We start from the raw sequence: 121,896 nt of genomic DNA, 5'->3' as shown, positions 1-121,896 counted from the left end.
CTTTATCCAGTCCATGATTCACAGTTTCTAAAATACTCTCTCCAATGTATGAATTTGAATATGACACTTCCCTGGGGATCTTGATTGCCTCTAGAATAAAATATGAATTTCCTAGACTGCTTTCAAGGTCCTTCATAATCCGGCTCCAATCTGTATTTCCAGCCTTATTTCTCTTCATGCACTGTATATTCTAGTCCAACTAGACTACTACATATTCCCAGAATTCAGTCCTTCATGTCCTGCGCAAGTTATCTACCATGCCTGAAAACCACGCCCTCCTCATCTCCTCAATTGAATGAGCACTTATTAAGTGTACCTGAAAGGCACTGTACTAAGTACCACAGATACCAAAAAAAAAAAATAGTCTCTGCCTTTAAGAACCTTATTTTCTGGTAGGAGAATATAACATGTTGAGATGAGTTAAAGAAGAGTCCTCATGGAACATTTGAGCCTTGGAGAAAGCTAGGGATTCCAAGTGGTAGAAGTGACGAAGAACATTCCAGGCATGGGAGATAGCCAGGGTGAAGGAGATGTATTCAGAAATACATCCAATGGTTTCTTTCTGGAAAGAGAGGCAGTGAAAGGTTTAAAGTGTATTCTTTCCTAGAGGCAATAATGAAGCTTCTCAAATAAGGGGATGGATGACAGTCAGACCTATGCTTTAAGAATACCAACGTGCTTTATGAATATCCTCTTAAAATCTTTTCAAGGTTCAGTTTTGGTTCCATCTCCTTGTAAAGTCTTCTGTAAATGAATTGGATTTTACCTTGTTCTTGGAGTCAAGAAGACCCCCGTTGGAGTTCTGCCTCAGACACTTACTAGCTGTGTTGTTGTTCAGTTGTGTCCAGTTCTTTGTGACCTTGTGAACCATAAGCATGCCAATACTGTCCATGGGATTTTCTTGACAAAGATACTTGAGTGATTTGCCATTTCCTTCTCCAGCTCATTTGACAGATGAGGAAACTGAGGCAAACAGAGTCAAGTGACTTGCCCAGGATCACAAAACTACTAAGTGTCCAGGGCTACATTTGAACTCAGATATTCCTGACTCCAGGCCTGGCATTCTCCCCACTGTGCCATCTGCTGCCCCTCCAACGTATGTCAGCAACAGGGAAGATTTCAATTCATGGACTCTATGCACTGTGCCACCTAGCTGCATGCCCTTGTGTTGATTAATCTTTATGTACCACGGGTAGCTGCTTAGGATTCACTCTATCTAGATATAGACTGGCTGCGAGAAACCTGCTGCATATTTTACTTTGTTACTCTGTTTTATCAATTTCCTTTGCTCATGTTGCTGGTCAAGCTTGTTTCATCTGTTAGTGAATACCTCTGTGAGGGCTCAAGGTGATGTTCTGAATAGATGCAGACACAAAGGGTATCTTGTACCTGGCAATAGCTTTCAGGGGGCCGCGCGAGGTGGGGGTGACTATAATCGAAGGTGTCACTTTAGCTTTGGCACCTCTCCTTTGCTTGACTCTGGGTCTGCCTGTCATTATTTTTCATTATTCACACGTTTCCTGATTCCAATCTCTGGGCAGTCCTGGAGTCAAACGGCCTGTGGGGCTGCGTGGAAGCCCCCCACTCCCAGGTCCAGGGTGGCCGCGCTCTCGCGCGTGGGCCGGGCGCGCCCCCGGGGGCGGGGCTCCGCGACGGGGGTGGGGGTGGAAGTGGGAGTCGGGAGCGCGCACGCGGCTGTGTCACGGGGCGGAGCAGGCGCGCGGCAGCCCTTGGACCCCGGCGTCCCCGGCTCCCGGCTCCCGGACCCTCCAGCCCGCGACGGCGGCGGCCAGGCCTCATGTACCGCTCGGTGTACCCCTTCCGCTCGTCGGAGCCCAACTCGCTGCCCTTCGGCGAGGGGGAGACCTTCCTGATCCTGGAGCACAGCAGCCCGCACTGGTGGCTGGCGACCCGGGCCCGCAGCGGGGAGACCGGCTATGTGCCCCCGGCCTACCTGCGGCGCCTGCAGGTCAGAGCTGCCCCCTCAGCACCCGCTGGCCCTGCCCTTGAGCCTGGCCCTGACTCCGGCTAGCTGCGGCCCGCCCCCGCCCTGCCCACTCCCGCGCCTGGCCCTGGTCCCCATCGCATCCCCCGTCCCCGGCCCAGCCCCAGCCTCCCTCCCTGACCTCCCCCACCTCCCCCGGGTCCCATCCCGCTGGGCTTGGATCTGCGTTACAGCCCCCGCTTCGTCCCCTGCACCCCAGCTGCACATCACTCATCCCTGGGCTCTCTCCAGGTCGGCATTTCTTCCTCTCTTCTTCATCCTCCTCCGGAAGAGCCCCGCCCCCTAAAAAACCCTAACAACGCGGCAACTTCGCAGACTGTAGGCTTCTTTCCCTTCCTCTCCCAATCCTGTAGAGCCTTCGGAGGGGCCCCGTGACCGGACCTTAGAGGGAGGGGCCCGGGGAAGCTCTGGCCCGGGGCGTGCATGGAAGGGGTAGGCATGTCCTCTGATCCCCTCCCTCTGCTAGGTCCTCTGCTCTGTCCTAGGGCTTGCTGGCTTCTTGCAATTGTGGGGAGGGGCGGTGGGATGGAGGGAGGACTGCATTCTTGGCCCAGCAGGGGTTCACAACTCTCACCTTATCCCTCCTACCTCTTTCCCCACTCCCATGTTATCCCCCAAACCCTTGGGAAGGTAATGACGGAAACCCTCCCACCCCACCCCACCCCTCCACATCCCCGTCTTGTGAGACTTTAGTCCTGTTTGGAAAGGGAGGTTGACTCTGAGTTAGGGTCAGGAAAGGGGTGCTGGTATTTGAGAAGGTTTGTGAGATGGACTGGGAGTGTCCCTTGTCTATAGTGAGCATCATCTTATTCCCAAACCAGCTCTCAGGACAGAAATAACCCTTTAAATTTGGAGAAATAGCAGCTGTGGCTGGCTGTGCACTTCAGCCTCCAGTCTGAGGAGCAGGCCTTTCTCCACTGGGAAGAGTCAGGTCTGATTGTGAGGCACCTTCCTGCCCTTGGACAGCCCTGGTCTGAGGAACAAGAAGTCCTTGCCTTTCGAAAGCCTGGGCCTTGAATCTTTAAGACTGAAGCCTAAGTGTGTGTGGGTGGGAAGTCGATGAATGGGTATGTGTGTAATCAGGGTAGGCTTCCTGGAAGAATTTGGTGTTTGGCATTATGGAGGCTGGAACAGAGATGTAATTAGTAGGTTTCCTTTGCTAGAGCGAGGTTTGGCATTCTATCTGACCTGTTCTTCATTTGGGGCTTCTCATTGACAATAGTTGGGGTCACCCCTGGCTCTGACCTCTCCCTCCTCATGTAGCTCTATGTGCTGTGAGAGGAGGAGGAACCTTTTACATTGGCCTCCTGTAGAAGGCCTCTTCACAGAAATATACCTTCGGCTATATCATATAGCATCTCTGGGCCTCAGTTTCCTCATTTTGTAAAATGAAAAATGAGATGATCTCTAAGGTCCTTCCAGTTGTAACAGCTTATATATTCTCATGGCAGTCAGTGGCTACATACAAAGTCCCTGTCGTGACTGACAATATTTGTGAGACCTTGCTTGTATCTGTGTGTGCATGTTTCTGAGAGTGGCTTTGAATAGCTGCAACAGTGCCCCTAAGCAGCTCTGTCAAAGGAATGTCACACAGCAGCCCCTCCCTGGTTAGGGATTTGGAGCTCTGCTGTTTGTCTGTCTGGGTCTTGGTCTATGGGTCCATTTGGCGCCGTCTGGGCCGGTGGGGTGGGTCGGGAAAGTCAGGATATTCTTAGAGAGCTCAGGAAACAGGCAGACACCCAGCCCAGTGGTGATGAGGTCAAAACTGAGCTGAGGAAAGGAGGGGTGAAGTTTGACAAGAAGGTCGAGATTATAAGACCCTGGTACTTGGGCCTCCTCCTTCAGTGTCTCCTCCAGTCCCAGGGCAGAGGTCTGGGATGTGTGGTCACTTTCTTTCCCCTCCCCTCCCCTTGCTTCTTCTCTTTCAGTCGCTATGTTTCTGCCTCTTAGGGTCTTGCCAGCCATTAATTGAAGACAAAATTGTGAGACTTGCCTTGGAGGGCATGCAGTGGGTAGAGGAAGAAGGGAAACCAGGAGTCAACTTTTTATTAGCATCCCTTACTTTTGGGGTGTGTGGAGGAAGCCAGGTTTGATCAGTGTTAGGGAGAGGGTTATTAGATGCTGTGGGGATTGAGGGGGGTATATAAGAACCTCAAAGGCTTGTGGTGCCAAGCGGTGCAGTGACTTCATGGTGTTTGAGGGGTGATAGGAAGTGGCACTACTGAGGAGGCCTCTTTTCTCCAGGGCTCATCTTTCTTCCTGTTGGCAGTGTCTCCTGGGGGTTCTTGGGAGCCTTTCTGGAGGGCTTCAGCCCATTCATTGCTTTGGGTGTGGCAGCAAACAGGATTTCTGGATGTTTCTTTCTGACTTTGGTTGTGGCATTCTGTATTCCTGCAGGTCTGACGTGAGTTGTCGCATTCAAGGCTCTGATCTGTGACATTTTAATAATCATCATGATGATAAAATGTTGTATAAATATGATTTAATGTTAACAAAGCATTTTCTTCTTAGCAGTCCTAGACTCAGGGATGTGCCTAGCAATGTTAACATTCCAGGCTCTGCGCTATGAGACTGCTCTGTCCTTGTTCTGAAAGACAGGCAAGACTCAGCATCCTCTGCTGTCCCTGGCTCTCCCATCCTGGTCTTGCTGCTCCTCTGCCACCTTTAGCTCCCTGGATTCTTCCAGGGCTTCTTCCCGTTCTAAGCTGGGTCAACTACTGAACTCCACTATCCCCAGCCTTACTCAGTACCTATCTGGCCAGAGCTGTTCTTCTCCCCTCAATATGGCCAGGGCAGGACCAGCCTTTACAAGGCAGCTTCCTTAGGAGGCAGTGTGATGTGGTAGAAAGAGCCCTAGACATGGGAGTGAGGAGAAATTAAGCTCTGCCACTTCCTAATGGAGTGACTTTACCAAATTACTTCCCCTCTCTGGGCCTCAGTTTTTCATCTGTAGAATGGTGAAGATGGGGTTTGGGCTAGATGGCCTCTAAGGTCCCTTCCCCTTGTGATCCCATGAGGAAGTTCCAAGATAATGAAGCATAAACTAAAGTCCAAAGATGACTAGGCTGCCAGACCCAGGAGAGGCCTTGTCCTACTTCCTGACAGCTCCTGGGTCCCAGCCTCATTCCAGCCTCGCTTCAGCTTTGTCTGGGTGAAGGCCTTCTTAGAAGTTGCTTCTGGGGGCAGCTAGGAGACGCAGTGAGTAGAGCACCGGCCCTGGAGTCAGGAGGACCTGAGTTCAAATTCCGCCTCAGACACTTGACACATGACACATGTACTAGCTGTGTGACCTTGGGCAAGTCACTTAACCCCAACTGCCCTGCCAAAAAGCAAAAAAAAAAAAAAAAGTTGCTTCTGAAGGTGGTTACGATGTTGGGAAAGGGGATGAGGTACCTGCATCTGTCCCTCTCTGGCCCAGTACTGCTCTGGGTTCTGATTCTATAGTTACTCTGATGCCTCTTCCTGGATCATGAAGGCCCATGTATATCTGGCTACAAAGACTTCTCGCCTGGGCTTCATACCATCTTTTCTTGACCTTAGAGTCACTTCCTCTTCCCTGGAGATTTCAGTGACTAAAGGATCATCCTTTTCCCTTGTCTGGGCCAATTTGTCTGATATACATTTATTAGCCTGTAGTGGAAAGATGATTGGGCTTAGAATGAAGGGGTGGGAGGGACTTCACAAGTCATCTATAAGCAGGAAATCTCTGATAACGTCCCTGACAAGCAGTCATCCAACTTCCACTTGAGGGCCTCCAGTGTTGAAGTGGTCACTGTTTCCTGAGGCAGCCCATCCCACTTTTGGAGAGCTCTGTTAGAAAGTTTTTCCTCATAGTGGACCTCTGTGGAGACCTTTCTACCCATTGCTCGTAGATCTGTTCTGTGGGGCCAAGTAGAAGAAATCTTGTTCCTTTTCTCTGTGACAGCCCTTCTGGTACTTGACAACAGCTATCCTGTCCTCGCTAAGTCTTCTCTTTCCAGGCTAAACATCTCCATTTCCTTCAGCTCATTTAGAAGGCCCAAGTTTGAGTTCTGGCTCCCAGCACTTAGGAGGGGTTTGACCTTGAACAAGTCGCTTAACCATCCTTGCGTCAGGTTTCCTCATCTGTAAAATGAGGAAAATGCTTGCTTAATGCAGAGTGGTTGTGAGGAAGACACTTTGTAGAGCGCTCTAGAAATGGGAATTGTTATTATCCTAAAGAGTTTCCTCAGAGGCGGGTCTAGGCTCACCTGTGCGCCATCTCTTTCCTTGAGTGTCTTATTTTGTTTTTTTTTTAATTTGTTTTAAAAATGTTTTATTGATGCTTTATTAAAACAAAACTAACAACAAACCCAAACACTTGTTTGGAACCTCCCTCGTAACAAATAATTATAATCAAATCAAACATGTCAACACAGTGGTTGTGTCTGAAAATGTGTATCATGCTACACCAATGGTCATTTACCACTCTGCCTAGAGGCGAGAAACATACTTCACCCCCAGTACTCTGAAGTTATGATTAGACACGGCATTGATCTGAGTTCTTCAATATTGTTTTCCTTTACATGATTATTGTCATCATCCAGTAAGTTTTTCCCCCAGATCTGCTTACTTCCTTTGCATTAGTCCATGTAAATCTTCCCAAGGTTTTATGAATTCTTCATATTTGTCATTTCTTATGGTGCAATCCTGTTCCATGACATGCTCCATCATTCATATCGTCTCACCAATCGTTGTCTTCTTTTGTTTTGAAACTCTTGCCTCTCGCATGGCCTTGAACTTCCTGCTTCTCCCCCAGAGTCTAGTCAGAGAGAAGACCTTGAACTCTTAGAGGTAACTTGACAGGTTTTGAACCCCAGCTCTGGTCACCAGGGACTGCCTACTTCTCTAAATCCTCTTCAGTGACTCCCATTCATTTCCCCAGTCACTGCAGGTTGAAAACATTGAAGTTCATTTCTCATCAGGGGCCACAACAGATGAGTTCCATCAACAGCACCTAAGATTTAAATACTGATAGACTGTTAGAGCTGAGGGAATATAGTCCACTGTTCCCATTTTTCAGAGGGGGGAAACTGAAGCCCAAAGAGAGGAGAGGATTTGCCCAAGCTCGAACAATGAGTTAACGACAGAGCTGGGCCTAACAACCAGAATCCCTAACTCCCAGACCAGGCTTCTTTATGCACTGCGCCACAGGACCTCCGTGGGTCCCTGACAGCTTTGGTCTGTGGCCTTGAATCAAGGCCGTCTCCTCTTCTAAGTACTACTTAAAGGCTACCTCCAAATAATGCACTACTCCAAAAGGTTGTGGGTCCACCCTACCCCACCCATCTTGGAGATTTTCAAGCAGAGGCTAGATGACCATTTGTTGTGTCAGTTGAAGTATCGGTCCCTTTTGTATGGGCTGGAAAGATGGCCATTGAAGGTCTCTTTCAAACCTCACATTTTGCGATTCCTTCAGAAATATCTGGCTGTGTTTCCAGGAGGTTTGTACCATTGAGGGTCTTCTCAGGGACACTGGAAGGGGGAAGAGTAAAGGACAAAGAGGAGAAGTCAGCTTTGGACCTTCTGCAGAGTCGACTAGACATTCCACACCACACAGAATGTGGAAGCGGGAAGGGACCTTAGAGACTGTGCAGGCTGATATTTTCATTTTACAGGGAAGGAAACCTGAGGCACCAAGAAGAAGAGGGCCTAAGGACATACAGTGAACCCATAACCCATAACCCATGTTCATTCTGAGGCTTTTTCTGTTGTGTGACCCTACTTATTTCTTTTGAGTAAGAGCCATTCATCTCTTCACTCTACAGCAGAGACCGTATGAGAGAGATCTTAGAATATCAAATATCAGACCTACGATGCCTCTTTAGTATACAGAACGTGAAATATAGAGCTGAGAGGGATCTTAGAACGTAGAATGCCTATATTCTGAAAAATAAAATTAAAAAACTAAGGGCCTAGATTAGATAATCTCTTCTGGCTCCTTTGTTTTTATTTTTTTTTATTGATATTCTTTGTTTTTACAGCTTATTCTAAAATCTATCCCCGTCCCCTCCCCCACCTAATGAACCAACTGTTGAACAAAGATGCAAAAAGAAAGAAGAAAAGACCCTTCAGCAAAGTCAGTCCTCTCATTCATCAGCTAGGCCTGAGACTAGATATATTTCAAAGCCATAGTCCCTCATGTCTGCAAAGAAGGAGAGGGCAGTGCATCCTTTCAACTCCTTTTCAGGACCAGGAGGGCAGCTAGGTGGTGCAGTGGGTAGATTGTTGGGCCTAGAGTCAGAAAGACCTGAGTTCAAATTTGGCCTCAGATAGTTACTAGCTGTGTGACCCTGGGCAAGTCACTTAACTCTGTTTGCCTCAGTTTCCTCATCTGTAAAATGAGCTGGAGAAGGAAATGGCAAACCACTTCAGTATCTTTGTCAAGAAAACCCCAAATGGGGTCACAGAGTTGGACATGACTGAAACAACAGAACGACAACCACCAGGACCAGACTTAGTCATAATAATTATAGAGCATTTTTTTGTTCTTTGCATTCACACTGTTGTGGTACATGTTATTTTCCTGGTTCTCCTTACCCCGATCTTCATCAGTTCATAGACGTCTTCCCAAAGCTTACCTGAATTTTTTGTGTTCATTATTTCTTACAACACAGTAATTCCCCTACAGTTGGCTTAGCCATTCTCCAGTGGATGTACTCTCCATTGTATAAATGATGAAATTGAGGCTCACGGGGAAGTGACTTACCTAAAGGTACATAGTGAGTTAGTGGCAAAGCCAAGACTCAAACCCAGTTCTGTTGCCTTCATTGGGCCCTTTCCATGACTTCTTCTGGTGCCAGACCCTTGTGGGACCAAGGATTCACAGCTCAGGCTATCTCTGTTCCCTTTTCAAGGAGAGGTCTAAAAACATACATTACTTCCAGGGCCCAGGCTTAGCCTTACCACATCTCCTTTCCTTTCCCCCAGGGCTTAGAGCAAGATGTCGTCCTCCAGTCCATTGACCGTGCCATTGAAGCGGTGCACAATGCAGCCATGAAGAATGGGGGCAAGTATAACCTGGAGCAGCGAGATGTCCTGCAGTGAGTAGGGGTCCAGCCAGCACTAAGGAGGGAGGGAAGGAGGCCTTGGAGGGTCCATTTTTTTTCTCTTCTTTCCCCTTCATTTTCTTTCTTTCTTTCTTTTTTTTTTTTTTTTTGAGATTGGCTTTGGTTCTCCTCTTTCCTAGGCTGAAAGAGTGTCAGCCACTAAAGGGCCTGATTGGCATACAGGAGCTTTGATCTGCTCCATTTTTCCTACCTGGACTGGTTTGCCCCTCTGTGGGTAGCCTGGTGAGTCTTCTGATTGGTTTAGCCCACTACAGCTGAGAACTCCTGAGCTCAAACAGTCCACCAGCCTCAGGCTCCCTAGCTGTGGGGATTACAGGCATGCACTTCCATGCCTGGTTATATGTCTATTTCTATAGTATTTTCAGGGCTATGGGTCATTTATCAAGCACATACTGACTTTAAGGACCCCATGAGGCAGGCAAAACACATTATTAATCCTATTTTACTAATAAGGAGATAGAATGTGCTTGAGGAGATGTAGCAAACCACTAGCAGAGCCAGGATTCACACTCATGTCTTTCAACCCCAAGACAAGTGTCCTTTTTGCTAAATTTCACTTTGATCCAGAAGACATTTGTTAAATGCCTACTGCATGCCAGGCCCTGTGCTGGGGATGAAAGGTGGGAAAAAAAAAAAGAGACATAGCACCTGTCTTCAAGGAGCTTATTGGGGGAGGGGATATGACTTACATGTATATATGCAAATAGTCATGTAATAGGGATGAAAGAGAGATTCAGACAAAGTGATTTGAGAAGGGAGAGAGCTCCTGAAGCAGGGAGGAATCAAGGATAGCTTCATGGAAGAGATATCATTTGATTCGTGGGCCTCGAAGGAAGAAAAGAATTTCAGAAATGAAGCAGGTGTGCATTTCAGTCCTATATGAGTGCTTAGAGGTAGGGAGGGGCAGGCGGGAGGAAGAGGAAGAAGGGTAAACTCAGAAAACATCTAAATTTGGGTTAAATGAGAGATTAATTTAAAGGGGAGATGTGGGAAGAAAGGCTGGAAGTGGGAACTGGTTTAGAGCAGGGTATTGAAGAGTTTGTATTATGTACAATTATGTACAATGAAATTATTTGAGCAAGGGAGTGGCACCCTCAGATGTTGTGCTTCAGGAAGAGTTTTGGCAGTTGTGGGAAGGAGGGATTGGGGCTGGGTGAGCTTTGAGGCAAGGAGACAAGTTAAGGAGCTGTTACAGCTATTACAATAAATAGTGCAGCTAGAAAGTGTTCCCTTCTCCACCTCCACCCTCCCAAATCTCTAGTTTCCTCCAAGACTCAGCTCACGCACCAGCTTTTATTCTCTGTGATGCTTTCCGGTTCCCTCGAGCTGCTAGAATTCTTTCTCTCTAAATCTGCCAATCTTGTACATATTTTATATATACTTATACACCCCCGCCACACACACACACACACACACACACACACACTCTGTCCCCAAGAGAATCTAAGCTCCTTGAGGTCAGGGGCTATTTTACTTTGGCTTCTTCATCCTCAGTGCCTACTAATACATATTATAAGAGCTTAAGAAATGTCTTGATTAATTGATACAAGCAAGAAATAACAGGGACCTGAATTAAAATGGTGTTGGTAAGAGCAGAGAAGAAGACCTAGGTGCGGGAGGTGTTATAGAGGTTTATAGGTTAGGTTGGGAAGCTGTAACTGTAGTCATGAGATTGGTTTTGTCTCCCTCACCTCCAAAATCCCTCACCAAAGCCTCTGCATGTGGATAGAGACTAGCCAGGGGCATCCTCTCTGTAGAGCTCCAAGGAGCCCTTGGGAAGGCTTCAGAGTTGCCTGGGTCAGAGGCGGTTGTCATGCCACCCATCCCCAGAGACTGGTGCAAGGCCTGGAAGGGGTGTGGGTGGAGGGGGGCACAGCAGCAGCAGCAACATGATGTCATGGAAGAGGCGCTGGATTTGGAAACAGCAGCCCAGGTTCATTTGTTTTGGTCCACAAGCACTTATTATGCACCTACTAGATACTCAAGACTCTGTTCTTAGGGATACAGTGACAAAAACAAACTCTGGCCTTGAAGTTTACATGCACACAAAGTGTATACAAGTAAATACAAAGTATACATGAAATAAATACAGAGTAGTTTCAGAAGGAAGAGAAGGTTGATAACTGAGGGAATCTTGGAAAGGCTTTGTTTGCATGCTAGGAAGCATCACTGCTTGGTCGTATCTGAGTTGAGCCTTGAAGGAAGCTAGGGATTCCGAGAAGAGGAGAGGAGAAGAAGGAAGTGGATTTGGGGGATGGGAGCCAGCTTGTGCAAGGGCATAGAGCTAAAAGATGAAATATGCTTTGTGGTGAACATCTGGGAGGCCAGCTTGACTCAGATGGAGAATTCATGTAATAGCCCTGCCATTTTTTAGTTATATGGCGTTGAGCAGATGTCTTCACCTGCTTTGGCATCAGTTCCCTTTTCTGTTTTTTTTAGTTATGGGATTGGATTAGATGACATCTGATGTCCCTTCCAGTCCTAAATCCTAGGATCCTGTGAACCCCAACCACTCAGGGGGTATGGGAAATAACGTGCCAAGTTTTAGGGATGTGCTGTTAGAAGGCCTTATGTAGCTGTGGTGGAATTGAGACCCCATGATATATTAGAAGGAATTCTAGCCTCGGCATCAGCTTCAGCTCTTAATATCTCCATGACCCTCAATGAGTCACTTTCCTTCTGGGGGCCTCAGTTTCTTTTTCAGCAAAAGGGGTATGACAGCGCCTACAATATGTATTTCAAAAGGTTGGTATGAGGGAAGTAGTTTGTAAAGCTAAAGTATTAGAAAAACAGGAACTGCTGTTAATGGCCAAAAAAAAGTGCTGATGGGCATATTCCTATTGGGAAACATAAAGTAAATAATTCACCAGAGTAAAACAAAAACAGGATTCTAGAGAAGAGGAGGAGGGACCTTGATGTTTTTAAAATTTTCTCATGATATTTCTCCACTCACTTTGGAGCTGATTCCCCCAGTCATTCCCCCTGTTCCTTTTCTTCTTTACCATGGCTTTCTTGTCACCCAGCTCTCCTGCTGAATGAGTTGCAGTTTCTGAGCTTCTCCCTCATCTCCAGGAATTGAATCCCTGAAATAAGTTGGATCCTAAAAGGTTTACTGCTGGTTCCTTTAGGAACCACATTCCTCTTCTGTCCATCCTGCCTTCTCCCCCCCCCCCCACCCCATGCTCATCCCCTCCAGCTCTTTTCTCTCCTTCTGTTTCAAAGCGGATGCTATGGTCCCGCCCACCTAGTTTTCCATTTCTGTTGGAGAGACAGTGGAGGGACCTAGCCCTGGGTGGTAAGCTTCACCAAGCTGAGTGGGCTTCCTAGAATCTGAGTGAATTCAGGAGGCCCAAGGTTTTTCCCTTTCCCTTCCTTGACATCTCACTTCAGCCAGGGACTTTATTTTTTTGGCTGCCATGCTGGGACAGTGGACTTGAAGAATGATTCTACTGTATCCCTAAGTACCCCTCCCATCTCCTGCTGCCACCACTGTAACTGGATTCTTGAGTCTGGCATCCCGTCCTCCTTTCCCTTCTCACCTTTGTCCCCACATGGATCCTCCGCCCAAAAATGGATTTCCTAGGCTTTGTTGATGAGGGAATACCATGGTACAGGACCTGACTTCATATCCCAGCTTGGCCACGTACTACCCGTGTGACCTTGGCCAGTCACTTCATGAACTTCTCATGGGCACCTATTTCACGGGCTTCAGTTTCATAGGTAAAATAAGAGGATTGAACTAAATCCTTTCTAATGTTTTTCCTAGTGCTAAATCATGTGATCTTGTGATCTACAAATTTAGCATGGTCTGTTAGATCAGGTTAGTGTTAGAATCCTGGCTCTTCCTTTTATTAGCTTTTGTAATCTTATATAGTAAATATATACAGTTATATAGTAAATCATTTAAATTCTTTAGGCCTCTTTCCTGATCTATAATTAGGATAAGGACTGGACTGGAGATTTCATTGGCATAGGGACTCCCCTGGTGAGGAAACTCCTTCTACCAATGCAGCTTGGTGCCTTCTTTGCAATTTATGTACTTGTTGCCTCTCCCACTGATAAATTAAGTGATTTGCTCAGAGTCAGCAGCTATTGTGTGTCAGAGGCAAGACCTGAACTTGGGTCTCCTGGCTCTAAGGCTGGCCAGCTCTATCCACTCTGCCATAGGGATATTATTCCCTATACTTCTGGTTTTAGAAAGTTGTAGGGAATGTGCTTAGTAATCCTTAATGCACTATAGACAGAAATTGTGGTGTTATTGTTATAATAAATAATCATCATCATCACTAGAACTATAGATTAAGAGAAAATGATCCATTCTCAGACTAGGTGGTACCTAGACTCTCTAAGCTTATCAGTCAAGCTATGGTTTTCCTACCTAGCTGGGAGCTTGGCCCATGGTTCTTGCCAAGGCCTAGAACATCTAGCTTCTCCCTCCAGGTTCTCAGAGTCCCACAGAAACCCTAGGTTGATTTGGGATTGGTCTACCTGGACTCTGGGTTAAGCCCATCAGGTCCATTCTACAATTTCAGTCTCCCTCTCTGCCAGTCAGGAATCTGCCATTCTATACTTCACTCCTTGATCATTCAGTGAATCCTTCTCTCTTTCCTTGGTGTAATTTTAGGGGTAGGTCCCCAGAGTTGGTGGGGACAGAATAAATTTTTCCTATCACCTCAAAAATAGGATCCAAACAGCTCACAGAAGTGCATAAAGAGAACCCTTAAATCACCAGGAGTCCATGACCCTTCAGCTCATTGGCTAAGCAAAGATGACTGACAGGTTCTGAGCCTCATGAATCTCTAGTTCCTGTCTCTAAAGGATACTTTAGAACATGGGCCCGTCCTCCACTGATGCAGATTCCAGCCCCTGTGTAACTCGGTAGGTGCCCTTTGAGAGTTTCTTTAGACAAAAAAAATATCACCCTATAGCCAACTTGGTGATAAACCTCTCTAAGTTTAGCTAAGTTGGTCCATGGTCTGTTCCTGAAACCTTTGTAGCTTGGCAGTACTTGCCAGAATGTGTGCCTCACTGGCAAGGCCCTGGAGATCCCAGGAACCCCTTCCCCCCATTCCATTTATGAGGTATCAGCAGGGATTTCAGTGGAAGATTAACAATAATATTTGGAAATACCACGTCTTATTTTAAGGGCATGCTAAAGTTTGTAAAACACTTTTCCTCACAACTCCCTTTGGAGGTAGAGAATGGGTGTATTATTATCCCAGTTTTCCAAAGGAGAAAATGGGCTCAGAGGTTGAATAGCTTGCTGAATTAAGGTCATGAGCCAAATAATGGCGAAACTGGGATCAAACCCCAGGTGCTCGGACACTAAATCCAGGGCTCTTTCCAGAACACCATACTGTCTCTAAATCAGAGCATCATTTATACTCCTTTACGTAAACAGACGTGACGACAGAAGATTTTCCCTGCTATGAAGAGCTTCATCTCACCTTTTTTCAGCGAACTCTATCGCCTCAGCATGAAGTTTCTCAAGGGCAGGAGCCCAGATCCCAGGTATCTGCACTTTCCTCTCCCTGCAGGAAGCTGATCCACCACAGGAAGGAAACGTTGTTCCGCAAAAGTCACACAGCCCCCAGCCCGGTGACCATGACCCCTTCATCCAGTGACCACCACCTGGACACTGCCACCTCTAGGCAGCCCAATGGGGTTTGCAGGACCAGCTATGAGAGACAGCACAGCCTGCCCAGCGCTGAGTTTCTGGGAGAGGATAGTGCTTCCTACCAGGTATTGGAGAGTGAATCAGGAATCACTGAGTGTTAATAAGCAGATCCTGTAAGTTTAGCTAGAGCAAGGGGTCTTAACCTGGAATCCACATATCATCAAGAGTATCTGTGGATAGATTTTAGGGGGGCTATAACTTGGGTGGAAAAAAATCACATCTTTACTTTCACTAATCTCAAACTGAAATTTAGCATTATCTTCAATTATTTAAAAACATTATTCTTGAAAGGGGACCATAGTTCTTCACCAGACTGCCAAAGGGAATCCATGACATAAAAAAAGGTCAATAACCTTTGAATTCAAAAGTCTAGGCTGTCTAGTCCCTAGTCAGCAAGGCCTGGAGATGGATCTAACTAGAAACTGCAGACACTGAAAGCTTAGTGTCTATCACTGGCAAGATTCTAGACCAGATCATTTGTTACCTCTTAGAAAGGGAAGTAGGGGTCACTAGCAGCTGGCAAGAGTTCTAAGGATAGGTCTTACCAGAATAGCCTGGTGTTCTCCTTTGCCAGGATTCTTAGACTGATGCAGCCAACCATCATACACATGCCTAGATTTCAGCAAGGCCTTTGACTGTCTCTCGTGATGCCCTCGTAGACAAAATGGAGAGATAATGGTCAAGCTAAGTATATTTGAAACTGGTAGAATGGCTGGACCCAAGGAGGAGGGCATTATCGATGTCAGCCTTTAGATTTGGTAAAAACATAGATGGCAGGTTTCCAGATTACTTGGGAGAGATAGAACTCCAGGTGAATGACAAAATCAGGAACTAAAAAGACCTCAGCAGGCTAGAACAATGGCATGAAGCTAATAAAATGAAATATAATAGGGACAAAGATAAAGCTTATCCTGGAATTAAAAAAAAATCAGCTGTACTAGTATAGGGTGAAGAAGGCGAGGCAAGAGGCAATCAGGTGGCCTAGTGGACCTGGAGTCAAGAAGCCACAAGTTCAAATCCAGACTTAGACACTTACTAACTGGGCAAGTCACTATTTACCTCAGCCTTCTCAACTGGAAAGTGGAGATTATAATGGCATCTGTTTCCCTGGGTTGTCGAGAGGTTCACATGAGATAATATTTGCAAGTGTTTAGTACAGTGCCTGGCGCACAGTAGGTGCTGTGTAAATGCTGCTTCTTCTTATTTCTATTCTTGTACAACAGTCCTATGGAAAAGATAAGATTTTTAAAAAAAATTTATTAAATATTTTGTTTTTCCCCAGTTAAGATCAGAAGATTTTAATGGCCTGAAAGTTTCCAATGAATCAGTCACGTGTTGTGATAGCCCAGAAGGCCGATGTGATCTTGGGCTTCATTAAGAGAGGCGTAATGTCCAGTCTGAGGGAACCCATAGTCCTGCTGTACTTTGTCCTAGTCAGACCATACGTGGGAGTCAATTCAGATTTTGAAGGGATGTTAAAAACTTGTGGCGTGTCCAGAGGAGGTAACCAGGATAGGAAGGGCAAAGGATTTCATGCTGTATAGGGATTATTTGAAGCAACTGGAGTGGAGAAGATGTCGTGGGGAATATGAAAGGGTTTGAAGTGTTGCTCTGCGTAAGGAGCACTAAACTATTTCAGTTTAGCCCAAGAGAGTAAAGGTGGGAGCAATTGTGTGTGTGTGTGGGGGGGTGGTTATAGGAGGCATGTTTCAGTTTAAATATAATGAATTAGAGAGGCACCATAGTGGAGGGCAAAGGAAGCTGACATTGGAGTCAGGAAGGCCTGAGTTCGAGTGTGCCTTGGACACGTGCTGGCTGCATTGCCTTGGACAAGCCATTTAGCCTGTCAGTGCCTCAGGTGACTCAGACTAAGTTGCAAGGCAGAATTGTACTGGGAGAGTGGATTTCTACACTGGGAGTTCCCTGTACCAGTGATGTCATAGATCTGGAGAAAAAGAAAGAAAGGAAGAACTTAGAGGTTTCTCTTCATTCATTAGAGCTGTTCAGCTATGAGATGGGCTGGATTATGAAGGAGCAACTTCCCTGTCATTGGAAGTATTAAGCAAAGGCTCAATGATCATCTGTAAAGGAGGGAGGGAGGAGGGAGACCTGTCCTGATTGGGAGGTTGGACTGGATGACCTCCCCGGATGTTCCCAGCTCTGAGGTTTTAGGATTCTGTGCTTACTGAGGCTTGGACAGGGACTTGTGGTGGGAATGGTGACAGTCGCAGGGGGCTAGGATTGGTCATCGAGGCAGGGCTAGAAACGAGGAGGCTTTGGAAAGTTTCTTTTTGAGGTTGGCTCGAGCAGCTTTGGGATGTTGCTGTTCCAGACTCATTCTTCTTTCTTCAGGTCCCACCGCATCCTCGACGGGTGGCTTCTATCACACCTCCCCCACCAGGGAAGCGGCGGCCCATCCCTGTGGGCTCTGTGAGAGGTAAAGGGGTTTTTGTGCAGGGTGCGAGGGGATGCTGGAAAAGGGCAGAGAGGGACAAGATAACTGGGCACCTCCTTGCTGGCTCCTTCACCTTGGGGGACCTAGTTGCTCTGCCTGGGGCCACTGGGCTGGCTCTGAGGGTTAGAGACAGGAATTATTTTTATGTGTTCTCCTTTACCTGAATTCTGGACCACCATGCCCTCAGTGAGACAGACTGTGAGCCATATTTTGAGATCACTGTGGTTTGGATCGGGGTGTGTGTGTGTGTGTGTGTGTGTGTGTGTGTGCGCGCGCGCGTGTGTGAGCTGCCATGCACACATGTGTGGAGGGGGTGGTATACTCAGTATGGTATAGTAGAAAGGGTATTGATCTTGAAGTGCAGAAATGTAGATTCAAATCCTGTCTGTGACACTCACCTGTATGACCTTGAACAAGTCATTTCATATGCCTAGCCTCAGTTTCCTCATTCACAAAATGGGATTATAATTATCTGCCCTAACTACTTCACAGGGTGGTGGTAAGTAAAGGAGTTCATTGGTCTTAAAGCACTATAGAAATGTGAGGCGTTGCTATTCAGAATAAGAATAAATTGTCATTGTCATCTTCGCGTCGTCCCCCTGCTGTCTGTCAGCCAGTTGTCTGTGTGCTCTTGGCATGTGTCACTGAGCTTGGGCCTGGGGAACCCTTGCATGATTGACATTTTCCCAGGGCAGCTGCTGCCCTAGTCCTCCCACTTACCATCCACCATCTCCATCCCTGCCCCAGGCAGTGAAGGAAAGAAGGGAAGATGGTAATGGAGGCAGAGGGAGAAAATTAGAAGAGCGAGAGACACAAGGGGAGATAATAAGAAGAATTAACTTTCTGTGGTACTTTGAAGTTTGCAAATTGCTTTCCAGAAAATGCTATTGAGCTCAGGAATGCAGAAGCCAGGTGGAAGAGCAGACAGCTAGGGGAGGAAAGGGCTGAAAGGCTTGGGAGGGTAATGTGTCAGAGCCCCCATGTGGAGTGTCAGGGTTTCTGTCCCCTTTCTGTAGGGAGTCCAGATGCTCGTCCAGATGCTCCAGCTCGGGGCAGCTCCCTGTCCAGCAACTCCTCAGTCAGTACCACTTCCCTGGACACGCTGTACACTGGACCCAGCACTGTGGAGCCAGGACCCCCCACAGCTGCCTCAAGCCCCAGCCACACGCCTCCTCCTATTCCTAGCCGAAGCAGCGCTCGGGGCGCTGTGCCCAAACCCCCCACTTTACAGAACCAGAGCACCACTGCAGAGCCCCCTGGGACCACAGAGAGCCCTCCTGAGAAGGATGAGCAGGAGGTGGCTGCAGCCCCAGCTCCAGCCCTGACTCCAGCTCCTGATCTGGAGGCCCTTAGCACCCTGACCCTAGAGGAGCCAGAAAAGAAGGAAGAAGATCCTGTGGCCCCAGTGGCTGTGCCTTCAACAATTGGTGCAGAACTGATGGAGCTGGTCCGAAGAAATACCAGCCTGAGCCATGACTTGTGCCGTGTGGCCATTGGTGTTGTTGTTGGGCACATCCAGAGCTCAGTCCCAGCTGTTGCAGGGGTCATGGAGCAGATCCTCATCTCCCTGGTGGAGAGCAAGGTACAGGGTGGAGGGTTGTAAAAAAGCGGAGGTGGGTAACAGAATGGGTATCCCATCAACTGAGATTTGCTGGTCTCCCAATTTTGTGCCCCATCCAGTGGAAGAGGCAGAGAAGAATGAACAGACTTGGATTTGGCCCTCAGGGAGCACTAAGTTTGGGGGAGACAGAAGAGCAAGAGCAGGTCTAGGTCTTGCCCTCAAGGAGCTCCCAGTTTGGGCAAGATAAAAGAGTAGCAAATCAGAGCCCCAGTGCCAAGGAGAGGTTGGCGTCAGGGCCAAGAACAGAGGGTGGAGGGACCTTTCTCTCTCCATCTCTCCAACGATGCACAGACTAATTCTTGGCATTACCATACTCAGTTCAGTTAGATAGTGGAATTAGCATTTTTTGAGGGTTGATCAGTGAGAGAAATAAGCCAGTTGATCAGGAGGTGGTCATGGTGAAGGATTTATGTGGTTTTTATTCCTTCTTTTCCTGGGGTATAAGAGCTGCTCTTCCTGTCCCAGGGAGAGCTCTGGACTCAAAGGTCAATTTTAAGGTCAAGCCTGGAGTTTGAGGCTATGGACCATATGAATGGGAAGACATGATTGGGGGTCCCTACTCTGAAGGAAGAGACAGACATGAAGCCAGTAGAATCCAGTTTACATACAATAGTAGCAAAAGTTGAAAAAGAGTGGTGGGGTGGGAGAGTGATCGCAGTCAATCCTAGAAGGCTGTCTGGAGGAGAAGGCCTGTGCACCAAGGCTTTCAAGACTGAGGCAGTGGCTGGACCTGGCGGGGAGGAGCCAGCTGAGACTTCATGTACTAATGTTCCTATGTCTGGGTCCTGGGGGACAGGATTTGAGCTCAGCCCTGCCCTCGGGCCAAGTGTGTCATGACCAGCATCGCCTAGAGGTGATTTTCACAGATTTAGCACGGCGGAAGGATGATGCCCAACAGCGCAGCTGGGCCCTCTACGAGGATGAGAATGTCATCTGCTGCTACCTGGAGGAGCTGCTTCGAATCTTGGTGAGCAGCCTGGGACCTGAGATTGGGGCGGGGGGGAATCTAGGGACTAAGTCGAGGGCCTACACACAGTCCTAGAAAGGTATTTTTGTGGATAGAGCCACTAAACCTCAGGTCTTTAAAGTCAAATATTTTCATGCTTCCTTCCCAGGATTCTGCATGAACATGAAAGTGTTATATTCCTTCTTTGATACGCAGTTTTCTTAGGAGTGAAATCTTGCCCTGGCAGCATCATGGTTAGGGGGTGGAGGTGAGGGTGAGGTGGAGATGGTCGATTCAAAAAAACAATTCAAATCAACAAGCATTTATTGTGTCTAATATGTGCCAAGCATATGCTAGGCATTGGGGTTACAAAAACAAAATGATGGTCCCTTCCCTCAAGAACCTTATGTGTGTTGATTAGGGAGATACAATAGATGCACAGATGAATATACATAAATTAAATCTAAAATAATTAGTGGGGTGAGAGAGCACTAAAATGGAGGAGGGGAGTTAGGGAAAGCCTCATGTAGGAGGTGGCACCTGAGCTGGGAGCTAGGGCTTCTAGGGGGCAGAGATGAAGAAGGAGAGCATTCCGGTTATGGGGAGAGGCGCGAGAATAAGAGATGGGATGTTGTCTGTGGGGACCAGCAAATAGCCACGTTTGGCTGGAATGTAAAGTGTGTGAGGGGGAGTAATGGGAAATTAGTCAGGAAAGCTAGGTTGCAGCCAGACTGAGAATGGTTTTAAATGACAGACAGAGGAGGTGATATTCTAGCTTAGAGATGATCTGTATGTAGCCAGTAAAGTGTCTTGGGTATGCGAGCACCCTACTCAGACTTGTGTTCCAGGAAGATGATTTTGGCAGTTATATGGTCAGAAAGGAGAGAAGTGGCTATTATGGGAGTCTGTGGGAGAGGTGATAAGGGCCTGAATTCAGCAATATTTAGTCATTTCCTTATGTCTTTTGTATGATTTTAGAGCTGGAAGGTACTTTAGAATTTAGAATATCCAAGGTGGGGGGATGCTGCATTTCAGCCAAGCTGGACTGCTAACTAGCTATTTGCTGAACTCTTTACATGCTGGCTTTTGCCTCCATGTGTTTGTTAAAGGCATCCTCCGTGCCTGGACTACACTCTGTCTACATCTCCACCTTTTGTAATCTTTCTCTTCCTCCAAAGACACAAAACTTCTCATCCCCCTCAGCTGAAGTGATCTCCTTCCACAAATTTTCCTAGAGTAGTTCTATCGCTTCTCTGCCCCTCTGTCATACTTACTTGGGTACATTTTGTATCCCATCAAAGAACATAAGTGCCACAGGCACCAAGGACTGGATGATTTTTATTTGGTATCCCCAGTGTAGAGAGTACTTTGTAAACACTTAATATATACTTTTCAAATTAATATGAATTCTAACTCTACATCTCTTACTATGTTTGGGGCCTTGTTCCCAATGATGGGTATGTGGAGACAAAAATGATGCAGATTCTGCCCTCAAGTCACTTACAGTGTCCTGGGGTGGGGGGGTGAGGGACCTAGCCCAGAGATCTGGAATGGGAGTATGGGAGTTCTTGCCAGAGCCCAGGATAATAAGGTAGACTGAGATAGGGCAAAGAAGAGATCTAAACAAAATGCACTGAAAAGATGGTAAGAAGGAGAGATCCCTTCCAACTAGAGGTGGGGCCTCTGTGGGTCTGAGCACAGACTTATTAGTGCATGTATCTCTAGAGGTGCAGGACTGGCCCTTCTGCCTGTGACCAGAGGGCAAGGCCTCACTCCATCAATTGCCACCTCTGCCCCCTCCATTGTCTCTTCCAGACAGATGCAGACCCAGAAGTTTGTCGGAAGATGTGCCAGAAGAATGAGTTTGAGCCAGTCCTCTCTCTGGTGGCCTATTATCAGATGGTATGGGCTGTGGTGTTGAGCTTCCCAGGTCTGGGCACAGAGGAAAGGAAGAGCTTCCAGAGTCCTATTTCTGCTCTTCCCCAATCCCGGGATTCAGAGCAGGGTATCGTGGGCAGTGTAGGGGATGGGGTGAGTGGATACTGATCAGGACTGACCATTTCTTCCATCCTCAGGAGCACCGGGTTCCCCTCCGCCTGTTACTCCTGAAGTGTTTTGGGGCCATGTGTAGCCTCGATGCGGCTGTAATCTCTACACTGGTCACGTCCATCTTGCCAATGGAGCTGGCTCGGGATATGCAGACAGACACACAAGGTAAGGGGAAAGGGCCCTGTGACCCTTTGTCAGCCCTCAGGGCTCCTTCTGCCACTCTTAATTAACAGTACTTTTCCTCTTCTCCCTCCACCCTTAGCCCCCAGAGCTCCCTCTACCTCTACCAGACCTCAGACCTGATTCTCCCAGCCCAAAAACCTTCCCTGAGGATATAGTCCAAGACTTCCCACCACACCCCCTTCCTTCTCCAAGGTCAGCCTGGGCTCAGATTGAGCTAGAACATTTCACTTTCTTCCTCCCCCAGACCACCAGAAGATGTGTTACTCGGCCTTGGTCCTGACCATGGTGTTCTCCATGGGGGAGCCACTCCCCTATCACCACTATGGTAAGGCTGGGGAATGTGTGTGAAGGGGACAGTTGAGGGCTGTGGCCCTGATGGTGCCTGGGGGTGAGGAGTGGCCCTGGCTCGCTCCCTGCAAGGTTTTTCTTCCTGATTCTGCTCCAGCCTGGTGGCTCCCTGGCCTGCATGGTGCCTTGGAAAGTGTACTGGATTTGGAGGCTGAGGGCGAATCCTGGCTGTGACTCCAGACAAGGCACCTCACTTTTCTAGGCCTGGGTTTTCTCATCTATAAAATAACAAGGTTAGACTAGATCAGAGGTTCTTAACCTGGCTCTGTGTTGTGGGCACCTTGGGCAATGTTTATTGAAGCGTAGGGACTCCTCAGAATCATGTTTTTAAATGCATAAAATAAAATACACAGGATCATGAAGGAAGCCAATTATACTGAAGTGCAGTTATCAAAATATTTGTAAAAAGCAAGTTCACAGCCCTCTGGCAGGAAGATCCCTAGGAGCCGTGGAGCACTGCATCCTGAGGTTCTCTGCCCTGTGTTTCTCCCACAGGCCCCCTCCCTTGCACACCTGCGTGTGGCCCTGCCCAGCCCTGCCCCTCCACACTCCCACCTCCCCCAGGATAGGGGCTGAGCGATTTGCCCAGGGTTCTTCAGCTTGTGTGGATCAGAATCATGCCATATGCCTTTCTGTGCTGACGATAAAATTCAGCGGTGTATCTGAGTCATTTTTCAAAGCATCAAGTGCTGCAGGAATGCCAGGGAGCACGATGGTGATGACGACAGCACTAGTGATAGGGGCAGCTGGGTGGTGCATCGGATAGAGCACTGGGCTCAAATCCAGCCTCAGATACTTCCTGGCTGTGCGACCCTGGGCAGGTTACTTATCCTAAGCCTCAGATTCCTCATCTGTAAAGTGGTGATCACAGGGTGGTTGTGAGGATCCAGTGAGGTCATCGTTGTGAAACACACAGCACGGTGTCTGGCCCTTACTAAGTGCTGTATAAATATTACTGTATATATATGAGTTTTTATATTATTATGTAACATTATTACACACAAGCTTTGCATTTGATCCTATCTGATCCTCACAACAGCCCTGCAAGGTGCAGGTGCTGTTATAGCCTCATTTTACAGATGAGGAAACTGAGGCTGAGGAAGGTTAAGCAACTTGCATGGGGCTGCGCGGCTAGTGAGCATCTGAGGTAGGATCTGAATTCGGGGCTTCCCGACTCCAAGTCCATAGCTTTGCACACTGTACCACCTATCTACGTGTATGATGCGTGAGAAGCAGCGGTGAGAGATGGGTCCAGCCTTGGAGTTGGGGAAGTCTTAGTTTGGGACTCATCTCTGACCTTGCCAGCGTGGTGACCTTGGGCAGTGAACAAGGCCTCTCGGGGCCCTGGTAACTCTTTTAATACTACAAGTTATAGAACAGTTTCCAGTCTGCGTTAGTGGAAGAAGGTGGCTCAGTGGGTAGAGTTCTGGGCCTGGAGTCCAATCTGGCCTGAAACACTTCCCAGCTGTTTGACCCTGGGCATTGAACCACTGTCTGCCTCAGTTTCCTCATCTATAAAAGGAGGATTACTGATAACACTTGCCTGCTAGAGTTGTGACCTGTAAACTGCTTTATGAACCCCAAAGTGCTGTGTAAATTCGAGCTGTAATCAGCTGGTCTTATGTAGACCTGGGTAAGACTGTTTCTTTATAATCATTGGGAATCTTCAACTGGTGCCTTTCCGGGATACAGACTTGCTTTACGAAGAGCTTTCTTCACAACCCTGTGCATTCGGTGAGTTGCCAATCTTGATTAAAACAGTCTAGTCCCATAATGTATAGGCTATTCTATTTTGTCTCTAAGGAAATCAGTAATATATTATGGAAACTAATCTCAAAATTTTTTTTTTCATAAACCAAGCCTCAGGTGACAAATGCACCTTCCTCCAAGTCGTATCAGGAAGTGACAGGAAGAACTTTACCACAATCTAATGTCATATAGGGGCATAGAAGGTTTTTCCTTATGGATCACGAACTGTATGAGCTTTTATGGCACGTAGAAGCAAAGGCCTTGTACCCAGGTTGAGGGACTGTTTATCCCCAGAGAGGGTGAGCCTAGGAAAATGGGCCCACATCAAGCAACAGCAAGGCCACATCAACTCATGAAACTATGTGCCTGGAAGGATGGCAGTGCCCTCTACAGAAATAGAGAAGTTTGAAGGAGGTTTGGGTTTGGGGAGAGGTGGGGAAGATTTGAGTCAAGTTTGGAATACACTACGTTTTAGATGCTGGTGTGGCATATCTGGTAGGCAACTGTAGATTTGGGACTAGAGTTCTGGAGAGTGGGTATTGGGGCTGGATCCATGGATTTGGAGGTCATCTCTGTAGAGGTGATAATCAGACATTTGAGAGTGGAGAAGATCACCGAGAGAGTATAGAAAGAATAGAAAAGGCCTTAGGGACAGTTATACTTAGGGATTCAGGAGTGGAGAACAGTAAACTAAGCAAAAGATATTGAGAAAGATCCATTTAAACAAGATAAGAATCAGAAAAAAAAAAGAGCAACATCGTGGGGAGGCATGGAGGTTGGAAGTGCAGAGTAAGAAGGACTGAATAAGTAATAATAACAAAAATTGAGTAAGTGAATGCTGCAGAAAGGTCAAGTGGGAGGAATAGGAAAAAAAGCCATCAGATTTATCAGTGAAGACCTCATCAACCAGTCCATTCGTGGTCCTAGAGAGCAGGTCATGAAACAGAGACGTCAGGGGTATAAGATTGCCTGTGCTGTCTGGGTCAAATTGTCAGTTAGTTTTGTTTCATTATTTTTCTTTGTGACAAGAAAGGGTTCGATATGGGCATGGAGCATATCAAAACTCAAAAAGCGTTGAAAAAACAAATAAAGAGGTCACTGGGGACCTTTACGAGAGTGGTCTTGTTATCATAGTGAGGTCAGAAGCCAGACTGCAAGCTGTATTGAGGAGTGAGTGGGAGGGTGGTGAAGAAGGAGATTATCCAGTTAAAGGCAGGGAGAGAGATATTGTGAGAGATTTGAAGATTAGAGAGGGGGAATTATCAGTCGGGGCAGACTTCTGGATAAGATGGAAGGGACAGGCTCAAGGGCACAGTGGAAGGAGTTAGCTTAGATAAAGAAGGACCAACTCATGCTCCGAGATAAAGAGAAGATGGGGGAAGCCAAATTTTGAAGTATGGAGGATGAGAAAATTCTCAGTGGGTGTCCTCAATCTCAGTAATATACATGAGGTCACCTGATGGTAAAGTGGGGAAGAAGGCAAGAAAGGTTTAGAATAATCGTTTGTGGGAAGGTGATAGAAGTAGTCAATCGGAGATGAATAGATGATTTTTCATGCACTGGAATTTGGAGTGAAGCTATTCATGTGATTTCATGTGATTTCCAGCAAAGTCCAATGGCTTGGGAGTAAGAACTAATGATAGCAAGCATCCGTGTAGTGCCTTAAATCTGTGAAATGCTTTAAGTGTATTATCTCGTTTGGTCCTCAGAACAACCCAGTAAGGTAGGTGCTATTATCCCCATTTTAGTGTCGAAGAAACTGAGGCAAATAGAAGTTAAGTGACTCACCCAGGATTCTCACAGCTAGCAAGTACTTAAGATGGAATTTGAACTCAGGTCTTCCTGACTCCAAGACCAGCACTTTATCCACTGGATCATCCACTGGCCTTTTTTCTTTCTGTATTTTTAAAAAGTTTATATAACATGAGGGATTATCTGTTCTTTAAATATTTGCTAGAATTCACTTTTAAATTCATTGGGGCCTGAAGTTTCACATCCCTTCCCCCTGCCCCACAGTGAGAGTTAATTTATGACTTTGTTAAATTTTTCTTCCGGAGGTTTGGTTATTTGTTTTGTTTCCTGTTTTGCAAGCTTTAGTTGCATTTTTGGTAGATTGCTCATTTTAGTTAGATTTTCGGTTTTGTTGTCTTATAATTTGGCATAATAGTTCTGGGCAATTTTTAAAAATTTCCTGTTCATTTGTGAATTCCTACTTTTCATTTTTGTTTTTGTTAAATTTTTTGTTGGTCAGCTTAGCTAATAACGTTTGTTAGTCTTTTGTTCTGTTTCATTTGGCACAGTATCATTCTCAAGGTGGTTCAGGGACGTTACTTAGTCTTGACCACTCCCAGTGTTCTGTTGTCAGAAGTTACGTGTTAAGTATGTCAGAGGATAGTGAAATATTGTGCCATTATCCTTATGAATCCTTCCGTAATCTAGTGTCTTTGGACCTTACGGGGAGGGATCACTTCTGGTCATGGCCAAGTCTGACTATGTCTTTCTACTACTCAATAAATGCCAGTGACTCACTGTTGCCTTTAGGATCAAATATAACTCCATCGTTCAACATCTAAAACCTTTCATAACTTTGCCCTCTAGCTGTATTATATGTTACTACACTTTACACACAGCCATTCAGCCAAATTGTCCTCCTTAGTATTCCTTACCCATGATTCATGCTCCGTCTCTTTGCACTGTCTGTCCCCTATTTCTAGAATGCACTCTCTCCTTACTCCAGCTTCTTAAGACCCATTTCCTTTAAAACTCAGATCAAGCACCACCTTCTACAAGAAGTGCCTCCCTCCTCCTTCCAAACTCCTTGTATTTATTTTCACGTATGTTACATTGGTGGTTTGGGGTGTCACTGTTCAGGGTGCATTTGGCTGGAAGACACTTCTTACCTTCCTTTCCTCACACCATTTTTGTCTCTGGCAATTTAATCAGCCACACCCTGTTAAAATAATTTGCTCATTTGTTTAGCCTGGGAGCAATCTAAAGACCCCTCAGTTGCATCTGATCCCCTCCTCTGCTGCTTTGTGGAGCTAAAAACACAATTTCAAGAGCCCCCCAGTTAGGAAAATCCCTAATATTTTGGCATAGATTTGTCTCTGCCCTGATTTGAATTTATGTTTATTTCTAGCTGACCCCTGGCCTTTTTATGGTTGTGGCAAAAATCCAGGTAACCAAAAACATTGAAGGTAAAGTCAGTTAATCAATAAACATTTATTAAGTACCTACTATGTGCCCTGTACTGTGCTAAGCACAGTGGGGATACAAAGAAAGTGGAAAAATATTCTTTGCTTTTGAGAATATGTTACAATATTTATTAAAAAACAAGTACTAGAAGGAGAAGTTGGAGAAAGAACTGACCTTTTCTTGGAATTTCCCTCGGCCCTTGAAGAGGTCCAGGTACAACCAATAGCTTCAGCCTTCGACACCTGGAAGTACCAGTGACCCTCCTGGATCTCTCGCTTCTCTGTTGCAGTTTAGCCCACTTTTTCTTTCTTCTTTTGCCTGTCGTTTCTATGCTGCAGATTCTTTCTGGCTCAACTCTTGATGTCTCCTTTCTTCCTCTGAGTCTGTCTCTTTCATGCTGTGTGTGTTTCTTGAAGAACTCCAGGTGTGACTCAGATCCTGTTTTGGTAGTCCCACGTCTCTCCCAAGACTCCAGAGGCCCAAGGCTGGGGGTGATTTTTGAGGTCAGGATGACACACACACTTCTGTACAAAGCCATCCATATATCCTCCTCATTTCAGGTAGCTGTGGACTGGGTAAACTAGATCTGGACTCCACCTTTGGGCTCTTCTTAGTCTGAGACAGGTAGAGATGCAGACACACACGGATGGACAGATACACACAGGACACACATACGTACAGGGCAGGAAGGCTACACAGATGTGTATGTTGTCGCCATTTTGCAGGTGGGAAGGTTGAGATTCATGGTGGTTGAGAGACTTGACCGATGCTAAACAGCTATTGGTTGTTAGAGCTAGAATTCAAATCCAGGTCCTCTGACTCTCTGAGCACCCTTTCTATGACACCCTTCTGCTTTCTACCTATTAATGCTAGCTAAATATTAATAGTGATTGATAAACTTAGGGCCATAACATGTTCAGTGACTTGAAAGCCTCAGAGGAGAGATGAGATTTGTTCTGCTTGGGCTCAGAAGAAATTGGAATTGTGGGCTGAGGTTACAGGGAGGCAGATTTTGACTTGATGTGAAGACTTCCTAATGGTGAGAGCTGACCAAAAATGCAATAAGCTGCCTTAGCGAAGATTGAACTCTCCATCACTAGAGATTATCAAGCAGAAGCTGGATCACCATTTGTTGGGGTTATTACAAAAGGGATTGCTGCTCAGGTACAGGTTGGACCAGATGTGGCCTCTGAGCTCCCTTTAAGCCCTGAAAGCCTGTCTTTCTACAAATTGACAGGGAGGCATTTTAATTAGGAACAGTCTATGTTTGGGGCAGTGGAGCTGGGGAGGCCATAACTGTCAGACATTGGAGACCCAGGGCATTCCAGAAGCCCTTAGTTGGTTTGCTCAGCCAAAGTGGATTAAGTAGATGCCATGTGTAGTGCTCAGGGAGACGACCACGGATGACTTTCTGCCTCCCCCTCTATGCAGAGCACCTCAGTGCCCATTTTGTCCAGTTCCTGTTGGATGTTGTTGAGGATGGTCTGCCCTCAGACACTACTGATCAGCTGCCTGACCTCTTTGTCAATCTGCTTCTGGCCTTCAATCTGCACATTCCAGGTGAGAGGAATCTCCATCACCCCAAGGGGCTTAGAAAACTCTCAGGAGCGAAACAGAGCCTTCCCTCTCCTCAGGGAGCCTCTGATACGAAGCCCTATACACTCAGTGAAGGCCTGATTAAGTTGGGGAGATAGTCCTGGATGGGGAGGAGGGAGACATGACCTCCTATCATCCCAGATCCCTCATGGACAGTCTCTCTGAGTCTGTTTTTCTTCAGACCCAGAAAACAACGTCATCATGACCACTGTCAGCAAACGTTCAAATGTCAAGATCTTCACAGAGAAGCTGCTGTTGCTGCTGAACAGAGGGGGTGAGGTGGAGAGGAGGGGAGGGCCTGGAAGTATGTTGGGAGGAGGAGCTGGGGATATTCTGGAGGGAAATTCCTTTTCTCTGCCCTTGTCCCCCTTTTCTCCAGGGCTTATAGAATGCTAGGGGAAGAAAGGGGGGTAAAGTGTCTGGAAGGGGAGAAAGGCCCCAGGTAATCCTGAGGGGTGGGGAGGAGGAAGGCCTTTAGATGGTGACAAAGGCCTGGAAAATGAGGAAGACAATACTCAAGACTTTGTTCTGCCTCACTCCCACCCCCATCTCCAGATGACCCAGTACGCATCTTTAAGCACCAGCCACAGCCCTCTCACTCAGTCCTCAAGTTCCTGCAGGACGTGTTTGCATCCCGGGAGACTGCTTCCATCTTTTATCACACTGACATGATGGCCTTGATTGACATCACTGTGCGGCATATCTCAGACCTATCACCTGGAGACAAGGTGGGCCAGTGTTTACCCAGCTCCTCCTTGTGAGGGATTTTACACACACACACACACACACACACACACATACACATACACATACACACACGGGTAGGGGGTAGGGAGGAGGGCCTTTGGGCAGTGTATTGAGAATCAGGTATACTTTAAGACCAGCCTGCACCCAGTACTTTAGGAGGATAAATCTGTTGCCCCCAAATCCATCATAATTTTTGTTTCAAAGCCAGGCATAAGAGCTATGGAACTCACCCATACACTGAAGGCTATCACTGGTTTGGGGCTTCTGCATTTGGAATTATCTGTGGTTTCAGGGTCCTTATTTGTGGTGGTAATGGTGGGGGGTTTTCTCCTACTCCCAGCTATCCTACACCTATCACCTCCTCCTGCCACACAAACTAGCACTCAGACTCAGATGAATGATACCACTCTCTGGCCTGGCTTCCCTCCCCAGCTGCGCATGCAGTATCTGACTCTGATGCACGGCCTCATCCGCTCCACCTCCTACCTGCAGCACGGCCACCGGCTGCCAGACCTGCGGGCCACCCTGAGGCGCATCCTGTCTGAAGAGGAGGGTGGACTGCAGAGCCATACTGACCAGACCATTGTCCGCCACATGTGCGAGGAATTCCCTGCTCTCCTCTGCCCATCTACCAGCTAACCCTCAGCCCCTCACCTGCCTCTGCCTCTGCTCTCGGCCATCTTCCCTAACCCCAAGCCCCAGACTCTTACCCTTCAATGTCCACTCTATGACCTGGAGACTTCTGGGTGAGGGGGCTTGATGCCCTCACCCTAGGCCTTGGGGGCCCAGAACGTTTTGCACAGAGTTGCAGGATGGGGGGCATGAAGCTGAGCCGGTCTCAATCACCCCCGTTCCCCCCCCCCAAAAGCAAGAAACACTGGAAACACTGGGAAGGGCTAAGGCTCTCTGGGTATTCTTTGGTACAGCGGAGGAAGGGGAGGCCAAGAACAAGCAACAAAACATTGGAAATACTGTGGGGTTGGGGAAGGTTCTGGGTGTTCCTTGGGGGGTGAGGGACTGACACTCCCCCAAGGCCTCTGTCTTCCCTGTCTTTCCTCCCACTGCTGCTTATTACCTAGCCCTGCCCACACTGCTCTTGTGGCCTGACAGAGAGCATACTTGCCAAGCCCTGGCCTGACCTTATTGAGGCTGCCTCCATTATTCCCTGCCTATTCTTCTCACTTGCCTTCTTGCCTTAGCTTTGCCCCCCAGCCTTCAGGGCCCACCTGTCCTCCCACCCTCTCCCAGTGCCCCTTGGGATTGGGGTCTGACCCCAAGTTGGGAAGGAGGCAAAGGAAGGGAGCCAACAGACCCTCTTGTGGGCTGGGAGCCTTTGCCCCCTGGCACTCAGGGGTCCATTGTAGCCCTGCTCCACTCTAAGATGGTCTGACCAACATCAGGTTTTGTTTTCTCTGTAAAAAATGTACGAAAGTTCAAAGGGACGTGTATTTTCTTAACTGCTTATAGCACAGCCAGACTGGAAAATAGATGAATAAATCACTCACGAGCATCCCCAGGCTGTGGGACCTTTCTGCCTGGTCTGCATCTGGGAAGTGAGAAGGAAGGGGAAGGGAGGAAAAGGACTCCCACCAGGACTGGGAAGCATAAAATCAGAGAATTTACAATGGAAAGAAACCCATATATTAGAAATGATTTATTCCAAAAGGCTCATTTTATAGTTGGGGAAATGAAGGCTTACAGAAGAGAAGGGACTTTCCCAAGGTCACGCAGCAAGGAGCAAAGCTAAAAGTTAAATCCAGGTCTAACTAAATCATTTGCTCTTTATACTCTCTTTGAAAGTCAGGGGGCTGATGCAGTCATAATGGATCAAGGGAAATGTTCAGAGGCCCTAATAATTGTTACTTGTGTCTGTGACAATGACCTAAACCTTAGGGAGCCTATTTGGGGAGAGGAGGTTGTGTCTCCCCTTCACCCTTCCTGCCACCTATTTTGGGTCGGCCTTTGACTTCCTCATTCAGCCTGAGGGAGAGAGCTCAGACAGAGCTCTGGAGAGATTGTTTTCTATGATCCTAGGGTCTATCCTTTCTCTCTTTCCCTGTTTGGGATGGGGGTGGGAAGCAGGTTCATCCTGAAATCCCATCTTCCTCCTTTCATATCTGCTTTCTACCCACCTCCTCCCCTTTCTGGCCATTAGTACTGATGTCCTAACCCTGTGAGGTAATAATATGTGGGGTGGGGCAGAATATCTTGCATTTATGAGAAGAAGGTTTCTCTTTCCATAAACTGCCCACCTCCAATCTGCCCCTCAAATCGGGGCAGTCTTAACCATTGGAGGTCAGGATAGGGAGATGATTTACTGGGAGACTAAGTTCATTTGCTTATAGCTTGTCTGTCCTCACCCCCAGTGCACCAATAAAGGTGGGGGCTAAAATCAGAATTTTAGAACTGGATGGGACCCTAGAGATATAGGCTAAACTTTTTTTTTTTAATAATAGAGGATGTGACTTGTCAATTACCTAGGTAGTAAGTAAACAGATCCAAAATTCAAATCCAGGTCATCTGACTCCAAACTTGTCTCTTTCAACCAGACTGAATTTCTCTGTGGGTGGTATGATGGTGGGAAGTAATGTTTGGAGTAGAAGGTTCATTTTGTAGCAGCCCCTCTGCCTTCCCTAAAGGCATGTGTGGAGCCAGCTCACCCTCTTGTGCGCCCTACAGGCCAGGGCCAAGGATGAGTTAAGTCAAGAGCATGCTGCTTAGGCCTCTTGGCCTAAGCTTCCTGTCTCAGAACAGGATTCTGTAGAGGGCTCAGATTCCTAAGCCACCAACAAAAGCCCATATGACCAGGCGTGTACTCCTGTCATCTATCCTGGGCTTGCCATTATCTATGTGACCTTGGCCAAGTGACTGCTGTGCCTTAGTTTCCTCATCTGTAAAATGAGGGGGTTGGAATTGGTACTTTGGGGAAGGCAGCCACCTAGGATACAACACAACACAACACAATGAAGGATATTTTTCATAGCTTTTACCAGTATACATTTCTTTTCCCACTTTAAGTTTCTTATTAATATCTTTTATTTTATAACACCAACAACTTCATTTCTGAAATATATATCCCTATCCAGAAAGCCATTACTTGTAAAAAAGAAGAAAAATTAGAGGTGTAAAAAGCAATTCAGCAGAACTAACCAATATGTCAATGGAGACTGGTAGCATATGTAGCATGCTCTCCATAGTCCTTTTCCAAAGAAGGGAAGGAGATAAGTGCACATATCTGTAATGCCAGTAAAGCTCTCTTTTATCATGGCCCTGATAAGGCAAGCACCATGTGATGGAAAGGAACACAGCCTATTAAAGCAACGTTTACTAAGCGCTGTGTATGGGTGGAGCCTTGTGCTCAGTGCCCATAAAGATCTTACCTTTTACAGAGCCCAACCTAGGGGATGAGGAGGAGGGGAATATGACATACAGACAGAACGGTATGATACTGAAAAAAGGCCCTAAGGGAATCCAAGTAAGGGGAGAGAACATCCAGCTGGAGAGGATAGGGAAGACTTCCTAAAGGAAGAAAGATTCCAATAATCACCGGATGGAGTGCTTTTCGGGTATGGAGGCTGATCTGCACAAAGGCAGGAGAAGCTAGGACGAGATTGGAGAACGCTATCATCAGACACAACTGAATAACAACACATCGCCTATTTCTACTGCAGTAGATTGAATTAAAAGGAGTAGTCTTTGAGAGTGTGACACTGGGTTTGAGGAGATCCTTGTGAAGGAAGGAGGGCAGGAGGAGCTCAGCAATGACCAGCAGTCTAGTTAGGTTGCTGTCTATGGTCTGTGAAAGGGAATGATGTGAAATAGGGCTGGAAAATCAAGTTGGAGCTAGGCTAAGGAGTCTGGTTTTTATTCTAAAAGCAATAGGGAGCCAAGGATGTGCAGATACTTTGTCTTGGGTCTATTTGTACTAGACAACTTCTAGAAGTCCCTTTTTAGCAATAAAATATGTATTATTCTATGGCTTAGCATTCAAGCCTTCCACAACTTCATGATAATAACTCCATTGTGGAGGTAGGGAGGAAGGCTTAAATATTTAATAGCACATATAGGTGTGTCCATGCACTCAACCACAGGCACCACCATCTAGCCTTAGACAGGACCACAATACTCAGCCAATCAGAAAGCAGCACCACCAGGATGCCCAAGCAGGATGTGGACCTCAAAACAATAGGAGGGACTTTTCTTTAGTAGGCACCTTTGCAGTAATAGTAAAGAACTGACCTGAACCTGAACTTCGGACAGAGAGAGGCTTATTATAATAGTAGCCTACGTCTAGATTCTGGGGTTCCTTATCTTAACTCCCACTGGCACCAGCAAGTTGAGTTCCCTAGAGGGTGGCTAGCTACATTTCCACTTCAGAAATCTAACGGTAACTATAAGGGGTTGTGAAGGAGGCATGAGCCTCCGTGGTGTGTATTCTCCTCAATATTAATTACCAATTGGAGTTAGTCTTACCCAGTGATTAGTGCTTCACTATCAATTTAACCAACTAACATCAATTAACTTTTATAGAGAGATATTTACTGAAAGGATATAGCAAGAATAGAAGTATAAAACATCCTTTTGAACTGGGTGCACATTCTTTCATATACCACCTTAGACCCTAGGGAGAGTGAGCTCAAGTTTCTACAAAGTATTTGTCTCACCAAGTTCACACCTAAATGTGACATAGCTAATTAATGAAGTCACCCAGAAAATGGCACCAGAAGCTGTTGGTTGGGTCTGACTCTTGGCTGAGTTGAATCTTGTAGGTCACTTCATAATGGACTCACTGCCAGAAAACTCTGGTATGGGTTCCAGGTCCTGGACCTCTAGTGGCATACTCTTTGGATCCTTTGAAGCTCACAAAGTCATATTCCTTCGCCTAAAAACAGGAAGGAATAGGCACAAAAGAGACAGGCACGTGAACAAGGCTGATGCATCCATGGACACCTGTTTGGAAGACAAAGGTCAGAGGACTTTCTTCCCACCCCAAGAGTTATAGTATTTTGTCCTCCTCCCTTGAACACAGGAAATTGAGAGAGGCTATTGTCTTCATTGTAACAGCTAGGTGGCACAGTGGATAGAGCCTTGGGCTTAGGATTGGGAAGATTCATCTTCATGAGTTCAAATCCAACCTTAGAGACTCACTAGCTGTGTGACCCTAGCTAGGCAAGTCATGTAACCCTGTTTGCCTCAGTTTCCTCATCTATAAAATGAGCTAGAGAAGGAAATGGCAAACTACTTCATTATCTTTGCCAAGAAAACCCCCAAGTGGGGTCATGAAGAGTTGGATATGACTGAAATGACTGAACAACAACAACATGTGGGTCTGCACTTTAAGAAGATTGCTTTGACAGGTAAGAGGAGGATGGACCAAACAGCAGACTCTAGAGATAGTCCAGGCATAGGCGATTAGGGCTTTTACCAGGATGGTGGCAGTGTGACAGGAGAGAAGAGGGGCATATATGAGAAAGGTTATAAAGATACAATCAATAGGACTTGGAAACAGATTGGATGGGGGGCAGTGAGAGAATGAGAAGTTGGAGATGACACTGAAGTTTCAAGCTTGATTGGGAGAGTGGTGGTGATGGAATCCTAATAAAGCTACCCTCAGCTCCAATATTCTAACTTCCTTATAGGCCCCACTGAACAGTAGGCCCACTGCCCCTACCTAGCCACTCCCCCCCCCCACTCAATATCCTAACTTCTTCAAATATGCCTTGTTGCTCACTAGAACCACAGGTGTGTCCATAAGCTCATATTTCTCACAGAACAGCAGGTATGTCCATGTGATGGGATCCCAGACACTGCCTGTAGCTAGCCACTGCCCTCAGACCCATTTCTCATATTTCCCACAGAAATAGCAGGTGTGTCCATGCACTCCACCACAACCACATCCATCTAGCCTTAGATAGGACCACAATACTCAGCCAATCAGAAAGCAGCACCCCCAGGATTCCTAAGCAGGATGTGGACCCCGAAACAATAGAAAGGACTTTTCCTAAGTAGGCACCTGAACAGTAATAGTAAAGAACTGACTTAGACATAGAGAGGCTTATTATAATATCATTATCATACATACATACCCCCCCATGGGTTTTTCTGTATGCATTGTGGGTAATCAAATGTACAGTGCCATTGTGGCTGGGGCCCCTCCCCTATTACCTAATCCTTTAACAAACCCCTCCTGCCTTTTTAGTATTCATAATTTCTGTTACGTAATTGCATCTTTACCCTATAAAAATCCATCTTGCTTTCTCTGAAGTTGCTGGTTCCTCTTGGAACTTAGCCTGCTTCATGAGAGGTGTCAATCTCAATAAATGCCTATTCTTGGATTAGAGGTGGTCTGACTGAATTCTTTGAGACAGTTCCACCACAACACATCATGAAACTGCAACACTTTTGGGGGTCCCTGGGTGGGCACAAGTCTAAACCACAACAGTTGTGTTCTCAGTTGTAACAGCGAAGCTTAGAAGGGGAGACTTTTGAGGAAAGACAATGAGTTCAGTTTTAGACATGTTGAATTTAAGGTATCTTTGAGATATCTGGTTTGAGATGTCTAGTAAGATTCCTTCTTCTAAAAACATTCTTTCCAATATTTTAAGACAGCTGTCTTGTTCATTTCATAGATCTGAAAGAGACTTTGGAGGCATTTCCCTCCAAGTCCCTTATTTTACAGATGGTATAGGGAATTATGTAATAAGCATTCCCTAAGTACCACTAGGTGCTATGCTAAGAACTTTTAAAAATATTATTTCATTTGATCTTCACAAGAACCCTGTGAGATAAGTACTATTATTCCCCCCATTTTACATTTGGAGAAACTGAGGCAAACAGAAGTTACCTGACTTGCCCAGGGTCACATAGATAGTGAGTGGCTGAGGTAAGTTTTAAACTCAGGTCTTCCTGATTCCAAGCCCAGTGCTGGAATCGCTAGAGCTACTAGCTGCCTCTGCTGAGGCCTGATGAGAAAACTGAAGCCAAGGCTGAGGAAGAGACTTGCCCAAAGCTACACAGATGATATGTAGCAGAATCAGAATTTGAAACTATGTCATTTGACTTCAAATCCAGAATACTTTCCATTATTCCACACTCCTCCTTAGATGGTGGCTATGTCCATCATTGGTCATTACAATTACACAGACTGTTGAGCTTTCTTTTAGTGTTATTTTCATTTACAGTTTGTCATTCTTGTATATATTGTTCTCCTGTTTCTGTTTACTTCACTTTGAATGTAAGATCCTTGAATACAAGAACTATTTTTCATCTCATCTTTTTCCTCAACATCTAGAAGGGTTCCTGGGACATAGGAAGTGTTTAATAAATGCTTATCGAATTGAACTTTGTTATAAAAGTCATGGGCTGGCTTGTGATCTTGATGATAGTCAGCCTGTAGGATGCTGGCTCTTGTGTGTGTCATGGAATCTGGACTGCTTCACCTTAGCTTTCTTATATTTTGTGTTATCCCCTTCCGTCATAAGCCTCCTGCTACTGTGGCTAGGTGGCAAGTCTGCTTCTCAACAGCAGAGGGAGTCAGAGTCCTGTGCATTTGTAGATGGGTCAGAATCCTGGGTATATGTGTTGAGAGGACTTGAAACCTGAGCATTTGGGTCCTTGGAGGAAGTATGGCAGGCACTATGCTGGGTACTTGGGATACAAGACAAAAAATGAAATAACCTCTATTCTCAAGAAATTTACATTGTATACTTGAAGACAATCCAACATGCACATATGTAAGTATAAACAGAATAAACATCTCTAGATAAATGCAAAACAAACACAAAATAATTAAAGAGGGAGGGCACTAGAAGTTAAGGGTGGGTGGGGCTTAGGAAAGGTTTGGGGTAGAAAGTGATGCTTAAGTAGATCCTTGAAGGAAGTAGGGGGTTCTTTACAACTCTGACTACCAAGAGGCAGTGTGACCTAATGGAGAGAGAGCTGGCCTCAGATGCAAGTAATCCTGGGTTTTAAAGCTGTCCCTGACACCTACTGGCCTTCCCCAAGTCATTTAACCTATGCATGTCAGAATAGGTGACGATCTGTTTCAATAGAGGAAATGCCTTATGGAGATGAAATCCCTGGTAAAGCCACAGTTTCCATTTATTTAACACCTCATAATTTACAAAGCCCTGTGTTTAAATCAACTCTGTGAGGAGGTAGTGTAGGTATTATTCCCCATTTAACTCAGGAGGAAATTGAGATTCAGAAAGATTTGTCTAGTGCCTCACAGCTAGTAAGGACATAATTTGAACCCAGGTCCTTTTGAATCAAAATACAAACTTTTTTCCCCTAATAATTCAGGAAAAAGAAGAATCTGAACTGGGTCGAGAATAGGACCTCAATACACTTTAACAGAAGCCGAGAACCTTCACGGACCCACGCACATCAAGAGCAACCACTAAACTGGGCTTCGCGAGGGGTCCAAGAGAGTAACCAACGCCCACTAGGAATAGTAGTAGTCCAGGCTCTTTATCCCCGCCCATACCTTCTCCAACCCAGGAGGTGGAGGTAGGAACTCGAACGAAACCTCTGATTGGCTGGCGATGATGTCATAGGTACCACAGCCCAGAAAGCCAAGAGCCCTGTGGGGAGGGGAGCCAAGGCTTTAGGATTCCCGGATCGCATCCCTAGGATCCTGGATCAGGATTACCCATTACCTCCTCCACCCTTTCCCTGAGTCCGGACGTCTGACACTACCCTTCCAGCCCTTGGGTCTGGCCTTTCCCCGCCCAAAGTCTGAATACTAAAGTGCCGCAGAGGGACTCTAGCTGGCCCAGAGCTAGCGGAAGTCTAAACCGTCTGGCCATCTCCTTCTTCCCCCTAAGTCCTGAAGACAAAGAGGCGAGCGCCTCTGGGGGGCGGGGTCTCTCATTGTGCTAATGAAACAATGTATTTCTGATTGGAACTTTGGATATCGACCTTCTCTTCTATTTGCGCCTCCGCTCATTAGACCACTGGGTACGGATGGTGCCAAGAGCAGCCGCGATCTGGGAGGAGTGGGACTGTACCATTAGCCATCACCAATGGGATTAGGGAGCGGAGGGTTATGATAGTGTCTCCTGTCTCTTAAAGAGTTAAATGAGGGGGCTTGGATCACTGGATTCTTGGAGCGGCCTCTTTCTGGACAACCCTACCAGGCCAGCGTATCCCAAGTGTTGTTTACCCAGCCTGCCACTGGGCGGCCGCTGGCTTCTCAGTTGCTTTAGAGTTCGCTCTCTTCTAACGCTCCACGCCCAACCCGAGCTTTACTAGGAAGAATGGGTGTGGGGAAACATCATCGCACGGTCTCCGGCAGACTCAGTGAATGTTAGATTGGCAGTTTCCAGCGATTAGGGTCCAAACTGTTGCCGGTTTACTGCAGTGCCCAAGACCGCGCTCTATAGATGCTCCGCCCCACATCGACTGGGGAAGTAGTCCAGCTCCCAGAGTTTTATTCTTCCTTCGGACTACACCCTTCAAAGTCGTTAGAGCTTATCTTATGGTTACTTATCTTACATTTCCATGCATCTGAGGGTGGGGGACACATGAGGAGTTGGTAGAGGGTCATGGAAGTAGAGAGGGCAGAGGAGGTTTCTTTCCCCTTTTTGTCTCTATTTGGGGTCTTCCCTCCAGAATAGAAGTTGTCCCTCTGCAATTCACACTTTCCCCTTCATTATTTTAAGGGGTCTTTCCCACCCTGGACTAAAGGAGAGAATTTTTTGTCCCTATTCCCATTGTCCTTCCGACATTCCCAAGGGAAACTCCCCAAAAGGCACAAGCTATGCCCCCGCTACCACGCTCCAACTTTAGATGCAGGAGACCGGACGCTCCAGGCACGGAAGGCTGGGCTGGAGGGTTCTGGGCACTAACCCTTCAGCCCCTCTGGGGCTCCAGGGACCGTGGAGTGAAGGGAAAAGAACTAAATGGACAGAAGCAAAGTTCGCCGGGGGAAGAGAGAGGGACTGAAGCGGCGTAAGTTGAAAGTAATGGGAGGAGGCGGATGACAAGGAGAGCGGAAGAAGGCGGGTCGCTAGGGACTCAAACCGAACGGGTTCATTCAGCACCATAGCCAGCGCCAATGCCCTCAATCAAGATGGCGGCAGAAGCATCTGGTGCTCAGACTGTCATGCGCGGCGGGCCGTACCACCGGGCTTCGGGGATCGGGGCGGGGGCGGAGCGGACCATCGGGGCTACCGGGAGCCATGTTGGAGCTGCGGGAGGCGGCGGCGGCGGGGATGCTGTGGCGGGGGCAGCGGGGGCCAGGGCAGTGGGCTCAGGCTGCACCGGCGGCGGAGTAGATGGTGCCCGAGGGGCGGCAGGGGCGGGGGCGTGGAGCTACAGGGTGGGGGTCAGGGGACTGGGGTGGGGGCCCGGGAGGCGGCGGCTGCGGCGGGGGCGGCGGCGGCGGGGGCCCGGGCGGTGGGGTGGGCCTGGAGCCGGGGAGAGGGACGGGGGCAGCAGAGTCCAGGCCGGGGGGCGGGGGGCCATGACGGAGCGGCCGCCGTGCAGGGGGCTCCAGAGCCGGCCGTGGCTACTGCTGCTGCTCCTGTTCCTCCTCCTCTCTTTGTTCCCTCTCAGCCTGGAGGAGCCGGGGGGCAGCAGCGACGAAGGCCGCGGCCTCAGGGCCCGAGGAGAAGCGGCCAAGGGACCCAGGGAACAGGGCTCCCGTGGAACCTTAGGTCTTTGTCCCGAGATTCGTGGAGCCCCGGAGGCTGTTGGCAGCGTTGGTGTCGCCTCCCCTCGGAACCCTACGACCCCGGAGGGACAGCGGCTTGGGGAGGGAGGGAAGACTGGCCCAGGAACTAGAAGCGGTGGCCATGTCCCCTCAGGGCTCCCCAGGGGGGCCTTGGGTCTGCGCCACACTGAACAGGGTCTTCAGCCCCAGGAGGGGTCCCCGGGGACAGGCTCTAGGGAGGAGCGGTCAGTGGGACCGGGGTCCGGAACCCTGCTATGTTGGGCTCGGGAGGTCATATCCTGCGGGAGGCCGGGTCCAGGGCGCTGTCTGGCTTCTGGGGGTCGGTCCCCGGGGCCCTTGGCCTCTGGGAGGAGAGGCCCGCCCCATGCCGGTAGTCTCCCCTCGGCTCTTCCCTCCAGGCTCCGCTTTCCCAGCTCCTCTCAGGCTTCAGAGTCTGGTCAAAAAGTGCATAGAGGCGGCCGGGAGAGGCTGGGGACTTTACAGGCTGTGAGCTGTGGCGACGAAGTATCCCGGCTACGGCGAGTTGGCGAGCCGGCTTCAGCACCACGAGCTTCGGGGACAGCTCCCGACACCATAGCCCAGCGCAGGCGCCTCCGCCCGCGCGGCTTGCTCTGCTGTGCGCCCCCCAGCGTTCCCGGTACCCGTTCTCGACGTGCAGCGAACCGCCACCCTCACTTTCCCCAGTACAATTACCAAGCGCTGGTGGCTGAGAACCAAGCACCCGGCACTCCCGTGCTGAGCGTGGCGGCCCAGGACCCGGACGCAGGGGAGGCTGGCAGGCTAATCTACTCCATGGCGGCGCTCATGAACAGCCGCTCCATGGAACTGTTCCGCATTGATGCCACCAGCGGCCTGATTAGCACTGCCGAGCCACTGGACCGCGAGAGCATGGACTTACACTACTTTCGAGTGACAGCTCTGGATCATGGCTCCCCGCGCCTGTCTGCCACTACCATGGTGGCTGTCACGGTGGCTGATCGCAACGATCATTCACCCGTATTCGAGCAGACAGAGTACCGGGAGACAATTCGGGAGAATGTGGAGGAAGGGTACCCCATACTACAGTTGCGAGCCACGGACGGGGATGCAGCCGCAAATGCCAATATCCGATACCGTTTTGTGGACCCACCTGCTGCACAAGCTGTTTTTGAGATTGACCCTCGCTCAGGCCTCATCACCACTAGCGGTAGAGTGGATAGGGAGCAGAAGGAAAACTATGAGCTGGCCGTGGAGGCCAGCGACCAGGGTGGGGAGCCAGGGCCCCGTTCTGCCACTGTGCGTGTGCATATCACCGTCCTAGATGAGAATGACAATGCCCCCCAGTTTAGTGAGAAACGATACCTCGCCCAAGTAAGGGAGGATGTGCGTCCACATACGGAGGTGCTCCGCGTTACAGCCACAGACCTCGACAAGGACACTAATGCCCTGGTCCATTATAATATCATCAGTGGCAATAGCCGGGGTCATTTTGCCATTGACAGTCTCACCGGCGAGATCCAGGTGGTGGCCCCGCTAGACTTTGAAGTAGAGCGAGAGTACGCCCTGAGGATCCGAGCTCAGGATTCAGGGAGGCCTCCTTTGTCCAACAATACTGGCCTAGCCAGTATTCAGGTGGTGGACGTCAATGACCACGCTCCTATCTTCGTCAGCACCCCCTTCCAGGTGTCTGTCCTAGAAAATGCCCCTCTGGGCCACTCGGTCATTCACATCCAAGCTGTGGATGCTGACCACGGGGAGAATGCCCGGCTGGAATACAAACTGACTGGCATGGCCCCAGACACACCCTTTGTAGTCAACAGTGCCACAGGCTGGATTACAGTAAGTGGGCCCCTGGACCGGGAATCCGTAGAGCATTACTTTTTTGGGGTGGAGGCTGTGGACCATGGTTCACCCCCACTTTCTGCCTCAGCTAGTGTTACCATTACTGTCATGGATGTGAATGACAATCGACCAGAATTCACCCAGAAGGAGTACCACCTTCGGCTGAATGAGGATGCAGCTGTGGGTACCAGTGTCCTTAGTGTGACTGCTGTAGACCGAGATATCAACAGTGCTATCAGCTACCAGATCACTGGGGGCAATACCAGGAACCGTTTTGCTATTAGCACGCAGGGGGGAATGGGACTGGTCACACTAGCCTTGCCATTAGACTATAAGCAGGAGAGGTACTATAAGCTGATATTGACTGCTTCAGACCGTACCCTCCATGACAACTGCTATGTGCATATCAACATCACTGACGCCAATACTCACCGGCCAGTCTTCCAAAGTGCCCACTATTCAGTCAGCGTGAATGAGGACAGGCCTGTGGGCAGTACAGTTGTGGTCATCAGTGCCACAGATGATGATGTGGGTGAAAATGCTCGAATCACATACCTCTTGGAGGACAACCTTCCCCAGTTTCGAATTGACGTAGACTCTGGAGCTATCACACTGCAAGCTGAGCTAGACTATGAGGACCAGGTGACTTATACGCTAGCCATAACAGCCAAGGACAATGGTATCCCTCAGAAGGCTGATACCACCTATGTGGAGATCATGGTCAACGATGTGAATGACAATGCCCCCCAATTTGTGGCCTCTTACTACCCTGGTGTCATTTCTGAAGATGCTCCTCCCTTCACCAGTGTCCTGCAGATCTCAGCTACTGACCGAGATGCCCATGCCAATGGCCGGGTCCAGTATACCTTCCAGAATGGTGAGGATGGTGATGGTGACTTCACCATTGAGCCCACCTCGGGTATTGTCCGAACAGTGCGGAGGCTAGATCGGGAGAGTGTTCCCGTGTACGAACTGACTGCCTATGCTGTGGATCGGGGTGTTCCCCCACTGAGGACCCCTGTTAACATTCAAGTAACTGTCCAGGATGTTAATGACAATGCTCCAGTATTCCCAGCGGAAGAGTTTGAGGTCAGGGTGAAGGAGAACAGCATAGTGGGATCAGTAGTGGCTCAAATCACGGCGATTGACCCCGATGAGGGCCCTAATGCCCAAGTCATGTATCAGATTGTAGAAGGTAACATCCCAGAACTCTTCCAGATGGACATCTTCTCTGGAGAGCTGACAACTCTCATTGACCTGGACTATGAGGTACGACCTGAGTATGTGATTGTGGTGCAAGCAACCTCAGCTCCCCTGGTTAGCAGAGCCACTGTCCATATACGCCTCATTGACCAGAATGACAATAGCCCTGTCCTCAAGAACTTCCAAATTCTTTTCAATAACTATGTGTCCAACCGGTCCAACACTTTTCCATCTGGTATCATTGGACGGATCCCAGCCTACGACCCCGATGTCTCTGACCGCCTTTTTTATACCTTTGAGCGAGGCAATGAACTAGAGCTGCTTGTAGTAAACCAGACCAGCGGGGAGCTTCGACTCAGCCGGAAGTTGGATAATAATCGTCCACTGGTGGCTTCCATGCTTGTGACAGTAACAGGTAAAGGGCCCAACTACACTCATGGGGAGGGAAATGGAAAAAAGCCTCTGCAGAGTTGGCTCTGGAGAGGGCAGGCAGGGCTAGGATGTTCTTAGCCTCAGCCTTCCCTTCTCCTTTAGGGGAATGAATCAGATAGCCATTGGTACAGCAGGGTTTGCCCTCCATTCAGTCTGGGTCAGTGGTCATCATAGTATTATAGAAGGTGGAGCTGAGAAGACCTTTAGAGATCCTCTAAGAGGACTTGGAGTCAGGAAATCTGGGTTCAAACACTGACTGACGCTTATTATCAATAAGACCCACAGTCTGTTTATAGTAGTTGTTCCTTAAGTTAAATGGTATAGAGGCAGGAGATTTGTAGCAAGGAATAGTAGAGAAATCCTACAATGCCTTGTCTGTCTTATTCTGGTTACAGCCTCTCTGCCATCAACTCCCATATGGTTCAAGAGTCTGTTATCTCATGAGTTGTGTGGTTTGAAGCTAAGTTGTGCCTCTCTAAGAAATGGACTATTTCCTGGGTTAATGTGTGTGTGTAGGGGAAGGCCTGGGCTTGGAATCACAAGACCTCTATTTGGATTCTGGGTCTGTTCCCTCCTCCACTGGCTGTGTGACAGTAAGCACAGAGTTGGAGACACTTTCCTTCTCTGGGCCTCAATTTCATTATTTGTAAAATGGAGTCAGCTTAGATAGTCTCTAAGGTCCTTTTCAGGAACCTAGGGACTCAAGGACTCTGGTGGCTAGGGAAGAGTTGGCTGGACCTCTCTCCAGGAGGGCAAGCTCCACTTTCCAGGTCATACTGGGAAAAGAAATCCCTGGATACCTCCTCTGTGCCTAGCACAGTGAATTGTGTATAGTGGTGGATGAATGAATTAGACAACAATCATTTATTAAGTGCAATTGTACACAAAACACTGTGCTGGGGTGAGTGAAGAATATAAAATCTACAGAGGGGTGGAAGATGGGGTATCTTAAGTCACCCCTCAGATCCTCTTGAGGCGCCTTTAGTATATCACTTTCCCCACCCACATCACAGGAGACTGTTATTGGCCTCAGGTGACATATATAAAGTGCTTGGAGAGCCCATAACAGTGTCATCTCCTAAGCTCTCACTTCTTTCCCACTGACTTTTCTTTGACATCCTCTCTTCCATATATGAAGCCAGTGAGTCTCTCCCTCCCCCTTTTGGGGAAGGGATTGTTGGGCAGCGGAGTACGGACACAAGGCAGAATGGCATAGTGGAAAAAACATGGACTTTGCAAGCAGAACCCTTTGACTTGAGTCTTGGCCCTGAGACTTCCTAGCTCCGTGACTTTGGGCAAGCTTCTTTTCTTTTCCTGGTTTCCATTTCCTAATCTCTTCACTGATGTGGCAACATGGTTTTCAACTTTAATGGACAGAGGTTCTTCCAGTTTTAGAAAGAAGGTTCCAACCCTTTCTAGACATTTACTATGTGATCATAGGCAAGTCACTAACCTCTCTGGGTCTCATTTTCCTTATTAGCAAAATAGGATACTAATACCTGCAGCACCTTCCACCTTGGGTTGTTTTGAGGCTCAAATAATTTGAAGTATGTAAAGCATTTGCAGACCTTAAAGGACTGCATAAATTGTTGTTCAGTTGTGTCCCATTGTACGTAGTCCCATTGACTTTGTCCATGAGAGTTTTCTCGGCAAAGATAATTGAAGTAGTTTGCCATTTCCTTCTCCAGTGTCCCCATTTTACAGATAAGGAAATGAAGTAAATAGTGGTTAAGTGGGGTTAAGCCCAGGGTCACACAGCTAGTAAATGTCTGAGACCAGATCTGAACCCAGGACTTACTAACCCCAGGCCCAGGGCTCTATCCACTGGGCCACTTAACTGCCCCATTGTATATTAGTAACAGGAATAGTGACTGGATTTATGATTTCACTGGTAGAAGGAATTCACTAATAATCAAACCTCTTCTACCAATGAAGGTTGGTAGCTTCACTAGGTATAGATTTTAATGACTAGATCAATGAGAGGTTAAGTGACTCGGTGTCAGAAGTGAGACTTGAACTCAAGTTGTCTTGCCTCTAAGCTTAGCTATCAATCTGCCATGGTAGGCTGCCTCTCCAAGCCTACTGTCAAGCTGTTGAACAATAACATCAGTTACTATCATTAAAGAGGGAGGTTGGACTATGTGGTTTCTAAGGTTTCTTGTATCTCTAAAAGCTGGTGTTTGGCTCCAGGAGGTTGGGGCAGAGGGTCTGCAGCTGTGGCTGAGAAGCCACAGAGCATTCTTTCTGAAAGCCAACCAGGTGGGTGGATAGACAAGGAACTTTATTTTAATCTAGTCCATCAAGACTCAGGTTTGTGGGAGGAGGAGGTAGTGGTTACTGTCCTGGTTGCTATGTAAGAGTTCTGTGGTGTTCTCTGGCCTATGATTCCCTAGGTACATTCATGAGATTGTAGTTCTGAGACCTGGCACATCCTCTGGGAGTAGGATCTAGCCCCCTTTGTGCTTCATTCTATGAAGGAATATCTATGACCATCTGCTGCTCCCTTGGGTTGGGGGTGGTGCCCTGAGAAGGCAGCTCAAGCTTTAGTGGAGGATGTGGAGGGATGATGGAGCAATTGAGTCATAGAGTGACAGCTCTCCTGGACCAAACATTAGACTTTGTGATTTTCTGCCCATTTGTATTATTTGGACGTCTCTTCTACATTAGTAGAGACAAAATCTCTCTGCACCTACTTCTGCCTTCAGTTCTATGTCATGTCTGTCAGGGGCTCCCAGGGTGAGGTTGTCTCCCCACTGAGGTCAAGGTTTCCCTAGGGCGTTCCTTCCTCCCCCCAACCCAGCCCCGACTTCCTTCTTAGGGCCCAGGCCAGGTCTCTTGCTGACACCGCCTCCGGCCCTGTCTCCACAGATGGTCTCCATAGCGTGACCGCGCAGTGCGTATTGAGGGTCACCATCATCACGGAGGACATGCTGGCCAACAGCCTGACAGTACGCTTGGAGAACATGTGGCAGGAGCGCTTCTTGTCCCCGCTCCTGGCCAGCTTCCTGGAGGGGGTAGCCACCGTGCTGGCCACGCCCAAGGAGGACGTGTTCATCTTTAACATCCAAAACGACACGGACGTGGGCGGGTCGGTGCTCAACGTGAGTTTCTCGGCGCTGGCTCCGGGAGGGGGAGCCCCCGGGGCAGGTGGTGGCGGGGGGCCCTACTTCAGCTCCGAGGAGTTGCAGGAGCAGCTGTACGTGCGCCGGGCCGCCCTGGCTGCCGCCTCGCTCCTCGACGTGCTGCCCTTCGACGACAACGTGTGCCTGCGGGAGCCCTGCGAGAACTACATGAAGTGCATCTCCGTGCTGCGCTTCGACTCGTCCGCGCCCTTCCTGGCCTCCGCCTCCACCCTCTTCCGGCCTATCCACCCCATCGCGGGCCTGCGCTGCCGCTGTCCGCCCGGCTTCACGGGCGACTACTGCGAGACCGAGATCAACCTGTGCTACTCCAACCCGTGCCGCAACGGGGGCGCCTGCGCGCGTCGCGAGGGCGGCTACACGTGCATCTGCCGCCCGCACTTCACAGGTGAGCGGGGCGGGGCCGGAGGAGGTGTCCCGGGCCAGGGCTGCTCGCCCTCTTCGCCGTAGCGAAATGGGAGGAGCCGGGGGCTCCTCTAAGGGGCCGAGGCCTAGAGGGGAGTTTGGGTGGGGTTCGTGGGGCGCGTGGGCTCCAGGGCGCTGGCTTGTGAGTCTTAGGCCCTTGGCCTGGGAGCACCGAGGGGCGGAGCGAGCTGGGGCCTCCTTCACCCGGTTTGCTTTCCCTGCTCTTCACGGGTGAGACAGGTGGAGCCGTGCTGGGGTTGCGGATGGGATGGGGGATGGAGAAAGGTCTTGGTACCAGGGCTGATGCAGGGGCCTCAACCGCAGACCTTCACTTAGGGGAGAGGTTGGGGCTGGGGCTGTCGAATGCAACTGGCAACCTCACACGCCTTCTCTGACCTTTTTGCTCCCTGGGGTAGGGAGCTGGTCTGCAGAGCTGGAGCTGGGGGCCCTCATCTCTGGGGTGGGACTGGAGGTGACAGAGCCTGAATAGATTTAGTCTCCGAGGCAGAGATTTAGAGCTGGAATACACCCTAGAGCAGCTAGATGGCATAGTAGAGTGCTGGACTTGGAGTCAGGAGGAAGTCTTGAGTTCAAATGTTGTGTCTGTCACTTATTAGCTGTGTGACCCTGGGCCAGTGCCATAACCCCCAGTTTCCTCATTTGTAAGATAATAGTGGTACCTACTTCACCAGTGTTGTTGTCAGGATCAAATGAGACAACACATATAAGTGCTTTGTAAATCTTAAAGTCCACCAGCTGTTATCATAGTTCATTTTACAGGTAAGAAAACTGAGGCCCACAGAAATTAAGTGACCTGCCCAAGATCATGTAGCTAGTGAGTGTCTGAGGTGGGGATTTGAACCCAGGTCCTCCTGACTCCAAGACCAGGGCTATTTCCATTACTCCCTTACTTCCTGGCCCCTGGAGCTTTGGGTGCTTTATGCCTTCCTCTCAATTCTTGGGGCCAGGCTCCCCAATTTTTTACTTTTCTCCTGTGCTCCTTTATTCTCAACTCTTCTGCAAAAGAAGATGGCCATAGATTCCATGGGTACCTACCTGCCTACTCATGATTTACTTCATTACCTTGGATACCAAACTAAGGGCAGCATCTCTCATACCCTCAACATCCAAGGCCCTGAGCCGGTTGTCTCTCTCTAATACAGAGCCAAATGATGTAATGATAGGGTGCTAGCCTTGGAGTCAGAAAGACCGAGGTTTGAATGTTGCCTCAAACACAAGCTCTGTGACTCTCAGAAAGTTATTTAAACTCTCTGTGCAGGCCTCAGTTTACTCGTCAGTAAAATGAGGGATTTGGATATGATGAGCTTGGAGGTCCCTTCCAGCTCTGAATCTATGATTCTATGACAGACCTCTTTATGAGCCCCCTACCCACCTTTGTCTTTGGGTCTGTGGGCTCTTCTTTCTCTGATTCTTTTGCTTAGCTCCAGTCAGCCCTGTCCAGGACTTTCTTTTCATGGCTCTTCTGCTCTCCCCCTCTCCCCTCAGTTTAACAGAGAGAGTAAATAAATGGTTCATTATTTGTCAGAAACTAATTTTAGTCACAGGGGATACAAAATAAGTAAGTCTGCCTTCAAGGAGCCTCTCCTCCAGTAAGGTGGACACAACTTGTGTTTTATAGCTGTATCCAACACAAAGCTTTGTGTGTTCCCATGGGCTACATTTATGGCTCTATAGATCTGAAAGGGACCTCAGAGGGCATCTTGTACAACCTCCTCATTTTATAGATGAGGAAACCAAGCCCCAGGAAAGTTGGGTGACTTATACAGGGTCATGCAGTTAGTAAAGATCAAATGAGGATTTCAATCTAGGGCCTCTGACTCTGCAATATAACTCTACTATTCACCTGCTTGGATCGTGTTGACTCCAGGCTTTTTACAAAGCCTGAGGTGCCTGTTTGATACTATAGATCAAAAGTGTCAATCACTTGGCTCACTGGGGGATCTTGGAATGCTGCCAGAACCAGATTACAATGTAACTGGGAAATATTTGACAAAATAAATAAAAGGGCAATGAAAAAATAGATGGCTAACTTGTGGTTTTCTAAAGTCAATACACAACCAGCACAGATCCTTCTGTACAGTTTAATGACTCCCATTTCTATTTGCATTTGACACCACTTCTCTAGATAATCGATGTTGTTGGCCCCTAGGTGAGAACTGTGAACTGGATAGCAGAGCTGGCCGATGCGTGCCCGGTGTCTGCCGAAATGGTGGGACTTGCACCAATACACCTTCTGGTGGCTTCCGTTGCCAGTGCCCAGGGGGCGGGGGCTTCGAGGGGCCCTACTGTGAGGTAGCTGTCCGATCCTTCCCTCCTAACTCCTTCCTCATGTTCCGGGGTCTGCGCCAACGATTTCACCTCACTCTCTCCCTCTCGTAAGTGTCCTCCCCTGGTGTCCCTTACATGTCACCTATCAATTCTAGCTTATCACCTCTAACAATGGGCTCCCTTTCCTCTGCCTGCAGCACTGGTGTCCATCCTTGTACCCATCATGTGACATTCCTACTGATCAGCCCCTCCTCACTCATCTCTGAAATCTTTGACTCCATACTGGTATGAGCCCCTTGGCCACCAAGGAAGAAGGATGGGAGGTGGGGGATAGAGTGTGATGGTAAAGAAGAGGCTAGCTCCCACACTTGCCAGTAATAAGCTGTCAACTCCAGACCTTTTATGGCCAAACAGTTCTCAACCTGTCACCTCCAAATATCACTTTCAAACTTTTCTCCTCCAAATATCACTATTTTCAATCTGTCATCCTTACAAGTCATCACCTTTTCAGACTGTCACTCCTAAGCTCAGGCCCCAACCTCTTATCTCCCAAGCCTGTCACTCCCAAAGTCACTTCTCCCAAGCAGCCCCCAATGTCAGTGCCTTTAACCTATTACCCCCAAAGAACACTGCTCTGAAATAACGTCCTTCCTGTGTTTTTGTCCCCAGCCTGTTACCTCCCCAGTCACCTCCATTGTTACTGACTTTAAATACCTCATCTAACCTGTCACCCCTCAAACCTGTTATTTTCAAATGTCCTCTACCCACTGACTTGTTAGTCTCTCCTTTGCCACCATAATCTATCTCCCTTCTCCCCCAATCCCTTTTCCTTAGTGGCCAAGGAGCTCACACCAATACGGAGTCAAGGGTATTTCAGAGCTGAGTGAGGAGGTTGATCTGTAAGGGCGCCACCTGGTGGGCACAAGGATGGGCCGTTTTAAGCTTCAATGTCGGAGGGCAGGAGAAAGGGGGCTAATTTTTGGAATCCTTCTGGATGGTGTTGGGTATATGAATTTGGAATTCCCTAGAGGTCCCCTGACTGCTCTACTTATCCTTCTCCCCCCAGGTTTGCTACAGTGCGGTCCCATGGACTTCTCTTCTACAATGGCCGCCTCAATGAGAAACATGATTTTCTTGCCCTGGAAATTGTTGCAGGACAAGTGAGGCTTACCTACTCCACGGGTGTGTGCATATCCATGTGTGTATCCCTGCATGTGTGTTTGTGTAGACTCATAGCATATTAGAATTGGGCAGAACCTTGGCACATAATCTGTCAGAGCTGAGGAGGACTTTATACAGCATTCAGTCCAAAGCCCTCATTTTACAGACAGGGAAATTGAGGCTCAGAAAAGGCAAATGACTTGGCCAGGGTCATGCAGTTAGTACTTCTATGTGTGTGGGGTGGGATGGCATCTCTTCTTAGAGGAGGTGGTGGTGGTAGTAGGTGTTAGTTTATAGTACTGAGCATGTATGTCTTTGTGGGGCATGTATGTAGACAAGTGGGTATTCTCTACTCCATAGATGACCCCGTCTCTCCTTCATTATAGGGGAATCAAGCACAGTAGTGAGCCCCATAGTGCCCAGTGGTGTGAGTGATGGGCAGTGGCATACAGTGCAGTTGAGATACTACAACAAGGTGAATATTTTTGTTGCCTTTTAGACCTTCAACTCTCCCTAAATCCTGTCATTTCTTTTAGGCCAGTCCTACCTCAATTCCTTAACTGCTCAGACAGTTCCACAATCCCTCCAGACCTTCTGATCTTCCCTTCCCCTAGTCCTGGTGGGAGGATGAGCCCAAGGGATACTGGGTAATATTAACAATGATTGTAGTGAGGGTGCCCGGGTATTTTCCTGAGTTCTTATTGCCCCTATTGATAAGGACTTTGCCTTTGATGTATCCCTAGCAAAGTAAGAAATTATCTTGGCATAGTTATTTCCTTGATATGGTGTGAATTCCTTGCTTTGTTCTGGGTTGCTTCATTAACACCACCTTGAGTATATTTGATTTATGGACAGTCCATACACTCAGGCTGCACCTTTGGACTTGGTCTTTGAAGGAGAAAACAGAGATACAGGGCAGAGAGAGAGTAAGAACCAGAGCTGGAAGGTCAGATTAAGAGAAGCCAGTAAGCTGTGTGTAGGCTCAGTTCCCTGGGGGAAGCCTGTCCTGGCTCGAAGTCTCTAGAGAATCATGTGCTCTAGGGCAGCACTGCTTAAACTGTGGTCTAGAGTCTAAGAAACCATGAAGTCCCAAGGATGGCATGAAAGGAGGCAGTGGCCAAGTGGTAAGGAATTACTGGACCGAGCCTCCTGGACCTAGTGGTGAAGATTCTGGACCAAGTGAGAGCTGAGCACAGGGATAGCAAGAGAGACAATCAGAATGGGGGTTTCACAGGTTCAAACCTCCCTGAGTTCTTTTCCCCACTTTGGGGATCCTCAACCTCAAGGGTATTATTACAAGTCAGGAGGACTGTATAGCTCACTAGATGTTCTAGGGCTGCTTAGAGATAATTTACTTAACTCTAGACCAGTGGTGTCAACTCAAATAGAAACAGAGGCCTTTATTAACATTATCTATGTTTTATTATATTTTTATTTATTTTGTTAAATATTTCCCAATTACATTTTAATATGATTTGGGTCACAGTGGAAACCTCTGCTCTAGTCCCACCTCCCCATGGAACTTATCCAGTCCTCTAGACATATAGCAACCCTTGCCTTTAGTTGGTTATACTTTCCTCAACCTTATAGTAGTACAAAAATTTGAGACTCAATCCATCCTGCAGAGTCCACATAACTCACAGTACTGGTGTAGGGCAAGGTCAAGGTCTGTATTTGCTCCTCTGTATTTCAGCTCTAGAGTCTCTTGCTGTACCTTGGCTTCAGTTCCTTCTTATCATGAGCACTCCTACAGTTGGTTAAGGAGGCCTGGTCCAGTAGCTCCTCCATCATTCTGCCACTGCTGCTGACCCAAGATCTTGCAGCTGGGAGCTTGGTCAGGAACTTCTTGTGACCAAATCACTGCTTTTGTTTGCTGCCACCCCTGGGCTTTATGCTTCCCTATGGCACATGGTTCCCTGAAGGGGATGTATGACTACGGAGACTTCTTCCTAGGGGACCAGTCCAAGTATATCTGACTGGGTAATCTCTAATCTGACCTCCCAGCTCTGGTCCCCTCTCTCTCTTTCTCTGCCCCTGTGTTTCTGCTCTCCCTTTTAAAGGCAAAGTCCAAAGGTGTAGCCCAGATGTATGAACTGACCATGAATCAATCAGTCATCCTCATGTGGTGTCAATGGAGCAACCTAGGACAAGGCAAGGAATTCACACCTTATCAAGGAGGTAACCTTGTCAAGGCAATTTCACACCTTGTTGAGGATACTCATCAATACCAGAGCCAAATCCTCAATCGTGGGGACAGTGAAGAGCTAGGTTAGTGCCTGGGAACACTCAGTATATATTTATAATAATAATTTCTATAGAAAAGGAAGCTATTGTTGCAGTTTATAGGATGTGAAGGGCAAAGCAGATGCTCTAGGGAAAACCTCTCCAGAGGGTGGGGTGTCTTGTCTCTAATCCTGGAGCCTTCTGAGTCTCTAATAATACTGTGTTCTCAGCCCCGGACCAGTGCCCTAGGAGGGGTTCAGGGCCCTTCCAAGGACAAAGTGGCTGTGCTGAGCGTGGATGAGTGTGACACCCCCGTGGCCCTGCAGTTTGGGGCTGAGATCAGCAACTACTCATGTGCAGCTGAGGGTGTCCAGACCAGCTCCAAGAAGTGAGCCTCCCGTGTATCACTCCCTGCCTCCCTTGGCTATTCCCTATTTTCTATTTTCCTAGCCCTGAACTTCCTACCTTCCCTTTCTATCTTAATTTCCCCTTTTGCATTTACATCAAGTGGAAACCTGGTCCCCTCAGTCATCTTCCCATCCATCTCTTCCCAAGGAATGCCCAGATCGGCTCCAAGAAGGGCAGGCCTTTCCGTATCTACCTTGTGTCTCATATCTCCTCCTTAGGTCACTGGATCTGACTGGACCTTTGCTCTTGGGTGGTGTCCCCAACCTGCCTGAGAATTTCCCTGTGTCCCACAAGGAGTTTGTAGGCTGCATGAAAGATTTGTTCATTGATAGCCGCCGTGTGGATATGGCAGCTTTTGTGGCCAACAATGGCACTACTCCTGGTATGACCCCATCTGTACTCATAGGAATTCCTGTGTCTCAAAGCCTATTTGGAACCTCCCTGATAGTCCCATCTCAGCCCCTCATCATAGCCAACAGTGGTACTTCTTTTAGTATGGCCCCCTAGGACCTGCTCAGTAACCCCACACCCTCATTGAGCACTGACTTCTATTAACACTTTTCATGTCAATCAGTGGTATGTCCCTCACCTAGGAGGGTGGGGTGCAGGAATTGAGTTTGGGAGCCTGGGCAAGGAGCTTGGAAGCTCAAGCAGAGGGCAAATGGTGCCCTCTTCATGTCTGTGTTTTGCTTTCTTGCTTGCCTCAGGCTGCCAGGCCAAGCGAGCCTTCTGTGTCTCCAGCCCTTGCCAGAATGGTGGTACCTGCTCTGATGCCTGGGCTGGCTTCCGATGCGATTGCCCTGTGGGCTTCGGGGGAAAAGACTGTGGGCTTGGTGAGGGACACTGCTGGGAGAGGGAGGTGGGCAGGGCCATAGGCTCAGGATGGGGGCCATAGGAGACATGGGGGCATGGAAGAGGATTTTGGTGGGAGGGTGGGACCCTGTGGGCTCAGGCATAGGGGGAGGGAGTTACAGGGCAAAGACTGTTTGAAGTGACACAGAGAAGGGAACCACAAATCCATACTGTGGTGTTGGATATCAACTTCTTCCTCTTTCAATCCCTAGCCATGGGCCATCCCTATCGTTTTCGTGGCAACGGAGCCCTGAGCTGGGACTTTGGGAGTGAAGTGACTGTTTCGGTGCCCTGGTACCTGGGGCTGGCATTCCGGACACGGGTGCCCCATGGGGTCTTGCTGCAGATTCAGGCTGGACAGCACAGTTCCCTCCTATGCCAGGTGTGATCTTGACTCCTGATCTCCAACCATCACTGCCCATCTAAGCTAGGCAACATCCTTCCCTCCTAGGCTAGTTGTGATCCTCCTGACCCTTCCTAAATCCAGGTCCCCAATACTGATTTCCCCCCATCCTTATGCTGTGGTAACTGGGAATGTCCAGATTTCGGTATCATCAGGTGCCACCGACAGTAGGATTGGCTTTCTCTCTCCACAGCTGGAAAGGGGACTCTTGTCCTTGGTGGTGGACAGGGGCTCTGGCCGAACCGCCCGCCTTCTGCTGGACCAAGTGACACTCAATGATGGCAGATGGCATGACATCCGTCTGGAGCTGCAGGATGGACGAGCTGGGCGGTCTGGGCACTATCTTCTCACGGTCACAGTGGATTTTGGCCTCTTCCAGGTCTGAGGCCACTCACTTCCTTGTCACCCTTTCTTATCCTCTGCCCAGATGATATCTCTTATCCTAACCTGGACCTAGTTCCCATGGTCACTCTGGACCCCGAGTAGGCCCTCTCTTCACTGGCCCCATTGGATTCCTATAAGCTCCTGTTTCTCATAACCCAGGGATAAGCCACTGGCCTCTCAAGTCACTGTCACCACCAGCCCTTTCTTCCTCTAAGGTATGGGCAGAGAGTTGAGTTATAAAAGTGTCAGCTGCCCTGAGAGGAGGGACGACTAAGCCATCTTTAGAGGAGACTGTGACTCCATGTGGGTTGTCACAGGTCCAGTACCATCAGGGTTGGAGGTGGGAAAGGAGCTTGGTTTCTTGTTCCCCTTCCTTGCAAGAACTACCTGAGTTCCATTCATTCGTCCAGTCATTCAGCATATGCTTACTCTGTTCAGGTTCGGGTGCTCAGTCTGAGGCTATGGAGACAGAAAAGGAAATATCATCCTTGAGGAGCTTACATTCTGATAGGGGAAGAGAAGAGGATTTATTTTCAAATAAGCTAAAAATAAGCAAAAATGCAATGGGGGCAGAATTCTTTAGGGCTGTTTGTGGAGGGACTGCTGCTGGGGCAATCAGGGAGGACAGGATAGAAGAGACAGTGCCTGATACAGACTTTGAAGGAAGAGAAGGCTTTCGGCTTGCAAAAGCTGGGAGGAAAGGACTGCAGGAATGATGGAAACATCCCCGTTGTGTGACTATACAGGTATAAGATGGACAGATGGGTGAGATTAGAGAATAGCCCCGTGTAGTTGAGCTCTAGATGTGTGAAGGAAGGCTACGAACGTAGGTTGGATCCACTGTGGGGAGCCCCTGAAGGTTTCTGAGCTCAAGTGTGGTGTGGCCAGGCCCGGCTGGGCATTAGGAGGATTAGCATCGCCAAGGTCGGCTGTGTGTGAGATGGATTGGTGAGTGGAGAGAACGGAGGCTGAGAGACCAGTTAGGCTAAAAGAATAATCCCAGAAAGAGATGAGAAGAATCTAAATGAGCCTGCTCTTTCCCTGGCCAGTATATTTAGGTTTTGGACTGTCAGTCCTGTTTGTTTTGGGGATAGGGAGCCAGGCAAAATGAGCTGTCTGGGTTTTGTTCTTATTTTTGAGCAGAAGAAAGGTGTTCAGAATTATTCTCCCTCATTTCCTAGCCCCCGCCCCCATCCCCAGCCCTGTTCCTGATGCTGTATAGCCTAATCTGATGTTGACTTGAAGCTCTCTCCTCTGTCCTCCCTGCTCAGGACACCATGGCAGTGGGGAGTGAGCTACATGGGCTAAAGGTGAAGCACCTTCACGTTGGGGGTCTGCTCAAGGCCCATGATATCCATCGGGGCCTTGATGGATGTATCCAGGTAAGGAGCCTACCTAGCCCTGCCCCCCAGAGCCATGGGGCATTGAAGGGGAATCAAACTAGGAAGGGAGAGCTTGAGGGGTATCAGGTGACCCAAAGAACTTGAGGGCAGGAAGGTCAGGCTTCCTGGGAGAGGGTTTGGTATAGTCTGGGGGTAGGTGCAACATCAGAATGGGTAGAGGAGGACTCTGTTTTGGGGAGGAGATCTTGTTTGGGAGAGGGTACTCTTTACCTCAGTGCTGGGGAAGATGTGTTCAGGACTGGGGGTGAGTCTTGGGGTTTTGAGGGAAAGTTTTGGTAGTGTAGGGATGGGACTTGGTTTTGAATGCTGTGGGAATCTTGCTGAGAATGGAAAGGGTCAGTCTGGGAACCCTGAGGTAAGGAGTTTAGTGGAGCATTCTTGGTGGAGTCCAGAGGTCTCATTTTGGCAATAGGGTGGTTCTCAGTCTCATGTTTGGGGAAGATGTTGGGCAAGGGTCAGTCCTGGGGCATTTGGGATCAGGCAATTGCTTCCACTTGGGGCTCAGGTAGGCTTTGTGGCTCCAGAATTTGGGGTACAGTGCTGTATCCCCCAGTGACCCATCTTCTGGCAGGGAGTGTGGCTGGGCACCATGCCCTCAGGGGCCCCAGCCCTCCCTCCACCCAGCAGTAAGATGAATGCAGAGCCAGGCTGCAATGTGCTGAGCCCCTGTGCCTCCAAGCCCTGTCCTCTGCATGCTGACTGCCGGGATGAGTGGCAGACCTTCTCCTGTGTCTGCCACGCAGGTAGGATTTCCTCAGGGCTGGGCAGGGGAGGGGGTGTCTGTAAGGGCAGTGTGGAAGGTATCTTGGGGTTCTGGCCTGGAGTGGTGACCAAGAGACAGAATGACCAGGGTGCAGGGAGTGACAGTGTAGTGTATTGAATTTGACATCAGAGAGACCTTGATTCAAAACCTGGATCTGCTATGTAATCTCAGGAGAGTCAGTTGATGTCTTGGGGCCTGAGTTTTCTTCCTCTCAAAAATGAGGGGGTTAGACTGGATGGTTTTTTGAGGTTCCCACCTATTCTAAATCCTGTGACTGGGGACGACCAATGCCGCGAGGTTACTATCCTGAGGATGGGATCAGTGTGCTGAAACCCTTCTGATTGCCCAGGTTACTATGGGAAGGCCTGTGTGGATGCCTGCCACCTGAATCCCTGTAAGAACAAGGGTTCCTGCCAACGGCAAGCAGGAGCACCTCATGGTTATGCTTGCGAGTGTGAGGATGGCCACTTTGGACCTCACTGTGAGCACAGGTGAGACAGCTGAGATTTAGTCGTCCTTGGGGCTGAAGGAGAGGGTGGGGTTAAAACGCAGGCCCTGAGAGTCTAGAGATAAATCTCAGAAGGAGAATTCCATTGTTGGGGGATAGTCAGGGGAAGTTCTCAGTGTAACTTCTGCTCCCTGTTCCTCTGCAGAATGGACCAGCAGTGTCCTCGGGGCTGGTGGGGGAGCCCAGCCTGTGGACCCTGCAACTGTGATGTCAACAAGGGCTTTGATCCAGATTGTAACAAGACCAATGGGCAGTGTTATTGTAAGGTAAATGGGGTGGGGGTACACTGTGTTTCAGACCCTGACTCCTTACCCTAGATCTTAACCTTTGACCCCTTGCCTCTACTGGCTATCACCAGTATTCCTCTCCTCCTTTGATCCCTGAACTTGTTTTACTTTGACCTATGACTCCTGACCCAAGTTTTAGACCCATATCTTGATTTTCTTCTTCTGACTCTTGACCTCTGACCTTGACCCTTGCACCTCACCTCTGACTCCTGATTTGGATACCCTGGCCCTGACCTCCATTTCTCTGACCCTACAATCCTCAGGTCCTGGTTTCAGCTTGCCCATGACCTTTGACCCCTAATCGCAACACCTGCCCCGACTTCTGACCACAGCTCCTGTGACCCCTTCCCTAAGCCCTGACCTCTGACCCCAGGCCCCTGACCCCGTCCCCCCTTCAGGAGTTCCATTTCCGACCCCGGGGGAGCGACACCTGCCTCCCCTGTGACTGCTACCCTGTGGGCTCCTCTTCACGCTCCTGCTCCCAGGACAGCGGGCAGTGCCCCTGCCGGCCTGGAGTCATCGGCCGGCAATGCAACAGCTGTGACAGCCCTTTTGCCGAGGTCACCGCCAGTGGCTGCCGGGGTGAGCTGGGGTCCCCGGAAACACACTGCTCTTAGGGGTCTAGACACAGTTCCACACTCTGCTCTGAGGTGGGAGATGCAGTTTGTTCAGCTTTACCGGCAGCATAAAAAACCAGGGAAAAAACCTGTCATTGTTGGGGATGGTGGAGTTTGCTGTTCCAGTCGATGCTCAGGCAATTATGGTGCACTGCCACCAGGTAGCAGTAATGTGCCACAGTCTTGAGCAGTACCGCTTTGCCTGGGCTCCAAGATGTTAGCTCTGCTTTCAGAAGACCCTATTTAAATACAAGTTTTCTTTCACTGTTGACACACAGATCTGGCCTCTGTTTGGCAAATGAACAATGGTAGATAATATGTGCAAAGATAATGCTTTAAAATAGAATTTTTCAAAAGGAGAAAGGACCTGAGAATCTCAGGAGTTGAAAGGGACAATAGAGATCATCCATTATAGAAAGAGCTATAGGATGTCAGCAAGAAAGGACCTTACAACATAAACCTGCCAGGGACATGAAACATAGACCCTCAGAGATGGGAAGAACCTTAGAACATAGATGGAAGAACACAGAAATTATAGAATATTAGAACACTGAATATTGAAAGCGACCTTAGAGACTTCCTAATGGAGACTCTCAGAGCTGAGAAGAACCTTAGAACACAGATGGAAGAACATAGAAATTATAGAATATTAGAACATTGAATATTGAAAGCGACCTTAGAGACCATGGAGCTCCGTCTTCCTATTTTGGAGTGGGGGATTTGAGATCCAGGGAAATCAATTATTTGATATAATTTGATATCTATCTTGACAGTTAGGTGGCATGGTCAGGAAGACCTGAATTTGAATCCTGCCTCAGATGCTTAGTAGTTCTGTGATCTTGGGCAAGTTACTGTACCTCTCTCGGCCTCAGTTTCTTCATCTGTAAAATGGAGGTGATAATAGCACCTCCTTTACAAGAGTAGTTGTGAGGATCAAATGAGTGAACATTTTAGAAATGCTTTGCAAACCTTAAATTGCATTATGGATGCTAGCTAGTGTTCTTCTTTGTCTGCTTATCAAAGCCCCAGTTTTAAATGTAGACCTGATTAGGACTATTTTCTTTATAATCATTAGTCACCTTTAAGCTGGACTACAGACTTGCTTTACAAAGTGCTCACTTCCCAACTTTGTGCATTCGGTAGTGCAAATATAATTTTCTTCTTGACCTCAGAGATCAAGTGACCTGTCCGCTGTCACACAGCTAATACCTGGAGGACAAACACAGGACACCAACAGGGACCTCTTGACTCCAGAATCTGGGCTTGTTGCTTTCTTGGGGGCAGTGGGCTCTGCAGAATCATAAGTGATTCAAGGCTTGGTGGCCCTCTCTGATCCTAGTTTTAGCTTTCTCTTCTGTCCTTCCCAGTGCTCTATGATGGATGCCCCAAGTCACTGAAAGGTGGTGTGTGGTGGCCACAGACCAAGTTTGGGCTCTTGGCCACAGTGCCTTGCCCCAAAGGGTCCTTGGGTAAGTGACTGTGGTTGGAGGTGATAGGTCCTCAAGTGGGACTTGGGAGAGGGAAGGGACAACCAGAGAAAGGGAAGAATGGAACCCTGGGATTCTGCTGACTTGGGGGGCCCTATAATATGTGACAAATTGGGCCTTAGCGGACTTTCCTCTTAGGGGGTAGGAAAGGGAAGGGAAGATGGGAGTTGAGGGGGATTTGGTTTGGAGCCTGTCCTCCGCCACCTCTGCTGCCCCTCGCCCCCTCACCTGTCATTTTTCCATTTCTCTTGGTTCCTGGGCAGGTTTGCGGGGAACAGGTAAGTCCCCCCACTTTGCGCTCAGGGATGCTTTGGGCTTTCCTGCTGCCTGAGGTCCCTGCAGACTCCTTTGCTGGCTGAAGCCCTGCCTGCAACCCTCCCCTCTCCCCACTGTCTGCTTAATTCTTCTCAGTCTCTGCAGATCCCTACTCTTCTTGGCACTAACAAATCAGTTGGTTCTCAATTATCCACCATGTAGTGTGGATTATGTAGGGCTACTGGCCCCTTCCACAGATGGGACTGTGCAGTTGGATGTGGACGGGTGCCTGTGTATGTCTGAGAGCAGATGTGCGTGTTGGTCTGGGGCGCAGCGTGTTTGTGTTCGCATATATCTCCCTGCTTCTTAAATCGGATCCTAAATGGTTTTTTGAATTATCTGCTAGTTTGGGATCATTCTTGCCTCTGCCCTGCTGTGTTAGTACAGGTGATTGAGAACTGACTTAGAATGCTTATAATCCCCACCCCCCACCTTGTTCTCTTCTTCTGCTTATGGTACCACCAGGCTTCAAGAGCACTAGACTTTTGGACCTGAAGGTTCTGGGGAAACATGGTGTTAGGCTTCCCCTGTGGTGACCTGGGGACGTCAGTTGGCTTCTCTGGCCCTGAGCTGACCCGTGACTCAGGCTGTGTTGGGGCTTGGCTTGTGACTAGTGCTTGGGGCCTGGGGCTCTGACAGTGATGACTGACTTCTTGCCTTTGCATAGGTGCTGCCATCAGGCACTGTGATGAGGACAGGGGGTGGCTGGAGCCAGACCTCTTCAACTGTACCTCACCTGCTTTCCGGGAACTGGGCCTACTGGTAGTATTTCCCTCAGTACCCCCTCCCTTCCTGTAATGAGGTGGCACAGTGGATAAAACTTGAGAACTAGAGTCAGGAAGCCCTGAATCCAGATATGGCCTAAGATCCTTACCAGAAGCGTGACCTTGAGCAAGTCACTTAATCTCTGTTTGCCTGTTTCCTCATCTGTAAAATGGGGTAATAATAGCACCTCCTCCCCAGGGTGGTTGTAAGGCCCCCATGAGAGAATATTTGTAGAGTGCTTGGCACAGAGCGGGTCCTGGCACATGGTGGATACTGAGTAAATGCTTGTTCCCCATCTACCTCAGCATCCTCAGGCTCTCTCCAGCTTTCTAGGAGATGGCTTGGCAAGTAGCACATCTCTCTCCTATCCCAGACACCCCCTCCATATCTTCACAGCCCCCCACATCTTCCAAAGCTTCCCAGTACCTTCCAGCCTTCTGGAACTTGGCTCAACTGGTAATATCTCCTTCCTGGCTCCACAACCACCCTGCTGGAGGCCTGCCTGCCTAGGGTTGACCTCCTCGAACCCTATAGCTCCCTCCCTTCTCTCCCCCAACTCCAAAGACAGCCTCTTCCCATGGTCCTACTCGCAATTCCCACTCTGAATTTCATGATACTAACAGGAGACCCCGGTATCGTGCAGACATTCTGTGTCTTCCCAATTTAAAGGCTGTACAAAGAACTCTGTCAATGGAAGTTAGGTGGCCCAGTGGATAGTATGCTGGGCCTGGAATCAGGAAGACCTGGGCAGGTCACTTAATCTCCATATACCTGTTTCCTCAGCTATAAAACAAAAGCTGTACTTTCCAGGTTTGTTTTGAGGGCCAAAAGAGATATTTTTAAAGCACTTAGCACAACCTGACATGTAGCATGACCTTAATAAATGCTTATTTCCTTCCTTCCTACCTTCCTCCTTTCTCCCTCCCTCTGTCTTCCCTTCCTTCCTCCCTCCCTTCCTCCCTCCCTTCCTTCGTCTCTCCCTCCCTCCCTCCCTTCCTTCTTTCTTCCCTGCCTCTCTCTCCCTCTATCACTTCCTTCTTTCCTCCCTCCCTCCCTTCCTCCCTCCCTGCCTCTCTCCCTCCCTCCCTTCCTTCCTTCCTTCTTCCCTGCCTCTCTCTCCCTCTATCCCTTCCTTCCTTCCTCCCTCCCTCCCTCCCTTTCTTCCTCCCTCCCTCCCTGCCTTTCTCCCTCCTTCCATCCCTTCTTTCATTCCTTCCTTCCTTCCTGTGGAATGAGCAACCATTTTTTATTTGAAGTGAGGTCAAGCTTTGTGACTCTGGGCAAATCCTTCTGTCTCCTCTGAGTCAATTTTGTCCTCCATGAAATAAGGAGGTTAGGTGAGGTGATTGTTAAGTTCCCATCTAACAAAGGTGTTCTGTGATCCTTCAGTGTTAACCCTATTGATCATCTCAGTCTGCCGTACTTTGTGCCCCTTGGTGTGGGTATGGGAGGATTAGTAAAAAAGGGATGACTCTGGGGATCCTACGGCCTGGTGGGGGTGGGGAGGAACAAAAGGGGGGCTTCAGTGTGACTCTTGTCCCCTCTGCTTCCTCCTGGGCAGCTAGAAGATCTAGAGCGCAATGAAACAGAGCTGGACACCATTGAGGCCAAGAAGTTGGCGCAGCGGCTTCGCACAGTAACCGGCCACACCGAGCGCTACTTCGGCAATGATGTCCACATTGCCGCCCGTCTTTTGGGCCGGCTCCTGACCTTCGAGAGTCATCAGCAGGGCTTTGGGCTCACGGCCACACAGGATGCCCACTTTAATGAGGTGACCCTGGCTATCCCTGCTGGCCGTGACCCCTGAATCACCCTAGCTGATATCCATATGGTCACATAGAACTCCCACTCTAGCAAGGAGATCTTAGACATGCCTCTGACCCTACTGATGACTGTCTGAACCCGCCTCCACGGTATTCTGGTCACCACAATGACACCCTCCTCCCCCAGCAGGATCAGAGAACATTAGTCCCTGAACGAGCCGACTCTGGCCATGCCCCAGTGACTTCAGAGCCTGATTGTTTATCTCTGAGTCTCCACCATAGGTGTCCTCACATGTATATAGGAAGCCCATTTCAGTGGGATGAGCCTACTGGTCCCTTACTCCCCTAACTTCTGACTCTATTTACCACAAGCCAGGACTGTTGATCTCCATCCTCTTGACTCTCCTCTGATACTTAACTCCACTTAACTTATGATAGCATTCAGAGCTTTCCTTTAGGGAAATCAGTCTTCTGGCTTTCTGTCCCAGTGGACCCTTTGTTTTGGGGGAAAGAGCCTTGAGCTAGGAGTCAGATTTGGGGATCCCTGGCCCAGCTCCATCTCAAGCATGGCCTGGGGGCCTGAGTAGGTCCCTGCCTCCCTCTCAGCCTCAGTATGAGGGATGTTTCTGAGATACTGTGAAGGTGGAATTGACAGAACTGATTGTGCTTGATAGATAAGGAAGAGGAGTCACAGAGAACCATGGGGTTTGGAACATGTGAAACCAGATGAAGGGCAGAGCCACAGACAGAAATAGTAAAGTCATGGGATCAGGGAAACCAGAGCTAGACGAGATATTAGGACCTGGTCCAGTCTCCTGACTTTATGGATGAGGAAACTGAAGCCCAGGGAGGGGGAGGGTTGGCCTGAGGTGACACAACGATAGCTCAAATTCTGTGACCTTTTTACAAAGTTCTGTATATTTATTATCAAATTTCATCCTTACAACTGACTTGCCAGGTAGTCATGGATACTATTATCCCTAATTTAGAGAGGGGGAAGCTAAGGCTCAGGCTAAGTGACTTGCCCCAGGTCCCATAGCTACTCAGTGCCAGAGGTAAGAATGAACCAAGATCTTGCCTGATTCTGAATCCTGCAGTCTGTTCACTGTATTTCAGTGGCTCTCACTCTGGGGCTCTTTGTGTTAGGTGGTCCTGGACTTGTGAGTGGGAAGGGGTCACCAGAGCCCTCCTCACCATAACCTTCTCTTCCCCAGAATCTGCTCTGGGCTGGCTCAGCTGTGCTGGCCCCTGAGACCCGTAAGCTGTGGGATTCTCCATGGCCACAAGCCCTAGGTGGGACCCCAATCCGGGGGGCCAGTGCAGGCCTTATTGAGAAGCTGGAGGAGTACACAGCAACATTGGCCCAGAACATGGAGCTCACGTATCTGAACCCTGTGGGCTTGGTGGCGCCTAATATTAGTAAGCAGGGACTCTAGCGAGTGGGCAGGTGGGGATCAGGAGCTCCCATCGAGGGAGGAGGAGGGGAAGGGACACTCTTTTGGGAAGAGAAAGTGAACTTTGGCCAGTGACTTTTGACTCTTCCCTTCCCCTGCCCCAGTGCTCAGCATTGATCGAATGGAACCTCCTGCTTCCACCATGGGGGGACATCGATATCCTCGTTACCACGGTAGCCTTTTCCGGGGCCAAGATGCCTGGGACCCTCATACACATGTAGTACTGCCCCCTCCAGTACCCCGGCCCCCACAACCAGAGGGTAAGTCCCCTAAGTGGGAGTGCAAGTAGCACTAACCAGGAAGAGGGTGTCTCAGGGCACTGTCTGCCCCCACAGAACAGCACCTTCCTTGGGAACTGCAGATTATGTGGCTGTGGCAAGGTTGGGAGCACTGGCTAATTGTCCTGGAGGGTCAGCAACTCTGGCTTACCCTTTGCCTCCCCCAGCTCTGCCCACAAGTGGCAGCAGTGATGCCAATGGGACGGCAGAAAGCGTGGCAGGCCGAGGGGGACCCCTGGAGGCAGAGCCAGGTCTCACCATTGTCATCCTTCTCATCTACCGAACCCTGGGAGGGCTGCTCCCTGCCCGCTACCAGGCAGAACGCCGAAGCGTTAGGTATGGGGGCCATCTGAAGGGCTTGCTCTAAAGAAGAGGCTTGGTGGGTCATGTCTGGGGCCACCTGGACTCTGGATCCCTTCAGAACAGGGTATCAGGGCAAGAGATCTCTCTAAGGACACTCCTAGTCTAGGGCCTAATCCCTTATCAGTGTGGTAAAGTGGCAGGGCTGATTAATTTGGAATAAGGATCTGGGATTTTTCCTTTGCTGAATGACCTCTGGGCCTCAGTTTCTAGACATTTAGACTCCACGGTCTCTAGACCTGCTCTCTGAGTGTTCTTTATAAAGCAGGTTATACAGGTGGTCCCCTCATATGGTGGTAGTCATGGGGAGGGAAGGAGCTCGAAGGGGAGTGTCTGTTATTCTGAGAATGTCTCAGATCCAGAGGCTGCGGTGTTTACGTGGAGGCCTCATGACCACTGCCAGGATATATAGGAAGAGGTGTTCCTGTTTGGATCTAGATTGGATTCGAAACTTGAGATAGTTCAGAAGTCGATGAAGTCCTTTCTGCTCTCTGAGCTTTAGTTTCTCCACACGTACAATGAGGGTCAGACTGGATGATTACAATGTGGCTGTCACTGTGGGGTGGGTAGGTGTGGGCGGAGCATGACAATTCTGGGACTCAGGTGATAATGTTCCCTCAGGCTCCCCCGGAACCCAGTCATGAACTCTCCAGTGGTCAGCGTGTCCGTGTTCAGGGAGCGCAGCTTCTTGCAGGGAGTTCTAGAGTCGCCTGTCACCCTGGAGTTCCGCCTGCTGCAGACGGCAAATCGAAGCAAACCCCTGTGTGTGCAGTGGGAGCGGCCCAGCCCGTGAGGATGCATCCCTTCTTCCCCTGGCAAACCCCTGGGTAGCCCTCAGAGCCATCTCTGCTGAATGGCATGTTGGCTTAGCCTTTGAGCACCTGTCCCTCCAGTCCACCCCAGGATCAGCCTGTGTGTGGTAGAACTGGCCCAGCTCATGGGGATGCCCATTCTAACCCAACACCCCAGGCCCACTTAATGTTGCTCAGCCTCAGGTCTTCATCTTTAAGGAGGCTGGGTCAGATGGTCTCTAAGGGCTCTTATAATTCTAGATTCTTTGATCTTATTAGTCCACATACTGGGCTGGGCCACGAAGAGGTCTGCACACTTGTCCCTCTCTCCCACTCAATATGGGTGCAGGTACAATATCCTCAGTTGCTAGCCTGGGCGTCTGGACTCTGAATTCTGATGTGACTCTCCACAGGAGTGACCCTTGGGGTGTGTGGACAGCCCGTGATTGTGAGCTTGTGCACAGGAATGGCACCCATGTGCGCTGCCAGTGTTCCCGGCTCGGTACTTTTGGGGTGCTCATGGATGCCTCCCATCGAGAGGTATGGGGACACCCATTTTCCTGGATGTCAAGGAACCTTCCAAACTGTTCCTCAGTTGGTTGGGAGCGGGGAATGATTGTCTGAATCCTTCAGGGTCCTCGGTGGGAGTGGGGCTCAGTTAAAACCTGGAGGGTTAGATTTGTGTGAATGAGAGTGTTCTATCAGAAAGGAAGGTTGACTTTATCAAAGAACTGAGGGATAGGTGTCAGGCTAAGGAAACAAGACCAGGAGCGGGTAGACCTCGGAGGGTGGAGATCATAGCAGGAGCTGTACCTGGGTTTGTGTGGAAGGTCCCATTCCTTCCTGACTGCCCTTCCCCATGCTCACAGCGTCTGGAAGGTGACCTGGCTCTCCTGGCAGTAGTTACTCATGTGACTGTATCAGTGACTGTGGCTTCCTTGCTCCTGACTGTGGCTGTCCTGCTCAGCCTTCGAGGCCTCAAGTCTAACACCCGTGGGATCCATGCCAACGTGGCAGCTGCACTTGGCCTGGCTGAGCTGCTCTTCTTCCTGGGGATTTACCACACCCACAACCAGGTACTCAGCTGGGGGCTCCAAAGCTGGGAAGCTGTCTGAGGCCTGGGGCCCTGTTGGTGGTACTGATGGTGGGGGGGTTTGGGAGAATGGTGGGCAGAGGAAGCAGGAGTCCTCCCTACAGAGCTGGACTTACCCTCTGCTTTCCTTCCCTTCCTCCAGTTCCTGTGCACTGTGATTGCCATTGTCCTCCATTACCTCTTCTTGGGCACCTTCTCCTGGCTCTTTGTGCAGGGCCTGCACCTCTATCGAATGCAGGCTGAGGCTCGAAATGTGGACCTTGGGGCAATGCGTTTCTACTATGCCCTGGGCTGGGGTGTTCCGGCCATCCTTCTGGGTAAAGTGAACTCCTCCTCCTCTGGGAATTAGCAGAGTGATTAGAGCCCTTGCTCTATATGGAACTTAAAAAGCACTTTCTCCTCAGCAACTGTAGGGCCCATTTAGTACAAGAATTATTACTTCTATTCTATAGATGAGGAAAATTTGAGGCCCAGTGAGAAGTGATTTACTTCCAGCTCATGCAGCTAAAGAGAGAAGTGGGATTCAAACCCAGGTCTTCTGACTTTGAATCTAGTGCCCTTTTCACTATGACATACAGCATACATTGCCCTGGGTATTGCCCCTACCCTTGGTGGGTAACATAGGCAGCACCCCTCAGCCATCCCAGATGATGTGAGCCCCCACCACCTATCATCACTGTCCAAATGAGCTAAGCCCTCAGGGAAAACAAGAGGGTCCCTGAGGCCTCCTGCCATCTTCTAGTTGTTTGAAGGCTTCCATGTTGCCCCACTTTCTTCTCTTTAATCCCCAGGCTTATTGGCTCCTTGATCCCCTAGTGGGGCATAATGGAAAGAAAACTCACTTTTGATGAGGACACCTGGGTTCAGATCCCAGCTATTCTATGGATGTGGAACCTGAGTCAAATCCATTTCCTTTTCAGAGGCTCAGTTTCCCCCTTTAACATGCGGATGCTTAAGTAGCTCAGCTCTCAAGTCTATGAGAGCCAGGCTCCCCTTCACACACGTGGCTCCGTTCACCTCAGATCTCCCACAGAACAAGCCCCAGACTTCCCATAGGTGCTCGGGACTGTAGGTGGCATGGAAGAACAGCTGGGGCCAGGGGTACTTGGAGAGAGGGGAGCCCTTTAAAAGCTCAGTGAGGTCTGGGTCTCCTGATGGGGTAAAATGAGGGGATTGGATCTCTAAATCCCACGAACTCCCTGAGCCTTGGTTTCTTCATCTGACAAAGGGACATGAGAAACCTTTCACTGTCTACGTGATGGAGTTATTCTTAGGGCAGGCTTCCATAAATGATAAAGCACACACTTGATCCATTAGGATTGTTGATCTTCATACTAATAGATTGGTCAGGGCAGGTCTCTGTCTCCTGAGTCTGTCCCCTTGAGCTTCTCTCCCTCTTTGAAATGCCTTGAAATCCCTTGATCAGGAAGGAGGAAGAAGTGTCCCACCTCTGATGTAGTGGGACAGTGGGCATGGAATGTGATCCCATTGGGCTACTTGTGCCCATCCTTGTCCCTCCTTTACTTCCCTCCTCCCCATCACCATGGTCTTCCTTCTCTATGATGAGCCTGTCAGGGGTTGTGGGGAGGGAGTTGCTTCCTGCTCTGAGCCCTCTCTTCTCCAGGCCTTGCCGTAGGCCTTGACCCTGGGGGATACGGGAACTCAGACTTCTGTTGGATTTCCATCCATGATAAACTGGTGTGGAGCTTTGCTGGCCCTATCGTCTTGGTCATTTCGGTGAGACCCTGAAGTACCCCCAGTCCCAACCTCAACTCCCAACCCTAACTCCATCCTTAATTCTGACACCTACCTGTTTGCTTCCCCTGGGGTTTGGGCTAGGGCTGGGGGCTTTGGGTGTTCGGGGAGAGGAAATACTGACTTAGGTGTGTCTATTTATCTCCATCTGTTTGTCTTTCTGAATCTTCCCTTGTGTCTCCACGTCTCTGTGGCCACACCTGACCCTTTGTGTCTGAATCTCTTTCTGACTTTTCCATATCCAACTGATGCTGTGTCTTATTCCCCCATCTCTTTGTTCCATCACTCTATCCTCTCATGTACCCCTTTCTGCTCCTGTCTCGCCATGTCTCTGCTCCCCCTCTATTTGTTTCCATGCCCCACCTGTGTTGTGTGTCTAGATGAATGGGGTCTTGTTCCTACTGGTGGCAAGGATGTCCTGCTCCCCTGGGCAGAGGGAAGCCAAGAAGATGTTTGTGCTGTGAGTTGATGTCAGGGGATGGGTGGGACAATGTCGGTTCACATGAGCCCTGCTAGGCTGTACAGAGGGTATGGCAGGTGTGCCCAGGACCTAGAACATATCATCATGGAGGGTGGTTTGGAGGAGTGGAAGGAGGGAAGGTTGTTGGCTTGTGATTTAGGAATGTGACTGCCCCAGCCCTGTCCACTTTACTCCTTCCCTCCACAAGACTCTCCTCCTTGCTTCCTCAATTTCCCCATTAGACACCTCTCTCTGGAAGGAGACTCTACTGGTATAAATTATACTGGTATAAAAGATGCCCTTTGGGCATCTGTTTCTATCCCTCTTCTTGTCTTTGTTGTTTTTTGTCTCCGCCTCTGTTTCTGTTTCTCTTTCTTTCTCTTTATTCCTTTGTCCCTATCCTGGGTTGCCTCTCTTTGTTTCTGTCCCTGTCTGGCTTTTGGTCCCCATCCTCACCTCTGTCCCTGGCTTTCTCTGTCTCTTTGTCCATATCTCTCCTTCCCTTTATCTCTCTGGCCCTGCTTGTGTCTCCTTGTCTGTGCCCTTCTTGTCTCTCTCTCTCTCCATCTTTTCCTATCTCTCTGTCTCTGTGTCTCCTCCACATGTGACCCCTCTGCAGCTCCTTCCTGCTGCTCCTGCTCATCAGCGCCTCCTGGCTCTTCGGTCTCCTGGCAGTCAACCATAGCGTCCTGGCCTTCCACTACCTCCACGCTGGGTTCTGCGGCCTTCAGGTGACCCTGGACCTGCAGGGGGAAGCCAAAGGGCTGGCTACCACATAGGGAAGCATGGGACCCTACCCTGCCCTGCACCTTTGTCATGCTTACCCCCTCCCTAAAGCTTCCCCACTGCTCCCCAGGCTCCCCTTCCTCCAAATATCCCTCTCACTTCCATTTTTTGTCCCTTCACTGACCACCCTGTCCTCTGCCATTGCCAAAGGGCCCAGCTGTGCTGCTGCTCTTCTGTGTCCTGAATGAGGAGACCCGAGGGGCCTGGGCCTCAGCCTGTCTGGGTAGGAAAGCAGGAACAGAGGAGGCAAGGCCGACCCCGGGCACGGTGAGGCAATCTTGGGGGGCACTGGTGGTGGTAAAGCTATGTCACTGCATGGGGTGATCATTGCCGAGATCTAGGGGTGCTTGGGTCCTGATTGGCCATGCTTTCTCCTCACAGGGCCCTGGTGCTTACAACAACACAGCCCTGTTTGAGGAAAGTGGCCTCATCCGAATCACTCTGGGGGCTTCCACAGTGTCTTCTGTTAGCAGTGCTCGGTCCGCCAGGACGCAGGACAGTCAGCGAGGCAGAGGTGGCCTCCTCAGGTACTGCAGGGCCAGAGTTAATCTGGTAGTCCAGTTCATGCAGGCTGTACCAGAGCAGAGTGTGAGAAACATTAGGAGCCCTGAGGCGTTCTTAGACTTCAGAGTGGAGGCTTGGAAGAACGTCCAGTGTTATCTCTTCCTATCCCTTACTCGGTCAGGAATTCTTACTCTGGCTTCCTTGAGGAAGGGCCTGGGTCGGTTTCCTGGCCGAAATGTGGAAAGTCTCCTTCTGTCCCCTTAGCTCAGCCTGAGACACAGTCTGGATTTTTACAAAGGCTTTATATACTACCATCCTGGAGCAAATGACTTCCCCTCTCTGGGCCTCCATTTTCTCATCTATCAAACAGAGAGGGTATTGATTGTATTAATTATCTTCCAGGGTTATGGTGAGAATCAAATTATATTATATGTGTAAACCTTAAATCACCATCAAATAGAAGTTATTTTTATTATTTACTGTCCAGGACAAAGAAAGTAAAAGCCAATTCAGAGAGCCCTGGGACCCGTCTGGCCATGGGGTTAGCCACCTGGGTGACCTACCTACTACTTCTCTGCACAGCTTTACCTCTGAGCCCCCTTTCCCTCAATTCAGTTCAGTATACATGAATGTGCCCAGGCCTGTGTTGGGCACTGCATATACAATGATGAAAAAACAAGCTGTTCCCTCCCTTCAAACGGCTTGAAATGATAACAGTAACTAAAACCACCACCAACAACAACAGGGTGGCATTTATATAGTTCTTTAAGGTTTGCAGAGCACCGTACGTGTTATCTCATTTGATCCTTACAACTGCCCTGGGAAGTAATAATAAATGATAATAGCTAACATTTATGTGGTGCTTACTATGGGCCACTCATTGTGCTAAATGCGTCATAATTACCTCATCTAATCCTCACAATAACCCTGGGAGATCAGTGCTATTATTACCCCCCCATTTTACAGGTGGGGATACTGAGGCAGATAGCGGTTAAGTACCCTACCTAGGGTCAGCTAGTTGGTGTCTGAGGCTGGATTTGAACTCGGGTCTTCCTGACTCCAGGTCCAGTGCTCTATCCACTGCACCACCTAGTCATTTGTATGGTACCTTATGATTTAAAAGTACTTTACATGTGTTATCTCACTCGATAATTTCCCTCTAAGGAAAGTAGTAAAAGTATCATCCCCATTTTATGGATTAGAAATCTGAGGCTCAGTTTAGGAAGTGATTTACCCAAGTTCACATAGTGGCAGAACCAGGATTTGAACCCAGATTCCGACTACAAGTTCCTATATTCTTTGCACTGTACTGTAACTGCCTCCTACCATCTGGTAGGGAGAGGAGATTTGGACACAAGTTCTAGTCTTGCTGGGGATAAGGTAGGGATGGGGGTAGTAGAATCAAAGAAGGCTTCATGAAGGTGGCAGCTCCTGAGCAGGGCCTTTGAAGAGGATATTTCAACAGAGATTGAGGGGGATTGGGAGTGAGATCACCCTAGCCATGAGGCACGATGTATACCAAGGTCCAAAAGTCAGAAAGAGGTTGGGGAACAGTGGGATATGGACAAAAGGAAGCAGTGGGAGATAAAACTGGCAAGATGGGCCAGGCTATGGGAGGCTTTGAATTCCAGGATTAAGAACTGATAGTTCACCATTTAAGGTAGTAGGGAGCTGCTGAAGTCTTTTAAGCAGGTCACCATGGTGCATTACGGTGATCACTTTGCCAAAGCTAGGTAGGATGGGCCCAAGGGGAAGGAGGGGATGTTATTTTACTTCAGGAGAAAGCCCAGCACAAAAGCACTCCTCAGCCCTCTCCCAGCACTTCTTTCCTTGGACCCCATCAAGTCTGATGCCTCCTTGATTAGCCCCTTCTCTCCCAATCAGAGAACATTTCAGATCTCCAGTTGTGTGGGTGTGTTACGCAGATAGTCACACCTTCTTTTCGTAAGGGAGGGGGCAGCAAAGTAGAACCAAGGTTTGGAGGGTCGGAATGACCTGTATGTGTAATGGGGGAGATTCGGTAGAGAGATGCAGGAGAGAACATGACTGAGGTCTCGCTGACGGTCATAGACATGAAGACACGGACATATGAAGACATAGAGACCAGGAGGAGGTGGGGGTCAGCAATGTCAGAACCTCTAGGGAGCTGAAGGGAGATGAAGACTGAAAAAAAAGACCATTGGGACTATTGATTAGGAAAGAGGAAGTCTACAGAGAGAGGTGTCCTGAAGAGAGCAGGTTCATTTGAATAGTAGGGATGGAAGCCAGACAACAGGGGGCTGAGAAGAGAATGAGAGAAAGGGTGCAAGAGTATAATACTCTATACAAGTCTGGCAATTAAGGAAAACAGAAAGAGAATTGTAGCTTAAAAGGATGACAAGCTCTTCAGGGAAGATGTTTGTTTTTTTTTTAATTAAGATTTTTTTATTTTTAGTTTACAACACTCAGTTCCGCATGATTTGAGTTCCAGATTTTCTCTCTCCCCGCCCCCCTCCCCCCTCCCCAAGACAGCATGGAATCCGATATATCTTCTACATATAACTTCCCATTGAACTTATTTACTCAGTAGTCAAGTTGTAAAGAAGAATTATGACCAATGGAATGAATCATGAGAAAGAAGAAACAAAACCAAAAAAAAAAAAAAAAAAAACCAAACCAAAAACAAAAGAGGAAAAAAAAAGGAGAGAAAACAGTTTGCCTCAATCTGCATTCAGACTCCATGGTTCTTTCTCTGGATGTAGATAGCTCTCTCCATCATGAGTCCTTTGGAGTAAAGTCAGATCTAAATAAATGGAAAAATATCAGCTAATATCAGCTGAGCTAATATAATAAAAATGACAGTTTTACCTACATTAATTTATTTATTCAGTGCCATACCAATCGAACTATTAAAAAATTATTTTACAGAGCTTGATAAAATAATAACAAAATTCATCTGGAAGAACAAGAGGTCTAAAATATCTATGGAATTAATGAAAATAAATGTTTTGTTTTGTTTTGTTTTTTAATAGGGGAGGCCTGGACATGTTTGAAGGTAGAGGGAATGGAACCAGTAGCTAGTGAGAAGCAGAGATTAGAGAAGAAAGAGAAAAATGGATAGAGCAAAGTCTAGAGTGAGATGGGAAGGGAGGGCACAAAATGGAGGGCTTAGCCTTGGAAGAAGACTACCTAACACTGTGAAACTGGACCATGAGAGGAGACAAGACAGGCATTTACTGTATGATTTTCTTTTTCTCGATTACATGTAGACAAAAACTTTTAATAATCATCTTTTAAAATTCTTGAGTCCCTAAATCCATCCCTCCCTCCCTGAAAAGGTAAGCAATTTGATACAGATTATACACGTGCAGTCATGCAGAACATTTCCACGTTAGCCAGAAAACACAGACCAAAAAGCCCAAGAATAAAGTAAAAATAGTATGCTTTGCTCTGCATTCAGACTCCATCAGTTCTTTCTCCAGAGGTGGATAGCATTTTTTATCATAAATGACAGAGTAGTTGAGAGGAAGACTTGAGAGAGATGAAGGAGCTCCCAGCAAGTGATTTTTCAATCTTTTTTTAGTAAAGAGGAAGTAAGGTTATCTACTGAAATGTGTAGAGGGTGAAGTTTCATTCAGGCTCAAGGAAATAGGAGAAGGTTTGGAACAGACTCTGTAGAGAATGACAGGTTCTCAGAAGTAAAAAAAAAAAAAATTATCTTGCAGTGGATGGAGTTTTGGGTCCAATTCTATGGGCCATGTTTTAGGAAGGATATTAGGAAGCTGTAGAGGAAGCGAACCTGGATGGTCAGGGGCCTGGAGAACATACTATATGAAGGATACCTGAAAGACTTGGAGATATGCTGTCATATTGCTTGCATTCTCAGAGGGTAGAGGAGGGACAGGAGTGAGGGAAAGAATTTGGAACTCAAAATGAAAAAAAAAGAAAAGAAGGTTAAAAATAAATAAAAGAAGATGTTTAGCCTAGAGAAGAGAAGACTTATCAGGGGTGGGGAACCTGTGGCTCTGGGGGACACATGATAACACTTAGCACAGTGCCTGATACATATTAGGAGCCTAATAAATACTATTTGACTTGATAGCTGCCTTCCAATATTCGGCTTGATGTGAAAGACAACATTTTAACAATTAGAGCTGTTCTAAAATAGAATAGAGTGCCTAAGGAGAGAGCAGATTTTCTGATTTAGAGAGGTCTCCTCAGACATGGGATGCAGCAGGTGAGCAGATGCCCTTGGAGGCTCCTTCTGTGCTGAGGTTATTCTGGGATTTTCTGATAAGGCCTTTGCTAAGAAGATAAGGAATATTGAAAACAATAGGTCAGCCTTATCAGTTATCATGACTTGTCATCTCTGTCCTCTAGGGAGAATGTTTTGGCAAAACATGGCTCAGCTGCTGACCACACTGACCAGAGTCTCCTGGCCCATGGTGGGCCCACAGACCTGGATGTGGCCATGTTCCATCGAGATGCTGGGGGAGGTAGGCCTTTGGGGAATGGCTGGTTCGGGAAGTGCTTTGTAATTAGAGGGCTCATCTATCAGAAGCAGGCCTGAGAGAGCCCAAGCACCCCTGGGAATGCCGTTTTTTCCCTCAGACTTCCTGGTACCTTTGTCCAGTTCCCTTTTACTCCTGATCTTCCAAATCCGTTCTAGCCCCTGTTCTCAACTGGTCACTTCTGATGTCCACTGTCTCTCAGGCATGGACTCAGACTCAGACAGTGACTTGTCCCTGGAAGAAGATCGCAGTTTGTCCATCCCATCCTCAGAGAGCGAGGATAATGTCCGGCCCCGTGGCCGATTCCAGCACCCTCTTCGCCGGGCGGCCCACAGTGAACGGCTCCTCACTCACCCAGCCAGCAGCACTCCCAAAGGTGACTGCTGACCTCCCTCTACAGGGGTCTCTGAAGGTGACCCCAGTGACTCCCAAATGCTTCCCACAGGCCTTCCAAAGATACCATTGACTCCCAGATGCTCTCATAAAACCCTCTGAACTCCCTCAAATCATTTATAATAACAAACAAGTTATAGTCTCAATTCTCTTCTCTCACCTTCCCTCCCCCCTTCTCAATCCCCTTCATTCCCCCCTCCTCCCACCTCATCAATCCCTGTTATTATTTTATTGGTAGGATGTTTATATGGCCCCTATGGATCCATGACCTTTTTCCATCTATGGCTGTCGCTTTTGGGACTATTGTTTTTCCTCTCTGGCTTAGCTTCCCTCAGCTGAGCTATACTCATGGCTAAGGGGATGTGATAGGGGTCATGAGGAAGTGTTGGCCAGAGTGTAACTGAAATCCCCCATCTGCAGATGTGGATGGTAATGACCTACTGTCCTACTGGCCAGCCCTGGGGGATTGTGAGGTACATCCCTGCTCCCTGCAGACCTGGGGATCTGAGCGTCGTCTGGGGCTGGATACCAGCAAGGATGCAGCCAACAATAACCAGACTGAACTGGCACTGACCAGTGGGGATGAGAACACAATCGGCCACACCCAGCTTAGCCACACCCAGCGACAGAGGAAAGGTAAGAGGATTGAAGAGCACACTAGAACTCACTAACCCTCAGGAACCCTCCCATCTTTCTCTTGGGTATCCTCTTCGTACCAGATCATACACTATGACCCATAGGCCCTTCTCTAGACCTCCTACGCCGTCTATCTCAGGATTCCTACAGATTGGCTCAAGATTTGTCCCTGGTGCCCTTCCAAAGACTTCCTCCATGGGATCCCAGACCCAACACCCAGGCTCTTCCCTTGGAACTCCCTCAGATTCCCCCCCCCCCTGCTTCCACACATATACCCTAATACTCTCTTAGTAACAATCTTCTCTTTCAACATCAGCTTCCAAAGGGGGCTGGAAGCACTTACCTCTAGATTCTTCTTGGGATTTCTTAGATTTGACTTTCTCTTAAGGATCCTTGGGTCCTCTCACTCCAAATTCTCCTCCTAGAGTTCCCTGGAACTTCCCCTAAAATCAGATCTTCCCCCCAGTACCCTTCAGAAATCTCTGGGATACCCTGCCAGATGTCTCCCTGAAGATGCTTGGGATTCTCATAGTGCCTCTGAAACCTTGTTTCCCATTCCCTGAAAGTATCTTCTTCCAGGTTGCCTTTGAGGGGATGATAGACATCTAGACATTCACCTCCTGAAGTAGTCTTCTGGGGCCTGTTGTCCCTTTGGCATATATGCCCCCTAGCTGCCACTAGCTTATACTCTTTTCACCCTCAGGTATACTGAAGAACCGGCTGCAATACCCATTGGCTCTACATGGGCTCCCTTCCACCAGTGCTCGAGGGGCTCCTGAGCTGTCCTGGTACCGGTCCTCTACCTTGGGCCACCGGGCAGTACCGGCTGCCTCCTATGGCCGCATCTACTCTGGCACAGGTAGCCTCTCCCAGCCAGCTAGTCGCTACTCCTCTCGGGAACAGTTGGATCTGCTGCTTCGTCGGCAGATGTCTCGGGAACAGCTGGAGGAGGCCACTCCTCTTCCCATGTACTCCACTAGTCGCCATGGCTCCCGGGAGCAGTTGGAGAGGGTCCCTAGCTGTCATAGCTCCCGAGAACACCTGGAGACCATCCCTAGCCGCCATGCCTCCCGGGAGCATCTGGAGACTATTCCCAGTCGCCATGGATCCCGGGAACATCTGGAGACCATTCTCAGTCACCATGGCTCCCGGGAACATCTGGAGAGCTCCAGCAGCCGACATGGCTCCTGGGAACATCTAGAAGCCTGTCTTGGTGGCCCAGAGCCAAGGTTCCGGGGGAGCACGCTGCCTCGAAGGCAGCCACCCAGGGACCATCTAGATGCCCTGGCCACCCGGTTTGGGTCCAGGGAGCCCTTGGACTCTGGGGCATCTCAGGAGTGGCCAAGCCCACTGCCCCACCTCAGGGGCTCCAGAGACCAGCTCTTGCCTACGAGTCAGAGGTCTCGGGAACAGCTGGATTGTTTAGCTAGGAGCTCAAACTCTCCAGAACAGCTGGACATGAGGCCCTGTCGGCATCCATCAAGGGAGAACTTAGAACCACTCTCTAGGCGTCTCCCATCAAGGGAGAATGTGGCGGCTTGTCCAAGCAGGGCCCCTTCCACTGAACAATTAGACATCCTCTCCTCCATTCTGGCCTCCTTCAACTCCTCAGCTCTCTCCTCTTCTGTGCAGTCCTCCAGTACGCCTTCAGGCCCTCATACCACCGCTACGCCTTCTGCCACAGCCTCAGCACCAGGGCACTCCACACCTCGCTCAGCTACATCCCATAGTATATCAGAGTTGTCGCCAGACTCAGAGTAAGTAGGGGACCAAGAGCCATTGAACCACTATGTGCATCTGTTCATCCACTCAGCCACCTACCCACTCATCCATTCCTCCCTCCAAAAGATATTTATGGATGGATACCATGCCCTCTGAAGTCCCTTTCTGTTCTGAAGTTTCTATTCTAGGGGATAGTTTGAAAGGTATAATAGCTAGGATCTGGCAATTACCGAATATAAGGGATGAGGGAGAGGGGAGAGTCAGGGATGACTTGGAGATTTTTAGGCCTAGGTGATTAGAAAGAAGGTGATCCCTAATAGAAATCAGAAAGCTGAGAGAAGGGGTAAGTTTAAGGTAATGAGTTCCAGTTAGGGCATGTTGCTTGTAGAGGGATGTTTTAATGATAGAGTCATGATAGATACACTAAGTGTCTTTTAAGTGGCTTTGCAGACCTTAAATGTAAGCTGCTGTTATTATTCAGCAGGCAGTTGGAAATGCAGGCCTAGAACTCTGAAGAGGAAGATGGGATATATAGGTGTGGGAGCAGTCTCTACCTCCCATATGAATTGATGAGGCTATCAGGAAAAAGTCTGAAGAAAGGAGAGAAGAGGGATCCAAAACAGAGTTTGGAGTGCTGTCAAAAATGGGAGGTGGATATTGGTGAGGGACAGTCCATGACAAGGCTTGCACATTAGAAGAGGAGAGAGATTAGAGGAGGCCCTAGTGTTGCTAGGGAGCAAGAAGCGAACTGACCAACCTTTGTCTCCTTGCCAGTGACTTCATTAATCAACCTGACCTTCCACTGACCTCTTTCTTTAGATTTAATTTTTCAGTTAACAGGCTTTCCCCACTCTCCTTCCTATATCCCTTTCTCCCATTGAACAAAAACCAAAAAGAAAGAATGAATGAAAGAAAGTAAGAACAAGAAAGCCCTCAAAACAAATATGTATAGTCAAAACAAATTCTCTCATTGGCCAAATGTGTGGCACACTAAAAATGTGTGTTTCATTGTGCATTTTGAGTGTCTCACCTCTCTGCCAGGAGTGGGTTAGCATGCCTGAATTTTGGTCAGCTGAAATTGTGGTTTATCATTGAATTGATCAGAATTCTCACATCTTTCTTCTTTTTTAAGATCCAGTTTTATTTTCAGCTACAAAGTCTCTTCCTCTCACCTCCTTCTCCCCTTTCATTGAGAAAGCAAGAAAAACAAAACCCATTAGAAATATATATATATATATAGTCAAACAAAATTAATCAAGTCTTTCAGAGTTGTTTTTCTTTGTGTTGTTGTTATTGTATAAATTGTTCTGGTTCTGCTGACTTTACTCTGCATCAGTTTCTTATGGAGCTGTCCATTTCACCATTTCTTGGGCTTAATATTTCATTACATTTCTATGCCATTAATTTGTTTGTCCATTTCCTAATAAGTCCTTTTCCTGATTTCTGACCATTCATCAGTGACTTTGCTTGACCACTTATGACTAGTGAGCTTTGATCCCTGGGAAATTTCTAACATTTTTTCACCTTTTTGACTTCTGTCCTTTGCAGAGTCACAAGAAGTGACGGCCACTCCTGAGAAGCGAACAGCGGCAAAGGAGGAGTGAAAAGAGTGAAAGGAGCGGGAGGTGGTTTGAAGACATCTCCAACATAAGTTTGGGGTCTCTCCTTTCCACCAGCTCTGGATTAGACAGAGGAGAGTTTGGGGGTGCCAGGATCCCTTCCCCCTCTCCTCCTATATTGAGACCCACTCGCTTGTGAGAGGAGGGGCTCCCACTGGCCCATCCCAAACTGGATCTTCCTTTCTGTAACACTTGGGCACTGTGTGTGCATGAGTGTGCATGCTGGTGCGTGTTTGGGGAGGGGCCAGGGCCTGGGAGGACTTTTATATATTTTGTACCTTTGTAATCAGAGAGAAAGATGTCTATCCTTATTTTTAACCTTTTCTGTCCCATGACTTCCCTGGGCTAGGTTGAGCTGGTCTGGTCTGGGGAAAAGTGGTTGGGTTGGGACAAAGTGAGGAGCTAGCAGGGTCTGTGGTCTCCCTCCATCCATCCCTCAGGCTCCATCTTTCCACATTTAGCCCCCTCTTCCTGTCCCCCTGGTGCCAATGATCCTTTCTTCAGCTCCATCAGTCTTTCCCTTACCCCTGTTAAGTCCTCCATATATACCCTTTCTCCTAAGCTCCACCATACCATAGAATCATCATGGAACTGGGAAGGACCTTAGAGATCATCTAATTCCCCCCCTCCCCACTTTATCAAGAGGGAAAAAATGATTTGCTTCAGATCACACAGGTTGGTTACATACTGGCAGAGTCAGGATTTGAACCCACGTCTTCTGGCTATAAATCCAGGGCTCTTTCACACTCCTCTCCTGTTAGCTCACTCCTATCCTGCCCTTGAGGGGCTCTCCCTTTCCTCTTCAGGGTCTCCCTGGAGGCTGGGCCCCCTGCAAAAGAAGCCTCCCCCTTCAGCCCTTTTTCTCTCATCTCAGAAGCTGGTGGGGATGAGGTGTCTGACCTTCCTCTCTCCCATTCCTCACATGTACATTGTTGCTCATAAGATTTTTTTGAACCATAACTTCCTATTTTGTTTTCTTCCCTAGTGGCCTGAGAGCCAAACTCCTCCTGAGGGGAATATGCCCAGACCTCTAGAGCCTGCTTGTTCCCAGGACAGAGATTCATGGAAGGTGGTTCCTTCCTGGGCTGAGCAGATGCCTCGGTCCTTTCTTGTGACTGAGCCTGACAGGGCAGGGGAGAACTTTTCTCCCCTGCACCAGGACCCTGCTTCCTTGCCTTTAGGTTAGGGAGGAATGTGTCCTAGACTCAGCTTGTGGAGGGGGTGATAAACACAGACCATCCCCAGGCCCCACACTAAGCTACATGTATGTATGTATTGTGGAGTCACCCTAACCCCCATTCCCACCATTTACTGCCTTATAACCCTCCGGGCCCAAGCGGAGTTTAATATTTATTCAAGCAGCAGACATAATGTTTACAGAGCAAGGCTTGCCTTCCTCGATTGTTGGGGTGGGGTGGGGGGAAGGGCTCTGCCCCTTGGGGGAGGGGGTGCCAGGCCTTTATTCAGATACATTCCATGGTGTCCTCCTCCTGCCCCCCAGGATTGCCAAGCTGGGAGAGACCCTTACACTATGAGGAGGAGGGGGTAGTGGTTCATCCCTCCCCTCCCTTAGGAACAGGAGGGAAGGAATGAATAGCCTGGGATGGGGTGGTTTGATTTTTCCCATTCCCCTCCCCCCACCCCTCTGCCAGGCTATTTATGGTTAGATGGGGGTACAAACCGGGGACGACTACCTCCCCTAACTATGTTTACAGGAAATCCCTCAGGCTTAGTCCTCTGGTGACTCAGTTCTTCCTGTCTTCTATATTTTCTTAAAAAGAGGAAACATACTTGTTAGGGTTTCTTTCATAAAATGGGGTTTTTTTGTTTACAGTATGGAATTTTAGACTTTGTTACTTTGTTTACATTTTGGAACTATGGGACTTTGTTTACAATTTGGAACTTCGACTTTTTTAACTTTGTTTATGGTTAAGCTCTTTGGATTTTGTTACTTTGTTTACAACTTAGAATTTTTAGACTTCAAGTTACTTTGTTTACATTTGGGGGTGAGGGAGACATAAGGGATTAGGAAGAACAAAATGTGAGGATCCCCAGATTAGATCTGAAGCTGGGGCTGTGCGCTTGCTCCTTCCCCTAAATGTCTGTCAGCCCAAAGGTCATTCATTCCCCCCTACTTCCATAAACCACTGAAAAGGCCCCAGCGCATTTGTACTCCTGGCTCATGGAGAACAAGGGTGTCTTTGTCCTTAGAGGAAGGAGGCTCTTCCTCCTACTTGAACAGGACAGTGCAGAATTGGGAGTGGGGTGCCACCATTTGCCAAGGAGATTAAAAGTTCAGTCACCTATGAGTGCCAAATCCCCCTTCCAGGGACATCCCTGGTCACCCATTCAGCTCACCTTCATACTCCCGAACTCCAGTGCTGATTGTGCCCTGGGCTGGAGTGGGGGATCAGGTCTGAGGGATTCCTTGGAGAAAATATGATTCAGAGCTGGAAAGGCCCTCAGTGATCATGGAATCCACTTTCTTTTTATGGTGGGGGGGCAGGGAGGGGAGACATTCAGAGTGGTTAAATGACTTCTCCGAGGTCACAGCTAATAAGTGACAGAGTTGGGGCTCAAATATCGAGTCATTGCTCTTTCCACTACACATCCTGCCCTCTGTACTGTCCTTCCATGTCTCCCATTCTGTAGACAGCCACAGAAGGGGGAGGCTGTTTCCCTCTCCAGCTCCCCAGCAGCCACTTCCCTATCTGTATAAATTGTGAAAGCCCGGGGAGGAGGTTGGGAATAAACTTCTATAGAAAACAGCTTCAGCCTCCATCTGTCCTGAGGAGAGAAAAAGGGGAGGGTGGGTACGGGTGCTGGGCGCTTTCTAACCATAGTGCCAAGGCCTGGAGCAGCCTAAGATTTCCAAGCCAGGAGTGACCTGGCTTCAGAGATAGCTGGGCTTTGAACCAGGACTTCCCTCCTAAAGGAATCCTCAACTATTTTTAGCTCCATTCCTCACCCCAGAAAACCCCAGTCCAGGCTTCTGCTAAGCTCCCTCTCCTGTGTTGGATTTACCCTTCAGTCCTTCATGTCTTATAATCTCTGCTACTTTTCTCCTTTTAGACCTCTACTCACTGAGTAATAGATTAATAAGTAGAGGAAACCTTAGAGATTTTCTAGCCTAAACCTCTCATTGCACAAGGGAAGAATCTGAAGCCCAAACTAGCTGAAGTGCCCAGTGTCACAACTAGTTTAGTAGCAGAACTAGAATGCAAATCCAGGTGATCTGACTCCAAATTCAATGCCTTTTCCACTAGGTAAAAACATGAAAAAACCTGCTCATCAAATCTGTAGATGATCCAAAGCTGGGAGGTATATTTGGAATTATGGAATCAGCTTGCAGAGAAGAGAAGAGCCTTCAAGAGAATTTCCTCTAACTCTCTAATGTTATAGATGGGGGAGCTGAGAACTGACTCCCCACATTGAGTTAGTGGTGGTGTCAGTATTAGAACCAAGATCTGACTCCAGGGTTGTTTCCACTGCAATGTGACATTCGGAACCAAAGTCTAGTGAATAAACAGGGTGATAAAGGATACCAGAATTGGGATCCAAAAACATTGCAACAGGTTAGAACAGTTAGAACTAAAAAAAATTATATTTAATTGGGATAAATGTAAATTATTTTTAGCTTTTTAAAAAGTCATTTAAAAAATCTATGTAGCTAGACATCATTTTATGTGACAAGATTTGAGGGTTTTAGTGAACTAATTCTTGTTTGTGACACAAAAGGTATACTTCAGGGGCCCATAAACTTCTCTTTGCCCCTACCTGGTAGAGTCTGGAAATGTCAGTAACACTCCTCTATCGACAGCACAAAGTCCCTTTGAAAGCACTTGGGCTCATGAAGTATCAAACATAGAATGGGTTCTAATTATGCAGTAAAGGATACAGAAAAGACTTAGACCTGAGTGCTGCCTTTTCAGAATCAAGAACACTCCTTTTTTTCTACCCTAGAGATCTGTACACTTACAAACAGGACTTTTTCCTCTTTAGCTGTGCTTCCACAGAAGGCAGTTTCTTCTCTCCCAAGAGATGGTGTCAACACTTCTAACTGCTGATCTGTGGTGAGGTTACCTGGAATGTAGGCTGCCAGTGTCGAAGTTCCAGGCTGTTTACTCCTCCTTTTACAAAGGGTCCCACAGCCCTACCCTACCAACAAAGGGCCTCATATGGTGCTGCCCTGCTCAAGACAGGTTCCTACTCTGAGTTAGGGTGAAGTCATTTCACTTAGCTCCCACTTACAGTTTCTGTACCCACTCCTGAATCTTGGGAATATTAAAAGGATATTCCATTTGTCTTTATACTACTGTCTGTCCTTGGGACAGCTGTCTGGGCCATGCAAATTGGACTCAGTTTCAAGAAAGAACTGGAAAAGAAAGAGGGGAACCTCGTTCAACATTGTTTTAATGGTTTATAGTGGATTGTGGTCCTAAGATAGCTCTCAAACTTCCTCCAGTGCTGAGGGCCTTAGAAACTCTGATTATAATAACATGTTCACAGTTTCATCACTGGGGAGAATAATCATCTTTTTTAAAAACTCTCTTCCTCAGGATGAACTTATCAAGACAAGGGTAGCAAATTGCTTTTCCAGACCTGTACTTCCTTCCCTCAGTCTCTCTCCATTATGCCCAATGGGCAATATTTCTCTACACCTGCCATGTTTAAAAATGCTGGGGAGAGTGGCATCTCCTTCAGAGAACCCCTTTCCTTTAAAATAATTTCATTTTCAATATGACTTAGTGACTTAGGAGTGACTTAGCTAGCAACATTAGCAACTTCTCTTGTAATTGACATTCACTTGAAAATTATAGGAATACAAAATATGAGAATAAGAACAACGCAAATAATGCTACTGTCAAATTTTAAGTGTATTCCTCAAATAATTGACTGTGACCAAATATAATCCTGGCCCTGTTGAGAAGGTAGGGGCTCGTAATATGACATGGTAGTCAAAAGATCTAAGGTTGAATCAAATAAAGTGTAGAGACCTGGGGTGGCCAAGGCCGGAGTCCTGCCAGATCCTGTCCTCTACTCCTCTGGAGTATCACATTCAGTTCTGTGTGCCCCATTTTAGGAAGGAAATTACCAAATTTGAGCTTGTGCAGAACAGGGTAGTCAGGATGGGGTGGGAGGTTGGATTGAAGATCCTATATGAGGATCCATTGAAAGATGTGGTTGTTTATGCTGAAAAGAAGACTGGTGTGACATGACAGCTGTCTTCAAATATTTGAGTGGTTGGTCCTGGGGAAGAGAAATTTGGCTACTTTTACTCTGCCCTGTAAGGTAGAAGGAAGAGCAATTGGGGTGGGGAGGGGAAGGTAACAAGAGTCAGATTTTGCCTTGATATGAGGAAGTACTTTCTAATGAAAGCTTTCCCAACAATGGAAGATGTTATGTTGGTACTCGGTGAATATTCTTTGCAGGAGGCCCTTCCTAGTTCCCTTAACTCGTGCCTTCCCCTTGAAGATTACCTCTTATCTACTCCATGTATATCATATACCATGTATATACCATGTTATTTACATACTTTATTCTCCATTAAAATGTAAGCTGCTTTAGGACAGGGAACTTATGAAGACTTCTTGCACATAGTAAATGTAATAAATACTTTTTAATCTATTGGTTGATTTGACATGTTCAAGCTTAGGCTAGATAGACATTTACATGGCTCCAAAGGTTTAGGGAGTGGCAGGGTCCTGTTTGAGATCCCTTCCAACTCAGATGTTTTGGTTTCTGATCCTATCTCCAGTCCTGGGATCTCAAATAAGTTGGAAGCTGAAGTCTTTGATTAGTTGAAGAGCTTTTTGTTTTCCTCTTTCTCCTGCAGTACCCCTGGGCACCCTAACCTCTTACTCCAACTGGTTCTGTCAACCCTCAACCTTGCCCTCTAACATCACTCCCCTCTCCACATACAGGGGTTGGTGCTAAGGGGCTGAATATTGTGTGCCCAGCCACTGGATAAAAGCGAAAGGGAGAGGGGACCTTCTTGAAAGCATTGTGAGGGGGAAAGTGTGGGTATCCCAAGTCCCTAGGGTCACAGATTTATACCCTATCTCCACCTCTAGGAATAGTCCCCAAGGGAAGAAGACAGAGAGTATGGCCAGAGGGCCTGGGGCCTGGCTGAGAGGTAACACTGAAGTACCCATTCCATGACCATAACTGACCTTTCCTGTACTCCCTTAGCTCTCTTAAGTCAAACCAAGTCAACCCTCTGGCTCCCTGCCTTTCTTTTCTCTTCCTGGGGCAACTCTGGTCTGAATTCCCACCTCTAGAGGCACTAGCAAATTATCCCTTGGAGACCTTGGACCCCTTCCCCGATCTGGTTCGGCACAGAAGCCTCCACTCTGATCTGGCTGCAGTTATAAACTTAGCCCTAGTGAGAAGCCCGATGGTGACCCACTGACCACCTAGCTCCACGCCTCACCCGACTGGTAAAGCTTGGCCTGGGAATGGTCTCTTCAGCCCTCCCTATTTAGGTCAAAGACTCATGGAGCTGTGGGGCAGGGGGTAGAGAGGGCTGCCTCTAACCAGTTATAGAATGTCAGAATTAGAAAGGATTCTAAAGCTAATCTAGGCAACTACTCATGTTTACAGAAGAAGACACTAATGCAGTATCTGGGGGCACCTCCCCACCACTGCTCACAGGGAAATCTGATGGATATTCCAGGTTCATGGTACCACTAGCCCTTGAAAGTAGTTAACAAGCTCCCACTGATGTGTTTTTCTAGGCAGGCAGCTAGGTGGCGTAGTGAGTGGACTGCTGGACCTGGAGTCAGGAAGACTTCAGTTCAGACGTGGCATGAAACCCTGAAAGAGCTGTGTGACCCTGGGCAAGTCACTCAATAGTGAGCAAATGACCTCTGCCTGCCTTAGTTTCCCCATTTGTAAAATAGGGCTAACAATAGTACTTACCTCCTAGGGTTGTTGTGAGGAGAAAACGTGAACATATTTGGAAAGCCCTTTGCAAATAGCTTATATTATTATTACCCCAGATGTTAATGTATTAGCCAGAGGACCTAATTAATTCAAAGCCAAGACACTTAATGAAACAGCATAGCAAGAAAGGTAACACAAGATCTCCCCTAAACCTGGGAGCATATAATACACATGGCATCAGTGGGAGGAACCCATGGGGAACACTTCACAAAGGGAACCAGGGATGCGTGCAGAGCCATATAGGTGGAGAAAATAAGGCCGAGGTATCCTTGCATCCAGCCCTCTACCAATGCGCAGGACCGCTGATGTCTCCCAGGGATGTTGCTGCTCTATTCCCACAAGGCAGCTGCTGGTCTCCTATCTCAGTTGGACACACAAACTGCCAGCTGCTGTTCTGTTGCACTATATGGTCCACCATCTCTTTCACGGGGAGAGTGGGCGCTATCCTACTTTCTTAAAGTTTAAAATGGAGGTTTTTCTCTGGCTCTTTTAGAAAAGGCAGAACTTTTGTCCCAGAACCAGCAGAATGCCTCCCCTGTTTTGTTCCCTCAGTTGTGGCTGCTGAGGCTTTTCATCTTCCTGGTAGGAGAACCTCAGACACAACCTGCTGAGCTCTAGCACAAACTCTTGGGCTTACTCTTTCCTTTGAACTTTTCTTCCCAGGTAGGGACCTGAAGCTCTCACCAAGATTCATTATTGTAGTGAATAGTGAGCAGTCTATACCTTTTACAATTTTCATGGTAAGCCCAGTAATGGCTATTTCCCCAGTAATTACCAAATACCTTTTAAATTGTAGATTCTTGTTTTTTCAAACCCCAATTCTCTTCTTCCAAGCAGGTGAGTGGAGAAAAACACAGAGGGAAGTCACCAAGCCCAGGAGGCAATTGCCTCTGCAAGTCTTAGCCTACCAGCTAAGCTACATTCCTAGTCTAGCCTCTATGTTCCCACAGCCAGAGTCTGAAGAGGACATTTTCCAAGGTTATCCAGCTGACCAATGACAGTCTGGACCAGAACCCAGGGCTCTGGACAAAATACTTCCATTGGAGGTTTTTCTTTTCCCAGCCCCTCAATCGCTTGCCCCATCTTGGACTCCCAGGAGCAACCTTAGCTTGTATTCTCTAGAAGACAGCTTCCTGGGGAAGACCTACATATTTCTAATCATTGGTAGGTGTGTGTAGATATAGAGTTAAGGCTGGGGTGGGGGTGTGGGGGGCCTGTTTTGCGCTTTGAAAGGGAACAAAGGGGATGGGTGATTAATCAGACTGAAAGTTGGGCATAAGGGAGGCACCTTTATGGAGTCCCCCTTTCCTCAGCTATCTAGCTTCCCAGGCCTCTCTTGTAAACATCTTTGGATAACTGATGTAGACTTGGGCCCAATCTGCATTTTTCTTTGAGGTTTTGCTTGTAGATGTTTTCAAGTCATTGTCCTCTGTGTTTGTGTCTTGAGCTTCTCTGTTACCTTATTAGCTCTTTATGGCCAAATTCTTTACTTCCCCCTTCATTTTCCAGCCTCATTATTGTTTTATGTTTACTTTTTTAATTTTTTTCCAATTACGCCTAAACCCATTCCTGCTCCGAGTACTAGTTTAGGGGTCCTCTTCAATTTTTTTCAGTCGTGGTGCTTCCTGCTCTGGTGTTCTCAGTTCTCTTTCAGTCCTCAGTGCTAGAATGTTTCCAGCCCTGCTGGACACTACTGGGCTCCTGGTCAGCCCCCCACTGCTCTCTGGCTGTCTTCCTAAGCTGTTCTGGACTGGAAAAAAATGACTGGGTGTGTGACTTTTTCTTGGTTTTCCTGATAATAATTTGGTCTGGCACATTTGTCTAGGTTGTTATGGAGGTGTGTCGGGAGAGCTGGGCAAAAATGCTGACTCCTCTCCCCAGATAATTGATTTCGAGCAAGGGTTCTTATCGTCCTTTGGTCATTTCAGTTGTGTTGACTCTTCGTGACCCCATTTTCGGTTTTCTTGGCAAAGATCCCGGAGTGGTGCTACTTCCTTCTCCAGCTCATTTTACAGATAAGAAAACTAAGGCAAATAGGGTTAATTGACTTGCCCAGGGTCACACAGCGTCAGAGGTAGGATTAGATCTCAAGAAGACAGGCGGGGCACTCTATCCATTGTCTCACCTAACTGCCCCATAAGGGTTCTTCCTTCCTTCCTTCCCCACCACCCACACCTCTGGCAGTCTGGTGAAGCCTAAGGAATCTAGCTAACATTGATGTTTCCAAAAGCCTAAAATAAAGTACATAGGATTACAGGGAAAGCCAGTATATATGGAAATACGGTTTAAAATGTTTTTTAAACGTCAAGACCACAAGTATCTACGTTAAGGACCCTCACACTAGGGTCTAAGAAGGAGCCAGGGATGTGGGTGGCTGCCCTAAGTCGAAAGCGTGCTCGGTAGGACCACGTGGCAGGACCACAGGCGTTCCGCCGTACGGGTCTCTAGGAGGGACTAACGGGAGCGACCACTGCCTGGGCTGGGAGGAGCCTGGAGCTGTTGCCCGGACTCCTGACCAGCGTCTCAGCCCCTCGCCTTCCGAGTCTGACGGAAAGAGGGTCTCTGGAGAGGAAGGAGTTAAAACTCCCGCTAGTCAGCCCCGCCTTCCACCTACGTCACGGGACCCGCCCCAGACCCGAGCTCCGATTCGTAGACCTCCCACCATGCGGTGCGCTGATTGGCCGTTGGGAACGCGCACTGCACCCCGTCGGGTTCCGCCCCCTCCGTGGCCGGCGAGGAGCCCTAGTGAAACGGTGCCGAGCCGAGCCCTGCCGAGCCGGCGGAGGCCTCTCTGAACCTTTGGACTCGGACTCCACCCAGCCATGGGGCCGCAGGAGCCGCCCGGGTGAGTGGTGCCTGAGGCGCCGGTGCAGCTCTGGCCCTTTGGGTCCCAGTGCACTGATCTTTCAGGCTCCGACACCTACGTGACGGCTTCTCACCCGCGAGCCCGAGTCACCCTAAACTTGAACTTTGACCCCCGAGGCCACCGCCCCTCCCCCCTCGCTTTCTAGACCCCCGAGTTGATTCCTACCTACTCTTCTCCCCGGAACTGATTATGAGACCTCTGAGCCCAGCTGATCCCAATCTTGCTTTCTGTATTTTTGACCTCTGATTCTCAACCCTGATAACCCAACCTCTACTTATGACCCCCAACCCTAGTCCCAGACCCTGGCCTGACCTTTGACCCCCGCCACTTCTTGGCTCCCCATCCTAACCTTTGATCCCAGCCCACTTCGAGAGGGGTGGGTGTCCCCCCCTTGACCTTTGACCTTAAACCTGACCTTTGATCACCCGCTTGATTTCCTCCCCCCAGGCTTTCCCAGACTCCTCCCCTGAGTCTTTCCTGTGGTTCCCTCCCTTTTTCCCCCAAGTCTGTGGTCCTGATTTGGGGGTATCTCATGTGGGAGGTAGGTCCAATCCAGGCCTCGATTCAGGCTCCCATGGATTGTCTGTAGTGGGGGAACCTTGTGGCAGGGTGGAGAGGGACAGAAACAGAAAACGGACTGTTGTGCTTCTAGGACCCCATGCTGATGGGGTCTCCTTGAGGAGACACAGGAGGGTGGTTCCCCCCCACCCCCTGTATCAGGCTTAAGTGTCTCCTGGCTCTGCCCTGGATTACCTTTGCCCCTCCCCCGCGCCCAGGATCACCTGCCTAACCCCCAGCTCTCAGCACAGTGCCTTGCACATACGTGAGATGTGAATAAATGTGAATTTGAAGGGTCGTCCAGTGGAAGGGAGATTAGCGCTTTGCCTTGGAGAACAGAGTTAGGATCAGTGGGAGGAAGCTTCAGAGAAGCACATTTCTATTCCTGCAGGGTCTATCCCAAAGTGGACTGTGCTGCCTCCATTGGTGGTAGGTTCCCTGTCACTTGAGAGCCACAGGCAGAGGCTAGATGGCCACCACTTGGCCATATGGGAGGTATTAGGGGATTCCTGATCAGGGAACAGGTTGGACTCAATGATTTTGTAATCTCTGGGTCTATCTTTGATGGACCTTTGGTCCATCATCGATCTGTCTTTGGGCTCCAGAGTCCATTCCCATGTTTTTTGTTGGGAGTCTCAGCTGTTTCCTCACCAGCTGTATAGCACTATGAGCCACCAAATCATTTTAAGCTGAGTCATCACGATGTGGCCACTGAGCTATGCCCACCTAGTCTCTTCTTCTCTCCCTGGGGGTCCTGTTCTGATGATAGAGCTCTTATAGGATCTAGGAAGAATCAGGTAAGGACCGCTGTTGAGCCATAGACTCTAAGGACTCAAGAAGCTCAAGAGAGGAAAGAGCACTGTGCGCTGGAGGAATGCAGTTCGATTTTTGGAAACGTTATTCTTTAATAAGTATCTACTGTGTGCAAGCACTGGGCTAGACACTGGGTGTACATAGACAAAAAAGTAAACAGTTCCTGCCCACAAAGAGCTTACATTTGGGGAGAAGGGATACTACATAGACACAGATGAGTTAATAGAAAGAAATCTGAGGTGGGAGAAAATGCTATAAGAGTTAGGGGTTGAGGAAAGGCTTCATTCACATAGGATGTTGCACCTGAGTCTTGCAGAAAGCTAGGGCTTGTGAGAGGAGGCACTTAGGATGGGCTTCATTCCAGGTGTGGGGGCTGACCTTCACAAAGGGAGAAGAAAGAGAAGGTAGTAGGGTGAGGGGATGGCAGGGTCAAATGAACATTTGCTTTCTTTTAAAGATTGGGGAAGCCGAGTGAATTTGTAGGCGGCAGGGAAGGAGCCATTGGATAAGGAGAAATTGAAGTCTCACGAGGAAATGGTTGGGAGAGGAAATGAGAAGAAATGAAATCATACCCAGAGTCTAGCCCAGTGCCATACATATTATGGGTCCTTAATACATGCTTGTTGATTGATTGATCACTTGAGAGGATGAGCTTGGTAAAGATCCTAGGATCTTTAGATCTAGAACTGGAAGGGACCTTAGAGATCATCTAGTCCAGTACCCTCATTTTAGAAATGAGGAAATTGAAGCCCAGAGAAGAGTTTAAGGGTGGGGGAGGGGAAGGAAGGGAACAAGCATTTATTGCCTACTATGTGCCAGACACTATGCCACTATGCTTAGATCTCACTTGATCCTTACAACAGCCTCGTGAGGTAGGTGCTATTAAAGGAAGCTGAGGCAGACAGATGTTAAATACTTGCCCAGCTAGTGTCTGAAAGCCGGATTTGAACTCAAGATGTCATAAAACCAAGTGTTCTATCTACAAGGTCATATAGGAAGGAAGTTACTGAGGTAAAACTCAAACTCAAGTTGTTTGGCTGCAGTCTGTGTGCCAAGGACCACCTTTCTTAGAAATCAGAACTAAGGAGAAAAGAATAGGGGTGTGTGTGTGTGGGGAGGGTGGGTGGTGATTGTTAATTTATGTTGGAGGTGTCAAACTCACGGCTCACCAAAGCCCAGAGTGTTTTAACAAAATAAATAAAAATATAGTACAATATAGATAATGTTAATCTGTGGTTTTCTGAGTCAAAATGAGGCTTCAGGGATTTGTTTTTATTTGAATTTGCCACCACTGGAAGAAGAGAGAAGAAAAGGTTCAGAATAGTACCTTCTGTGGAAAATCTTAGGGTACATACACAGTTAGGGGCGTGACATGATGATGATTCAGCAAAGGAAACTGGGGAGTGGTGAAAGGGTAGGAGGAGGGCCGAGAGAGAGCAGTATCACAAAAATCCAGACATGAGAGAGTATCTCAGAGCAAAGGGTAGTTATTAGTGTCAGATGCCAGAGGATGTGATTAAAAAAAAAATCAGTCAGGGAAGAATAAAAAGATTGCTGTCCAGCAGTGAGGCTCTGTTTTTGATGAGATAAGAAGTCTGTGGTAGACCCAGTTTGCAAAGCTTAATGATTTTCTCTTAGAGAGTTCCGAACCATGGGAGGAACAGATGGTGAGAGTAACTCAGGATTAAGGATTAGCAAGGCACAAATGGCAGAAATACCAGGCAAGGGGCACAGCACCCAACGGTAGAGGGCTGAGTCTTGTAGAAATGACTAATTATAGGGTGAGAACTGAAGGGAAGAATGCGGGGTCATGTCAGGAGTGATGAGCTGAGAGAACAGGGAAGAAGCAAAGGATTAGAGGTTCTAGTGAAACAAAAGAACAGGTTTAGGAGGAGGGAAACAATAGCAGAAGTGGAAGGATGGGAAGAGGAGAGTTTCAGAGTTGAAGATTCGTGGAAACTGAACCATTTTCATGGCACTGGTGAGATCAGAAGTGGGACCATTTCTCTTGGTGACTGACGTAGAGTGGATGTCAGAGGAGCCAAGGAGGGAGAGCCCAGGGAGTCAGAAGGGTCTTCAGAGTAGATGTTGAAGTCTCTGGAGAGAGTGGCAGGAGAAGAGGAAGTCTGTGAACCAGGGGCCAAAGATAATTTAGGGATGATTGGGAAGTGAACTGGAGTTCGGTAGATGGCAGTGTCAGGGATGGGAGAGAGTGATCTGGATGGAATGAACTTCAGAAAACAACAGGTCCCTGAGTGATGATAGCAGGGCAGAAAATAGGGGGTGAGGTCTGGGAGTGGTAGTGGTGAGGGCCCAGGGAAGGGGAGCAAGGAATATGCCCACTTCTCTTCCTGGCTCAGAGTATTGAAGGATATGAGAAAAGTAGTGACTGGTAATGGAGAAGATGGTGAGGGATGAGATGTCTTCAGGAGAAGACCAAGTTTCCATGAGCGCACAAAGAAAGACGGAGTGTCAGGGGAAGAGCTCTAGGGTGAAGGCAAGTTTTGTAAAGGATAGAGTGAGGTCACAGGAGCAGAGTGGAAGGAGAGGAGGGGCAGCAAATAGGGACTTGGAAATGGGTGAGAATGTGGCATAGTGAAAAGAATGCTGGCCTTGGTTTCAAATCCTGCCTTTCACACTTACTGTCTGTAAAATGGGGGTAATATTTCAGAGGATTTGTTGAGGTTCAGATGAAATAAAGTGTATAAATCACATTGCAAACTTTAAAGTGTTATATAAATGTCAGTTGTTAAGTCATTTTTATGTTGAGGATGAGAGATTAGGGACAGGTAGCAGGACAGTAATGTTTTTATCTCAGCAGAATGCTGGGTCTAGAGTCAGGAAGTCCTGAGTTCAAATCCAGCCTCAGGCACTTACTAGCTGTGTGACTCTGGGCAAGTCACTTAACCCTTTTGCCTCAGTTTCCTCATCTGTAAAATGAATTGGAGAAGGAAATGACAGACCACTCCAGTACCTCTGCCAAGAAAACCCCAAATAGGGTCATGAAAAAATTAGACATGACTGAAAAAACAACCAAATAATTTATGTTCCTAGAGGTCACCACCTTCACAAACATTGTCTTCAGAATGACCAGATGAGGTAGGTAGTGTGTCATTATTATCCCTCTTTTACTTATGGGAAAATTGAGGCTTCAAGAGGGGAAGAGGCTTGTTCAAAGTCACATAACTAATCACTGTTCATTATTAAATGTTAAAAGATGGGCCTGGGTCTTATGTCTTCAAGTGCCTGCCTCATCTCCCACCATCCATCTCACCCCCTCCTCGCCAATCCCTTAGTCGTTATAAGCCTGTGGTAAGGAAAGCGATTTGGAGGTTGTGAAGAGCTATAGGAAGGGAAGCTATTACGATCATCATGAGCTCCTTACTTCTTGCTGGGACTCTCTCCCAATATCTTCTTTCCCTCTTCAGTCCATCCTGTACAAGGTGCCAGAGGCATCTTCCTCATCATTCACTGGTCTGAACACATTACTCTTCTGGTCAGAAAGTTTCAGTGATTCCCTGTTGCCTGTAGGATAAAATTCAGTCTTTGGTCTGGCATTCAAGGCTCCACCAGAGCCAACCTATCTTTCTAGCCTTACTTCCCGGTATACTTGCCACATACTTTACCCTCAGACCACTTACACTTCTCTATTACACTAATATGTCCTAGACTTCCCAGTCTCTGTGTCTTTGTTCATCCCATTCCCCATACCTGGAGTGCCCTCTGCCTTCCCCCCCTCTTCCCCCAATCTCCTGTTGAACTCTTTGCCTATCCTTTGAGGTCCAGCCCAGACAGCATTTCTTCTATGAAGTCTACCTTCCAAAATTACCAGTGATCTCTCGATTGCCTAATCTAATGGCCTTTTTTAGAGTTTCAGCCTTCTTGAGCTCTCTGTAGTGTTTAATGATGTTAACTATCCTCCTCTCCTAGGCAGACCTCTCCACTCTGGGTTTTTGTGGCTCTGCTTTCTCTGGCCTCTCTTCCTACCTTTCGCAATCCCCTTTGCTGACTTTTCATCCATGTCATGCTCCCTAATTGTGGGTAAAGCCCAAGACTCTTCCTGGGACCTCTTCTAACTATCCTTTCTCACTTGGGGAGCAGATCAGCTCCTGTGGCTTTAATTATTATTTAGATGCAGATGGCTCCCAGAACCCAAATCTCTCCTAAGCTCTAGTCTCTGTTCACCAGCTGCCTATTTGACACTTCAAGGTGGATGTCCTATAAGCATCTCATACTCAGCATGTGTAAAAGTTTTCTCCAAAAGTCGTATCTCTTCCCATTTTCTGTTGAAGATACTACCATCCTTTCCATTGCCCTAGTTTGCAACCTCAATGTCATCCTCAGTTCCTCCACCCTCACCCCACAGATCAAGTCAGTTGCCAAATATTATTGTTTCTGTCTCCAAATAATCTATATCTGTCTGGCTGACTTCCTAGCTAGCTTAGCTTTCACAGAAACCTCTGAGCTGGAAGCTTTCTATTCCAAAGCCGTGTTTGAACAGGAAGCTTTCCGATGGTGGGTAATTCAGTCATTTCACTTTTGTATAGGTCTGCTTTGAGGAGGCTTTGCTTAAGCTGAAGTCTGCCTCTCTGCCACTTGGATGCACTGTACCTACTTCTGCCCTCTGGGCAAGCAGAAGAACCAAACAAGTATCATTCATTTTTTCACACAACTGGTTTTCAGATCCTTGAAAACATATCAAGTCACTTGCCAAATATTATTGTTTCTATCTCCAAATAATCTTACACGTCTCCCCTCTACTCACATGGCCACAATCCTAGTTTGGACCCTTGTCATTCCTTCCTGGACTGCTGGAATAACTTGCTAATTGGTCTCCTTGCTTCAGGCCTTTTCCCATTCTCATCCAGCCTTTGCATAGCTGCCAAAGGGATTTCTCTACAGTATTGCTCTGACCATGTTACACACACCCCTCCCCCAGTAAACTCCAGTGGCTCCCTATTGCCTCTAAGATCAAATACTGGCTTCTGTGTTTGGCATTTAGAGCTCTTCCTAACCTAGCTTTTCTACCTTTTTACATATTGATTCCCTCTATAGTTCATCCAGAGTGTCCTCGCTTTTCCACACATACAGACTTCTCCATCTCCCATTTCTTGTCTCTATATTGGCATAGGCTTCTACAGAACTCTGGTTCCCTCTCCTGCTGCCTCCCAGACCAGTGCCTGGAATGCACTCCCTCCTCCTCTCTGACTCATGGAATCCCTGGTTTCTTTCAAGACTCAGCTTAAGGGCTACTTTCTGTGTGAAGCCTTTGCTGGTCCTCCCAGTTGCTCTTGCCTTCTCCCCCAAGGTCACCTTGTTTCTGTTACTTCTACATGCCAGACATTTGTGTGTGGTCTCCCATGTAAGGATGTATGCTCCTGGAGGACAGGGGCTGTTAAACTTTTGTCATCCCCTTCCCCTAGGTACTTTCTCCTAAGTTGGCTTCCTTTGATGCTGCTGTCTCCTGATTACCCCCTTTTCTGTCAGACCATTCCTTCTCTATTTCCTTTGCTGGTTGATCATCCGTCTCTTGCCTTCCAGGTGTCCCACCAGACTTTTGTCCTGAGCCCCTTCTTTTCTTTCTGTGTTCTCTCACTTGGTGGGTCCATCAGCTCCCATGGCTCAAGTTGTGAAGTCTATGCTAATGACTCTTATCCCTCTGTATCCAGTTATTTATTAACTGTCTGCAATCTAGTCAGTCAATAAGCATTTATTAAAAACTTACTATGTGAAATGCATCATGTGAAGTACTGGGGCTACAAAGAGAAGCAAAAGACAGTCCTGTCCTCAAAAAGCTTACAATCTAGCCGGGGAGCAAAAAGCAAACAAATATGCATAAACAAGCCCTGTGCAGGATAAATAAGAAATAATTAACAAAGGGAGGGCATTTGAGTAAGAGGAATTGGAAAGACTCCCAAGAAGTCTTTCTAGAATCCCATCTAGAAGACGAGATTTTACCTGGGACTTGAAGGAAGTTAGGGACGTCAGGAGGCAGAGGTGCGGAGGGGGAACATTTTACACATGGGGGACAGCTAGAGAAATTGCCCAGAACTGAGGGATGGAGTGTCTAGGTTGTGGAACAGCAAGAGTTACTGGATTGAAGAGTCAGAGCTCAGGTGTAAGAAGACTGGAAAGGTGGGCTGGAGCTAGGTTATGAACTCTAGATTGTTGTTCAGTTCCACTCTCCATGACCCCATTTGGGATTTTCTTGGCAAAGATGCTGGAGTAGTTTGCCGTTTCCTTCTCTAGGTCATGTGACAGATGAGGAAACTGAGGCAAACAGGGTTCAGTGACTTTCCCAGGGTCACACAGCTAGTCAGTGCCTGAGGCCAGATCTGAACTCATGAAGATGAGTCTTCTTGACCTCCTGACTGTCCACTGTGCCGTGAACTCTAGAACTTCAGCTTTATATCACCAATTTTAAAAATGTTTCCCTCTTGATATTTAACTCAGTGCATGCCAAATTGAGCTCATCATCCTTCTCCACCAAACCCAGCCTTCTTCAAAAATGTTCTTGTTTTTCTTGATGGTACCAGCTTCGTTAGAAACTTAAGTCATCTTTGATTCTCCCATTTCTTTGTCTTCTTCCCCTTCCAGGTTCGTTCTCTTGTATCATCCACCGTCTCTTGTGTCCATCCCATTCTATACACTCATTGCCATCATTACTGTTTTGGGCCCTTATTCACTTCTTTTTTGGGGGAGGGGGAGGGGAGAAGGCAGGGCAGTTGGGGTTAAGTGACTTGCCCAAGGTCACACAGCTAGTGTGTCGAGTGTCTGAGGCTCCTGACTCCAGGGCCGGTGCTCTACTCACTCTGCCAACCTAGCTGCCCCCTTATTCACCTCTTATGTGGACTACACTAATAACTTCCTAACTGGGCTCTCTGCCTCCTCTTTCCAATCCTTCACATATTTGCCAAAATAATCTTTCTAATGCAGTATTAGAAGTCTTTAGGATAAAATGCAGAGTCCTTATCTTAGGTTTCCATGCAACCCCTTGGCCTACTCCTTGTCATGTTGTCTCTACTCAGACAGCAGCAACCTAGACACTGCCTCGATTCTGATAGGTAAGATTTTGCCCTATCTTCTTCTTAGAGCAGGATTTCACATACTTACCTTCCCTTGCCTTCCCCTCCCCAGCTTCCAAGTTCAATTGGTATGTTACAATTTAAATTCCTTGAGGGCAGGAACTGTCTTGCCTCCCTGTGTTTGTATCTCTAGGACTTGGCAGGAAGTAAGCATTTAATGGTGCTCTATCCGCCATCCCCCACCCAGTCTACATCTGTCTGCCTGCCTACCTGGCTAGCTTAGCTTTCACAGAAATCTTCAAGGTGTGGAGACTTTCTATTCCGAATTTGTGCGTGAGCTGGAAGCTTTCCAGTGGTGGGTAATTCAGTCATTTCACTTTTGTACAGGCCTGCTTTTGAGGAGGCTTTGCCTAAGCTCAAGTCTGCCTCTCTGCCACTTGGACACTCTGTGCCTAGTTCTGCCCTCTGGGCAAGCAGACAAGAAGAACAAGTATCATCCATTTTTCACACAACCGGTTTTCAAATCATTGAAAATAGAATAGCTATGACGGCCCCAGTGAAGTTGGAGAGGAAGTGGATCAAACTTGTGTACTGTTGATTTGGAAGAAACATCTTTTCTCCAGAAAAAAAAAAAGTAATCTTAGAGGTCAAAGAAACAGCCACAGGATTTTGTATAGACAGACCCTCAGTCTGTATTTTTTTCCAATAGTAAGGTGAGCCCACTGATTCTATCTTGAAGGAAACCCCCACTGTCTTAAAGATCTTTTGCCCCGCCAGGATACTCTGATGAGATTAAAGTACAGAGAAAACATCCCCATTGGAATAATTCCTGAGACCCCAAAGTTAACATATTCTTCCCCATATCATCTTGTCCCAATTACTCAACCTCTCAAATAGGTTAAATAACAGAACTTAGCCACCAGTAGACTGATTTGAACTTTTCCTTTTGTCAGCCCAGAGCTGTGTAACACCAGATATAGGTGCCCACCTCCTTTTTTTCTAGACTTGACAAAGTGATGGAGAAAAATGTTAGCAATGCAGATTAAACTTGAAAGTGTCTTTTCTACATTCCGGGAGCCCTTGAGCGAGCCAGCCCCCTATCATTCACTCTTAACTTCCCAGCCAGACTGGTTCTTAGCTGTGCCCTAACCTTACCTGCTGTCTCCTGTGGCGCTCTTGTCTGGGATGTACTTTCTTCTCGTCCTCACCTTTGGGCAGATGGAACACATTTCCCTGCCAGAGTAGAACCTGCCTCCCTTGGGGGCAGGGTCCCTTGTCTTTTACATTCCCCAGGGCAGCACATGCAGGATGTTAATATGCAGCCTTAATCCGTTTTTGTTGAATCCGGTTGAAGTTTTAGTGGGCCAGACTTTGGCAGCTGAGGCCAGGGGCGATTGAAGGAAGTGGGACATCCGAAGGGACTGAGAGTGAGGAAGGCTGAAGAGGCCAGTGACGGGGAGGATGAAGACCAAAGGAAGGGATCCATCCTGGTTCTGCTCCCCGCTCCATTCTTCTTTCATCCTTCCCTCTTTAATTGAGGATGGGTGGGGGTGGGGCCCCCAAAGATTTATCGTTAGGCTAGAGAAGTAGCAGTGGGAGACACTGAAGGGTGGAACCCAGGCTACTCTCCACCTTCTATCCCCCCAGCTGGGCTTGGTCTGTGAGAAGGCTCTGGGCCCTTAAACACCTAATGTGAGTCACTTAGTAGGAGGCGATATTTCCTCTTTCTCCCCGTTCTTGTATTCTCTGGGGAACCTTAATCCCAAATGGCTAATTATAAGTCAGGGAGTGATAGCGACGATGCCTGATAAAAGTTTTTGATAGTTGAAGCCTGGCAGGTCTGGGTATCTCTAATAGGGATCTGCGTGTCAGGCCTTTCCCAGCCCTTAACCTTCAGGAAATCTCCGCCTCCAAACAAACCTTGCTCCCCACATCACTGCCCCCCCCCAGTCTTTCTTGTATAGGAAGAGTATTCTTCCCTTGCTCCTCGTTCCAATTCCTCCCAGTCTGAACACCAGGGACAGCCAGGTGGTTTGAGGGCTCCAGGTGTTGCTGTGGCTGCTTCTCTCATCTTTCTTGGTGCAGGTTTGGTAAGCTTCCTGGCAGGAGACACAACTTTCCTTCCCCTTGTCATGGAGTGGAGTGGAATCGGGGGAAATGAGCATTCAGACTCTCCTTGGCACCTGTGTGTTCTTGGATTCCTGAGTGCATGGCTGATGACTGGGGGGACCCAGGATGTTCCAGGTTTAGAGAGTGGGGTTTGTAGGGGTGGGGAGTCCAGTTTGTGTAAAAAGCATGATGGAAAATGGTGTGAAGCAAAGATGGAGAGGTGACTTGGTACCTTTGTGAAGTCTTGACTGCTTGACTGAGGACTTTGGGTTTTATCTTGTAGGTAGAAGGGAACCACTGAAGGTCATTGAATATGGAAGTGATGAGGTCAGGAAGGTGGCTTTGGCAGGCTGTCCACAATGGATTGGAGGGGAGAGATTAGAGGTGGGCAGACCAGCTAGGAGGTTATGCAGTCGTTCAGGCAAGATGACCCCTTTCTGTAAAGGAACTCGATGCATATTTGCTCCATTTGGTCCCAAAGATTTGTTAACATGGGAGAGGAGTGAGAAAGGGAGAGATCTATGTCTCTCTTTGCTCACCTCTTCCACCTGAGTTGGGGCATGGTCAAGGGGCCTGGGGCTCTTAGTAGCAGGGGCCCTTTAAGAATGAGAGTGACTCACCTAGCAGGGGTTGGGACGAGGGATTCAAAGATCTCTCCCGGGACCTTCCTCTCAGCTGCTGAGAGGCGTGATCGTAGAGCCTTTGCAGTCTCTGTGAGCCTGAGCTCAGCCTCTGTGCCAAGATCATCCAGCAGGACCTCCCCTTCTCAGGTGAGATGGGGCCTATGCTCCACCTTCCCCTAATCTATGTTGGGCACCAGTTCCTATGGACGTGGCATCCTACCTACGTCACATACCCTCCTTAGAGCTCAGACTTAGGCTCAGGGTAAGAAGGAGACAATGCTCTTGGGGTTCTTTTGCTCACCTATCCAGGGTGTGGGTAGGGAAAGCCTCCTGAGTGGCAGACAGCTGCATCAGTTCTTCCTCTTTGGGTCCTTGCCTTCTTTAAAGGTCTGGGCACAGAAGAGGATGCTGGGTTCCTATGGTCTAGGTTCTGCTAATGGGGCTGCGTACTCCTTTCCCCAAGCGTGCATACTTGGATTAGAGATGGGGCATAGCCCCTGTGTGGTCAGTGTCTGGGAGTGGAGGTCTTTTAAGAAGACTTGGGACACAGCTGAAGACTGGGCACAAGGCTGGGTATGTGGGCTTACAGTACCTGGGAGGAGAGGGGAAAAATTGAGAGACATGGCTGAGAAGAGGGCTCAGTTGGCATTTGGGGTCTGGGGGATAGGAATTGAGAGATGGGACTATGGGGCAGAAGATTATGGAGCATGGCTGACAAAAAGCAGTTGAGGGACTCAGCTAAGCTTGGAGAAAGTGGGGAAGAAGGGGTGTGCCCCACTGTGGGTCAGGGGTTCACAGAAGCAGCTCATCCCACTGTCTGTAGAGGACTTTGTTCTATCCTAGCCAAAGTTCGTGTCTGAACTAGGCCAAGGAAAAGGGGGGAGGGTGGGATGGCTGGGAGGGAAGTCTGGAGGTTACACCACTGGGGTCAGCTGGGGTTCTCCCTGACAGGGCCTGGGAGGAAGGGCTGGTGTTAAAGGCAGTGATTGTGTTTCTGAGGCTCTGCAAGAGAGGCACTTGGCATTGGGTGAGGGTGGAGGGGGAAGGGCTTGATCACTGCTGACTGAGCACTCTTCCCCTGCCCCTCGTGAGACTGTAATCTGATGGTATAATAATAATAATAATACCAGCTAGCATTTCTGTAGCACTCCAGGGGGTTACAGAGCCCTGTATTCTCACAAATACCTTTCAAGGTAAATGTGATTGTTATCCTTTTTTTTTTTTTTTAACAGATAAGGGAACTGAGGCAGCAGAAGTTAAATGACTTGCCCAGGGTCACAGTGAGTGTCTGAGGCCTGATTTGAATCAAGTCTTCCTGACTGGGCCCAGCAGGCACTCCGTGTCCTGCACTACCAGCTGCCCAGACCCTTCGTTTTGCATTCAGGAGACCTCGATTCTAGTCCTAGCTCTTTTCTTGTTAGGTCTGTCAACCTGGCAAAGTCACTTACCTTCCAGAGCCTCTGTTTCCTCATCTTCAAAATGGTAATGTAATCTTTAACCACCCTCCCTCAAGGGAAATTGAGTTCCACTTAATAAGCATTTATCAGCTGCCTCCTCTGTGAAGGGCACCATACTTTGGCCTGTGCTGGAGATAAAAACTAAACATTACCTGCCCTTAGCTCACTTTGTGGGTTTAAAGGACTTTGTCCACCTTAGAGTGAATTATTTTAAGATGAGTTTTATTGATGTCTTTTGTTTTTACATCCCCTTTTACATTTTCCATCATATGCTTCACCTTCCTTTCTCTTCCCCTCCTAGTGAGTCTTCCCTTATAAGAAAGAATAAAACAGAGACAAACAGCCAAGCCACCACATCAGAAAAGTGTGATATCATCCCATAGAGTGTTCCTTATCTGTGCCCCCCGCCTCTTTCTGCAAAGAAAAGTAGAGACCTTGGGGAGGGGGAGGGAAGAGAAGAGGAGAGACGCCTTCTTGGAGCTCATCGCTGGGGGCCAGGCTCGGTCATTACGGTGTCCTGGCATTCAGGGTGGGCGTGTATTCTTTCTTCTACATTGTGTATATTTCTTTCTTAGTTCTGCACACTTTACTTTGCATCAGTTCACATAAGCCTTCTCATGCTTCTTTGTACTCCTCATTTTTTAGTGCTGTACTGTAAGAAATGGTAAACATTGTTTTTATTATATCATCCTTTTACCTTTGACCCCAGGCCTAGGGACACACAGGCCTTATTGGCTTCTCAGGACCTGTCAATGGAGAAGCCGGAGGTGGAGCTGGGTCCCCTGCAGTATGACTATCGTGTGGACAGGCGGGTACTGAATGAGCAGGAGCTGGAGGAGACGGGACAGAGGAGCCAGAGCCCAAAGCCTTCCCGATGGCGTACTTTACCCAGGTTGGAGAGGGATGGGGCTCAGGGGAGGGAGTGGTACCATGTGCCAGGTGTCTGCCTCCTACCTAGGGAAACCAAGTCTATCTCTCTGTTCCCTCTGACTGTCTACCTGCTGGTTGTCCATCTCTCATCCGTCTGTTATCCTTACCATTCATCCACTTATCTCTCCAACCATGCCCTTAATTTTCCATCTGACCAATGGTCTCTGCCCTCAAGTGTTCATTTTTCTGTCCATGCTATCTAGGGGAAACCCAGAGCTAGTGGTGAAGGAATGGGGAAAGGCAGTGACTCCACCTTCATCCTGAACTCATTTCTTCCTGACAGGTGTTCAAAAGCCATAGCCTGGGCTACCCTATGCCGCTTCCTGCCCATCCTGAGCTGGCTGCCCAAGTACCCAGCACGCGAGTTTCTCCTGGGGGACCTGCTGTCTGGCCTCAGCGTGGGCATTGTACAGCTACCACAGGGCGAGTTGGGGTGGGCGGATGGCTTGGTAGCTTTAGTCCCATTGGGTTGTGAGCTTCCTAGGGCTCTGGAGGTGGAAGAAAGGGTTGACAGTGTGAAGGGATCATAATCCTGGGATGCAGGTGGAGGTGGAGGGAGGGACTGGCAGTGTGCTGGGGCCTGGGTTGTAGGTGGGTGGAGATGGGGCTGACAGTGATGTTCTTCTCGCCCTCCCCAGGACTAGCCTATGCCCTCCTAGCTGGGCTGCCCCCTGTCTTTGGCCTCTATAGCTCTTTCTACCCCATCTTTGTCTACTTTTTGTTCGGTACCTCACGGCACATTTCTGTGGGTAAGTGGGGTCTCCCAACCCTGAAAGGACCATCGCTCTCCTTCTAGTCAGTAATGAGCTCTTCCTACTCCATGGCCCCAAGGGAGCACATTGTGGGGAGGACTGTGGGAGCAGGCCTTAGGCCATGCCTTTGGGGTTTGTGGTGGGTGATGAGGCTCACACATGAGACAAAGAGTGAAGAGAGAGGTGATTATGAGTACTTCTCTTATCTGCCTGCCGTGCTTTAACTCTCTCTTTTACTGTGTCCCTCTGCTGGCATCTCTGGCTGTGGGTTTCCAGAGCCTGAAGTGTAGCCACTAGGATTCCTGTGATGACAGTCCCATTGTAGTTTCTGGTCTTGCAGGGACCTTTGCGGTTATATCGGTTATGGTGGGCAGTGTGACTGAAGCCCTGGTTCCCAATGATGCTTTCCTGGTCCCTGGAAATGATACAGTAGATATGACAGCCAGAGATGCTGAACGTGTGAAAGTGGCCTCAGCCCTGAGCCTTCTAGTTGGTGCTTTCCAGGTGAAGTTGGATGGAACCTTCTGTTTACCTGCTCCTCTTGTCTCCATTGCCTGACTCTTTAACCTTCCCTTCCTTTTCATGTGCCCATTCCTCCCCAAGATTTTCCACTTGTCTGTCAAAGCCCTGATCATTGGTTATGGACTTGTGACTCTCTAACTGTGTATCCATGCTCCTTACTGTCCGCTGACAGTTGGTCTATCTGTCTGTCCCCTTAACCACCCCTTCATCCCTTGCTCATTTGTCTTTCTGTACCTAGGTAGGAATGGGCCTCTTACAGTTTGGCTTTGTGGTGACCTACCTGTCAGAACCACTGGTTCGTGGCTATACCACGGCGGCCTCTATCCAGGTGCTTGTGTCCCAGCTCAAGCATGTGTTTGGCCTCAATACTAAAGACTACTCGGGGCCCCTGTCTCAGATCTATGTAAGTCACTGGGAGGGATCCAGGGAGCCTGGGGTCCAGGATATGGGAAGAGGCCTGGGAGGGAACAGGAGGGAAGTCCCTGGGCTCTGGGGTACCCTTCATGCCCCCACTGTGTCCCACAGATAGTGTTGGACATCATCTGGAAGTTGCCAAAAAGCAACGTGGGCACCGTAGTCACTGCTTTGATAGCTTCGATCCTGCTCTTGGCTGTGAAGATAATAAACCAGAAACTGGGCCAGAGGCTGCCCATGCCTATTCCAAGTGAACTCATCATGGTATGGGGGCGCAGGGAGGAGGCACTATATCTTTACCCATACTCACAAAGGTCTTTAGGGAATGGGGGGCTCTGGGGGTGTGGATGAGGGAGAGCAGGATGCAGAGGCATGGATTGAGAGTCAGATGATCCGGGTTCAAATCCTGGCTCTGATGAAGTAGCTGTACCTCCTCCTCACTGCTGCCTTGTCTTTGGGCAAGTCACTTTCTCTCCCTGACCTTTGTTCTCATTTGTAAAATGTGAGCAATACAATGCTCACCTTTAGGAATTCTTATGAGGAAATTACATTGTAAGTCTTCAAGCACACTAGAAATGGGAGTGATCGTGAGGATTTATTTTCACCCTGAGCATGGTTTGGGGTAGGGGGTGGGGCTGTGAGAGAGAAGAAGCCTCATCTGGAGAACATAGGACAGGGCTGTGGACCTGGAGATCTAGGACCCCCCCACCAGAGGAGGAAGGGGGACTCCACACTGATGTGATAGAGGCAGTGTGAGGCAGTAGAAAGAATGTTCACTCTGGGCTCAGGACCTGGGTTCAAATCCCACCGCTGAGTTTGTCTGCTCATGGGACCTTGGGCCAGTCACTTAGCTTCCCCGGGCCCCCATTTCCTCAACTGTGAAATGAGGGGGTAGGACTGGATGGCCTTTCGATCCCTTCCCCTTCTGGATCCATGATGTTCTGATGTGGCTTCTTGCCCCTTCCCTCCCTTCCAGCTCATCGGAGCCACAGCGATCTCTTACGGAGTCGGCCTGAATGACAAGTTTGGGGTGGGCATCGTGGGTGACATCCCTGCAGGGTGAGGGACCAGCAGGGGCCCTGGGCGGATTTTCCCATAGCCCTGGGCTTGCCCTCTTCCTTCTTTCCTCCGTGGTGCTACAGACCAAAGCTGGCTGTGGGGATAAAGTAGAGAAACATCCTGTCCTCAGCTCTGCCTCCCTCGGGTTTGGTTTGTGGGTTAGTGGTTTGGGGACAGAAAAGGCCTGAGGATTGAAGGTCCTGTGCCTCCCTCCCCCAAGACTGGAGCCTCCTCGGTTGCCCGACCACCACCTCTTTGGAAAGATCGTGGGGAATGCATTCGCCATCGCTGTGGTTGGTTTCGCCATTGCCATCTCCCTTGGCAAGATCTTTGGAATAAAACATGGTTATTCGGTGGATAATAACCAGGTGCGTCATGGCGCAGGGGGTTGGTTGGGGTCAGGGGAACTGGGAGCCTGTCCAAGGTTGGGGAGCCCACTCCGTGTGACTTGAAGAGCACATTGGCTGGGGAGGCCCAGATAATAGGGGGTGATCCTGGGTGGAAGGGTTGATCTCAGTGGGAATTGCTGTTGAATCTAATAACCTCCCCTCCCCCCATCTCCCTAGGAACTCATTGCTCTCGGCCTCAGTAACTTCATTGGCAGTTTTTTTCAGTGTTTCCCTATAAGCTGTTCCATGTCCCGAAGCTTGGTGCAAGAAGGTTCAGGGGGGAACACACAGGTAATAAGGGAACGTGTTGGGCAGAGTGGGAATAAGGAGACATGGGTGATACAGGTGGGAGAAACGTGGAGGGCATGGGAAGGATGCCAGGGGAACTTGGAAGAGACAGGTGGAACATGACCAACGTGGGGATTTGTTTTGCTTGTCTGTGCATGTTTATCAGAAGGATTTTGTTTTTGCTTTTTGGAGGGTTGGGGGTTGGAGGGAGAGAAAAGAAATTATCATTAATTTAAAAAGATGAAATTTGGGAAAAAAGGACAAGTTGGGGTGGAGGGAGAACACACAGATATTAGAAGGATGTGGGGTGCCATGCAAGGTGTGGGGGAATTGTCTAGCTAGTTGAGAAAGTCATGAGAGGAAGATTTGAGGTGTCTCATCTCCACCCTTCTCACCCATGCTCAGATTGCTGGGGCCATCTCCTCCCTCCTCATCCTGATTGTCATTGTCAAACTGGGGGAACTTTTTTATGACCTTCCCAAAGTAAGTCTCATTCCTTGGCCCTCCCTCCGGAGTGGGGACTTGGGAGTTGGATTCTGGCATGGTGGAATCAGCTTTGGGGTTTCTGAGGGCCTGGGTGGGGCTGAGGCAAGGGCTAGTGTGGCTGCCTGAATTGCCTGGGCTAAGCCTCCATCGCCTTCCCCTTCTTCCTACCCCCCATCCAGGCCATCCTGGCTTCTATCATCATCGTCAACCTCAAGGGCATGTTCATCCAGTTTTCCGATATCTGCTATCTTTGGAAGGCAAACCGGGTGGACCTGGTGAGGGGATGGGGAAGGAGGCGAGGCGGTGTGGGAAGGAGAAGGTATGAGGGCAAGCTGGGAAGTAGGACAGGAAGGGAAGGACAGAAGAAGGAAGAGGGGAAGAGTTGGGGGGGGTAGAGGGGGAAAGAAGGGGAATGAGGTGGTGAGGCGAGGGATAGGTGAGAGGAGGGAGCTTCCTGACCTCCTGACTTCCTTCCCCACAGATGATCTGGCTGGTGACCTTTGTGGCCACTGTCCTTTTGAACCTGGACCTTGGTCTGGCTGTTGCTGTGGCCTTTTCCCTGCTCTCTGTCATCTTCCGCACTCAGCTGTGAGTGGTGGGGTGGGCAGTGCTACAGTCCTTGTCCTCTCCTAGTCACTCCACATCCCCTTCCCCAGCAGAATCCAGTGCTAAGGGTGTCCCAGGCACTCAAGTGCGTGCGTGTGTCGGGGCAGGGGTGGGGGGTGGGGGGGGTGGAATGAGGAGTTCCTGCAGAGTCTGATAGCTATGTCTTTCTTGGTATCTCCTCATTTCTGTCTCTCCCTGTCATCTCCCTCATAGGCCCCGCTACTCTATCCTTGGGCAGGTGTCGGACACGGACATTTACAGAGATGTGACTCAGTACAAGGAGGTGATCTGGGAAGGGCCAGGGGTGGGCCCAGGGGCAGAGGAGCCCCAGTATCTTCTGGGGCCCTGTGGGGAGTAGTTTGTTCTTCCTCAAAGGTGGCAGGAGTCTAGGACAGGGAGCTTTCTCTGATAAATGTGGTGAGCGACAGTGTATAGCAGTGGAGAAGAGGATGGACTGCAGTCAGGAGACAGACATGAATGTTGGCCCTGTCACTTATTTGCTGGGTTGCTTTGGCTAAGGTACTTCCCATCTCTTGAGTTTCCTTTTCTGCAGATGGGGCCGATCATGCTTCCACCTCTGTGCCTCTTGGGATGGTTTTGAGGAAACCCCTTTGCAAAGGCTAAGTTGCTGGAGAAATGAAAAGCGCCATTTTCATGGAGATAACCAGTGGGTGTAAACATGGGGGGGGAGGCACTGTCAAAGAGGACAGTGTGGGAGGTGACCGTCATTAGCAGGAGAAATAATCGTTCCCACTAGTAGCACTTTAAAGTGTCTGTGAGAGGGGGAGGGTGAGCATTTGTAGCGAATGAGAAAACAGACCCAGAGAAGTTGGGATGTTCCCATGAATTACCAACCTGGCCCCAGCCATGGGGCCTGGAGAGAGAAAATCCAGAATGGTGATCTGGACTGGAGGCACAGCATCTTAGAGCAGGGGCTGCTGGGAAAGAAGACTGGCTTCCTGACCCGAGAAGGAGAGGGAGCACTTTCTACCAGAATTCTGAGCAGGGGGTCCTGGGGACCCTGTGATGGCAAGGAGAGACCGATGAGAGTGGAGGGTGGGAAAAGGTGGGGGAAGGACAGGGAGGAGAGAGGAAACAGGTTGGGAGTGTGCTTTCTGTGGAGGAGACTGCTTTTCCTTTGTACCCTCAGATGGAGGCACATCATGTGTGGGGTAGGGCTTTTGGGAGCCAGAGTTGAGCTATGCGCACATCAGATGGGCACATCTGATATCCGGCCTTCCCACAACCTTGTTTTGGGAATCATGTTTGCTTTGGGGGCGGTTTCCCCTCAGTTTATCTTCTGACCCCTGCCTCTCTTCCCTAACTTCCTTCACACATCCATCAATTCACCCATCTGTCCAGTTACCAGCACTCCTACTCATCCTTGTCTCCACCCACCTACCAATCTTCTGCTCGGGACTACCAGTCCATCCACTCATCTGCCTGCCCAGCTGTCCATCCAGCAAGCATTTATTGGCACCAGTTTTGTGTCCAGTCTTGAGGCAGCTGGTGGCCCAGTGGATAGAACACTGAGCCTGGAGTCAGGAAGAGCTGCGCTCAAATCCAACCTCAGACGCTTCTTAGCTGTGTGACTCTGGGCAAGTCACTTAACCTGTTTGCCTCAGTTTCCTCATCTGTAAAACGGGAACCATAGTATCACTACCTCCCAGGGTGGTTGTGAGGATCAGACAAGATGATTACAGAGTCTTTAGCCTAGTGCCTGGCACATAGTAGGTGCTGTAGAAATGTTAACTCAGATGATGATGATGAAGATGATGTGGGAGGCAGACCTGGGAGAAGCAGGCCTTATCCTTGAGGACCTCATGGGTTGTTCGGGCAGGCTTCAGATTCTAAAGGAACTCAGAAGGGGAGAGTCACTGTGAACTGCAAGGCCCAGGGGAGATTTCACTGGGGAGGTGTGATTGAGGTGCACCTTGAAGGACAGAAAGATTCATTAGGAGGAAGAAAGGAATGAACGCATCCTAGCTGAGGGTGGGTAGATAATGAGGAGAGTGATCTGGCCAAAGCAGAGGCAACATGTGCAGGCTGGGAGAGACAAGGCTGGAAGGATTGGTGGGAGCCAGGCTGTGAAGGCCCTTGAAGGCCAGTTTTCAGAGTTAGTATTTTATCCCATAAGTAATAGTGAGCCACTGAAGGTTTTTGAGCAGGAGAATGGTATGGTCAGAGTTGTTCTGATAGTTTGGAAACTATGGAAAGATGGCTTAGAAAAGGGAGAGCCTGGAGGGGACAGACCAGTTTAAAGGCTATCAAAGTGGGCCGGGCAAGAAGAACTATGTGGTACCAGTGGGAGGGGAGAAGGGGGCGGATTTAGAAGACCCTGGGAAGGTGAACCTGAAAAGGTCTCACAATTGATTGGATGTGAAGAAGAGGGAAAAGTCCAGGATAACTTGGGAGGATTTGAGCCAGCGTGATGGAGAGGATGCTGGCAGGCACCCAGGCTGAAGCAGGCAGTTGTCGCAGGGGTAGAAAGAGCTGGAGTCTAAGGACACATGTTCCAATTCTGGCTTGACTGACCAGCTGTTTTAAGTTGGACAAATCACTTGTTGGACTAGATGATCTCTTAAGTTCCCTCCTGGTTCTAGGTCTGATATTCTTAAGTGGTAGGACTGGTGATGAGGAGAGCAATCAGGGGTAGATGGAGATGCAGGCAGGGTTGGGAGTCATGGCTACTTGGCACCATGGGAGTGGCTGAGCACATGAAGGAGAAGAACTGGGTGCTCAGGATACCAGGGCCATCTCTTTCCATCCAGCCACTCTTCTGTTTGGGTTCCAGGCCAAGGAAGTCCCCGGAGTCAAGATTTTCAGCTGTTCGTCCACCTTGTACTTTGCCAACGCTGAGTTCTACAGGCAGGCCCTCAAGGAGAAGGTGAGATGGGGCAGGATTGGGAGATCACATATGGAAAGAGGGAGCCTTCCACATACCCAAGCACACATCTCCCAGGATGTGAGGTGCGGAGCCCACAGGACAGGGCTCCCGGTGCCTGCCACCCTCCCACCCCATGCCCACACGTTCCTCTCTGCCTGCAGATTGGTCTGGATGTGGACCACCTCATTGCCAAGAAGAAGAAATTGACCAAGAAGCAAGCACTGAAGACAAAGAAGTTGCAGAAGGAAGAAAAGCGACAAAAGAAGGTAGGACCTATCCTCAGCCCAGACTCTTCTGGTTCCCCATTCCCCTCCCCTTAGCCTTGACCACATGACTTCCACCTTTGATTTCTGATTCTCTGACCTTTCCTGGTCCCTGACCTCCAAATCCACTGTCATGGTGTAGTAGAGAGAGCATGGGATTTAGAGTCAAAAGACCTGGGTTCAAATCCAAGCTCTACCACTTACTACCTCGAGCAAGTTCTAACTTCTTTGCACCTCATTTTCCTCATCTATAAAACAAGGGAGTTGGACTAGATGCCTTTTGAAGTTCCTTCTCCTGCTAGATGTGTGTTCACATGCCCTCTTCCCTTATAATGATAACTCTATCACTCTGGCCTCTGTGCACTTAGACCTCCATCACACACATCCTAAACTCCCTACTCCAGTCTCTTTCTCAGGGTCCCCATTTTGTTTTAGCTTTCTAACTTGACTCACTCCATTCCCTCTGGAAATAATGACTTAAACTTTAAAGCTTAGTATAGACTGACATTAGCCCAGAGAGAGAGGTCAGCAGAACTTGGCTCACTGCACACGCAGCCCTAGGCTCTCACTTGGCTGAACTAATGGGCCATTTAAAACACTCAGTGAGGATGGAGACTGGACCTTTGATTTTCTTGGTATAAGGAGCTTCCAAAGAGGACGCTTCATCTACTCACTCAGGCTCATACCTGTTCGTTGCCTTATACTCTTAGAGAGTGGCTTGGGAGCACAGAGAGATGAAGAGGCTTGCCGAGGATCAGGCAGCCAGTGTAGGCCTTCCTGGCTCTGGGACTGGCTCCCCCGACATTTGTTCCTCTGGTTTTGATAAATCACAGAATTGTTAGGACATCAAGTTTTCTGTCTTGTCTTTCCACAGGCTGCTGCCCGAAAAGTACCCTTAGAGTCCTCAGAACCTAATGTTACGAATGTTAAAATTGAGGAAATGGAGATCGGGAATGCCAAGGAGCCCAGTGTCCAGGTTTGGAGGAGGGAACTGAGATGGAGAGCTCAGAATGGGAATGTGTGAATGAATCTCTGTGCGCTGTCAGGGTGGGGGAAGGACTTAAGAGGTAAATGTAAAGGCTTATGCCTGGGCTAAAACAAAGTCACTTCACAAAGACAGAAATGGGGGAGGTCTGGGGATTCCAGTGGTCCGTGGGAGTTGTGAGGCAGCCAAGAAAGCTAATGTGACCTTGGTCTGCATTGCCTCAAGAGAAGGTGGAGGCCCAGGGCTAGGGAAGGGATCATTCCCCCAACCTGGGTCTGGGGCAGGCCCAGACTGGGTTAGCAGCGCTGGGTTAGGGGTGCTCCACTTTAGTCAGGCAACTAGGAGGGCAAGAGGCCCAGAGAACATCTCCTAGAGACTCCTGGGTTCCTTCACCATCTGAGGGTCGTGGGCTCCTTTGGTTGTCTGCTGAAGCCTCTGCATGAAATAACTTTTTAAATGAATTTTTATTGATGTGTTTCATTCTTTTACATCACCATGACTCCTCCCAGGCTCCCTTCCCTTCCCCTTCCCACTTCCCAAGAGACATCCCATATAACAAATAGAACTTTTTAAGGACAAAAAAAGGAAAAAAAAAGATGGAGAAAGTCAGGCTAGCTGATCCATACATCAGAACCATCTGAGAAACTCTGCGGTGTCCAACACTTGTGATCCTCCCTCCCAAGCAGTGGGATGGGGGTGGGGTGCCTTCTTCTCATATCTCTTCTTTCCAGCTAGACTTGTCGTGTGTAATTTTGTAACATTCACTTAAAAAATTAATTTAGTTTTTTTATTAATATTTTTATATTCTTTTTTTTAAACTTTGACTTCCAAATTCTCTCCCGCCCCTCTACCACCCATTGAGAAGGAAAGCAATGTGATATCAATTATGCATGTCAAGTCATGAAAAATGTATTTCTGTATTAGCTGTGCAACGTTCATTTTTTATTTCTTTTTTTTTTAAACTGTGGTTCTTGTTTGCATCGTTGTAGTCATTGTTCTCAATGTCTCAGGGCAACTTAAGCTTTAATAAACATAAACTCCACAGAGGCTTTGGGGATGCTCGACTGCATCAGTTCAGATAGATCTTTCCACCCTTCTCAGATCTTACCACATCCATCATTTCTTACCGCACAGTCACATTCTATTATATTCATGTATCATGAATTTGTTTAAACATTCCCCAGTTGATGGGCATCTACTTTGTTTCCAATTCTTTGCCATCACAAAACGTGCTGCTCTCAGTATTTTGGAGTATATGGGGACTTTCTTCTTGCCATATATAATGGCATATAATTCCATATAATGGAATCTCTTGGGCAAAGGATATGGACTTTTTAGTCACTTTATTTGCATAATTCCAGATTATTTCACCAGCCAGGCACTGGTGTGCCTACCTTCCCACGTTGACTGTTTATACCTTTTATTATCTTTTTGTAGGGTATGAAGTGAAATCTTAGGATTGTTTGGATTTGCGTTTATTTTACTATTAGTGACTTGGAACATTCTTTTGAAATGTAGTTGTTAAGAGTTTGTCCTTCTTTTGAGAACTGTTTGTTCATAACCTTTAACTGCTTATCTATTGGGGAGTGGCTAGAATAATTGAAAAAAAATTCACAATTGAAATAAATTTTAACTTTCACTTAGACGTTAGTGAAAATCAAGATGTAAATTTTTTCCAGTCCAAGTTCATGGACTTCCCTGAAATCTATCAGCAGATTTCTTAGGAGTTCATGGAGCCCAGATTCAGAATCCTTGCCCTAGAAGGGTCTTTGGAAGGAACTGGAGAAGATGGGGGGAATGGGAATTGGAAGGGGTGTCATATGGAAGGAGGTTAGACCTGTTCTCTTTGTTCTCAGAAAGCAGAAGCAGGAGTGGTGGGTGGGATTTCTAGAGAAGCAAATTGAGGCTTGGCTTGAGAAAAAAACTTCCTAAGAAATGGGGGATGAGCTGCTCTGAAGATGCTAGCGCTCTCCCTCCCTGGAGGTCATCAGGCTCAGGCTGGAAGGCCTCACATCTGGTGTGTTGCAGAGGGCAGACTCATCCAAGTATGAGGTTGGACTGAATGGCCTCTAAGATGTCTTCCAACTCTTGAGATTTCCTGATTCTGTGACTCCCTCATGAGGGTGCTGAAAAGGGAATTATCACACTGGAAAGAGATTTGAGAAATCAAATCTCTTGTAGGTCTTTGACATAAGAGTGTGTGCATGGTTATGGGTGTGGTATTAACTAACTTGTTTGCCCTTCTCCTCTGGTCACCTCTGCTTTTTATCTGATTCTCTGCCAGGATGGAGGTGTGGACAGGCCAGACAATGCAGTGGTCAATGACAAAGGGTGCACTCTCACCTTGGAGACACTGGGCCTCCCCCAGCCCCACTTCCACACCCTTATTTTGGATTTGGGGACTCTTAACTTTGTGGATACTGTGTGTATCAAGACGTTGAAGAATGTGAGACCAATTCAGAGTCAAAGGGGAATTTGATTGATTTGGGGAGGAGGGGAGAGGGGAGTGAGACCCTAAGAAGATGGAGAATATGGGGGAATGAGGTGCTGAGGGCAGGGTGATGGGAGGTACAGTGGAGACCACTGAGGTTTGTGAGGGTTGAAGAGGGGAGGCACATAGGAGGGTCTGGCCTCAGTAGTCAGTCCTTTCCTGAATGGGGGGCTCTGATTCTGTTGTAGATTTTCCGTGATTTCCAAGAGGTTGAGGTGAATGTGTATTTGGCTGGCTGTCATGGTGCGTGTGTGGGACTGTGGATCCAACTCTAGGCAGGGTGGGAGAGGGAGTTATTTTGTCTAGGTGGGGGATTGGCCCTAGGGTTGGGGGAATGCCAGTCCTACCTGGGGGGCAGGGCTGGTCTGCCCTTGGGGGCCATGGCATTTCCTCCCCTTCCTACACCAGGCAATATGATCACCCAGTTTGAGTCTGGGAACTTGTTTGGAGACTCCATTACCAAGGGCCACGTCTTCGTTTCCATTCATGATGCTGTCACCTTTGCCCTTATGCAGTCAAGACCCAGAACCACACAGTCTGTTCTGGTGAGTGTACTTTCCTCCTGCCTGCGACTCCCTTCTGGAATGAGGCCACAGCTTTAGGGCTCTGTCAAGAGGAGGGAGAAGGATGTTGTGGCCCCTCCGGCCTGGGTTAGGGAGAAGGGTATATGAGGCAATGGAATAGCTCCTTGCAGGAACTGAGATCTTGTTCTCTGTGACCATCCCTGCAGGCCACTAGAATGTGATACTTCTCCTTGCTGCTGTTGCTGTGTGACCTACATGCCCCTTGATGGGTGTTGGGGAGATTCAGAACGCACTCTGTGGAGAGGGATGTTCTCTTCCATCCCTCACAGAACACCACCTTCCTCCTCAACGCTTAAGGATGGAAACTTTGGGCTCTGGGGTTGAGCCAAGACATGTGGAGAGATGGAAGTGTCCTTACTTTGGCCCAGCCCAACTGCACATTGCTGTTGAGTGGCTGGGGACAGGTTTTATATGTCTTTATGAGAATAAAGTTTTCGGCTTTGGTCTTGCCCTAGTTCCATCCATGCTCCCGGGTCTTGCCCAACCTAGAAGGTGGGGAGAGATAGAAGTCAGTGAAGCTCCATCTGTTAACCTAGGAGCACAAGATTTATCCTGTGCCCAGAGGCCATGGGCTGGTTTGGAGATAGAGGGAAAAGTGGCCTGTGAAGGTTTGGGGGATCAGAGGAATCATAGGATTTAGAACTGAAAGGTACCTCAGAGATCTATTTCAGCCTCTTCATTTTACCTGCTTTCATAAGGAAACAAACTCAGGAGCTTAAATGTTTTTTCAGAGCTCTTGTGGGTAGTGACTGAGTGGTAAAAAGCTAGGATTCAAACCTAGGTTCTCTGCCTCCCAAAGCAGAGCTCTTTAGATGACACTTTTCACAAAGGGCACCCAGAGTAACTCTTGTGCAACAGAACCTGACTCTTGGCTTTCTCCAAAGGAAAATGAGTCTCCCAGTAATGCCTACTCTACGGTCAGCAACCAATCCCTGAATCTACCCTCCTGGGGTGCTTACTTCAGACTCGGGCCCCAGCTGGGGCAGTAGGTAGGCTTTGCTTGCCAGACAAGCCTTGGGTCCAACATTTGTCTTCCTCCACCTCGACCCCTGGGCTCCGGCAGCTCTTGGGCTGTGGCCCCTTTGGGATCTCGTTCCTAAAGAAGTTTACATTCCACAGGCCTACAGTGTTCAGGCTTTACCTCTCCCCTTTTTGGTCATTATGATTCCATAGCATCACTTTGTTGTTGTGGTGGTTGTGTTTCCATTTACACTGTTCTGGGATGCTCACTTAACTCTGTTGGTTGTTGTCTCATGATTCCCAGAATTCCTCCTATTTATTGCTTCTTATGATGCAGTAATCCTACACTACTTGGTGCCATGGCTTATTTAGCCATCCCTCTTTCATGGTGGGGGCAGGGCAGGGCAGGGCGTGGGGGCGAGGGTCTACTTTGTTTCCGTTTCTTTGCTACTACAAAAAGTGGCCTTGTAAATATTTTGTTATATGTGGTACCTTTCTGTCTTTGACTCCTTGAGGTATGTGCTGGCTCAAAGGGTATGAACATATTAGTCACTGTCTTAATAATTATAATGCTGATAACAGCCAGCATTCACATATTGCAGTAAGGTTTGCGAAACGCTTTACAATTATCATCTCATTTCATCCTCATAGTAACCCTGGGAGATAGGTGCTAATCTTATCTCCATTTTACATGAGGTAGTTGAGGCAGAGGTTAAGTGACTTGGCCAGGGTCACACAGCATATGTCTGAGACAGGATAAGACCTCAGGATGATCCTGACTTCAAGGCCATCTACGTGCCAAAATTGCTTCCTGGCATGATTGAACCAATTCACAGCTTCACCAACAATGTATTAGTGGACCAGTTTTTTCCATAGCCCCTCCAACGTCAACCGTTCCCATTTTTTTGTCATCTTTGCCAATTTTCTGGGTGGGAGGTAAAAACCTTAGTTTTATTTAGATTTGAGTTTCTTTTATTAGTATTTTGGAGCAAATCTTCATGTGACTGTGAATAGTTTGCATTTCTTTTTTTGAGAACTGTTCAACTACTTACCTATTGGGAAATGGTTTTGCTCATACATATTTGTGTTAATTGTTTGCATATCTTGGCCCTAAATTGAAATATTTTGATTCAAGTATTTTTCCCAATTGACATGTTCTCTTGTTCTAGTTGAGTTTTTTTTAGTGCAAGAGCCTTGTAATTTTATGTTATTGAAATTGTCTGTCTTTTGCGATTGCTTCTATTTTTTGGTTAGTGAACCAAAAATAGCCTTTCATACCAGTAAAAGTTACCTAATCCGAGTCTCTTCTAATTTTTTCTTACGGTGTGACTTTTAATAATTAGGTTATGTACCTATTTTCAGTTTATTGTAGTAAGCTATTGGTCTAAACCTATTTTCTGCCAGAATGTTTTCAAATTTTCCCAGAAGTACTTGTCAAACAGGGAATTCCTTCCCAAGAAATTTATGTTTTAGAGTTTCTTAAACACTGAGTTATTGAGTTCAGTTGTTTCTGATTCTTCCTTATCTAAGTCTGTTCTCTTGGTCTAATTTTCTGTGTTTTAACCAGTGCTAAGTATTTGGTGATTGCTGCTTCATGGTATAATTTGAGGTCTGAAAATATTATTCTATTTCCATTTCTACTTTTTTTTCATTATTTGCCTTAAGAGTAAATTTTTGTTTCTTTAAACTGATTTTATTATTTTGTCTCTGTTTATAAAGCAGCCCCTTTGGAGTTTGACTGTTTAGCACTGAATCTGCCATTGAATATAGATAGTATCCTTTTTTTATTATATTGACACAATTCAGCGGGGCAAGTATATATTGTAACTTTTTTTGATGGGGTAGTATTTTTTTTGAAAGTACATTAGTAGCAATTAAGAAAAAGGTCTTATCTAGAAACCACACTTTGAAAGAACAAAGCTCAGAACTGTCAGTGCACAGAGCTCAGGGGAACAGCTTTGAATGGCAGTGGGAAAAGCCCTGGATTTGGATCCCGAGAACCTGAGCTCCATCTCAGCTCCCTCATGTGAATTTGGACAAATCACTGGGCCTCTTTGAGGCTGTTTTCACAGCTGCTTAGTTTTATCAGGTCATCACCTATTTCTCAATCTCCATCACTCTCCTTTCCCCCAACTCAGTGTATCACGTAAGGCTGTCTTGGGCTCTTTTCTCTTCTCTTGGTCTATCCCCTCATCGTTGGTAATCTCATACATCCCACAGGTTCACTGATCTTTACAGATGATCTGTGCAGCCCTCATTTCTGTCCTGAATTCTAGTTCCATGTCATCAGCTCCATGTCTTGTTGGCTTCTTAAGCTGAACACATCCAAAATGAAACATATACTCTTATAAAAGTGGTGTTTCTGTAGAGGGCACCACCATCCTGCTAGATGCCCATGCTCATAACCTTTTCCTCTCCCTCACCACCGCCCAGAGTCACTCAGTTGCCAGGTCTCGTCATTTGGGCTGCCACAACCTCTCATGTCTCAGATAGCTGCCACCCCAATTCTGGCCCATTACAATTGGTCTCCTTGCATTCATTTTTTTCTTCTTCAAGCCATCCTCCATATAGCTGTCAAAATAATAATCTCAAGACACAAGTCTGATCCTATCACTCTCTTACTCAAAATTTTCATTCCTATTCATTCTTTTTGTGATAAAACAGGGACTCACTAGGCTGGAACTTGGAACCTTATACATTTTAGCCACAAACTCCTTTTCCTCCTTTGATATTTCTGCCCAGCATGCACTCTCCTTGTCAGTCACTCTGGCCTAGTAGTTGTTTCCTCAAGCCAGTGTTCCATCTCTCATCTTTGTGCCTTTAGACAGGGTAGACCCTCACCTTTGGCATGCCCTTCTTCCTCACTGCCCAGTATTAGAATCCTTAGCTTCCTTCTAGCCTCACTCAGCTTAGGGGTCTGGTCCTATGGGGAGTCTTCTCTCCTTCCTTCAGTTGTTACATTTTCTGTGTCTGTCTCTCTGTCCCTCTCTTCTCAAATCACGTTGTATTTCTTATCTAACATCTATTTTCATAACCCATTCCCTCAGTAGAACGTTAGCTCCTTGATGGCAGGGACCTTTTCTTTTTTGTCTTTGTATTTCCAGTACCTCTGATTGAACTGAATGAGGACAATAATCCTCACTCGACCTACCTCACAGGAATTTTGTGAGAAAAGTGCTCTGGAAATAGGAGTTTATGAGGATTATTTTTTCTTGATACCCACCTCAGATCAGCTCATTAATGGCCAACACACTTTCCTGGCTGATAAACCTCTTTCAAGGAGCACTGGATTAAGAGTCAAGGCCTGGGTATGGTTACCTCCTCAGACACTAGTTCTGTGACCTTGGACAAAGTCACTTATCTTCTTCTACTCTTAATTTCTTCATTAGTAAAATGAGAGAGATGGTCTGGCCTAAGATGATCTCTCAGGTTGATTTTTAACTGAACATTATATGATTCTGTGATCTCTTTCTGGCTAGCCTTAAAGTTTGAAGTCCTAGGGCCTAATAGGCCTTGCTGATAACGTTATCTTGGGACATGACTCCTCATGAGAGTGCCCTTAGTCTCCGACCTTCCTTCTTAACTATTTTCTGACCTTCCTGATTCTGGCTCTTTTTTGAACTCTGAGCCTGCCTTGTACTCAAAGATCTACTGCCTCCAGCCCTAATCACCTTTCCCCTCTCCCTTGTTGCTGCTACCTCCATACCTTCATAAAGGGAAACATCAATCTGATATTTGCTTCCTGCTTTTCTCCTGTTCCCTCATTGCTGCCCCCACCTCCAACTTCCAAACAAAGTCCAAGTAAGCCACAAGAGTAGTTTTATTCACGAAGGAAAAAGAGTTTACAGACACCATTGGAATGGAAGTCAGAGGATATAGTTCCAAATTATGACTCTGCCACTAGCCTCTTTTTCCTCATATGAAAGGAGGATTGGTTGAATAACTCCCATTTCTTGAATGCTTTAAAATTTACAGAGTGAAATTCCTTCTATGAAACAAATAGATTAGGGGTGTGTGTGTGTGGGGGAACTATCAAACAATATCCCTAATGAATTTCAACATGAGACTATTGAACAAAACTAGCAAAAACCACAACATATTACAAAGATAACACTATGACCAACTTGCAGGGTTAGTTCAATTTTAGGAAAATCATAAACAAAATAGACCATATTAATACCAAAACAATAAAAATCAAAAGATTACACAAACCAATGCAGAAAAAGCCTTTGACAAAGTGACACTTGACAAAGACTCATTAAAAAACTTGATAAGTGTAGGAACAAATGGATCTTTCTCAATATAATAGTTTTTGTCTAGAACCAAGGGCTAGCATTATCTGTAATGGAGAAAGTCTAGGTGCCTTTCCAGTCAGGTCAGGGGTAAAGAAGCACTGATGAATGTCCATTGTCAGAACTATTATTTGATACAGTTTTGAAAGTACTAGCTATGATGATAATATAAGGAAAAAAAAACTGAGGGATTAAGCATACACAAAGAGGAAACAAAATTATAACCTTTTGCTAATGATATGATTTGCTTTGAGAACCCAGAGATTCAACTAAAAATTAATTGAAACAAACTTCAGTAAAGTAACAGGCAATAAAATAAAACCAAAGAAATCTTTTACCTTTCTGTATATTACTAGCAAAACCCAGCAAGAAGAGATAGAAAAAGAAATTACATTTAAAGGTAACTATAGAATATATGAAACACTTACGAGTCTATCTACCCAGATATATACAAGAACTATATGAAAACAATTACAAAATGCTTTATGGAAATAAACACAGACTTACGTGATGAGAGAAATATTAATGCTTATAGGGAGGCCAAGCCAATATAATAAAAGTGACAGTAATACCACCTAAATTTATATATTCAATGTCATACCAATCAAATTGCCAAGGGGTTATTTATTTTTAGAAGGGGTGTATAGTAGCATGGTTTTTGATAAATACAAGGACCACAACCACTTACTGTTCAATAAAAGCTGCTGGCAAACTGAAAAGCAATCTGGCAGAAAGTGAGTTTAGACATCTCACACCATATGTCACAAGCTTCAGATGGATACAAAAACCTAAATATAAAAAAATCATAAAGTTAGAGGAGCAGGAAAGGAGATATCTTTCACAACTAGGAATAGTGGATGAATTCTTGATCAGAAGATAGAGATGATCACAGGAGATAAACAATTTTTACATAAAATTAAATTTTTTTAAGCAAAATCAATGTAGTTAAAGTTAGGAGGGAAAGAGTTAACTGGAAAAAATCTTTGCAGTAACTTTCTCTGATAAAGATATGATATTTGAGATATCATACATGAATATATATAAACAAATGCAATGAATATATAAACAAAAGCCATTCACACACCAACTATAGTTAACCAGATGGTTAACTACAAATAGGTAGTTCTCAAGGGAAGAAATCCAATTTTTCAACAACGTTAAGAAAAAATGCTTCAAAACAATAAGAGAAATGCAAATTAAAATAACTCTGAGGTTCTACCTCATACTGCTTAGATTGGCAAAGATGACATGAAAGGAAAATGGTAGTTGTTGCAGGGGCTGTGGGAGAATATTACTAATGTCCTAGCGCTGGAACCGTGAATTGGTTCTTGGTCCTTCAGGAAAACAATGTAGAACTGTACCCCCAAAAGTCACTAAACTGCACTTACCGTTAGGCCCAATGATATTGCCACCAGCCATGTGACTCAAAGAGAGAAAAAGTAAGAGGGGAAGAGATCTATATGCCAAAAATATTCATAGCATTTTTTGTTGTAGCAAAGAAGTGGAAATAAAGTGAGTTCTGATGACTGACTAAGCAAATTACAGTATATAAATGTAGTGGAATATTATGCTGTAAAAAATGATGCAAAGGATGGATTTGGATTCTAAGAAGCCTGGAAAAACTTGCAGGAACTGATGCAGAGTGATGTGAGTACAATCGGGTGAACAATTTATAAAATGATTACACCATTGTAAAGTAAAACCATTTGGAAAGACCCAGCTGTGATCAATGTAATGGAACAACCAAGATTCCAGAAGATGAATGATGGATCATACTTCCCAATTCTTTTTTTTTTAAATAATGATACATATTTTAATTCTATGAGAATGAGGACATTTTTTTTTATATTAAAGGCTTACTTGCAGTGAACAATGTTTCATTATGTTTTGACATAATCAGGTTGCCTTTTCATTCTTTTACAGTAAGTCTAACCACAATTTAAAAAATATATTTTGAACCATTTAAAAAAGTTTTTTTTATAATTGGCATTATTATCTTGATTATTATGTAAGAGCACTTAGCAGCAGGTAAAAGTGCCAAGACAAACAAACCTGAAGAGCTAAAGAAAGGTTTGTGATTCCAACAGCTTTATTTGTTGTTTGGAGAATAGATTGCAGAACATATTAACTCACCGTGGTACTCACATTTCCTAATATAAATATAATTTCCTCATATAATTATAAATTTCTATTGTTGTTAAATTATTCGTTTGCTTTGCCACTCCCACCTAGACTGATCAATGATATTTGAGCTCTCAGTCTATAAGCTGAAGGAGGAAAAATGTACT

General features: G+C 47.8%; 3 protein-coding genes across 4 annotated transcripts; all 3 read left to right on the top strand.

The window, feature by feature from the left end:
- Positions 1–1,699: 1,699 nt before the first annotated feature.
- Positions 1,700–31,174, top strand: NCKIPSD (NCK interacting protein with SH3 domain). Its single transcript, XM_036739471.1, has 13 exons — positions 1,700–1,969; positions 8,954–9,066; positions 14,631–14,835; positions 17,123–17,207; positions 18,242–18,807; positions 19,643–19,813; positions 21,608–21,694; positions 21,868–22,006; positions 22,269–22,349; positions 28,748–28,876; positions 29,094–29,186; positions 29,468–29,640; positions 30,092–31,174. Exons 1-13 carry the CDS (start codon positions 1,799–1,801, stop codon positions 30,296–30,298), a joined length of 2,220 nt encoding a protein of 739 aa, XP_036595366.1. The 5' UTR covers positions 1,700–1,798; the 3' UTR covers positions 30,299–31,174.
- An 8,557-nt stretch (positions 31,175–39,731) lies between these two features.
- On the top strand, positions 39,732–79,615 carry CELSR3 (cadherin EGF LAG seven-pass G-type receptor 3). The gene is made up of 37 exons (XM_036739623.1): positions 39,732–43,773; positions 46,659–47,318; positions 49,506–49,731; positions 50,691–50,806; positions 51,172–51,260; positions 53,239–53,396; positions 53,635–53,798; positions 54,124–54,249; positions 54,481–54,650; positions 54,865–55,050; positions 56,327–56,437; positions 57,030–57,201; positions 57,571–57,712; positions 57,875–57,995; positions 58,415–58,598; positions 60,001–60,102; positions 60,384–60,398; positions 61,103–61,197; positions 62,762–62,971; positions 64,178–64,382; positions 64,522–64,677; positions 64,863–65,031; positions 65,677–65,844; positions 66,260–66,386; positions 66,716–66,922; positions 67,082–67,256; positions 68,564–68,676; positions 69,075–69,154; positions 69,774–69,885; positions 70,091–70,207; positions 70,322–70,467; positions 74,804–74,919; positions 75,137–75,310; positions 75,748–75,963; positions 76,667–76,990; positions 77,186–77,720; positions 79,234–79,615. Exons 1-37 carry the CDS (start codon positions 39,732–39,734, stop codon positions 79,259–79,261), a joined length of 10,257 nt encoding a protein of 3,418 aa, XP_036595518.1. The 3' UTR covers positions 79,262–79,615.
- Positions 79,616–88,958: 9,343 nt separating this feature from the next.
- Positions 88,959–114,806, top strand: SLC26A6 (solute carrier family 26 member 6). 2 transcript variants are annotated; one of them, XM_036737750.1, is made up of 21 exons: positions 88,959–89,094; positions 102,410–102,592; positions 102,914–103,053; positions 103,269–103,379; positions 103,723–103,886; positions 104,143–104,307; positions 104,430–104,582; positions 105,295–105,377; positions 105,598–105,745; positions 105,944–106,057; positions 106,460–106,537; positions 106,720–106,815; positions 107,022–107,128; positions 107,360–107,429; positions 109,941–110,033; positions 110,195–110,299; positions 111,171–111,272; positions 113,566–113,727; positions 113,961–114,015; positions 114,181–114,317; positions 114,503–114,806. In XM_036737750.1, exons 1-21 carry the CDS (start codon positions 89,072–89,074, stop codon positions 114,515–114,517), a joined length of 2,304 nt encoding a protein of 767 aa, XP_036593645.1. In that variant the 5' UTR covers positions 88,959–89,071; the 3' UTR covers positions 114,518–114,806. The 2 variants fall into 2 exon arrangements, with proteins under 2 accessions (XP_036593645.1, XP_036593646.1); XM_036737751.1 differs by lacking the exon at positions 88,959–89,094 and adding an exon at positions 100,326–100,390.
- The last annotated feature ends 7,090 nt before the right edge of the window (positions 114,807–121,896 follow it).

Source organism: Trichosurus vulpecula, chromosome 9 (assembly GCF_011100635.1).
Source record: "Trichosurus vulpecula isolate mTriVul1 chromosome 9, mTriVul1.pri, whole genome shotgun sequence".
NCBI lineage: Eukaryota > Metazoa > Chordata > Mammalia > Diprotodontia > Phalangeridae > Trichosurus > Trichosurus vulpecula.
The sequence above is the reverse complement of the archived record's forward strand: the minus strand, read 5'-3'. Positions and strand labels throughout refer to the sequence as shown.

Bases quoted from the DNA above. Each gene is read 5' to 3' on its own strand.
- NCKIPSD (XM_036739471.1), top strand. From the start codon at position 1,799: ATGTACCGCTCGGTGTACCCCTTCCGCTCGTCGGAGCCCAACTCGCTG. The intron at 1,970-8,953 runs GTCAGAGCTGCC...CCTTTCCCCCAG, and splicing joins CCTACCTGCGGCGCCTGCAG to GGCTTAGAGCAAGATGTCGT. The intron at 29,187-29,467 runs GTGAGGTGGAGA...CCCCATCTCCAG, and splicing joins GTTGCTGCTGAACAGAGGGG to ATGACCCAGTACGCATCTTT.
- CELSR3 (XM_036739623.1), top strand. From the start codon at position 39,732: ATGGCGGCAGAAGCATCTGGTGCTCAGACTGTCATGCGCGGCGGGCCG. The intron at 49,732-50,690 runs GTAAGTGTCCTC...TTCTCCCCCCAG, and splicing joins CACCTCACTCTCTCCCTCTC to GTTTGCTACAGTGCGGTCCC. The intron at 67,257-68,563 runs GTAAAGTGAACT...TCTCTTCTCCAG, and splicing joins TGTTCCGGCCATCCTTCTGG to GCCTTGCCGTAGGCCTTGAC.
- SLC26A6 (XM_036737750.1), top strand. From the start codon at position 89,072: ATGGGGCCGCAGGAGCCGCCCGG. The intron at 103,887-104,142 runs GTGAAGTTGGAT...TTCTGTACCTAG, and splicing joins TTCTAGTTGGTGCTTTCCAG to GTAGGAATGGGCCTCTTACA. The intron at 114,016-114,180 runs GTGCGTGTGTGG...TTCCTACACCAG, and splicing joins GTATTTGGCTGGCTGTCATG to GCAATATGATCACCCAGTTT.